General features: G+C 50.9%; 6 protein-coding genes and 1 pseudogene across 16 annotated transcripts; 1 reads left to right on the forward strand and 6 right to left on the reverse strand.

Annotated features, from left to right (window-relative positions):
* Positions 1 to 6,698: 6,698 nt before the first annotated feature.
* LOC134427979 (protein SLFN14-like) lies at positions 6,699 to 8,377 on the reverse strand. The gene is given in 6 exon segments (XM_063174228.1): positions 6,699 to 7,101; positions 7,340 to 7,347; positions 7,408 to 7,905; positions 8,049 to 8,223; positions 8,225 to 8,323; positions 8,325 to 8,377. Coding segments are annotated over 6 exon segments (1,026 nt in total). The 3' UTR covers positions 6,699 to 6,908.
* Positions 8,378 to 10,284: 1,907 nt separating this feature from the next.
* BCL7B (BAF chromatin remodeling complex subunit BCL7B) lies at positions 10,285 to 13,688 on the reverse strand. 2 transcript variants are annotated; one of them, XM_063173797.1, is made up of 6 exons: positions 13,570 to 13,688; positions 13,178 to 13,253; positions 12,377 to 12,473; positions 11,229 to 11,399; positions 10,959 to 11,038; positions 10,285 to 10,567 (listed from the first exon to the last, which is right to left on the reverse strand). In XM_063173797.1, exons 1-6 carry the CDS (start codon positions 13,659 to 13,661, stop codon positions 10,475 to 10,477), a joined length of 609 nt encoding a protein of 202 aa, XP_063029867.1. In that variant the 5' UTR covers positions 13,662 to 13,688; the 3' UTR covers positions 10,285 to 10,474. The 2 variants fall into 2 exon arrangements, with proteins under 2 accessions (XP_063029867.1, XP_063029866.1); XM_063173796.1 differs by having other exon boundaries at positions 11,229 to 11,414.
* A 560-nt stretch (positions 13,689 to 14,248) lies between these two features.
* On the reverse strand, positions 14,249 to 19,838 carry TBL2 (transducin beta like 2). The gene is made up of 7 exons (XM_063173789.1): positions 19,610 to 19,838; positions 19,399 to 19,523; positions 19,052 to 19,236; positions 18,284 to 18,435; positions 17,072 to 17,198; positions 16,284 to 16,436; positions 14,249 to 14,819 (listed from the first exon to the last, which is right to left on the reverse strand). Exons 1-7 carry the CDS (start codon positions 19,737 to 19,739, stop codon positions 14,363 to 14,365), a joined length of 1,329 nt encoding a protein of 442 aa, XP_063029859.1. The 5' UTR covers positions 19,740 to 19,838; the 3' UTR covers positions 14,249 to 14,362.
* A 417-nt stretch (positions 19,839 to 20,255) lies between these two features.
* Positions 20,256 to 38,220, reverse strand: MLXIPL (MLX interacting protein like). Of its 3 annotated transcripts, none has more exons than XM_063173946.1 (17): positions 37,606 to 38,220; positions 31,575 to 31,681; positions 31,349 to 31,431; positions 31,069 to 31,158; positions 30,834 to 30,878; positions 30,344 to 30,542; positions 29,605 to 29,682; positions 25,955 to 26,127; positions 25,278 to 25,872; positions 24,574 to 24,647; positions 24,066 to 24,240; positions 23,307 to 23,419; positions 23,026 to 23,106; positions 22,694 to 22,821; positions 22,268 to 22,391; positions 21,030 to 21,159; positions 20,256 to 20,606 (listed from the first exon to the last, which is right to left on the reverse strand). In XM_063173946.1, exons 1-17 carry the CDS (start codon positions 37,899 to 37,901, stop codon positions 20,473 to 20,475), a joined length of 2,625 nt encoding a protein of 874 aa, XP_063030016.1. In that variant the 5' UTR covers positions 37,902 to 38,220; the 3' UTR covers positions 20,256 to 20,472. The 3 variants fall into 3 exon arrangements, with proteins under 3 accessions (XP_063030016.1, XP_063030015.1, XP_063030014.1); XM_063173945.1 differs by having other exon boundaries at positions 20,261 to 20,606; positions 23,026 to 23,145; positions 24,066 to 24,237; XM_063173944.1 differs by having other exon boundaries at positions 20,261 to 20,606; positions 23,026 to 23,145.
* Positions 38,221 to 43,284: 5,064 nt separating this feature from the next.
* Positions 43,285 to 43,969, reverse strand: LOC134427887 (fibrinogen-like protein 1-like protein; annotated as a pseudogene).
* Positions 43,970 to 62,993: 19,024 nt separating this feature from the next.
* On the forward strand, positions 62,994 to 103,946 carry BAZ1B (bromodomain adjacent to zinc finger domain 1B). Of its 2 annotated transcripts, XM_063174145.1 has the most exons (19): positions 62,995 to 63,183; positions 69,102 to 69,218; positions 71,251 to 71,395; positions 72,184 to 72,382; positions 73,760 to 73,881; positions 74,667 to 74,864; positions 75,969 to 77,664; positions 79,176 to 79,314; positions 79,777 to 79,907; positions 81,205 to 81,316; positions 87,734 to 87,832; positions 88,252 to 88,429; positions 88,875 to 89,060; positions 93,136 to 93,283; positions 94,784 to 94,931; positions 97,116 to 97,234; positions 99,419 to 99,567; positions 101,222 to 101,325; positions 101,863 to 103,946. In XM_063174145.1, exons 1-19 carry the CDS (start codon positions 63,071 to 63,073, stop codon positions 102,227 to 102,229), a joined length of 4,470 nt encoding a protein of 1,489 aa, XP_063030215.1. In that variant the 5' UTR covers positions 62,995 to 63,070; the 3' UTR covers positions 102,230 to 103,946. The 2 variants fall into 2 exon arrangements, with proteins under 2 accessions (XP_063030216.1, XP_063030215.1); XM_063174146.1 differs by lacking the exons at positions 99,419 to 99,567; positions 101,222 to 101,325; positions 101,863 to 103,946 and adding an exon at positions 98,159 to 99,372 and having other exon boundaries at positions 62,994 to 63,183.
* On the reverse strand, positions 79,787 to 109,671 carry FZD9 (frizzled class receptor 9). 7 transcript variants are annotated; one of them, XR_010030269.1, is made up of 4 exons: positions 107,860 to 109,671; positions 85,600 to 86,923; positions 81,405 to 81,529; positions 79,787 to 81,007 (listed from the first exon to the last, which is right to left on the reverse strand). XR_010030269.1 is itself a non-coding variant. In XM_063174147.1 (2 exons), exon 1 carries the CDS (start codon positions 109,654 to 109,656, stop codon positions 107,902 to 107,904), a length of 1,755 nt encoding a protein of 584 aa, XP_063030217.1. In that variant the 5' UTR covers positions 109,657 to 109,671; the 3' UTR covers positions 84,492 to 86,923; positions 107,860 to 107,901. The 7 variants fall into 7 exon arrangements, 1 of the variants encoding a protein (XP_063030217.1); XR_010030271.1 differs by lacking the exons at positions 79,787 to 81,007; positions 81,405 to 81,529 and adding an exon at positions 84,492 to 85,243 and having other exon boundaries at positions 85,600 to 85,705; positions 85,876 to 86,923; XR_010030273.1 differs by lacking the exon at positions 85,600 to 86,923.
* Positions 109,672 to 121,896: the final 12,225 nt, after the last annotated feature.

The following is a 121,896-nucleotide window of genomic DNA, read 5'->3' on the forward strand; positions in this document are numbered from 1 at the left end:
AAACTGTGCTGGATTTCTCCAAAACTAAAGCTGCTAGCAACTAGGATTCTGCAAGTCCTTAGAGCCCACAAGGCCACCTTTCATCGAATTTCCAGACCCTCAGGAAATTCCTTCTTTTTCCCAGGGAATATGGCCTATATTTGCAACCACTCACCCCGGCTGAACTGGGCAGGGTCAAGCTTGAAATTGGCAAACTTTGCTGGATTTCTCCAAAACTAAAGCAGCTAGCAACTGGGACCCTGCAAGTCCTTAGAGCCCCAAAGGCCACCATCATCTGATACCCAGACCCCGGGGAAATGACTTCTTTTTCCCATGGAAAATGGCCTCCGTTTGTGGTCACTCGCCTGGCTTGACAGGCCACTGCCAAGCTAGAAATTGGCAACCTTTGCTGGATTTCTCCAAAATTAAAGCTGCCAGCAACTAGGACCCTGCAATTCCTAAGAGTCCCAAAGGCCACCTTTCATCTGATACCCAGACCCTGGGGAAATGACTTCTTTTTCCCACAGAAAGTTGCTCCGTTTACGGCCACTCGCGCTGGATCACCGAGAGGCACTTACTGAGAAATTTGCAAACTTTGTGGCTTTTTCCAAAACTAAAGCCTCCATCAAGGGGATCTCTGCAAGTCCTTAGGGCCACAAAGGCCACCTTTCATATGATACACAGACCCTGGGGAAAGGCCTTCTTTTTCCCATGGAAAAGGGCTTCTGTTTGTGGCTACTTGCCCGGGTCACAGGGTGGTGCCAAGCTAGAAATTAGCAAACTTTGCTGGATTTCTCCAAAACTAAAGCATCCAGCAACTAAGACTCTGCAAGTTACTAGAACCCCAAAGGCCACGTTTCACCGGATACCCAGTCTCTGGGGAAAGGACCTCTATTTCCCATGGAAAATTGCTCCGTTTACGGCCACTTGCCCTGGCTGAATAGGGCGGGGCCAAGCTAGAAATTGGCAAACTTTGCTGGATTTCTCCACAATTAAAGCTGATAACAACTGAGACCCTGCAAGTCCTACAAGCCCACAAGGCCACCTTTTATCTGATACCCAGACTCTGGGGAAAGGACCTCTATTTCCTATGGAAAATGGTTTCTGTTTGCGGCCACTCGCCCTGGCCGATACAGCAGTGCCAATTTCAAAATTGGCAAACTTTGCTGGATTTCTCCAAAACTAAAACTGCCAGCAACTAGGATCCTGCAAGTCCTTAGAACCCCAAAGGCCACCTTTCATCTAATCCCCAGACCTTGTGGAAATGACTTCTTTTCCCCGTGGAAAATGGCCCCCGTTTGCATACACTCATACTGGTAGTTTCAGAGGTGGCAAGCTAGAAATTTGCAAACTTTGCTAGATCTCTCTAAAACTAAAGCTGCCAGCAACTACGACCCAGCAAGTCCTTAGAGCTACAAAGGCCACCTTTCATCTGATACCCAGACCCTGGTGAGAGGACTTCTTTTTCTTGTTGGAAATTGCCTGTGTTTGAAGCCACTCACCCTGGCCGAACAGGGTGGTGCCAAGCGAGAAAATTGCAAGCTTTCTAGATTTCTCCAAAACTAAAGCAGCCAGCAAATAGGACTTTGACAGGCTTTTGAGCCCCAAACCTCTCCTAAGAACTGGATCCCCAGACCCTGGGGAAATTACTTCTTTTTCCCATGGAAAATGGCCTCCGTTTGTGGCCACTTGCCCGGACTGATAGGCCACTGCCAAGCTAGATATAGGCAAACTTTACTGGATTTCTCCAAAACTAAAGCTGCCAGCATCTAGGAGCCCGCAAGTTCTACAAGCCCACAAGTCCACCTTTCATCTGATTTCCAGACCCCGGGTAAATGACTTCTTTTTCCCATGGAAAAGGGCTTCCGTTTGTGGCTACTTGCCCGGGCCACAGGGCGGTGCCAAGCTAGAAATTAGCAAACTTTGCTGGATTTCTCCAAAACTAAAGCTTCCAGCAACTGGGACCCTGCAAGATTTTAGAGCCCCAAAGGCCACCTTTTATCTGATCCCCAAACCTTGGGGAGAGGACTTCTTTCTCTCTTGGAAAATGGTCTCCGTTTGCAGCCACTTGCCCTGGCTGAACAAGGCAGTGCCAAGCTGTCACTTGCAACACAGCACAGCCTCATGGAACACAGGTGCCCCAGGAACTTTGCTACTGCTCATGACTGAATGTGTCCGTTGTGAAGCAGCCGAGTCTAATTGAACAGAGGAGAACATTGTTATAAAATGGACTCTCATGGAAGCAAGTGTCAACTCTTTTACAGCAGGCCCTCATGGAACCCAGGAGACCACTGTGATGCAAAGGAATCATGGGGAAAAAAGTTAAAATTTTGAACAGTGTGGGGTCTCATGGAACAAAGATGCCACTTGGAAAATGCCAAGGCATGTGGAAGTCCGCGTCCACTGTGACAAAGCACAGCCTCAAGGAACTCAGAAGACCATTGTGACGCAATGGAATCTCATGGTTCCAAGGCTCTACTTTGACTAAGTTGGGCCTCATGGGCCACAGGAGCCACTGGGACATCAGCAGGCTTAGTAGAAACAAGGCTCCATTATTGCACAGCAAGGCCTCATGGCACCTGGGAGGCCATTGTGATGCAAAGGAATCTGATGGAAGCAAGTGTCAATTGTGACATAGCAGGGCCTCATGGCACTCAATAGACAACTGTGACACGATGCAATCTCTGGGAACCAAGTGCCAACTGCAAACAGAGCGGGGCCTCATGAGACACAGTTGCAAGGTGGATATTGTCAGGGCAGGTGGAACTCAGTGTCCATTGTGACACAACACAGGCTCATTAATAATAGCAGAGCACAGTGACACCATGGAATCTTTGGGAACCATGGGTCACTTGTAAACACAGCTGAGCCCCATGGAACCAAGGAGACCACTGTGGTACAATAAAATCCCAAGGAAACAAGGGTTTTATACAGTTATAAACACATCAGTCTCTCATGAAACTAAAGGGAACATTGTGATGCAGTGGAATCTCATGGATTCAAGGCTCTACTTTGAGCAAGACAGGCCTCATGGAACACAGGTGCTACTGGGACATTGCAAGGCCTAGTAGAAACAAGGTTCCATTATTGCACAAAAAGGCCTCATGGCATCTGGGTGGCTACTGTGCCACAACAGCATCTGATAGAAGTAAGTTTTCATGGAGACATCAAAGGACCTCATGGCAACCTGGAGACCACTGTGACGCCATGTGATCTTGGGGAATGCAGTGTCAACTGCAAACATGGCGGGGCCTCATGGAACACAGGTGCCACTGGGATATCCCCATTGCTCATGGAAGCAAGTGTCCATTATGACACAGACAGGATTAATGGAACATAGGAGACCACTGTGACACAAGAAAAATCTCAAGATACTAAGGCTCCATTGTGACACAGAGGGCCATCATGGAACCAAGGTAACCACTGTGAGGCAATAGCCTTATGGAACAAAGAGTAAGTTGTCTACACAGCAGAGCTTCATGGATCCCTGGTGCCAATGGGACATTTCCAAGACTTGTGCAAGCAAGTGTCCATTGTGACACAGCTAGGCCTAATGGAACACAGAAGAACATTGTTAGACCATGAAATCTCATAGAAGCAAGTGCCAACTCTTTCACAGCAGGGCCTCATGGAACCCAGGAGACCGCTGTGATGCAATCGAGTCTTGGGGAAAAAAGTTTCAATTTTGAACAACACTGGGATTCATGGAACACAGGTTCCACTTGTGTACTGCCAGGGAAGGTGGAACTAGGTGTCCATTGGAACACAGCAGAGACTCATGGAAGTCAGAAGACTATTGTGATGCAATGGAGTCTCAAGGATCTACTTTGTTTAAGTGGGACATCATGGGTAATAGGTGTCCCTGAGACATTGCCAGGCCTAGTAGGAACAAGGCTCCATTTTTCAAAGCATGCCCTCAGGGCATCTAGAAGGCCACTGTGTTGTAAAGGAGTATGATGGAAGCAAGTGTCCATTCTAACGTAGGAACACCTCATGGCACCCAGGAGACCATGGAGACACAATGCAATCTCTGGGAACCAATTGGCAACTGCAAACTCTAACCCCTAACCTTAACCCATACCCTAACCCTCTGCCCTTCTCCATCACCACTGCCCCTCTGTTGTATTGCACTAAATAGTTATTTAGTTGTTTGCACTGGATGTTTGGTAATTTACACTGTTCACATGATTTGTATCCTATGACCACATGGTCTTCCCAACCCCTGCCAAGTGTCAGCGTTGGTGGTCTCTTCCTGGGTTACCCCTTCTCTTGCCCCTCCTCACAGGTATCCCATTGGCTGTGGTCCTCTTCCTTTGCCCCCACTCCCCTGGGTATAAAAACCCCCTAGAGGCAGCTGGCTGGCCTCTTTTTCCATGTGAGGTTTTCCATCTGATGGTTCTTCTGGGAATAAAGAGAGGAAATTCATTCCCACGTGAAGAAGAATGCTTCTTGTCTTTTGCCTTTCTCCATGTAAGATCATGTGGGCTGGGGTCCATAGCTAGTTGGATTGACCTGTACAGTCTGTCCAGACATGGATTCTTATATCCCACCACCCCTGTCCTAACACCAGGAAGCACTACAAGCCATACTGCACTGCAAGTTGGAAGTCGAGGTCTAGGTTGTGCTCAAGAATGATGGAAAACACCTTTCTGAGAAGAGCTGTCTTCCCAAAATGCAATTTTGCATTCTTTCCCAAAGTTCATTTTTAGCCTGCCACCATCTTGGGAAGGATATCTTGACTCACATGCCCGTACCACCATCTTGAGTGTACCTGTAGTGACTTCTGGCCATTATTGCCATCTTGAGTGCGGTGTGATGCAATTTCTGGTAAATCCTCACCATCTTGAGAGTAGCACTAAGAGATTGTTCTGGATCCACCATGTTGACTGTTACGGCACGTGACTTCCTGTCATGCTCGCCATCTTGAGAGTGGACTGATGCCAATTCCTGACTCCTCTACCATCTTGAGCACATTATAATCACAGAATGACAGAATCACAGAATCACTAGGTTGGAAGAGACCTTTAAGATCATCTAGTCCAACCCATGCCCTAAAACCACCTCAACTAAACCACGGCACTCAGTGCCACATCCAATCTTTTTTTAAACGCGTCCAGGGATGGTGACTCCACCACCTCCCTGGGCAGACAATTTCAGTTCTTTATCATTCTTTCAGTAAAAAGCTTTTTCCTAACATCCCACCTAAGTTTCCCTTGGCACAGTTTAAGAATGTGTCCTCTCATTCTGTCGGTTGTTGCCTGGAAAACTAGACTACCCCCCACCTGACGACAACCCTGTTTCAGGTAGTTGCAGAGAATGATAAAGTCACCTCCGAGTCTCCTTTCCTCCAGCCTAAACCACCCCAGCTCCCTCAGTGTTTCCTCGCAGGGCTTGTGCTCCAAGCCCCTCAAGTCATGTGACTTCCTGCAGCCAAAGCCCAACAGCACATGGCAAGAGCCCTCTTTCCTCATTTGACTCACTACAACCCTCCTCAGCCACTGCCACTGCAGCTGGGTTCCACACCTGGTGCTCCCAGGCACCACATGTGCACCAGGGCCAGCAGGAGGCAGCGGTAGGCATGGAAAGCGCCTCAGTGACACTTCGACGAGTCACTCACTGTCCGTGCAAGGATTTCTTAGTTGCAGCACTCCTTTTTAGCTGCAGGTGGCCTCAGTGAGTCGTTTAGATCATGGCACGTATGCCCATTTCTTAGTTGCAGTACTGCTTTTAGTCTGCAGGTGACACTACTGAGTCACTAAATAGCATATATGCGCAGTACCTCGTGGTTATCACCAGGTGGCAGCAGCGAGGTGGCAGCAGCGATTTAAGTCCCAACCAAGATATCAGACAGTTTTGGAGTGACACACAAAATGCTTTTTGCTTGAATAGACAGAGCTATCTTTATTGCCTTCGTAGAGATCATATTTTCTCCCATTTTCAAGCCCTTTCTTTATTTTAAATTATATATACAAAAGGTACATTTGTATTTTCAAACACTGTGTATTAAGATAATATGCGTATTTAGAATTTCTTATACTCTTAAGATCCTGCATATAAAACAGTAGATAAAGGGTTGCATTTGGAAATCAATGTTTATAAAAATTATTTTTTATATATATATATGTGTGTGTGTGTGTGTGCGTGTGTGTGTATAAAACATAAGAAAATTTACCATTTTTAACTACCCTAACCATTACCCCTTACAACTGCACCTAACCCAGCAACTCAGCATCTCAAGAGCAGTTCAGAGGCAGCTCCCAGGAGCCCAAAGCCAGCCAGAGCCATAACTCGTGGCAGCTTTCATCTTGTAACAATCCTTCAATGTTCACAATTTTAGGAGGCAGAATCCCACTTTTAGCCCCAGGAGTGTGACTGTGAATGTTAGCTCTTTTCCAGAGGAAGGAAAGCCTCGCAACCCACTGTCTCAGGGACAGTTGAGACACAGCCCCCAAGAGTCCAAGGCCAGCCAAAGCCTGGCAGATTTCATCTGGAAGGAATCCTCTGATATTTACAAGTTTAGGAGGCAGAATCCCATTTTTGGATTACAGTGCCTGACCACAAATTGATGACCCTTTTCCATATGAAGGAAAGCCTGGCAACCCAGTGTCTTGTGGGCAGTTGTGTTCCAACCCAAACCACTCCACGATTCTACGACTGAGAGTGCTTCAAGAAGTCCTGCTGAATGAGTTCAGGGATAGAGGTGCCACTGCAGGCCAGTAACTGCACCATCATCCCAGTGCCTGTGGCTGGGCATGGGTCAAATGGCCCTTTCTAGGTGTGGTGAGAACACCCTGAAAAGAAGTTGATCTTTCCTCCTGAATGTTTGCAGCAGAACACAGAAATGAAGTTGATGCTAACATAAATGCGGGTTTTATTTATCTGGGTCTGCAGCTGTCATGAGCTCCATCCATTTCCGGCTGCTCAGTCTTTTAGTCAGCGCCCAGCTCCCCACACTCTCCCCACACCCTGATAGTGCCCAGCACCATCCAGAATTCAGGGTCACCATCGAGCACAGTGCAGCCAGATGACTCAATGTGCATGGCACAGGCATAGCCCTGTGAACAGCCTGCTTGGTCATAAACACCCAGGATGTGCACCTGTATTACAGCGACCTGAAGAGGTCTTCATGGTGAGAGAGAAGGATGAGAATCTTGTTTGATGATCAGAAGGCTGAATTTATTGATATATTATATATAATACATTATAACTATACTAAAAAGAATAAGGAGAGAAGTTGCAGAGGCTGCTAAGAATAGAATAGAAAAGAATGAATAACAAAGTTCTGTGTCCAGGGAATCTGTCCCCAAGCTTGGTCCTGTGATTGGCCCCCAATTGTAAACACTGAACATGATCCAATCACAGGAGCACCTGCTACATTTCACAGCAGCGGATAACAATTGTTTACATTCTTCTTCTGGGGCCTTTGCTTCCCAGAAGATGCACAAATCCCAAAGAAAGGATTTCTATGAAAAAATGTCTACAACACACCTGGATCTGCACGCCAGCCCCAGAGCCACAGAAGTGATGGGCACACATTGAGCTGATGGCATCAGCTACTGTTTGTTCTAAAGCTACTTTCTCCACATTACTGTGGGTCCCAGTGACTTTACTGTTGTCATCCACACCAAAAAATAAATATCCACCCTCAGTGTTTGCAAAGGCAGAGATGTATTTAGGAAAGTTTTTTCTGATGTATTACAAGCTACTCTTTGTACTGCATTCCTTAAATTCAATATGTGTTGCCTGTGTGAAACCCAGGACCTCCCCAACCAGCACTTCATCTTTCTTTATAAACCTGACCACAGTATCTTGGATGTTGTGCTCTTGGATGTTTGGAGGAGTCTCTTTTGCTCCCCCATCAAAACTCAGCTGAGCTCTCTTGGGGTCAGTCCATTCTCTTTGTGGCACTTGACACAGTTTTTCTTCCTCAGGAATTCAGGAGCTTCTCTGGAAGTCACAGGATAAACCAACGTGCCAGACCTATAAAACAAATCAGTGGTTAAGCTGCAGCGGTGCAACTTTGTGGCTGCACCTCCCAGCTCCGGGCCTCAACAGCTCCATGTTTTAACAAAAAGCAGCAGGTTACTCCCCTGCTGCATCCGTGCAAAGTATGGATGAGCCTTTCTTCTGCCAGTGCAATCCCTGAGGCTCGTCTCTATGTCTCCACAAATGCCATGCTCCCAGAAGTAATTCCTGTCCTCACTCTCCATTCTCAAAATTCCTCCTCCTGAATTCAGCAATGCACGCTGCTGCTATGGAAAAGACTTTTTCTGCTTTCTGATTGCTAGACTTCTTCTTTCTGGAACTCTTTCCTAAAAGTGTTTTCCCAATAACTACCAACATCAGGATAGTTTGTGGTCAAATTAATCGGCAGCTGCCTCTCTTGGCTGGCAATCATGATCCTGAAATGATATATTATTAAAACCACTTCATGATTATCATAGAATTGTTAGGGTTAGGAAACCTTTCTGAGACCATGGAGTCCAATTGGTCCCACAGCACTGCCAAGACCACAACTAACCCACGTCCCTCCCCTCGTGCCACATTTACACATCTGTTAAATCCCTCCCCAGGTGGTGATTCTATCACTGGCCTGGGCAGCCTGTGCCAGAGCTGGAGAATCCTTTCACTGAAGAAACTTTTCCCTGATGTTCAACCTAAATCTCTCCTGAGACTACTCAAGATTGTTTCCCCTCATGCCACTCCTTGTTCTGTGGGAGCAGAACCCAACCTCACCCTGCTTGCACCCTCCTGTCAGGGAGTCCTGCAGAGCAAGAGGGTCCCCCTTGAGCCTCCTTTTCTCCAGACTGAGTCTCCCAGGTTCTTCAGCTGCTCCTTATCAAACGTGCTCCAGACCATTCCCTAGCTCCACTACCCTTCACTGGACATGAAGAGAAGGGCATACACGCAATATCGGGATCAAGAAAACTTGGGAAAAAGGAAACATTGGAAAATGAAAGTGAAAATTAAAATAATTTATTACAAGGGCAGTCAGGTCTGAGCAGGCTTGGTGCGGAGGCCGCGGCGTAACGACGGGAATTGCTTGGGCGTTCTGGCACTACTCTGAAACCACGTCACGTCGAAACCACATCCCCGCCCCCGGAAGTCGCGGCCGATTTTTCCCGGCCCCCGCGGTACCTGAGGGCGAAGAGCCCCGCCCCGCGGGCAGAGTCCCTGGGGTGGGCGGGGGCGGCTGCGGAGCGGGCGAAGCCCCGGGCCGGGGCCACGGTCGGAGCCGCTGCGCAGGGCTGAGGGGCCGTCCCGGGCTCCTCTTCCCTCCCCACCCGCCCCCGGCCGGCCTCGCCGGGCTCCAGGGCCGCCTCGTCTCGGGGCCGTCCCCCGCCGCTCCAGACAGCGCCGGCGACCGGCAGGGAGGAAAGTGTGGAGAACGGGGACCGGGCGCTGACCGAACTTCCCGGGGAATCGGGCTCTGGGCCGGCTCTGTGGGCGCCGCAGGCGGCGACTGCCGGCAGAGGGCTCCATTTGGAAGAAACTTCCCTTCCTTTCTCTTCCCACGCGGTCCCTCCCCACTCGGCCGACATCGTGCTCTTTATCTGTATTTCAAAGTTTAATTTTAAAAATATTCTATTCAGTGCTAAAATAACTTTCCACTTCCACGCGCGGCCGCGCCTCCAGCTTCACCATGCTCGATCACGGACTCGGCGGGACATGCAGTGGCAGCGGGGGGAGAGTTGGGGCTAGGGGGGCAGCGGGTATTGGGGGGCGGCAGAGCCCCAGGGCGGGAGCGCTTCCCGGAGCTCCAGCACCCTGCTGCTTCCTTTCCCACCTCGGAGATAGCGGGTACCTAGGCCGGGGCAAGGCCTTCCAACATAGGGCAGCGGCTCCTCCTGCTCTGCAGGCTCCCGGGGGACTGCAAATTCCACTCGGCTGGAGTTGTGCCCCGAGGCAGAGCCGAGGCCGGTCAGGACCTGCCCTCTGGGAGGGGAAAGCGCTCCCCTCTCTCCCGGCATGAATGGCTTAAACTAGCAGCTTATTGCACAGCGTCCCAGTGGGTCCCTGCTGGCCGCTCCCTCACTGCCCCCCACACCCATCATCACCTGCTCCCACAACCGAGTGATCACATCACCCGGAGCAGGTGGAAGGTGCCTCTCCTGTTCCCAGCACCCAGGGGAAGGGCAGGCAGGGGAGCCACAAGCAGGCAAACAGCATCTGCCAAGTGTCCTGGGGACCATGGAGAGCAGGGAGCCCCATGGAGAACCCCCACCCCCCCCCCCCCACATGCAGCCCACCCAGCAGAGAGCCCCAGCTCTAGGGCAGGGAGCAGTGAGAGAGAGAGCCAATAAATAGAGGCAAATTTGCAGGTACTGGCAGCAGCCCCATCCATCGGGCAGGGCAGGATAGGGCAGGGCAGGGCGCACTTGATGCGAGTGGTGGGAGCCCCGACACTGGGGAAGGGGCAGGCTGGAGGGAAGCACTGGTCCTGGGGGGCCAGGTGGCTCTGCAAGGGGCTGGCGAAGGTGCCGGGCCAGGCAGGTTAGCTCTCTGAGGCTGTGTGGCACACAGAGTTCTGGTCAGCACAAAATCTCTTCAGAGGTGGCGCACCAGAGTCCTCATCCTCTTCAGTTACCTGCGAGAGCCAAAGGTCACAGGCAGTGACACTGAGCTATTCACACCTAGACAAGGCTGTGTCACACTATGGGGACAGCCCAGGCTGTCACCCATGCACAGGCCCCAGGGCACCAGGAATGGCAACCCACTCCAGCCCTGAAGCCTGCCAGAACTGTCATTTTCCCACATCCCCATATCCTTCCCTCACACTCCAACACTTGATCTGAACCAAGGAATAAAGACTAAAGCTCAGGAAACCAGGAAGTTCTGGGAGCTCCCAGGGGCACTTCGGGACTGCAGAGCAAGTCCATCCACCAAGATGCTTCTGCTACAAGAAGCAGGAACAATGGTCAAAGGGCCAATCTAGGTCCATGCACATTTAGAGATGGTTTGAATCCTCCTTCTCTTACCTGAGTCTCAAGGGGGACTGGCTCTTCCTTTGTGAGAGTGGGAGGCTCATCTGCCACTTCTGAGGAAGGCAGGGAGGGCTCTGGGGAGAACAGGTGGGTCAACAAAAATGCAGACCTCGCACCCAGGTCAGTGCTGACCGAGGACAGAACACCTAGCTAAAGAAGTCCCCAATGCCCTGTCAGCTTCCAGCAGTGCCATGGCCACCCACTGAACCACCACGTTCCCTGATCCCACCCATCTGCCTCCTCCCTTCTCAGCCCAGCACCCACCTTCCAGGGTCTCCTGCCCCAGGGTAGGAGGCTGTGAGTCGTCTGTGCGGAAGTCAGATGTGTGGGCAGGACTCATGGACTCACTCTGTTGAGGACTGGGGCTGGAGTTGGGACTGCTGTCCACCTTGAGCTGGTATACATCAGACAGGGAGCTCTGGTTGCTGTTCTCATCTGCAGAAACAGCACCTGGTGAAAAAGAGCACCTTGACGCAGGGGCACAGGCAGCTCAGGGCGGCACTGGAAGCTGGGGTCTTGCTGAGAAGGCAGAGCACAGTCAGAGAGTTAAACAGCGGATTCACTGTTCCACATCAGCCTAAGGGCTGTCAGGCACAGGACTGAGTCCTCCAGAAAACAGCGGGAATCATATACACAACTGGCCATGGGAGAGGGAATGTTCCTGCCCTGGGAATGAGAATGAGCACTGCTAAATCCCACATCTGCAGCTTGGGAGGGCCCTGGGCATCCAAGGGCAGGAATCTCCTGCTGTGTACCACGGTTTTGTTCCTCCTCTGTGAAGCAACACAAGGAATAATGCTCAGCACCATTGAAGAAGCAGGCCTGGCACACACCTTGCCAAAGTGCAGACCTGCAACAGAACCCCACCACATCTCCTGGGAGCGCCTGCAAATTTTCCTTAGCCACAGACAGAGCAGGTGCTGGGCAGATGTGTACACTACCTCAGCAGCAAGTCTGGCGCTGCTGAAACCTCTCCTGGCTGCACCACAATGCCTAGACCAAGAGCAAGGCCAGGGACAGCCTTTGCCCCTTCACCCTAAGGTCCGTGGAAGTAACTTTGGGAAAAGCAAGCTTGGCTGCAGGTGGCTATTGGCCTCTCCCCAGCAGAGCATGGAAAGGGGGGATCAGGAAACCCCACTTCTCCAGTTGGCTGTGAAGCTTCCCACAGAAAATACCAGAAACAGCCCATTAAGACTCTCTAACAGCAAAAATGAACAGTTTGGACAGGGACAATCCAGAAGTGGATCAGCCCAACTCCACAGCTCAACCTCACTGTTCTCCACTCCATGCCAGTGCTCAGGGGCAAGCACTGCTCTTCTCCATATTGGCAGCACACAGAACCAACAATGTCCCAGCTGCTGTACAGCCTTGGAGTCTTTCCCCACGTTGAAGGCAGCTCAGCCCAGACCCACCTTGGAACTCCAGAAGGAGGGAGGAGTTGGCAGAGGTGTCAGCTGGGAAGCCATTGGCTTCTCGGGCTGTGCTGCTACTCGATTTGGATTTCTCTTTCTTGAGGAGAGAAAGAAAAGCACAAACACAATGTCAGAGAAACACATGCTGCTTCAGAGGAGCCATTCCCCTTTCTGTCTCCAGATGCCCAGAGGGATGTGCTCAAGCTGGCCTCTTCCCTTGGCTTTGGGGGCACATTCCTAAGTGAGAGGCAAAACTCCATCTATGAAGGGACTGGGAATCAGGAAAGAGAGGAGGAGCTGATGCCCATCTAGGAATGTCACCAAGTAAAGCAAATCCTTGGAAGAGTCAAGCAGAAGCAGGAGGGGTCTCAAGAGAGCTCAGGGGGTTCGATAGTTCAGGGGAGGCTCAGGTTGGCTGAAGGGGCTCTTTGGGGCTGGGGGCTGCCCAAAAAGGCTTGACAGGAGCTCATGGGGCTTCAGAAGGGTGGGGTTCGGGGGTCGGCTTGGAGGCACTCGGGGGATCTCGATAGGGCAGGAGGGGCTCGGTCGGGCCTCAAAGGTGCTCAGCAGGGCTGGGAGGGCTCAGGTGCTGGCTTGGGGAGGGCTCAGGGGTCGACTTGGAGGGGACACAAGGGGGTTTGGTGGCGTCCGGAAGAATTGGGGGGCTCGGAGGTGGCTCGGGGGGCTTCGGTGGTCGGTAGGGCTGGGGGAGGCTCAGAGCTCAGCTTAAGGGGGGTTGTTAAGGGAGCCAGGCTGGCTGTGGGCGGTGGCTCCCGGCCCATCTCCACCAGCGGTACCCACCTCCTTACTGTCCGCCACTGGCACCCACTTGAATATCCGCAGAGACGTGTCGCCCACCGTCACCCACTTCTTCTCCCTGCGGGACACAACGCTGATGGACCGGACCGGGCCTGGGGCACCATGGCAACAAACCCCGCCATCCCGCCACGCTCCGGTTGGCCCAGAGGAGCGTCAGCTCAGCACGGCGCAGCACTCCCCCCTGCCCCCCGCACTATGATTGGCTGGGCCAACCGCCCTTCACAGTCGCTTCCCTCCCCGCCACGCTCCCATTGGCCGACGCCCCTCCGCCCGCACCCGCTGGTTGGGCACGCACTCTCGAGTCGCACCCCGCGGTGCGGTGATTGGCTGCGCGCGGGTGGCAAGGCCCTCCCCCCCCGCGGGCCCGCCCTCACCATCTGCGGACGCGCTCGATGGCTGCCATCACCTTCTTGATGTCATCTTTGGCGCGGCTGCGGGTCTCGGCCCGCACCGAGCGCCCCGACATGGCGCGCGCAGCCCCGCAGCACCGGCCCCGCCGCACCCGCCGGCGCACCCGGCCCCGCGCACGCGCCCTGCGTGGCCCGCCCGCGCGCTGCGCTTCCTGCGTCACCACGCCCGACACGCCCCGGCTGCTGCGCCTGCGCAGGCATACACGCCCTACAGTGGGCACGGAAACGACGCGCAGGCGAGGCGACGGTGCACCGCCATCTTCCTTTGGGGCAGGTCCCGCCGCACACTACCGTGAGATCACCCTGAGATCCCGGGCCGGGGGAATGCTGCACCGTTACCGCACTGCCCCGTTCCCTGAAGCAGAGTCCCCACCGTTTAGCCTCAACATTGAGCTTTGGCAGCTCTCTTGAAAAAAAAAAAAAAAAAAAAAAAAAAAAAAAAAAATCAAAAAACCTACCCCAAATTCACACAACTCCCGTTTCTAAGCTCAGGAGAACTCGTAGGCATTGGCTTAGCAATCGATTTCATGGGATACTGATGATCGAAGCCCGGGGGGAAAACAACACAAGAGTGTGGAGTGTGACACTGGGAGACGCCACTGTCCCCAGCCCTGTCCCGCCCATCACACAGCACGAAAGGAAGGACCTGGGCACTCTTTTATTACTGCTGTTCACAGTTACTAAAAAAAAAAAAAACAAAAAAGAAACCAAAACATCTCCAAGGCAGAGCACAGTTGCCTCCTGCTTTACAGGTAGCTTAGTGCTTCTTGCCATAGATGGCAGCCAGTGCTTTGCGAGCACTGGAGATCTGCTGCTCCAGCCTCTCCTGCGTGGCTTTGTTCCCAGTTTTTTTCAGCATGGCCTCCATCTCCTCCACCACGGCACGGTGCCCGGCAGTGTTGTGGAGGACACAGATAGCGCGGTCCCCACAGGACACAACATAGCGGCCAGTGGTGTCAAACGCAAGGTCTGTGATACAGTGGCTGTGCACGCCAAGAAAACGCTCCTCCTCCTCACCGCGCCGTGTGTTGTACACCACAATGTCTGTGCCGCTCGCCACAGCAACTGTGCGGCCGTCAGGGGACAGAGCAATGCGGCATGGCTCCAGCACTGCACACTGCCCTGTCAGAAGCAGGTGTGGGTCCTGCTGCTTCTTGTACTCCACATCTGTGTCCCAGAACTTCCATGTGCCATCCTTTGACACGGTCGCCATCCTGCAGCCAAGAGAGCACAGTGAGTGCATGGAAAAAGGGTGGCACCTCTTACCCTGCCCTGTCCATGAACCAGGAATACTCTGTGGAGGTTATCTCTTGGGAAGTGTGAGTCTATACACAGATACAGTCTTGGTTCTTTTTCCAAAGCAAAAAAGCCTACCACTAGACCAGGCTGCTCCAACACATCCTTGAACACTTCCTGGGATGGGGCAGCCACATCTTCTCTGGGCAACCTGTGGCAGGGCCTCACCATCCTCACAACCAAGCCTTCCTTCCTAATATCCCACCTAACCCACTCTCTATCAGTCTGAAACCAATCCCCCTTATCTTGTCACTCCAGGCCCCTGTAAATAATCTCTCTCCCATCTTTCTTGTCAGTTCCCTTCAGGTCCTAGAAAACCACAACCTGAAGCCTTCTGTTTTCCAGGCTGAGCAATTCCAATTCTCTCAGCCTTTCCTCATACCAGAGCTGCTCCATCCCTCTGATCATGTTGGTGTCTCCACTAGACTCACTCCAGCAGCTCCAAGTCCTTCCTGTGCTGGAGAACTGGAGGCAGCTCTGCAAGTGGGGTCTCACCTGAGAGTGGAGCAGAGGGGCAGAATTCCACTCTCCCTTGTTACCCACGCGCTGTGGGATCAACCCAGAGGAGTTTCTGGGCTGGGTCATGTCCACTTCTCACTCACAAGCACCCCCAGGCTGCTCTCAATCTGTTCATCCCCATCTTGGATACCGGGGGTTGCCCTGCTCTGTTTGGGCGGCCAGTCAGGAGTCTGATGGCTCAGCCTGGATGCCGCAACCTTCCCAGAGAGAGATGACGCAAGAGACAACTTTCTAGGAGTCTCAGGCAGTCCTTCAACTGCTGGGTAACCTCAGCAAGGGGCAGGCAATTCAGCTCTGAGCAGTGATTTCAGCTCTGCCTTGCTAAGTGTACCCTGGCCAACACAGGGACAAAGAGACAGGAGCATCGTGTGGTTATTCCACAGGGGTAGCCTTTATTCCAGCACCCTGCCAAGGAGGCCAGGGATAGCAGCTCCCCCCCTGAACGGGGCAGCAGCAGGGGTTTTTATGGGGAAAACTGGGAGTAGTACAAAGGGGGAAAACCAATCGGTCCCAACAAATTTACATGGGCTTCCAAAGCATGCTGGGAACTCACCATGACCAAAGAGGATTTCTCAGTCCAGGAGGGTTTGAGAAGATCTTATCATAACTTATTCAAGGGATACCTCTCCAAGGGAGAGGGTTGGCATGCCTATCTGTCTCCACACTGATCCAGGTGCAGCATCAGCACTTGGTCTTGTTAAACCACATGAGATTCCTATAAGCAGGGTGGCACAAGCCAGATTTGGCTCCCCAGAGCAGTGTTGTGTTTTACCCCCTGCAGCTCAGTGGTGCAGCTGGTGAACACTGAAAGAGATGAGCTTACATGTCCTTACAGTAACTAAGAGCAAGTAACACACACATACCTCCTTGAGTCGTTGGAGAAGGAAAAGGATTGTACACCAGCAGTGTGGCCCTTCAACTCAAAAGCCCTGGTCACCTCCCTGAAGTCTCCGTTCTTGCTAAAACACACCACCCATACCTTCACATCAGGGGTAAAGCCACAGGATGCCACAAACCTGTGTGAAGGAATAAGCAGACACACAGATTGCCTCTTACAGAGAACCTGAGCGAGGCAAGGCCACAGCTCTGCAAACCTGTCCTGACTCCTGCACTCAAGTCTGGTCATCTTAATTTCAATTTTTCCCTGAAACTTGGCTGGTAAAGGGAACAGTAAGGAAGGACACCAGAACAGCTCAGGAATGAGAAACTCTCTGGTCAAAGTAGAAGAGCTAAATGCTTTTTAGCCCCAACCTCCTCATGCCAGGAGCAAGGCAAATCAACCAACAGCAGCAAGTGATTTCCCCAAAAAACAGATCTCCCAGAAATAAAACCTTTATTTTTGTAATTAACCTTTAAGAGGTCACAGACAAGTTCAAAATGCTGTTTTCTTTGCATAAGCCATTTGCTCTGTCCCACCCCTGCAATCTGAGGCCAAAGCTGTTCTCAGGTTACCAGAACAGTAGCGCTGAGGCAGGATGACAGAACAAGAGTTCTTGACCCCACATCAGCTCCATCTCCTGGGAGGTCAAAATACCTTTTTAAACTGTGGAACCCTCAGAAAGTTGCATTACAGTAGCAACTAACTGCCAATGGTCTGAACTGATGTTATCCCTGTTCGAAGGAGCAGCCTGAAATCCTGCCTGTCACTCACCTCCCACAGGGTGACACTGTGGCATAGGCATTGTTCATCTGGTTGGTGTTAATGCTGGCCAGGACTTCACCCTTTGGGCTCCAGATCAGGATGGTGGTGTCACTGGAAGCTGTCATGATAAACTTCCCTGGGAAAAAAAAGGCAAAGATCAGGAGAGCCCCCAGACCTAACACTACCACAGACTCAATGAAGCCCCAGGATAACCTCTCCCTGCAGCTGGAGAAAACCAGCAGCAGCACCAAAATCCAGGGAGTATCAGTCTCCTAGGACAGGGTAAAGAGCAGTATCACAAGACTCAGCTCCTGGTTATGCCTCAGTACTCCCCTGGCTCCTGAGCAAGCAGGAAGCACTGAACCCATGTGTGCCCTGTACTCAGAACCCTGAGTACCACAAGCAGAGCTGGGACCCCCACATGCAGCCCCACTGGGCTGTGCCACAAACAAGAACAAACACTTCATCTGACCTGCATGCCCAAAATCAGCTTGAGGATAAGGACCTTTCAAGCTGTGGACTGCAGGCAGGCAACTGAATCCCAGTCACAACACCATGATCCATGATTGCTGGTTGTGCCCACGCTGGACTGCTGCTTGTTCCCACTTCCCCTTTGCCACCTCAGCCCAGGCAGGGAGTTACCTGTTTACCTTCCAGGTAGTTGGTTTAAGTTTTCGCTTTCACAGCTCCAGTCTCAGTTAACATTTTTCCTGCTCTCCTATTACAGAGGTGAACTCACATCCACCTGCTTCCAATTGCCACTGGCACATACCTGACACATTAATCCATGAAGCCCTCACCACTAAAATGTAATTTCCACCCATCCACTCCCATCTCTGTTCTAGATGATCCCAGAAGTTCAAGATAGACCATATTAACTCACTAGAGAGATTTCTGACTGGTTAAAGAGAGACCGGCAGCCCAGAGAACAGCAATCCTCTCAATATTGAGACCAGACCTCTTTGCAACAGCATCCCTGGAAATGTAAATTAAGAAACTGTGCATATTGGGGAGCTGGTTACAGGGATATTATTGGTGTGAAAACAACACCTTTTGGTTCAGTTGGCAGCAAATTAAGTTAAAAAAAACTAATAGACTACAAAGCTCAGTACTGGTGCTGTCCACAGCCCTGAGAACGCCAAAAACTCTAACACTTTGAATCCAGCAGCTTCACAAGGAAATCAAAGCTGTACTGGAGAGGTGATCAGCTCATTTCCATACCTGTCTCTGCAATCCCTATGTTAATGACAGGAGCCTTGTGCTTCTTTGGGAAGTCCCCAGAAGTCGCAGTGAAGGTGAAGCTGCCGTCATCCTTCTTGGTCATCTTGTAGACACGAATGGTCTCAGCATTGGCCAGCCAGACAATAAAAGCCCTGTGGAGGGAGAGGCTCTGAGCCCTAGCTCAGCCCAGGTCACTCAGGGGCACCTGGGAAGAGGGACATGCTGCCACGTAAAAATATTTACAAGGGCACCAACTTCTCTCCCTATGTTGGCTCAACTGCAACACTGAATGAAAAAGAATGAAATTTATTATCCACACCAGGAAACAAGATCCCTTCTTTTCTTTCTAAAAGAGACCAAAAAGCCAAAAGATATTCTTCTGCCAGATTTCCCACCCAGCAAGAGCTCCCCTGACCACTGGAGAGACTCAGCAGCACATTCCAGCTGCACTGTCAGCTGGCAGTGATGTCAACAGGTACCTTCCATGGGGGCAGCAAGCTGTGCACAGAGATATTTGCCCTGAAAACCACATTAACCCACCAGGAGCTGGACTAGATGAACTCCAGAGGTTCCCTCGAACTACTGTGATTCTGTGATTAAATGCCAGCTGCTCTCAGAAAAGGCCATAAGTCAATGATATCGTGATGACCCAGTGAGAGATGTTGCCTCCACCCATCCCAGAGCAACACCACTGATTCCACCACAGCTTGGCCGTGAGATTGGCGGCTCTGCAGGACATCCCGGTGCTAGTACAAGGTCCAGCCGTACCGTGAGTCGGGGCTGAGGCGGACGAGCTCGGCGTGGTCCAGCCCCATGTTGACGCGCAGGCAGCGGTGCTCCCGCCCTGCCAGGTCCCGGATGCTCCACAGCCGCACCGTGCGGTCCTCAGAGCATGATGCCAGGTACTTGCCGTTGCTGCTGAAGTCCAGGCAGGTGACCGGGCTGCTGTGGCCCTGCAGACAGAGAGTTGTCACGAAGGACGCGGGAGGGGATGGGGAGGAGCAGCAGGACACCAGCACCAGGGAGGGGGGACACCAATATCGAGGGGGACACCGATACCGAGGAGCCACTGGCATCAGCACCGGGAAGGCACCGGCCTCGTGCACACGCGGTACCTTGAGGGCAGCCACCAGCAGCCGGTGTGCGAAGCTGTGCTGGTGCGGCTTCTCCCTGCGAGCCCTCGCCGCCGGCTTCGCCTTCCGCGGCTCCTCTGGCCTGGCGTGCCCGTTCGCCCTGGGTTCTGCGGGAGCGGAGGGGTCGGTGGGTACGGTTCAGCTACGCTCCGCTCCGCGCTGCCCGGTGCCCCACTGTCCGCACGGTACTTACCGTCCTGCGGGACGGTGGGGGTCTCCCGCGGAGCAGAGCGGTGCAGCGCGACCGCCAGCAGCAGGACCAGCAGGAGGACGATGAGGGCGCCTGGCAGCACCGACCCGCCCAGCCCTGCCACCACCTCCATATTCCCGCCGCCGCGTCAGCGGCCGGTACCAGGAGGGAGGAAATTTCCGTGTGCGCATACGCGGCCCCGGTAATACGCGCAGGGCGGCCCCTGGCGGTGGTACTGCACCCCCCACCCCGGCCGTCCCCCATTCAGCAAAGGACACCCCTCACTGCCCCCCCCCCCCAGTCCCTGTTCTCAGCCCTTGCCTCCCACAAAGCCCCGTAAACCCCCCTAGACCCTCTTCTAACACTCCCCCAGCACCTGAGCACCCCAGCCCGTGCCTTCGACGAAGCCCGGGCTCCTCTCATCCCAGCTTCTACGTCCCCCTCACCCCGGTCCCCGCCCACATGCTCCCCAACCCCGGCTCTCCTCCAGTTCCTGCTCTCCCAGGTCCCGGCCCTCAACCCCCCCCAGCTCTTACCTTAGCCCCCGCCAGCCCCTGCCCGCACTTCCCTTCACCCCCCCCCCCCCCCGCCACAGCCTCTTCCTTCATTTGCCCCCAAGCTCGGTTTCCCTCATTTCCCCCAGCCCCTGGCCCCACTCCCAGTCCCGGCTTTCACGGCTTCCGGTGTCACCCCGCTCAGTCCCGGCCCTTCCCGGCCGTGCCCAAAGCGGCGCCGGGGCTGAAGAACCAGGCGGAGTCCGTGGCACAACAAGTCCTTTATTGCAGGGGGACAGGGCGGAACAGCCCTCGTGCAGTCCCGGCTCCCCACGCCGGTGCCCGTGGGACACCCCGGAGCCCCTGGAGCAGTCAGATGGAGGGCGTCCCAGCGCCGCCAGGGCGTCCCAGCGCCGCCACTGCCTGCGCCGCCTGCTCGGGGACACGGGCCGGGTCGCTGAGGATGGAGGTGGAGATGCTCAGCTGCCGCAGGGAGCTCAAGACGGCTGCGGGGATAGGGGACGGGGCTGGAAGGCGTGACCCATCCTGGGGAACACGGCGCTGCCCGGCCCTGTTCCAGCCCCCAGAATGGTGGGACTGGTCGCTTCCACAGCCCCAGAAGACGCGGTGGAAGGAAACCCTCCCTGAGAGTGGGTTTGGGGTGGGCTGAGGGGCTTTGGGGAGGGCTGAGCCTGCCCTACCAGGACATGGAGTTGGGACACTTCCGGCTCAGCTGGGGTGTGGGTGTGACAGGAGCACGGGAAATCACTGAGCAGGAGCCCAAGGACATCCCACAGATCAGCCCTGCCATCCCCCAGGACACCCCTGTCCTTTTCCCCTCTGCCTTTCGAGGATGCCTTTCCTGGACTGAGAAGTCCATGCCAACCCAACTTGCTCAGGGTGCCACTGCCAGGCACAGTATCACCTACTTGGCCGAAGCGCTGGGAGGGAGCAGTGCTGGTCCAGCCAAGCGAGGGATGTTTGGGTGAGGCTCTCCATGCTGGCTGTGGACACCATGCCATTGAAAGACTCGAAGAGGGGCCGGATGATGATACTGAACTGGTGGGATCAGAGGAGTTAAGGACCAGCTTTGCTATGACAAGGGTCTCACTCCTCCCAGGTGTGGGCATCACCCTCATATGTCAGTAGGACAGACTTTCTTGTCTGGACATGGAGCAGAACTGCTGGGACAGCAGGACAGGCCATGGAACAGACCTGCTGACTGCCTTCCCAGCACAGCACCTCACCTGGCACTAGCCCAAGCTGCTACGGTGATGGCATAAGTGTCACCTGGGTAGGCAGTGGGAGAGATGCAAAAGCCCTGTCATGGCTGGGGCTACAGAAAAGGTTGCTGAGACAGAAGACATGTCCTCCAGAGCAGGTCAGGGAACAAGCTAGCAAAGTGCTCAGGGGCAAGGCAGGACATCAGTGTGTCCCATAAGCTCCCCTATTGCTTCCAACCTGCAGGGACCAGCCCGCAGATTTTGTGCAGGCAGTAATCCACAGAGATACCTCTATCACAAGCATATCCTAGAGCCCATGAGGAAGGAGCTCCCCAGCCCTGCATCAGAAGTCACCTCTGCCTGGTCCAGATGCCCTGTGGCATCTGGATGGGACCATGGGCAGCAGTGCCTTTCATCACTCTGCCACTTGGGATTTCACACACTCAAAGGCTCTGCCAGTGAGTCCCAGTGTGTCTAAATTGTGCTCAGAGAGGAACAGATCCACCTCTTTGCCCACAGGTTCCTTGGCCCTTGATCCTCCCCCCATCCCTGTGCTTCCAGGGTATGGCATGCAACCACGAAGACCAAGCCATCATGTCCACAGCTTTGTGTTTGGACCTTTCCTAATCCATGGCTACTGCCTCTCAGAGCCAGTTCCCATGTCATCGAGAGCAATTCCCTCCATAAGCTTAGCTCCACTTCCCTTCTCCCTGAGGACCATTTACCAACTGTTTTTGATCCCTTGGAGCAGAATATCCCTCCTAAACACAGAATATCAGCATGTTCCCACCATGCGACTTTGGCTGGGAATCATCTCCCTGTGGTCCCCAAAGCCTCCTGAGCTTGAGGGACCCCGAAGACCCAGTAGCAGCGGATGAACCAGAGCACCTGGTGCCTCCAGTGGAGGGTGAGATGGAGCAGCAGGCACTGGCCCCGAAGGATACAATCCAGAACTTCCAGTTCTGCAATGTGGAGGAGCGAACATACTCGTCAAACATTCTGCGCATGTGGTCAAAGCGCTGCCGTGTGATGGGCACCCCTGTGGCCGGCAGCTGCTCCTGGCACAGGCTGTGGGGCACAACCAGTATTGTGGGGCCATGTTCGGGACTGGGAGCTATGGAAACTCAGCAGGAGTTGCCAGCCAATGTCCCCCTCCCAGGGCAGGTGTGAGACCTGGCCCTGCCTCTGTCCTGCCTCTTGAGCATCAGCCCTCCCACAGAGAGGGTTTGAGGAGGGCCAGTCAGCTGGGAGGTTCTCCAGGGAGACCTGCCATGTCCTGCTGCCATCCTGCCATATCCTGCTGCTTGCCCTGCCTGGCTACCCCAAAGCAGGCAGTGCTCCCCCATCTCCCCCAGCCACGCCCCCCTTACTTGATGGAGCCATTGAGCTCCTCGATCTGCTCCCGCAGACGCTGTGCCTCATCCTGCAGAGCTGCCCGCTCCTGCTGCAGCTTGCAGATATACTCGGCTGTCTTCTGCAGGGTGGTGGCCTTGCTGACCTGGGGGGGCACGGGGTGAGAGGGGAAGGGGGCCCAGACCACCCTCACACAGCCGCACTGTGTGCCTGCTGTGTGCTCCAGCCTCCTGCACCACAGGCTGGGGTGCAGGAGAGGAGCGCTGAGCTGTGGGTCACAGCAGGGATGCAGTGTCTCTGGGTGATGTGCCGTGTCCCTCCATGCCCAGGGCTGGCCCTGGGTTCTCACCTTGATGCTGGGCTGAGCACTCAGTGTGCTCACCAAGCTGTGCAGTGTGGTGAAGCCAAGCTTGATGTTGAAGCGTCTCTTCTGCTCAGCGGAGATGTGTGTGATGCGGCGGCTCTCCAGCTGCAGGTCAGCGCCGTCAGGCACCTCCCCGCAGCAGGGACAGCCATGGGCCAGCAGCCCCACTGGGAACAGGCTGGCCCAAAGCTTGAAGTGAGGGTGGAGGGTGTCTTGGGGGGAGGAGGAAAGGGGGGTGCATATAAAGTTGGCAGCTTCTGCCATACCTTGGTGGACTCAGGCCTTCCCGGACGGGACATGGGCTGGTGCAGGGAGATGCTAGTGCCCTGCCTTGCAGTGAGTCCTGGGGAAGCCTGGCTGGGCTTGGGCCAGTCACTGCCTGAAAAAGGGAAGGTGCTGCTCTGAAGAGAGGGATAGCAACAGCACTCATGACAAGGTGACATCTCAGCACCTGGGGCAGGCAGAGAGGGGCATCCCACAGTGCTGCCCCCACCTCAGGACAAGCCACCCCACTCAGCTGATTGGGATGCTCCTCTTCAGCCTCCAAGCACACATTATCCCAAGTCCCTCTCATTTTACAGCTGTTCAGAAATGGGAACATCTGGGATTCGAGGTTTTAAATTCCCAGCATTTCTTGGGGTAGAAATTGCATGGAAAGAGGTGTGAGGGCGGCAAGGTTCTGGTGAGCAGCGCCAAACTGAACTGGGAACAACACCAGATCCTGGTTTCCAGCAGCCACACTGGTTATTGTGAGTGAAAGCGGATGCTTCTTGCTCCAAAACCAAGCTCCGGGGTTTCAAAACCACAGTCCGACATTTTGCTCCATTTTTGTCTTTCCCTATTTCTGCTTTTGCTGCTGGAGAAAGAAGCAGGTGAAAAGGCACAGAAGGAAACCTCCATGCTCATCAGATTAAATAGAAATAGCCAGGATTGCAGCCAAAATGAAAATTCCCACAGTGCTTGGTCTGAGCTCTCTGCAGGAGCCCCAGTGCCCTGTGGAGCTCCTTGGGGTGCTCCAGACTCACCACAAGCTGAGGTGGGGGACAGCTGCTCTGCCTTGGTGCCTTGCAGGGGGCCCAGCTGTGTGCCTACTGTGTGCAGCAACACTTGAGAAGGGCTGGAGCCAGGAGCCAGTCCTGGGCTCATCTGGGACATTCTGGAGAGGAAGGTGGCAGGGACTTTGGAGACAGTGCTCTGCTGCTGGAAGACAGAGGGAGGGGAGTTGAGGGATCAACACCTCATGCATACCAGGTTGCACTAGGATGTGCAGCCCCTGCCACTATCTGCAGGGGCAGCCACAATGCCCCAGAAAAGGGGCCCTGCAAGTGAGATGTCTCTTACCTCTGCCTTGGTTGTTTTAAAGAAGAAACTCAGGCAACTCCTGCCATCCCCAGCCACCCAGCCATGTGCCCCCTTCTTCCCTCCATTTCTGTCCAGCCCACACCAAAATGTGACCCCCAGAACCCATCTCCACCCCTTCCCCAGCAGCCAGGAGAAGGCAATTCCCAACCTGGGGGGTTGTTGAGTGCTTACCTCAGAGTCAGGGGTCATGGGCATGAGTCCTGCACCTACTGGGCAAGGGATATCCAGCGCCAGGTCCTGCTTGGCTGAGGGGGCACGAAGCAGATGGGCATTGCTATGTGGGGCTCTTGGGGCTGGGGTGACCTTCCCTGCCCCAGGAGACAGCTAGCCCCTCCCTGCACCAGAACTGCTGCAGCCCCTTCGCTGCTGGATTGCCCCAGAGAACAGGGATGCACCTCTGGAGGAGTCTGTTCTCCTCACAGGAGAGTTCTCAGGAGCTTCAGGCAGGCAGGGAGCTCCAGCCCCTCCTCAAGCAAGCAGAGGGCCATAACTGTGCCCAAGGGACTGTCCCATCACACCCACAGGCAGCATATCAGGCAGGACAGCAGTGAACCCCCCAGCCTGTTGTGCCAACAGGGCCATAAAGGTCAGACTAGGGACTCTAGGAATTGCTAGGAACTTCCTAGCAGTGCCTGTTGCCAAGTCCTGGGGCTGGGCGGCATTTCCCTCTGAGGCCATTGAAGCCAGGGCTGATCCCTCACACATGGCTTCACCCCTGGGTTTGGAACTACCCCAGTATGGGGACTGCCTTGTGCCCTGCCCAGTATTCCCTGTGTCCCAACCCCAGGAAGAAATGGGGTCCCCACTCTGATCCCCACAACAGCATGCCCCCCGCCTCACTCCTGTGTCCCCCGACAGCCCCCCAACCCTGTTACCTGTGGTCAGGAGCTGGTTCGGGCAGGGGTTGGGCTCAGGCAGGTGGGACAGGGGGTGTCCTGGCAGCCTCCTTGCCTTGGTGCCACTGGACTTCACTTTGGGCCGCCCACCCTCACCCTGGGGTGGCCCCTTGGCGGGAGTAAACCTAGGGTTGCCCAGCAGGGCAGGGGGCAGGAGCTGGGAGACAGCAGGACTGGAGTACCCCTGGGGCCCCATGCCTGTGGCATGGCCCAGTCCTGGGACGTAGGGAGCAAAGCAAGGGCTCGAGAGAGGGGAGGCAGGGTGAGTGGCAAGCGAGGGGTCAGGTGAACTGCTGTAGGGGAACTTAGAGCGGGAGGCCGAGGTGGGGGAGAAGGAGGGTTCCAGGCTCAGCAGTGGTGCCCGGGGGGATGGGATGGGGGGGACATAGGGGGGTGCTGGTGGCTCCAGGCTGAGGCACTTGCCAGGAAAGTCGTACTGCAGTGTGGGCTTGTGTCGGAGCTGGGGGCTGAGGCTGCTGGGTGCCACGTCGGGGGGTTCGGGGGGCAGGGGGGTCAGGGGCAGCTCAGAGCCCAGGAAGGCGCTGTGGAGGCTGAGCTGGGAGGCACCACGGGGCTGCAGAAGACATGGCAGGGTCAGGGTGGGTGACTGGTACACCACCAGTAAGCCAAAGGCTGCAGGCTGGGATTTCACTCACCTGGAGGAGGGTGCCAGCTAGGAGTGGGGCCTCGGGGCTCGCAGGCAGAGCCCGAGCACCCATCAGGGACCCTCCACTGCTGAACAGGGGCTCAGCCATGGGCGAGAAGCAGGATGGATCCTGGTAGCCCGGTTGTGTCTGAGATGGGGGTGGCCGGTGGCTGGTGAAGATTTCTGCAGAGCCAAGTAGAGACACAGTGACTGGCATAAATGGACCTGCCCAGAGAGGATGGGGATGCCCTGGGGCATGACGGGTGGAACCATACCCTGCTACTGGCACTCTGCACTTTTTGGGGCCAGGGCAGCTCAAGCACATTTTCACCCATGGCCAACAAGTTCTGTGCTGCCCACTCCAGTGCTGCTGTGCGTGCAGCCTGTGGCTAACCACATCCCATGGCCTTCCTGAAGCCAAGCCGCGTGACCCTGCTGCGACTCCCGCTCCCTTCCTCTCTCCTTCCCACAGCCCTGGTCCTTCCGCAGGCCCAGACACCACAGCACAAAGGGTGGGCCCCACACTTTTGGCAGCTGTCTCCCTGGGTACATCAGCCCCATGAATGCCTTGGCTCAGTGCCTGTGTCAATGCTGGCTCTGGCATCGCCACAGGGAGGGTTTATCATGGAGAGGATGACTGTGGGACACAGATGGCATTGCTGGATGCTTCCCTGTAGGATGGAGTAGGAGAGTTCACTAGGTTTGCTGCCCAGCAGCCACTGGCACAGGTGCAGTGCCTGAGCAGCCACTGGGGACAGGCACTTGCACCTCCTCTGGGAAGCACCCAGCTATGCTCTCCAGCCCTTGGCTAGCACTGGCAGTGCCAGCTCCAGGCCCTGCTGCTAGTTCTGCCCACTTGGTGTACACAACCATGCTCAGAGCTCCGATCCAGGCTCCAGCAGCTGGGGTGCCCTGGATGGGACCCACAAAGGCCCTCTGCTGAATCTACACCAGAGGAGCAAACACGCCAGCACTGTGGGATGGCAGGAGACTGGGCATGGTGATGTTTCCAGCACGCTATGCGCTACCATCTGAGGGGAACACTGATGTGAGACAGGACAGAGCCACTGCTGAGATGTCCCAGTCAGCTCTCAGAGTGCCCCTTACCCCTGCAACAGCCATGGTGAATGCCTGACAGCATGTCAGGGCCATCCCTGCCCCTCCAAAGGCCAGTGCTTTGTATGTGCTGCAGTGCTGCCAGGCAGGAACTTGGGCTTCCTGGGATGCAGTCCAGCCCCACATTGCTCCCACCTCAGCCATGCTCACACCAGGATGTCCCTGCTACCAGCGCTGAAGCTCTGCAGGTATTTATAGGAATTCGTGATGCTCAGCCTGCAGATCCTATTGTGCCTCTCACCATGCCTGTCAGACCCTCTTGTGCCTCTCACTGTGCTACAGGGATGGAAGATGCCTGGCAGTCCCTGGGAGCCTTGTCCTTCCTTTCTCCTGCCTCTTCCTCACCCCATAGCTCTTGCCCATGCTCCTCCTCACTGTTGTATCACCCTGTTACACTTGAGGCAGTGTGGCATGGCCAGGGCGCAGCCTGCTCAAGGGAGAAGAGCCTGCATGGTCAGCAAACCACAGCTTTGGTATCCTGCTCAAACCTAGGGATGCTCTCCAGTGTGATTGGGCCTTTCCAACCCAAAGACCCTTCAGCACTTGTCCCAGGCTTTGGGGAGAGTCCTGCAGTGCAGCAGGGCATTGCCACCCCATGGGACGGACAGCCCAGCCCCAGTGCCCAGCACCAATCCTACCTGAAGCACAGTGCCAGCAGGGCACAGGGCTGGGCTGCTCCCTCGCCTCTGCCATGAGGACTTGTCCATCTGCCTCACACCGCACTCCAGCACCCGCCGCAGACACAAGATGCTTCCTCATTTGGGGATTGGTTTGCAGGCACTGACTGACAGGCACTGAGCTCTGCCACACCACCCCACACAATGACAGCCCTGTGACCCCATGGTGCCTACCCCACATGCCTGCCCTGTGTAGCTCTGCATGAGGCTGCTGGGTGATCCTTGCTCCAAAGCTGCCTGCCCTGCTGAAAAAGTGACGTTTTGGGACATAATTGGGTTGGCTGGCACCCAGCACCCCAACCTCCTCTCCCCACTCTCCCCACGGTCCCAGGGGTGCATGGCATACACAGTGCTCAGATGTAACACCTTATCACCCAGGGAGCTGCTTCATCCAGGACAAAACTCCCATCAAAAGATCTCCAAGCACCCCAGGGGATGCTGCTCCGTCCCAGAACACACTAAGCCGGGCAGACCAGGAGCCACAGAGAGACTGGGGGACCTTCCCCAGCCCCAGCAGTGTCCCTGGGCTGAGGCACTGGACATGGTTAGAGCAGGAAGGGATGTTTCCTTGTAATGTGGTCTGCACCCATCCCATTGCCAAGAAGCACCCTAAAGCAAAAGGCCTTTTTCCCAGAAAAAAGCTAACCTAACTGATATATTGGTTCAGAAAGGAACCACCGTGCTCCTGCCATCTCCTGTTGAGCCATCTCCTCCTCCTTGAGACCATGCTGGGCCCTCGGAGAGGTGCTGGAGCTGCTGCTGCGACACCATACAGGCCCTCTCAGCATCAGGAACACTTGACACCAAGTGTCAATTTAACCCAGTTGGAGATGTCACACTTTCTAGGAACTGATGACCACTTGGGGCACCAGGGGCAGAAGGTGAAGCACCAACTATGGCAACAGACCCTCTTCCCAGCATGCCTGACTCTGATGGGATCTCTGATTGAAATGAGTTTGAGAGGGTGGTGGCAGGAGTCTTCTCACCTCATCCATCCCAAGAGTATCCATCCCAAGGGCACCCATGCTACCACCTGCCCTGGCACATGGAGTGCCTAGCCTGCTCCCTGCCAGCATCTGGTCTTGCAACACCCCAAAGCCATATGGTGCAAGTACCCTTTTTATTTCCTGCTCCAGGAAGTGGAGACAGGCCATGGAGCTCCAGGCTGCTCACACAGGGGTCTGGAGATGCTGGTGCTGCCCAAGGACACTAGCTATATCTGGGTAGCCAGCAGGCTCCCACCCTGCATGATGTGCACAGCTCTGACATGTTAGAGGGCAAAGCTGGTCCCCAACAGTGCCTTGCCCTGGCATTTGGGGACACTGCTGTGACCAGGACATGTCCCAGCTGAGCTGGAAACCAGGGCCAGACTTGTCTTTGGTCAGCCTGGCAGGGACAGTGACTTGTCCCCAGGGGATGTAGCACAGCCCTGTGCAGGGTCCTAGCTCCAAGCCAACCACCCAGGCTGGCTGGGCAGTGGGGTGAGGAGGGGACTCAGCAGAATCTACTCTCTAGAGGTTTCCTCCTGCTCTGGGGGACAATTGTCCTTCCTCTATTTGCAGTCAAAATGAGGGCCTTTAGCACTCCTGGAAATAACCTCTTTTTGTAGAAATCCCCTCCCACACCTCATGGCCAAGCCCTTCCTGACCTCCTGTGCCTCTTTCCAGGGTCAGGCAGGCACAACAAGGCTCCACCTTCAGCCCCTGCCCATCCATGCTGCTTTTCCTATGCCATTAGATGTCCAGTGCTTTCTGCCTGTCTCAGCAATTCCCACTACTGCCAGGCCAAACCTGTGTCCCTCCATTTTAAGCAGTCACGGTGTGCAGGACTGGGTGGGATGTGGTACTGCATCCAGGCTGCCTCTTACCTGATATGTCCATGTCATCCAGGCTGGGCTGCAGGGGTGCCAAATCCGGCTGTATCATGTCAGCATTCCCAACATACGCTGGAAGAGGGCAGAGCTGGAACATCAAAGCCCAGATACTGCATCCCTGAGACCCACCTTGAGGGCTGCTCCCACCACTGCTCTTATAGCTACCTGGCTTCCACACCTCTGTGTCACCCCAGAATCACCCTGTGTCACTGCACCCTGCCCTGGGCAGGGATATAAGTGCCTACCCTGAGGAGAGCCAGGGCCATCTCATCCCATCTCACCACTGTCCATCAGCCCCTCTAGGGCCTCATCCAGTTCCCAGGAACCCCAGTGAAAGGCTGATTCTTGGCACAGGACCGGGCTGGAGCTGCAGATGCCAGGTAGGGACAGCAAAGAGTGGCCATGGGAGAAGGACCTGCCCTGGGGGCTGGGGCAAAGTCCTTCATGGTGCTGGTGGTCCCTGGGGAGCTCAGCCCTCAGCATGCTGGTGCATAGGGAACCACAGGAGAAGGGGATGATCCCACCCTGCCCAAACACTCCTCAAGCATCCTCTCCCCTGGTGGCTCCTGTTTGAGAAGAACAGGAACATCCCTTCCCCCTGCCCCATCAAGGCAGATGCCTGGGGACCCTGCCTGCTCAAAGGACGTGGCTGGCAGCTCTCAGGGGCTAAACCAAGACACAACATCTGGATTCCTCCTTCACATCCTGCTGAAGCATGGTCTGCAGCACCTACCATCTTCAGGGAGTGCCTGGTGGGTGCTGGGCATCTGTGTCATGGTGAAGAGGGTGTCAGATATGTCCGAGAGGAAGGTGTCCAAATCAAAATGCTGCCTACTCGCACGCTCTTCCTCCTCATCCCCAAGCAGCATGGGCACTACGTTGCAGAAGAGCTGGTTGCACCATTTCTCTGTAGGCCTCCAGACATCCTCGTCCTACATGAGGCAGAGCAAAGGAGCCGAGTGGACGCCTTTCATGGGTGGGGTCCATGTCTGCTTCCCTGGCTGCTCCCCTGGCAGCTCCCATGCTCCCTGCAGTGTTTGCTCCCTCCAAACCTTAACTCCTGGCTACTTCCAGAGGGTGGATCCAGCATCCCAGATGCTTAGCATCTCATTCCAATGGGCTTATCATGCCCTGCTTTTCTTTGCCCTTCTGCCCAGTGCAGGGGTCCAAACTGTCCTCCCTTTTCTCCCTCTTCCCACCCTCAGCAGTCTCAGCAGACTCACCCTCTTTGGACTGGAGATCCCTCCCTCCCGTGTGGATTTTCGGAGCTGGAAGGAGAAGAGAGCCTAGGTCATGCCCCGGGCAGGGAGAGCTCAGGGGTCAGCCAGCATCCCCCTCCCATGCTGGCAAAAGCCTGTCATGTCCTGCTCCAGGGAACCATGTTCCATCCATCACACTATTCCATCCCACTGCTGGCACTGCCGCAGGATGGGGAGCAGCATGGCCAGAGCCACTCACCCGCTTCTTATAGTAGATCCTCCATTTGTGGTACTCCCTCATCACCACCTCAATGCGGCGTTTCCAGTAGTTGCCCTCCAGCACAACAGCCTGGGGGGCAGGACAGGGGGTTAAGGCTGAGCTCTCTGGCTCTGCACCCCATAGCCAGGGCTGCTTTCCATGTGCCATATCAGAAACACCTTTTCCAGCAAATCTATGAAATGCAACATGTCCCCAGATCCCTGCTGTGCCACACAGACCTTGGTGCTGCCCAAGAGAGCTGCAAGGGATCCTGCCCTACCTCTGGTTTTCGGTGCTCATCAGCCTCCATGCCCTCCAGAGGGGTGATGAAGCCGCACACAGGGTTTTTCCTCCGTTCCACATCTGCACAGGGGAGAATACAGCTGGCTGTATCCATGCCCCATCCCTATCTCTGCACCTGTACACAGTCATTCCAGTGCCAGCCCCATCCCACTGGCACAGCCTGGCATCTGGCAGACCGAGTGGGATCTGACACCCATACTCACATTGGATGTACCATGCTCTCCAGATCACATTGTTGAGTCGAATTTTATCCCAGCAAAGCAGACGCAGTCCCTTGAAATTCTTCCACTTCGGAGATACTAGCTTCCCACTGAAACACCAAGCAAAGGGGAGGCTGAGGGGCACCACCTTGAAAGATGTACAGAGGCCACCAACCTGGTGGCAGGTCAGGAGTAGGTACAGCCATGTGACTCTGCTGCAGGTACTTGCCAGGCACCTGTGGGAGCACCCACTGGAGCATTCCAAGCTCCTGCACACCCTGGGAACAGCACTGACCTAAACCCTGAGCTTCACACACCCACAGAAGGCTTCTCAAACCCCTGGATTAAAGCACAGCCCATTGAGGCATTGATTCCTTGATATTTGAACCCCAGCTTTGAGGTGGGATCCTGCTGCTCCTGACCAAGCCAACTGTGTCCTGGCCCTGGGGGACAGGAAGGTAAGTTTCCTGCCCAGGTGAGATGTGTGGTAACATGCACTGTAGTGCCTCTTTCATCATCACAGTGTTTGGACAGGTAATTCTGACCCTTCCTTTAACACCAGGCAAGGCTTGAAAATGCTGCCTTCAGCTGAGGCAATCAAGGGCAGCCCTTATGGAGGGTCTGGGAAGAGAGGATAACACTGGAGGATGTTCAGGATGTTAAGGGACACTTGCCTGTGCTCCAAGACACACACATAGCGATACCAGCCAGTCAGAGCTGCCCTGGCTCTCCATACCAACTGCTGCAAACCTGCCCCCCCAGCCCGAGCTGAGCTCCCCGATTCCCATTTCCTGGTTCCCAGAGGCAGCTGTGTTTGTTCTGCAGCTCATCATAGTGGTGGTGGTGGTGGTGATGTCCCTGACGGGACCTGCAGTGCAGGAAGCCTCATTTCACTCCTCGTCTTGTTTCCATCCAGCCAAGGAACACAGTCCCTCATGTGCAGCCACCGAAAAGCTCCTGAGTGTCCTGCTGCCCCAGGAACTCTGTGGGGAAGGCCAGGGTCCCTCTGCCTTACTTTGGGATCCATTTCACATCTCCAGCTCTCCCAACAACATGGCGTGGGCCTCGGGGCAATGCCAGGTGCTCCAGGGGTCACTTTGAGAGCTAGCTGCAGGCTGCCTGGCATTTCTGCCTGAGAAGCCATGTCCCTCTCCAGCAGACAGTTTTTACCCTAAATATCTTGGTGCTGCTTTGACTTCCACTTTTCCTTGGTACATGCTTGGAGCAGGAAAGGTGGAATCTGAGTTGGTGTCAGGGTGCTGTATATCCCCTGTTTCCAGCCCCTCCAGGTGCCACACGGCTGTGTCCCCAGGAAGGGGAAGGTGCTAGGAACGAGAGTGGTGCATGAAGCCTTTGATTTGTTCATTGAAGCTGGTGAAACCTCTAAATGTTCTCAAATAATGATTTTGGTGGGTTCTGTTTCAACCTTCCTTGAAATCTGCCTCTGGGAGAGGGAGAAGACTGGGTACCCCTACAATTCCAGAGCCTGATGCAGGGATGTGTCTAGGAGCAGGTGCAGGAGTGGATGAGGATGGTCTCCCAAGGGAGACCCAGCCTGACACATGGCCCCAGGGGCTGGAGAAGGACCTGTGACTCCAGCCTACAGAGAGTTAAGGCTGACACTGACCACTCTGCTATCACCAGGATTTTGAACTTTCCCCAGGCGCGCATGGCAAACAGCAAGATGGTGCCAAGTGGAGGAGCCAATGGAAGGGACAGGATTCCTGGGCACATGGCCAGATCATGCTGGTCAAGGCCATGTTCCTCACTCACAGCCAGCTGAAAAGAGCAGCCTGAGCCTGTGGGACACACCTTGGCCTCGTGTGAGGCCAGTGGGCCATGACTAGGAGTTGCTGTGGGGCCTGGAGGCAGCAGATGCCTTTGAGCTTTATCACCAAATGCTTTTTTACCCCCTTCATGATCCTTTCAGTTTTGGGGCTTAACAGGCTGATCTTTGCTCCCTGCTATGCCTTGAAAAGGACCCCACCCTTCCCTGCAATTAATCTCCCCTGGGGAGATGAATGCAAACTTCCCATTGAACCTGGGAAGGTTATAGGGTGCCCCAAACAGGTTGGGGGTCCTGCTGCCTACACTATCAGAAGGAGGGGGACACAGACCCTGCCACTGGCTACAGGGTGTTTGTGGAATAGGGTGAGGTGGCAACAGGGCTCAGCCTGGGTCCAACACTGGCATGGATCCAGCAGTACCTTGTTTGGTCTGTGACTCATTTACCCATCCAGCAGTTTCAGGGAATGGGGAAAGGGGAAACCTTGGGGAATGACAGAAGAAAGAAGGGCAACTCCCTGCCACAAATAACAGCAGAGCCACAATGCAGCGTGGGTGTGTTTAGCCCGAGCACGAGCCTTTCCCACTCATTAGACCCCCTAGACTGGAGTTCTTCTGCAAGAAAAAATAGGGTTGAATGATGAACTCCAGTGACTGCATTCCTGGAGTCTCTGCCTGGTGTTCACTACCCCTGTGTGAGCATTTAAGGCACTGTGAATTAAAGAATCAATAGCAGCAGTTCCACTTCTCCCAGGGTGGACGCAGGCTGACAAGAGGATGAATTAGTAGGGGATTGGCCCCCCAAACACCTTGTTTTAAATCACAAGAAAGACTGAGTGTATACTCCAAGAAACTTCCCAGTCTGCTGTCCCTTTCTTGTCAAATCTCTCTGGAGCACAAGACAGATGTTGCCAGGTAAGACCACAAGTGACTGCAGTTCACATCTCCCAATCTGCCCCCAGTTTTCCTTCCTTCGGGAGGATGCTCCCCAGGTCAGTGATTCCCAACAGTAAGGCACAAGAGGGAGTGTGAGCCCAGCCATGACACTGTGCAGGCCACACTGTGGTGATAGAGAGGATGAGCCTTCTCGTGCTAAGGCCAAAATGTCAGCAGTTTGTGAAGGAGCTCAGCTCCACCCTCAGCTTTTTGGGTAATGAGATGCAGCCAGGTGGGCTGTAGAGAGAAACAACATTCTAGGGAAGGATTCAACAAATGCAGGATGTTGCAGGAGAATGAGTGGGAAAGTATCATTACACAGGAAGCTGCTCTAAATGTCCTGGATTACAGGTAAAAAGGAACTGCTTCATCCTAGCCTTAGGAGGAAGACCTCAGAGACGGGAGTTGCCTCCCTTTGGGGGATCTGAAGAAACAAATCAAAATGTGGGAAGCAAACCTTGATGTGGAGAGAGCAGTTCTTTACCAGTGAGGAGTGATGCACAGTCCTGCCTGTGGAAGGAAGATAAGTCATATCCCCAGAATGATTGCTTAGGCTGAGACAGGACTGCTATAATGTTTGTGAAATGCAGAGGAGGAATGCTGGAGAGGGGAAGAATTCCAGATGTAACCATTGAAAAATATTTAGGGAAAGCTTAGTGAGTTACCTTTGAAATGGTGCGAGCCCAGACAGCAAAGGATGGGTGGCTGTAGCAGTCACAGCTCATGAGGGGACAGGGTAGTTTTCCCCTCTGCTCCACACTGCTATGGCAAAGTCTGGACATTGTGTCCAATGGACAAGAGAAGGAGGTTTACAAACTGGAGTGGTCCTGGAGGAGGATATCAAGGTCGTTGAGGACTAATATATGTGACAGAAGAGGACTCTCAAGGATGGGTTTGTTCAGCCTAAAGAAGGTGAAGAGAGAATTACTGCCATCAGCTGCCCTAAGGAGGAGACAGAGCCAGACAGTTCTCAAACATGCACTGAGAAAGGCCAAGGGGAAACAGACATAAGAATTGGAACAGGTAAACTCCAAACTAGAGCCATGGACAGCAATTCCCTGTGGGAGAGGGGCAACCCTGAGTAGGCTGGACAGGTGGTGGGGTCACATCGTAGGGCTCCATCTGTCAAAGTGATGGCCCTGAGCAACCTGACTTGGCTTTGGATCTAGCCCTGCCCTGCATGAGGGTTGTATGAGGAACTCCACAGGAGCCTTCCAGGTGACAGCTTACAGTGGTTTCTCCTTGGTTAGGAAGTTAGTCTGAGCTTAACTGTGGGTGCTCTCCTGAGGGCTGGAGGATATTGGGCTGGTGACCCCAACTGAGGCTGTGCTGCCTCTGGGAACCTGGCTGGGAGGGGAAGTGGAAAATGGCAGGTGATGCAGAGAAGTATCAAATCAGACAACACTAAATGTAGAAATGCACCAGAAACACTTAACTCTATTTTCTCACCCTGATACCTTTCTCCAACTGCTGCCTACAAGTGTGTCAAAAATGTATTAGCAAAAGAAAGGCAAAGTGAGCTGGGTTGTCCAGCCTGGAGAAGAGACGGCCCCAGGGAGACCTTAGAGCTCTTCCAGTGCTTAAAGAGGATCCAAGAGAGCTGGAGAAGGATTTTGATCAAGGGCCTAGAGTGACAGGACAAGGGGGACTGATTTCACAGTGTCTGAGGACAGGGCTAGATGGGATATTGGGAAGAAATTCTTCCCTGTGAGGGTGGTGAGGTACCTGGACAGGCTGCCCAGAGAAGCTGTGGCTGTCCCATCCCTGGACAAGGCTTAGGTGAGTGTCCCATTACATAGGAGCCAGTATCTGCACTGCCATGTTCACTGCAGGAAGGAAATGTGCCACTGAGAGTCCAGGGAGTAAGGAGAACCGGAGCAATGGAACCCTGACTGTAGTGGAATGGCCAGCCCCCAGTCACACACAGTACTCCAAGGGTCAAAGCCCTTGTATCCTGTCCATTTCCACTCTGCCTGGGATCTCCAGAGCCCAGGGGCACACTGAAGCTGCCTTGCACTTCATGAGTCTACAGTTTGAACACCCTGGTGTGACAGTATCTGCTTCTCCAGCCTCAAAGCTGCAGGGCTCAGGTATGGAAAAAATGGGGCTGGGAGAGGAAAAGACAGCAAGGCCACCAGTGTCTCTATGACCCCTGTTTGTGGCACTCAGGGTGACCTGCCCAACCAGGAAGCATGATCCTTACCTGGGTCACCCCATGCTGAAGCTCCCTGTGCTCCCAGAGAGCACTGGCTTCCCCAGCTCCTTGGAGCGGAGCTGTGCTGTGCTGGCTGCTGGCAAACTGGGATGATCCCATCCACCACCTAGGATATGGTGATGGGTCAGAAGTACACAGCCATGTGGGAACTGGAGTGCTGTCTCTCTGCCCAGCATCCCCAAGGATGTCCTGGCAGTGACCACATTCCCTATTGCATTGAGCATTCAAGGACTCTAAGACAAACCTGAGAGCTCAGCCATACTGGATGAGGTAATGGACACCTCTTCAAGGCTGCTTTGCTGAGGTTTTGCTTTCACATGGTAGAACATCATCATCATTTGGACATTTTGGGAGAGCTATACACGCAGTTTGGCACTGACTCCAGCAGAGCAAGTCATGCTGATGCCATGCTGGAGAGAACTCAAAACCTTGGGGCTTGGCAAAGGAAGGGAGCTGCCTCCAAGAATGTGGACTGTGGCCATAGAAGGCACATTGCAGTCTGTCCTGTTGTCACCAAAGAGCTGTCACTGGGCCTTGGCAATTTGTCAGGCAGAGGAACAATGCAGGCATCCATCTGATTTTTCAGGAGAGAAGGAGGAAAGCTTTCAGGAGACCTTGGACGAAACCCATGCAGCTATTCAGTCCCAAGTGCTACTGCATGTCATGGAATAACCTCAGGACATGGGGACAGAGTAAAGGACGGAAGGCAGGACTCCTGCTCTGGGCTGGGTTGCCAAAGAACTGAGTGTTAGCTGTCCACAGGGTCACTGCTGCTATACAAAGTGTGCTAGGTCTGGCCCAGGAGGAAATACAGCTGGGCACAGTGACACCAGATCTCATGGGAAAATGGAGGAGAGTCAAGCTACACGTGGAACAGAGAAGCTTATCACCTGGCTCCACAGCCAACAACCCGGCATCAGCTCTTTCTCCCTGAAACTTCCCAGGATGGCAATTTCTGAGCATATGACACATCACAGCCCATGGAGAAGAGGAGGTCAGAGGGAAACAAATTCCTGGCTGGGGGACGGGGCTCATCTAGCCTCCTGCCTTCAGCTAGCTGGGGGTCCTTAAGACACACACAAGGGCTCTGGGACTCACCTGTACTCCAGGCTCATGCACTCAAAGAGCCGGGTGAGGGTCGGGTCAATGCTCCGGGGATCAGCCAGCTCGGGCTCAGCACGGTGGTGCCGTCGCCGGGGCAGTGAGTCGCTGTGCGGGCACGACACCATGAAGTGGCCGCTGTGGATGACCTGGGAGTAGTTCTGTGTCGCAGCACTGGGTCCTGTGCCACACACAGCTGCATCCTCTGAGTCAGAGTCAGAGTCGGAGACGGGGCAAGGCCCAACCGGAGGCTCCAGGAAAGGTCCCGGCAGTCCCACCTGAGTTCCTGCCATTCCTGCTGCCTACTGGGGAACCCTTATGGATCTGACCCAGCACTGTGATCTGTGCCCCAGTTGAGCTGAAGCCCTACAGACACTGGATTGGCATCGAGCACATGCTGGACTCCCCAGTACAGAACACTGGCACCACGCCTCCTCCTAGGCACCTCCTCCAGCCAGCCCACGCCACTGTCTGTTCCTTGCTCCAGGGTTCAGCGGTTGGTTCCCCAGGGCAGATTCACTGCCAGCGCTATTTATAGTGCTGGTGGCTGATCCCGCCCATGGCAGACCATCAGCAGGACACGTCCAATGGCCACCAAGCACCAGAGCTTCAGCTCCATGCCACCATCCTGCTCTAGCAGTGTCCTGACAACCCCAGCTTTTACATCCCCACACACCTGGGGAGGAGCGTCCCCTGTCCCCCCTTGCTGTGGCCAAGGGTTGGCTGGCAGTCGGCTCTGTTTACCTGGAGTTAATCACTGATCCGAGGTGCTGGTGGAGTGAAGTGCAGGCAGTATTTACCCAGTGCCTCTGCTTTAATGGATCTCCCTGCACTTTCAAGGGAACAAATACAGATTAAGGGACACAAACAAGTAAAATTATAGCAACGGGCACTCAGCTCAGCGCAATGCCAAGGCACTGAGCCAAGTGCCGAGCTAAGAAACAGCTCAGGAAAGCCTGTGCAAAGCTGTGATCCAGCAGGAGAGGGGATACAAACAACAAATATGAGAGAGAACAGATATGAGTTTGGGTATGTGGGATTTACACACCTTGTTGTCACGTAGTCCTTAAAATGAAAGAATCATCAAATCCTAGAATGATTTGTGTTGGAAGGGACCTTAAAACTCATTTCATTCCACTCCCCTTCCACTAGACCAGGGACACCTTCCACAAGAACAAGTTGCTCAAAGCCCTGTCCAACCTGGCCCGGAGTACTTCCAGGGATGAGGCAGCCACAGCTTTTCTGAGCAGCTTGTGCTTGGACCTCACCACCCTCACAGGAAAATTTTTTTTCCTAATATCCACTCTAAATCCGCCCTGGGTTGCCTTCACCTCTGAGGTTTCCTGAGAGATTTGGGCAGGCAGGGCTTGATGCACCAATCCCTGCTCCATGACAGTGGATCTTGGACAAATACAGGATGTAGAATGTGCCATCCCAGCCAGACCTGTGTCGCAAGCATCTGCTCACTGACCTGAGCCACAGAAGGACACAGTACATATAATTTCACACTTAAAACATTTATTTGCTTTCTAATTTCTGGCAACTTCTTTCCCAGCCCCACAGCCTGGAAGGAGCACACATGCCTGGAAAGCACTCTGGAAAGCACTCAGGCAGAGATCTTAGGTACCTCTGATGGAGATACAGTATAAACTCAGAATAGACGGCTGCAGACATTGGAACCCTAATCCAGTTTGTAGATGGAGCTGAATACTTTTCATATCGCCCAAGTGAGACCAAGAAGGGCCAGCAGCTATCCAGGGTATTTTCCAGATCTGGAAGAAGAATATGCACAAGAAGGTGGTTTGGACAGCTTCTACACTGGTTGGTGCAAACCTCCCTTTCACACCATTTCTTCACTTAAGAACCACGTCTTCATTTTCTAGACAGATTTCTGTGGGTCTGCAGCTTTGTTTTCTCCTCTGTGATCCATTACAACCACCTCAGCCTGTCCCAAGCTGCCTGTCAAGATGTTGAAGAGAGAAGTAATTTTAAAACTACTGTCTGTATATATTTTAAAGTAGTAACGGGCATGTGAGTGACCTAGGAAATGAAGAATTAGGTAAGGCACAAAGAAACAAAGATGTCAAAGATACAGATACTTTCTGGGCACATTCCACTCATGCTGTGCAAAAGACTTCCCAGGATTTTGACCAAAATCATTTGCCATCTGTTCACCAGTCCCAGACAGACTTCAGTCCTCTGAGATAACATCTGTTTGAGGGAAACAGAGAAGTGCATCAGTGAGGCTTTTATGAACATCACAACTCCCTCATTCCTGGTCCAGCAGATCTCATGCTGCAGAGAAGGAAAATCCCACAGGCAAAGGGCATCCAGCCTGGAGGAGGGAGTGACAGATCCTTAGTCAACCAGGGAGCAGAGCAGGAGTCCTACACAGGGGCAGGTAGGTTGCAGAGCTGAGGAAATTTGTAAAAGACTGTTTGGGTCCTAAAATGTGTGATGCCATTGGAAATGAGAGTCAATGTTAAGGGTAAAGTGAAGCACATCCCTCACTGTACACTAGGGGACTCTAGATTAACGCCAGTCAAGAGCTAAAGGTAACTGTAAGCAGGTCCCTGTAAACATCAGCTGAAGGCTCATGAGTAATTAAAAAGAAAAAAAAGGCTCCAGATATTGCAAGGAAAATATTGCTTGCCCCCGTATAAAGCAAGCTCACAAGTGTGTGTGGCTCTGGTGCCTGGCTCAGAAAAGATGGAGAAACACTGGAAAAGGTCACAGAGATGAAGAAAATGGGTGGTCAGAAGTGGGAATGGCATCCTTGCAAGAAAAGGGATCAGGACTGTTAGGAAAAAGGTGAATGAGGTGACAGGCGCTGACAGTGTAGACGTGGATGCAGTAGGAACAGGGAATGGTTGGAGGTGGTTATTCAGCACATTTCAGAGCTGGAGGTTGGAGAGGATGATCTCCAGAGGTCCCTTTGAACCCTGAATATTCTGTGATTCTGTGTTTCTAGGGGCACCAGGCAAAGGAAGGGCTGGCATGTTCATCTCAGTATGTTGTGAAACCAAAAGTCCAATCAGGAATTGGGTAAACTGATGGAGGACTGGAACCATTAAAATTTTTTGTGTGCCCAAAGCAAAGCTAACTGATGGGAACTCAGAGCTTGTAGCACCCTGGTCTAGTGGAAGGTGTTCCTGCCCATGGCAGAGAGATGGAACCAGATGAGCTTTAAGATCCCAAACCATTCTGTAAGTCCATGATTCGATATCTATGCAATGAGGTTCTTGGTGATTTTTTCCATGGATGGCCTCTCTCCCTGTGTGAACAGCTAGTGCTGACAGGATCTTAACACTCCATGTAGTGGCAGGACAGAGTAAGGAACATAGAAAAGAAAATTGCAGCCTGCAGCCAGACTCCTCATAGAATAATTCTGGGCTCTCCTTGTCTGCCAGATTTCCCTCAGGAAGCTGCCTGGCAAACCCTGGGCAAGAGCACCCTCTGGGGACCAACAGAAATGAAATGGTGATATTACACTTCTCAAATCCCTTCTTTTCACACTGACATTGCATTTTAATTGGGTTTCATGATGGTGATGTATGCCAGGTTGTTTGCCCAGAAAGTGGAGCCTGCTGGAGAGGGCTGGCTCACTACATCCCATCTCTGTTACTGTGGGACAAGCTGAACCTCCCTGGAGAGAGCAAGAGAGGCCTGAGGATGCACAGCAACCTTGGAGCTTCTAGGAAAAGTGAGGTATCACCTCAAAAAATCATGGAGTTGTTTGGGTTGGAAGGGACTTAAACATATTTCATTCCAACCTTACTGCCATGGCCAGGAACACCTTCCACTAGACCAGGTTGCTGCAAGCCCAGTCCAAACTGGCCTGGAACACTTCCAGGGAGGGGCAACTTCTCTGGGCAACCTGTGCCAGGGCCTCACCATGCTCACAGGAAAGACTTGCTTCTCAATATTCCATGTAACCCTGCCCTCTAGCAGTGGGAAGCCATTCCCCCTTGTCCTGTTACTCCAGAGTCTTGTCCAAAGTTCCTTTCCATCTCTCCTGGAGCCCCTTCAAGCACTGGAGGGGGCTCTAAGTTCTCTTTCCCAGGCTGGACACCCCCAGCATCCCCAGCCTCTCTCCACAGTAGAGGGGCTCCAGCCCTTGGAGCATCTCAGTGGCCACCTCTGGACTGGCTTCAACAGCTTCACATCTCTCCTGTGCTAAAGACCCCAGAGGTGGAGGCAGCCCTGCAGATCAGGTCTCACAAGGGCAGATGGGGACAGTGTCTTCCAGACAAATGTCACACTGGTTAAAGATAATGAGGGGATATGGTGTAAAAGAGACTTTTCTGCATCTTGCTAAGGAGACTCACCATGAGGATGGAATATCCAATGGAATTGTCTTTCCTGTCCTGGAAGGGAATATGGTGCTGGGAGCCCAACACAGGTGGGGACACTGCCCCTGAGCTGCCTCTCGCCCTACCTGCATGTATAGTGAGTGTCCAGCCTGGGAGGGGAAGGCATTAGCAGAGAGTTCCTTTAATCATACATCTCAATGTGTATCTCAAGGCAAGAGAGTTAGCCGAGAAAAAAACCAAAAAGATTTCTAAATGCAACAAGAAATTCCCAAGTTTGACAGCCAAGAACGTTTTATGTAAGTTATTGTCTCCTACAGTGGGTTTAGTCTCCTTTCTGAGTTGGCAGATGCCTACTCCCACCTGTCACACACCTCATGACTCACTGCAGAGGAGCAGGAGGCAGTAGGAGGCAGGGAGAGAAATCCCACATTTCAAGGCAGACAAGCAGTAAAATGACAGCGTCAAAAATCACACACAAGCATGACAAAGTAATAGAAGATTTGTTATTGATGACTTTTATTTTCTAGCTCATGTCTCTATATTGATTAGGAAACAGCTCTCATCTCCCTGAGCCAAAGGCACTCCAGGACTTACATGCCCACTGGAGGCAACTTTAGTACATAAATACCATGGAGGCCGGAAGCTGGAAAGGGTGGCATCTGCTGAAGGGTTCTGCCCTCAGAGATGAGGATGTATCATAGAATCATGGGGGTTGGAAAAGCCCTCTACATCAAGCCCAACTGTTCTACCAGCACTGACTCTGGAAGTCATCATGGCTCAGGGAAAACCTGAACTGCAGCAGTAGAAACCCTCTAATGCATTAACCTCTTTGAGAACTTCAAAGGTCTGAAATAAACTTTCACAATTCAGACAGTTCTTTGAATACAAATTTATTTGACTAATTAACATCTATTAAGCCTTACATGCAGGAGGTTCGGAGTGGGAAGTTGTCTGTGCACTTTAGTATCTTGAGCAAGATCTTCAGTAGAAATTAGGTAGTTTTCCTGAAACTAAAGATGTAAATTAACTGACAAAGCCACAGAAGTCTACTGAGTTGAGCATTTCACATGTTGTATAAAGTGCACTACCGATCTGGAAACTTCTTAGTTTCCAAGAGACTGTTTCTATTATTAATGTAATTAAAATGGTCTGACTCTGAACTAGACAACACAGGCACAGCTGAGAAGTAGAGAAAATCTACAGGAGGAAGAAAAAGTTGAAAATGTCTTATTTTATTCAGTAGCTACATATGACCAACCTCTGCAAAGACCCTGTGGCACACCCAGTTTGGTTTTGCTTTGTTCCAATTCTTTGGAGTGCCTGAATTAGCCCCAGGTTGGGCAGAAAGGAAATGAAAATGCAACTAGCAGTAGGTGGTGGGTTTAATGAGGATGGCCGAGGCTTTGCAGTTCCCCAGGCACAGGTTGCTCCATGTCATGGCCCCTTTGAAGTTCAGATGCACAGAGTGACATGCCGAGTTCCACCACCACCCGCAGAGCTGGTGGCACAGCTCCCATTAGACGTGTCCTGATCCCGATCTCTAGCAGAGAACTTCACATTGTCATGCATGGTGGTCATGCCCTTGGAGGCCATGGCATCCTTCACTCCCCAAGTGCACTCCCAGCCTCAGCTGGTAGCTCTAGAACTCATCATCCAGGCTGAACAATTTGTAGTCTGCAAACTTCATGTTATTTGAAGCATCCCAGATGACAAACCTGACCTGGTAGACATTCTGCCTGGTGATCTGGTGGATGTACTCAGTGACCAGCCAGAACTCGGTGTGTACATTCCCAAAGCCATGCTTGTAGGTGCTTCAGGACTCATCCCAGCTGACTGGAGTATCTCTGTGATTCCTCTGGATGACAGTCCAGCCTCCATCCTCCCTGTTCATCTCACAGTACACCATGATGTTTGCTGTCCTGTGGGTTGGATGATGTAGATGCCAGCAGGGCTGCTAGCAGGGACCTTGCTGCAGTCCTTGGGCCAACCTGGGGCATGAGAGAACATTGGAGGACCAATGCACAACATCCCAGTGTGCTGTCCCTGGCATCCACTGCATCCCTAGGGTTGAGAAGGAGGAAACCTCATTCCCTTAGCATTAGACCCTGTGGATGGCTGTCCCAGGGACATCCTGGGACTGAGAAGAGACATCCTCTGTGGGCCTGTGGCAGCAGAGTAATGATAGCAAAGTAATGGCAGTAGAGTCCTCTGAGATCACAGAATCCCAGAATGGGTTGGCTTGGAAGTGACCTTAAAGCACATCTTGTTCCATCCCCCTGCCATGGCCAGGGACACCTTCCACTAAACCAGGTTGCTCGAAGCCCCATGCAACCTGGACTTGGACACTTCCAGGGGTGGAGCAGTCACAGCTTCTTTGGGCAACCTGTGCCAGGTCCTCACCACCCTCATTGTCTGACATTTCTTCCCCATTTCCAACCTGACCCCACTCTCCTTCAGTGGCCTTCAAGTTTGGAGGAGTACTTGGAGTTCACCTGAAGCGCTGGGCTGCCTGATCCCCAGGCTGATTGCCAACTCACCACAACTGTGCCTTCATTCCCTACACCCCTCCCCGTTCCCTGGGGAATGTGGGTCCTTATTGCCGCGGCCCTGTGCCTGCTGAGGGTCAGCTGCCTGGTTCTGCTGGATGATCCCTCCAGCTTCATCTGCATCAGGAAAACATGGAGTGAGAAGAGCAGCCCTGTGCCACAGCACAGAGGTAAGTCCACCCCCCACAGGATATTATTTCCAGCACTGAGTTTTTTATAGGGCATTTCAATGATGCCACTTGGCTCATTTTTCTTCCTGTGTGGTAGTTTTTAGTTGGAAAAACTTCAAAGTCATCAGAGACTAGGAATGGGAATGCTGCATCCATTAACGGCTGCCTATTTGCTCCTCTCAGCAAGGAGCAGACAGCATATCTGAGTAGAACCACAGAATCATGAATGGTTTAGGTTGGTTTAGCCCGACCACCCTGCTATAAGCAGGGACACTTTCCACTTGAACAAGTTACTCAGGGTAGTAGTGATCAGTAGAAATATGTACAGAGAGAGAAGGATTGAGAGGGAAATCAGACCATGGGTGCTCTCAGACCAAGATCAACAAATGGAAGGTGTTGCTGTGAACCTGCTTTTCAGTGATGAAGGATTCATGTGCTCGTTCAATTCATAAAGAGCTCCAGAAACCTTCAGAGTGTGAGGGAGCTCACAGCTACGAGAGAACAATGCTCTGTTTCAGAGAAATCCCAGCACCCATCTCAGTAAGACTGTTTCCCTGACAGCCTCTAGAATTGTGACCTCCATCAGCGGTGTGATGAAGTTTTGGGATTGTTTTGCCACGTGCAAGCTTCAGAAAGCATTTTGGTTAGTTGCTTATACAAAGTCTCTCTGAAGTTTCAGGGCTGTGAATGACTATACAAATATATATGGGAAGAGAATACATAAAGGAAGATAAACAATCTGTCTAGAAAAAGCTGCCACATACAACCTTGTCAGTAACAAAGAAGGCTGAATTACCAAATCTGGTGAAGTTTGTTTAAGATATTAAATTAGAGGAAGATTTGATCAGGATTCTTTTATTTCTACAAGACTATTTTCCTCATCTCCCTTTCTGTACAGAGGAGAGGGCTCCTGATATTTCGATAAACAGAGTTCAGGGATATAAGACAGAGAACACATACCAGGAAAAGGCCCATCAGATATTAACAATTTCATCTAAATTTACTTTCATCTCTCCAGGTTTTCAATGTGCAGAGCAAGAAGTGGGGATAGCAGGGCCAGCATGGAGGTGAAGAACAGGGGACTGTAGTGATGAACAGCTGGAGAAAGAAGATACACAGTGAATTTGGGAATGTGAATCCTCTGGAGCAGAACTGACATGTTGGGTTGTGGGCATTGCTGGTACGTAAAGATACTCAGGAGCTCCTGGAGGAGGGATAAACAAAGCACAGGGACCTAGGAGTTTGGAAAGAAAGGCTGGGATGCCCAGCTGCACACAGAATTCATGCCATGCCATGCCATGCCATGCCATGCCATGCCATGCCATGCCATGCCATGCCATGCCATGCCATGCCACACTCATCCATGCTGTCTCTGTTGGGACCCTGTGCAGTGGGGAGCTGAGTAGGTCTGGTCTGGTGGCAGCAAGGCCAACCCCTATGTTTTATAGGGCTCATCAGTGAGGTGAAGCAGCTGAACAAATAGCAGTATTCATCTATTCCTGGAAATTTATGGTCTATTTGTCCTCTACAGGTACCTCTGCTCATCTGTTGTGTGTCTGTGGTAAGGGTTCCCAGCTGCTGGGGGTCACACAGGATTCCACAAAACCAAGAACCATGGTCCCTAGGGTCAGCCAGCAGGTCAGTGCAGAGGACCTGCTGGTGCTGCCCAAGCACTGGATGAAAATGGGGACTGAAAGCAGGGGGGAAGAAAGATGAGATTCCAGTCTGATGCTGAGGATTTACCAAAATACCCTGCACAGATGTGACCCAACAGTTGCAGCTGCTGCCTGATGCACTGGCCACAAGAGAATGGAGATGTTCTACATGAGAAAGCACCCCAGCTGGGGTGATGCCCACCCACACACAGTGAGGGAGAGCAGGTCAGCAGAGCCCTCTTGAGATCAGGACATATGGGATACGGGCAGGGAGTGTAGGGAAAGCGGCACTGTATGACTATAAAGTTTTTGTTCAGAGCTGCCACAAAGCAGCTGCCACAATCCAGGAGTCAGGCACCACCCCTAGGAATGAATGTTGACCTTGGCCCCAGCCTTTGCTGATGGAAGGCACAAGGCATCTCTGCCTGCAGTCCAGTTCTGTTTGTCAGCAAGGTGAAGTAGTCAATCCAAACAGCAGAACTCACCTGCTGTTGCAGTGTGAGCTCATTTCCTGTTTTAGATTTCCCAGTCCCTTCCCAGGTGTTGCAATAACTCTCCCTTCCCCCTCCCCCTCGCCCCCTTGCTGGGTTGTCAGTCAATCCTTAACATTCCAGCAAGGCCATCCTGTGGTTGGTCAAGTTCAAAGGATGCAATTCAGGCCTGGGGTCATTGGCCTGTCTATGTGTCCCTCGTCCCCTGAGACCCTTGTCCTCCTACCTGGTTGGTGCTCACCTGTCCCTTCCCCTCCCCCTGTCCCTGGGCTTAAATTGAGCCAGGACCATGCGGTCAGTGTTCTGTTGGAGCTGTTACCAAGATTCAGATGTCTGTGACCATGGAATAAACTCTGGATTAAACCCTCCGGCAGAATCCGTCTCCTTTTCCTCTTCACCCTAGCCTGAAGCCTTTCCACCAGAGGTAAACTGAGTTTTTACAAGTCTGGACTTGTTCAGTGCCCAGCTGCACCATCCAGCCAGCCAAAAGTGTCTCTGAGGTGAAACACCACAGCTGCCACCTTTGGCCCAGCAGCAAGGGTCAGACGAGCCCAGGCACGTTCCACCTGGTAATACTGGGATCTTATTCCAATAACCCGTTCCTGGAAATTATGGTTTGCTTACCTCCTTCCACAGACTCCTCTTCTCACGTGCCAGCTGTCATGCTTCAGTGATAAGAGTTCTCAGCTGCTGTTGTTCACACTGAATTCCACAAAATCGACAAAAGCTACTGATAAGGATTTTTCTGAGGGTTGTTAATACTTGCAGGGTTTGAAGCCAAGCCCTGTAGGGACAGTCTTTCACCTGGTCATGCCAGAAATTTCTGTTAGACATCCACCAGGTCTGTCCACCTTCACCTGGTGCATTACTTGAGGGGATACTGTGCTCTGACATTTTACATGGAATTCCACACACACTGAGCAGCAAAAGGGCCTCATCTGTAGCTCTGACCCTTGCTTCCAGTGCCATATATAAGCAGGGACTGTAGCATTTGTCTTAGACACATTTCTGGCAGTACAATGTCAAAACAAATGAGAAAGGTCTCCCCAGCTCTTCCAGCAGCACTCCCCATGCCACACAGGAGCAGGGCTGGCTCTCTGCACCCACCTGGGCACCAAGTGCAGCCCCAAAGCCAAGGTGCCAAGCTGTGCCTGACATCCCAACCTGTGGGCACTGGGGAAGCCCTGGCTGCGGTTACCCCTCAGTGACATCCTCACCCTACAGCTGTAAGGGAGGTCCTTGCAGCTGGGACCCCATGGTGTGCCCCTCCAGCACTGTGGACCCTTGAAGTAACAGTGTCAGGGCATGGATGGCCTTGGAAGTGTGAGCCCAGCCAGGGTATCTGGAGGCCACAAGGGAAGCTGAATTATGGAATGAGGGAGAAGAAGGGACTGAGCCTCCCCCAGATGGAGACTTGCAGTTGTCCCCTGCTCCTCTCCTGCTCTCACTGTGGGACCTGCTGCCCAGGGAACCATCATCCAGAACAGAGAGTGTACTGGAGCCAGATGAACACCCAGTGCTGGTGACACACAGGGGTACAAACGGTTCTACCAGGACCACAGCAGGAGCTGGAGGTCAGATGGCAGATCAGGGGGGAGAATCTGCTGGTGCCACCCAAGCACTGGATGCGTGGGCCCAGTTTGTGTGACCAGTTCCTTGGGTGGTGAACTGGGCACTGGGGCACAGCCAGGTTAGGGTGCAGGTACAGGGGCTTGTGGTACAACAGGTGCAAGAACTCTCATTCTGTCTCATCCTGCTCAGTGCTGGATGGAAAACCATGATATGAAAAGCCAGTGTCCATAAAGGAGACAGAGGAGTCCTGCAACTTTATTCCAATAAAGGGAAAAAGTCCACTGGGTCACACTCCCATGGGGTTTTTTTCTCTCGAGGTTTTGGAGGACGCAGCCTCCTTTGATCCTGCCAGGAAAATTAACCCACAAACACCAGAGATTTATGTCCAAAAAGTAGACAGGGGAGTTGCATTACTTTACTTGAATAAAGGGAGAGGCCATGGGGAATTCCCCTGGGGTCTCTCCAATTTTTGGATGACACAGCCACCTTTTTATCCTAATTTCCCAACCACATGTCCCTCTCTCTTTCCCCATTGGCTGAGAGGCACAGACTCCCCAAAACACCTAATACCTAAGGCCCCTTTCTAATGTATAACCTCCCCACACCTTTGTCTTTTCCTTGTGTCAATTAGTGGAATTCCTTATGGAATTTATGGTTCTTCTCATTGTTTCTTTCAACTCCCAATATTGAATTTTATTTATCAAAAGACCTACAATTTATTTGTAAAGACAAATCTCTCATTCCGTTTATGAATCAGTGGAATTCTTCCCATTGTTTCTTTTATCACTCAGTATCCAGCTTTATTTACCAGCAGATCCACAGTTTGTTTGTAAAGACAAGTCCCTCATTCCTTTCGATCCTAAACTTCCGGATGCATGTTGCTGTTGCCAGAATTATTTTTGCTTTTATATATTCTCTATATTATTTACACATATATTCTAGCTCTATTGCTGTATAGTTATATAGTTTCTAGCTAGCCCCAGTACTTTTCCCTACCCTGATAAGCATGTGAGAAATGACTGCACCCTTTAAAATTTCAAAAGTTTATTAAACTGCAACAAACACAACAAAGGACTGAATAAGGAAAACAGACAGTGCTTGGAGTGTGGCCGACTGTCAGAGGCTCATCCACAAAATGGCTGCTCCACTTTTTATACCCCTGGTGTTGCATCAGCCAACCCTAGCCCCTCCCAAAGCCTGCCAGGCCACTCTTCTTTGCCATCCCTTGGTGGAAACCTTCCTGCAACTTGCTTGGAGGTGAGATGTTGTGCTAAGCCCCCCCAGCAACAAGCTTTCCCCATTCCCAACTGCCCCACGCAAGGGGCACATGTACACACCCTCCCTCCACATGTCCCTGACAGCCCTGACAATACAGAGGGGGGAAAGGGGAGAACAGAGGGTGTCCAAACAGCAAACTACAACAACATAACCATACATCAACAAAACTTCTCTTAACATACACACAATATTCATCCCTTTATTGCGAGAGCCAATCATCATATTACCCATCTATAACAATCCCCCCTTTTCCTTTTTATAAGTCATTTGGCTCGAGCAATTAATTTCCATTTTCCACTCATGCTTTTCATAGATCACTTTGCCTTCTTTGTGGGGGCATTTTAGTTTGTTTTTCTTCTTCAGCATAGTTTGGAAGGGTCATAACAGTGAGGGTTGACAATAGTGTGAGTAGTGAAAAGAGTATCCACATAAAATGATTGCTCAAGAATTTGTTTGGATTCCAGGAGGGAAAAGACAACTAAGGTGAAATAGACAAAAAGGGAATGATAGGGATCTGGTATGGCTTCTACCACCACCTACTATGCCTACGGGGTTGCTGCATGCAGCAGGGTTATATAATCTTCTCGTGGGCAAACACAGGGGCCAACCCAGTCTTGCCCTCCAGTTCCCGTCGTACTCCACTTGTCAATTCCCAAGCAAATCAACCCAGCACTTCCCACTGTTTCCTGTGTACTTCCCCTCAACAGACACCTGCAATCCCTATCCACTAAATAGGACAATTACGTCAATAACCAATACAATTCATATCTCCCACTCAAAGTGTTACTTAAGCAGTCCCCAAGCTGGCTGGTAGAAGATAGACCCTACTTTTTGGATGTCCCGGGCTTTTCTGGTTATCTCTCAGTCTCTGCTTAAAAGTCAATCTTGTCTCACCCGGTCTGGATGTTATGATCCATTCCTTTGGTTCTTCTACCAGGCCCTTAATTCTGTTGGCATGAGTCCATCCCCGCTCTGCAGTTCGCACAGCCTACTCAGTGGTGAGCAGCACCTGAAAGGGACCTTCCCACTGAAGGGTTTGAAACTGGTCTTTCCATGACTTCATCATTATCCAACCTCCAAGGTTAACATTATGAATTCTGAAATTCGGGGTCGTAGCTTGAGGGATTATCCCTTCATGCCTTACCTCTTTTAAGGTCTCTGCTATAGACATATTTTCTGGCACTGGCTTCCCCCTCCTCATAGCTGGCAACTCCCTGTGGCGAAGTCAAAAAAGGTAGTCCAAAGTTCATTTTATAGGGTGAGACTCCTAAATCTGACTGAGGCTGGGTTCTAATTCTTAACAGGGCTAAAGGGAGGCATTTTATCCATGACATCTGAGTTTCAATCAGCTTAATCAGAGTTATTTTAAGATTTTGATTTATCCTTTCAACACTACCAGAACTTTGTAGATGCCATGGAGTGTATAGCTCCCATTTTACACCCAGGGCTTGAACAACCTGCTGTTGTTCAAGCCCTGGCTGTAATATTCTAGATGTGTAATGAGTTCATCAGTCCGAATCAATCCTATTCACCACCCCATATTGGGGAGTAATTAATTCCAGAAGGGTTTTGCTTAAAATACTGGCATTGGCTTTAACAGTGAGCACTGCCTCTACCCAGTGGATTAAGTAATCTACTATCACTAGCAAAAATTTCCACCATTGTACCTGGGGAAGCTCAGTAAAATCTACCTGGATGTTCTGAAAAGGTCATAAGGCTAGCTCCTGCCCTCCTCTTGGTGTCTTGTCTCATAACTGTCCTATTTACCTGTTGACATATCACACACTGTTCAGTTACCTGCTTAGCTTTTCCAAAAGCTCCAGTCCCTTAGGAACTGATCACTCAGTGCTTTGTGTACCCCAATGTATTCTGTTATGCATGCCTTCTAGCATTTTCCTGCCAAGTGGTTTACTTAACAACTGTTTCACATCCAGTAACTTCCACTTCCCTTCATTATCTTTCCTTGCTCCCATTTGGACGAGTTTTCTCTCTTTGTCCCGCTAAACATTGGGACTTACTGCATTTCCCCCATGGAGGTTAACACCATCATTACCCCGATTAGGCCACATCCCTATCTTCCAAATCCAATAAATTGTTTCCCTGTGCCTCCAAAGTCACCTCTTTTTTGATGTCCCTTAACATATACCACTGCCATTTCTTCTGGTCATTGTAGGGCCTTCAATTACTCCAAAATAAGCCTTTCATGAGTGCACTCCCAGCCTCAGCTGGTAGCTCTAGAACTCATCATCCAGGCTGAACAATTTGTAGTCTGCAAACTTCATGTTATTTGAAGCATGCCAGATGACAAACCTGACCTGGTAGACCTTCTGCCTGGTGACCTGATGGATGTACTCAGTGCCCAGCCAGAACCCAGTGCACATTCCCAAAGCCATGCTCATAGGTGCTCCAGGACTCGTCCCAGGAGATCACTGAGCTGCCAGTTCCTCTGGATGACAGTCCAGCCCCTGTCTGCCCCACTCATCTCACAGTACACCATGATGTTTGCAGTCCTGTGGGTTGGATGATGTAGATGCCAGCAGGGCATCTGGGGCTGCCAGCAGGGACCTTGCTGCAGTCCATGGGCCAGCCTGGGGCAGGAGAGAGGAGAATTGAACAAGCCCAAGGCACAGACCTGACATTACCAGCCATATCTGCCCAAAGAGTACGGATGAGGCAAATCCCATTGTCACGTGAGCACATTTATTCCCTTCTGGAATTAATGCCCGCCTCCTTGTCGTGCCCCCAGTTCTGCTCTCCCCACCTGCGATGAGCACTCACTGAGGAGCCTCTCCATCCTGTTGCAGGTAATATTGTCCAGACAGATAGTCCATCCCAGATCCTCTCCCAGAATAAATGCTGCTCAGGGCTGCTACTGCATTCCCCCAGCCACACTGCCTACACACGACAGAGACATCTGTTGTGTCTCAGGAGTCATCAGACACCATCCCCCACACATTGCTGTACCAAACTTCTGTCTGTCCCAAGCACTGATTGGAGCCATTCACTAATCCTGCAAGTCCTTGGAGAAAAAGGGCTCAAGGAGCTGTCAGTGTGTGGACAGAGACATCATGATGAACAGGCTTGAGAGGAAGGCAGGTCTGAATATGGCTTTAGAAAGACAGAGTCAACACCAGATTGAGTGTGACAAGAGTAGTTCAAGGAGGGTTTTAATAGGAGTTAAAAACGTTAGCAGAGTTCTCTAACTCTATCCTTTTTTCTCTCTTATATCCATATTTAAACATTGTGATGAGCTTTGTAACTTATCTTCCAGGTGGTGTCAACATCTGCACATCATTGTTCCCTACCTGCATCTGACCATGTTTGTGATGTCAACCCTTGCCACAGAAAGCACAAAGTCACTGCAAAGACACATGAAACACAAGGACATTTGAGTTTGCCACTGTTAGCAGTAAAATCACATTCTCCAGATGAATCCTTGTTATTCCAAACTCAAGGATGGAAAAACCAAGATGATACGGATGTGCTCCCATCATCCTGGAGACATCTTCCAAATAGGCACTTGTATCTTTTTACTGCCAGGCCAGTGAGTTTTTCATATGCACACATGGTGAGTGCAGCCCCACAACACAGATGCCCCACAACACAGAACTCATCAGCTCAGCAGAACAGCATTTGCTTTGCAGTGCTGCAACACTCAACAAGAGCATCCTCTTCCCTGTGCCAATAGCTTGGAAATATTTTGAGGTCAAGGCTACTTGTCTCATGTCCCAGGTGACTTTTCTTCCTACCCCATCCTAATAATTTGTCTGGCTACAGGCTTGGCAGGTCACAGACAGCCATAATAGCTGGCAATTACTGCCCTTTCCAGCATCCCGCACCACAGAGAAAAGCCTGCAGGTCCTCTCTAAACTTTCCTCAGGAGGAATTCAACAGTGCTGTGGTCCAGCCCCATGGTCCTGCAGCGACAAGAAGTGATGGGTGGCCTAGGAGAGGCTCTGGTTCCTGGAGAATCTGAAGCAATTCTTCAGCAGCAGCACGGACACCACACCAGGAGGAGTGTAGTGGCTTTGGTTCTCCAATTTGAGATTTCGCCAGTTTTAAGATTTCCCAGCCAATGCACCAATGCATGTGGTAGGTTCAGTGCTGGCCAATCACCATACACTCACTTCCTGCTGTGAGGTCGGATTAGGAGAAAGGCAAAGCAGGCACAAAACTTCAAAAGGGTATAAAGAAAAGTTTATTAACAGTAACTAAAAGGAAGAGTAATAAGAATCAGAACAAACCTTCAGGACACTTCTCCTCCCCCCACAATTTTTCTTTCCCACTGACAATGTAAAGAAACAAAACCTAAAATTTCAGTTAGTTTACCACCTCTAAAAAAGTCTTTTTTCAGTTCACTTAGGGAGAGAAGTCCCTCTTGTTAATGTTATGGAGGTTTCTCCACAAGAAAACAGTTGTCTCATGACTTTTAATTTCCATCAGTAGCAGCCACTGGGGGAAATCTGCAATCATGAAATCCCTCCCATTTTCCACAAGCTTTTCCTACAGCTGTGCTTATGGGCCATGTCAACTTATGGGTTTTAAAGATGAGCTGTTCAAAGGCAAAGTTTCTCATTATCTATCTCTAAAATCGTCTTCATTTTGGGAACACAGGTCTTCTTCTTTCCCCGGGGGCACAGGGTCTTCACTCTTTTCTCTCTCCCTTTCTGTTCAAACTTCTCATAGATTAAAACTGCTTTATCATCTGCTTACTTTGGCATAGAGGCCTTTGCTCAATATCAATATGAATTCTTCATATCCCCATGATTTCATGTGCTACAGGGAAACAGAGTATTTTCTCCATAGCTTTACAAGGGAATTTCAGCCCTAAGATTAAAACATCTCCTCATCCCTCCCATCTGGGACTTAACTTCTTCACTGACCTCAATGTCTTCATATTGCTCCTTTATATTGCCTGCATTTTGTTCTTTTCTCTCATTCAAGGGAGGATTGAAGTACTAAAAATTAACATCTTGCCCAGGGCCTGCAGATTGTCACCTGACCCTGGCCGGGGTGCTACAGATGGCGGGAACTGCAGCTGGGGGGGATGGAAGGCTAGGATCTAATCCGCCAGGCTGGTATCTAATCAGCCAGGCTAAGATCTAATCCGCCAGGCTAGGATCTAATCCGCCAGGCCGGGATCTAATCTGCCAGGCTGGGATCTAATCAGCCAGGCTAAGATCTAATCAGCCAGGCTGGGATCTAATCAGCCAGGCCGGGATCTAATCTGCCAGGCTAGGATCTAATCCGCCAGGCTGGGATCTAATCCGCCAGGCCGGGATCTAATCAGCCAGGCCGGGATCTAATCAGCCAGGCCGGGATCTAATCAGCCAGGCCGGGATCTAATCAGCCAGGCTGGGATCTAATCAGCCAGGCCGAGATCTAATCAGCCAGGCTAGGATCTAATCCGCCAGGCTAGGATCTAATCCGCCAGGCCGGGATCTAATCAGCCAGGCCGGGATCTAATCAGCCAGGCCGGGATCTAATCAGCCAGGCTAGGATCTAATCAGCCAGGCTAGGATCTAATCCGCCAGGCCGGGATCTAATCAGCCAGGCCGGGATCTAATCAGCCTGGCTGGGATCTAATCTGCCAGGCTGGGATCTAATCCGCCAGGCGGGGATCTAATCCGCCAGGCCGGGATCTAATCAGCCAGGCTAGGATCTAATCCGCCAGGCCGGGATCTAATCAGCCAGGCTAGGATCTAATCCGCCAGGCCGGGATCTAATCAGCCAGGCGGGGATCTAATCAGCCAGGCCGGGATCTAATCAGCCTGGCTGGGATCTAATCCGCCAGGCTGGGATCTAATCCGCCAGGCCGGGATCTAATCAGCCAGGCGGGGATCTAATCCGCCAGGCCGGGATCTAATCAGCCAGGCGGGGATCTAATCCGCCAGGCCGGGATCTAATCAGCCAGGCCAGAACTCAGCAGCATCACGATGGGTGAGGGGAGGGGGGGTGGCTTCTCCTTCCCACTGCCCGGTGGCTGCAGGCGAACTCCATGGTGGTAAAATGTTGGCCGAGCAGGCCCGGCCCGGGCTGCTTCTGGGGGCTGGTGGACTCAGCTTGGCCCTGGGCTAGCAGCAAGATGTTAGAAATTGGAGCCATGGCCCTGCTCACGGCACTCCCTCCCCTGCCCAGCAGCCGATGGGAGGGGGCTGGCAGGTGCCCTGGGGGAAGGGGCCCAGCCTGGGCCAGGGGCCGCCCGGCCTGGCCAAAACAGAGGGTCAGGGTGTGTTACCTCTTTGCCAGCTGGAAGATAAACAGGAAGTTCCCAGGTTTCTTTCGTCTTTAACATATTTTTCATAGAGGTGTATACAAGTTTCCAGTGGCTAAAAGTTTTGCATCGCTTCCATAAATGTCTCCCATTTAAAACCAGGACATTGAGGCAACATGTACCTCAGCTGGGGTCACCAAGCTTCCGCAAAAAGAGAAAACCGATGGAATAGCAGCTTGACATTGCCTCCCCTTGGCCAGCACTGAGTGCTGCAGGGAGAGCTGTAGGATTGGGCCCTTAGATGTGTGTCTCTGGTTTCTCTCAATTCCCCAGTCACAGAAACACAGCACATGAGAAGGAGCTTCCCTGCCCATTCCCCAGCCTGAAATAAAATGCTGGTTTTAGGCCAGAGCAATTTCTTACCATGTAGAGGACAGCAAAGAGAGAGGAGAGGACCCTTTCCCAAAGGGATCCTTGGGTACCAAAGGGAAGGTGGTCTGGTCAGATGCAACGGCCACCCCTAGGCTCAGCAGCCTACAGGACCCTACTTTTTGCCCATATGGGTACAAAGGAGCTCCCAGCACATGCAGGAAGCCCCATGGCTGTGACTGACCCACGGCAGGATTTTCCCCTTGAAGACATGCAACTGTGAGCAGGCGTTTCCTACCAGGAATTTGGGAGGATTGGAGCTGAGCTGTGGAGTAGGGTTTGGCTGTTGCACACTTTTGGTCCAACTGCCTGTGCTGCAGTGCCAGTCCAGAACCCTTGACTCGGGAGCTATCAAAATGTGCTAATATTGCTGGCTTGTCCTGGGATGACTTTATGATACTAGTATCCCCAGTCATCTGTTCTGTTTATGCTGAATATTAAGTTCTGCACCTTTAAGACTGGTTCCAAGAGTGAAGTGGGGGGGAAAAGAAGCACAGTTTGTTTTCAGAAACTGCACTCACTTCCCCGCATTCCTTCTCATGGATTGCATTGTCTGCAGCATGGACAGACAGTGGGAGAGAGCTCTCTTTTTACTTTTTTTTTAGCTAGCTAAGGCAGAGAAGTTCCCCAGACTGTGGCTTTTCTTTTTCTTGGAACTGATCAGCACTTCTCTAGACTAAAATCCCAGAAAAACACCAGGAGCTCACACCTGTGGCTCAGCCCACTAGGGCCAGGGCATGGCATCTTCCAGTGCAGGAGAGACTGATAAGAGACTGAGTGAACGGAGCTACACCCGAGAAGGACTTTCTGAATTTGCCACATCTTCAGAACAGTGAGGAGTTTTAATGTTTAATATTTTTTTTATGCTTTTGAATACTTTGCTTGTTAAAGGACCAAAGAAGGTTTTTTTCTGCTTTTCTCCAAGGAAATCTTTTACCAAACCAGTAGGGGGAGGGGCCACTTGAATATGCTTTCTAGAGGGACTTCTTTGGAAGTTGCCTCCCAAATTTGCCCTAAACCAGGACAAACTCTGATAGTGAAAGATTTTGTGACCAAAAATATATAAGGATGTATATTTGCACCTGGGATGGCCATGTACTGCATGAGCAAGACCACCAGCTTGAAAACATGCTTCAGGTTCACAGGTATGGAGTAAAGCCAGAGCCTTTTGGTCCAATTCAAATGTTCACTGATGTTAGAAAGGAACAAGATTACATCTAGCATCTGGATTAACTCCAGGCTGGAGCAGAAGAGCTGATTCAGACACACCTGGGATGTCATCACCAGCAGCGAAGAGAAAGAACATCTGCAGGTGTCCCATGGAATCTGTATCTGTTGTGTGTGCTATGAGCCAGGAGCTGGGCAGTGTTCACTGCTTCACTGGGAGAAGGTCAGTGATGCTGGTGATGTTTGGCGACATTCCCTAGAAGCCTACTGTTTTCCCACCCCTGGGAGCCCTCAGGTGCTGCTGTGTCCACTCCACCAGGAACCTGCCTGCCTGTCAGGGACACAATGTCACCTCAGCATCAGGCAGGCAGCCAGTTCCATTGGAAGTGACTGCCTGCAATCAGTCGAGGAAAATAGTGTCAGAAATTTTATCACAGTCTCCTGGGAATGTATCAAAGCAGCACCAGGCTCTTAATAGAATAAGTACTGTAAGCTGTCCTGCACATAGAAGCAGTAATGGGGTACGGCTTCCTGCAGGAGATAGTTTGATGTATCTGGACCATTTCTAATGAAATCCTCCCTGAAGTCCCCTCCTTGTGGCTCTTCCAGGTCCTCCAGGATTAAACAGTTCTCTCCTTTTTCTCTGAAAGACACAAGGCTACTTGCAGCTCCAAATGCAAAGCCCTGTGGGAGCTCCCCTCTGGGGAGCATCAGTGGTGACAGCAGGGTGGCAGCCTTGGCCACCCACTCACAGCTGTGTCCTGTTCCCAAATCCTGTGTTATTTATGGAGGCCCTTGCCAGCACAATGTCCAGACAGCTGGCACTGAGTAGTCCAGCACTGTGTAGTCCAGCAGGCACTGGGGTGAGGGCAATCCCTGATTTTGGATCCTGGCAGCTACCTGGGGTGAGGGGAGAGGCATGTTATGACCCACATGGCCAAAATCACATTTAGGATCAAACTGACCTTGGAGCACTTGGGGCAGAGTTGGCTTCTGCTGGTTCACCAGCCCAGAGGAGCGGTAACTGGGAAGTCCCTATTGCCCTGGGAAGGATGGGGAAATTAAGAAATTGCTTGAAGATGTAGGAACATAGGAGGAAACAGTTTTCAAGCAGAGATCACAAGAACAGCTGACAGATCAGCAGGATGCTGTGTCCACAGATTAGGCACATTGACTCCCTCCTGTGTCAGTACAGAGAAAGTCCATGACCCAGAGAAGGTCTTTGCAAACCACCAGGTCAAACAACGAGTGTGTTTGGAAGCTGCTAGGAACAGCATCAATGCAGTACCTCCTCAGGTGCCCTCAGGCCAGGCAAGAGTCAGACCAGCAGCATGGCCAGTCTGGACAGACCCCTGTGTCACCTCTCCCACCACTCACCAGCTCCTCGCTCCTCTGGGTCACAAACTCAGTCTTGCTCTCTAAACACGCATGTACCAGACTTGCAAATCTGCTTTTGTTTCTGAAGAGGGAAAATCTGAGAACCTCCCCAGGGTCACAGCTTCACCTCCTACCTACATTCAACTCATACAGATAAATCCACTTAGTTCCACCAGCAATTAACAGGAGTGGAAGGTTATTTCAAGTGAGTCCAAATGCTTTTATTTCCTCTATGTCCACTGCTGGTGAAGGCGAGGGAAGATGGGGACTGAGGGAAAGGGCAAGAGCGGTTAAAGTCTGTGAGGAACAAGGGGTCCAATGGTGATTTCCATCATGTGCTCCCTTCTGGAATGCTAAAGGCACCAGCCATGGCTGAGAAGAGGCAGCCAGTGGTAAGGCTTCATGACAGTGGGCTCCATCCTCATAAGGATGCTTTCATTTGACAGTGACACCAACCCATTGCTGGAGTTTCTGCCATCAATACACACCCAGGAATGCCTGCCTGCTCAGCAGAGACTGTTCTCACAGCTCACCACTCCAGCTTTGGTATGTCCCAGAACAGGATATATCACCAGACCGTGCAAACGTGGTCACTTCCCTCCCTAGCAGAAGCAAACGAGTTGGGATGATGATGGGATTTTCCTCTTCAGACAACCTCTGGTGTGTCTGGAGAACAGCTGCACACACTGTCCAAATGCAGGAGTGCCATCTCCTGGGCACTGGGAGACAGTATACAACAGCCTTGGAAAACCATCCTGGAGTAACTCAGAGCTCCTGAGGCTAACAAGCTGCTGCTACGGGCAGGTACCACCCATGAAGAGAAACCCAACCTTTGTGTGCCTCAGCAAGCAGCTGCAGGGTCAATGAACAGCTCTCAGGTCAGTGCATGTTTAACCTGTGCCAGGAACTACATACAATTTCCCAGCTTGAAAAATGACTGGGGGACACCAGACCTTGACCAGTCCTGCATTGGCACTGGAAGGTTGCCATGCCTCAGATCCCAGTGGTTTGCTATGGAGGAACAGGGACATGGCTCCACAGTGGATGTGCGGGGACAGGCACCTCACCCTCCCATCCCTCCCTGTGGTTCTGCTTCCCTCAGCTCCTTGCCCTGCCTCGGGCTCCTCTGAGGCTGCTCCCTGTCCAAGAACTATCCCTATGCCTGCTGCCTCCCTCCCTGCATGCTGCCATTCCCCAGGATCAGACCCCTGATGTGTCCCCACAGTGTCAGAGCTACAGAGTGGCCATATTCACTCAACACTGCCTTCCAGCTAAGCATGTTCTTCCCACATTATACTGCTCCACAGGTGTGTATCTGCTCCCCATTCTCCCTCAGTTCATTACACTTATTTTCCTTCTCCTCCCCACTTTGCCCTCAAACCCAGAGGGCACGTAGAATTTCAGCTCTCTCGGGGTCTCTAGCTGGTCAGAGTGACCCTGAGATATGTCAGAAAGTCTCTTTTCCCAGCCCGGGGGTTGAAGAAGGAGTCAGAACTCTTCATTTCTCGGTCTCAAGGTTGTTTATTGTATCTTATCTATAAAATTCTTTCTTCTGACCTGCCGAGGTCTGCCCAGCAAGACAGTCAGAGGCACTCTGCCTGCCCCCGGGCAGTGTTATCTTTTTATACTAAAAACTACGTGTACAATATTTACAGTTACTTTCCAATACCTATGACCTATGTTAGACAGTGAGCTTCTACTCTAAACCAATCAAGAGTGCCAACATCACAGCAGAAGATGGAGGCCAAGAAGAAGGAGAAAGGCTGGACGAGCCCAGATTCCTCCATCTTGCCCCCTGAACCCCTATTCTAAAAACTCCAAAAAATCTATTTTTTCACCCTGTGATAAATACACTATCATTCTACTTAAACTGTCATGGCTTGTAATTCTTCATATAAGATTGGTAATTGTTTTTTCCAAGAGCTAGATCAAAGGCACAGGGGTCCTGGGCTCTGTGCCAAGGTCTCTGAGCCCCCGGACAGGGGCTCGAGTCCTCCAGGGCAGCCAGAGGAATTTCCTGGGTTCCAACAAGCTCAGGTACTCTAATTTCTGACAAAATAACATGGAATGAAGCCAAGCTCCACGTGAAGTCACACAAGAACCTGCTTCACTGGCTGTGAGCTGACTGTGCTTTCAAGCAACTCTTACAGCCCCTTACAGGGGTAATGGGAATCCTCAATAACCATTCTTACACTCACTGATGGATTTATGGTAATACATATCTCTTCTGGTACTAAATAGAATCATATAATCATGTGAGGAGATAGGCTAGAAGGGACCTTGAAGACCATCTTGTTCCATCTAAATAATGGACAGGGACACCTTTGACTAGATCAGGTTGCTCCAAGCCCTGTCCAGCCCAGCCTTGGACGCTTCTAGGGATGGGGCATAACTTCACTGGGAACCTGTTCCATTGCAGAATACTACTACTAGTACCAACAACAATAAAGAAAGAGTGAACACTTATGTTACAGCATTAACCTTCTTTCCTGCCCATTTACAATGCTGTGGAAAATACACTGGACTTCTGATTCCAGCAGACACTGTGCTCCATTATGCAATTGCTGTGTTCCAGGGATACTTACAGCCCAAACTTCTCCCCAGAATTACACAACACATCAAATGAGTGTGCACCCAGGGAAGTTAAATTATTTAAATACTTCACCAGCAGAAATTATGAGATCCTCATTCCTAGAAAGCAATCTAGTGAATTAATAATAATCTGATTATTACATCTACAATTATTACTAATTATTATACAATTACAATTATACTAATATTATTATTAATATTATTAATAATATCTGGAGAATACTATGTGAGATCCAGTTACTCTCCTGTCTTCTAGGGAAATGAATGATACCATTAATTTTTTTGCTCCAGAGCAGTACTGGTCTCAGTTCATACATTCCCTTGGGCCAAATCACCCAGCATAAACAGCCCTTTACAGGCAGGGGGTAATCTGAGTGTCCAACTGCCTGACATAGCGCATGGTTAGATTGGGTATTGGGAAAAAAATCTTCCCTGTGAGAATGGTGAGGCCGTAGCACGAGTTGCCCAGAGAAGCTGTGGCTGCTCTATCTTTGGGAGTGTCCAAGGCAAGGTTGAACAGGATTGGAGCAGCTTGATCTAGTGGAAGGGATCCCTGCCCACGGCAGGAGTTGGAACAAGATGATCTTTAAGGTCCCTTCCAACACAAGCCATTGTGGGATTCTATGATTCTAAGCAGTTTTCCAGGGCTGCTGCTTCTCATCCTGAAGCAGCCACGACAGGGCTGTAAAAACTAGACCTAGTCTTCAGTGCCATGAACAGCACAAACCCAGGATCCCTGAAATGTATTTGCACAGTAAACACAAATCTCCTTTCCAAACCCTTGGAAAGAGCTATGAGATCACAGCTTCTGCTTTCACTGCTGCCGCCCCTCCAATCCCCAGTAAATGTTCATGCCACAAAATCTCCCCACACATTTCCTATGAAGAAAAAGAAAGCCATAAACCCACAAAACCCAACCCACAACTCTCTTAATTTTTGTCTTTCCTCCATTCCCAGGAGCAGCACCCACGGGGTGGCCGAGCCTCTCTCTCCACTGTCCCAACAGCCCCCAGGCCGCAGCTCCTGCCTCTTCTTCAACCTCATCCGCCCCGGAGGCCGCCGCTCCGCCTCCCCGCAGAGCGGAGGGACCCGGCGCCGAGGGGCCGCTGAGAGTCCGCACCGGCGGGCCCGGCCCGGGGCTTCCTGCGGGAGCGGCTGCGCCCGCCACACAAACCCCCACAATGCCCCGCGCCAGACGCGGAGGACAAAGCCCGGCGCGCGTCCCCGCAGGGGTACCCGGATGGGCGCGAGGCGGGGCGGTGGCCGGAACGCGCTCTGATTGGTGGTCACAGAGGCAGAGGGGGCGGAGTACCCTGTGATTGGTCGCCGCGCGGCAGGGGGAGAGGGCGGATAACGGGGGGCTACAAAATGGAGCCGTGCGCTGCGCCGCCACTTACATAACGCGACCTCTCACCCCACCGCGCCGGCGGGGCGGGGCGAGGCGGTGCGATCGACTGGCCGTGACACCAATCCGCAGCTGGCGGAGCAGGGGCCTAGCCAATAGGCTGTCGGCACCGCGGCGCAGGGGGTGGGTGCTGCGGGGCGGGGCGGCAGGGTAGGGGCGCGCGCGCGGGGCCGGTCCCGCCGCTCGCCGTGAGGGGGAGCGGAATCTCCCGCCATTTTTCAACCGTCCCGCCCGGGCCCCGTCGGGTCTCACCATGGCGCCGCTACTCGGCCGCAAGCCGTTCCCGCTGGCTAAGCCATTGCCGCCGGGGGAGCCGGGCGAGGTGTTCGTCATCCCCCACACGCAGGAGGCCTTCCGCACCCGCGAGTATCCGCCACACCGGGGCGCGGGGGGGCCGGGCCGGGTCCCGGGGCCGTGGAGCCGAACAAAGCGGTAGTGGGGTCGGGCGGGTAGTGGGACCGTGAGGAGAGCGCGGCGGGCGCTGCCCTGGGCTCGGCGGGATCGTTGTTCCCTGAGGAGTTCCGGAGCCTGTTCCGGGCGGGCGGGGGAAGTGGGACAGCAACTCCGCGGGGCTGGCGCGGGTGGGGAGCGGAGCTAACGGGGACCCGGCGCCGTCAGAGCGGGCTATCAGAGCAATTCACGCACTCCCGCGGGCCAGGAGCACACTGCCACCGGAGGCTTCCGCAGTCCTTAATTTCTAGAGAATTAAACAGCGGTAGGAGCTCTCGCTGTGTACATCCCAGGCTTTCGTTACGAGTGTATCTCTTCCTGGGCTGCTTTTGCATAAAAACCAATTTTTAAATTTTTTTTTTCCTCTGCGTGTGACAGCCTTTGATCGCAGGAAGTGGCCGTAGGCCAGACTGGTGTCTGACAGAGCTGCGCGGCAGCAGTTACTGACTAAGTCCGCAGCAGGGCTGAAGGGGCAGGACCTCGGCGCTGTAACGTGCAGACTTGCTGTTGCAGAAGGCTGGGCTGGTGTTTGTGTAATAAAAATCAGGATCTGAGTTGAGAACTAAGGAAGGGCTCTAAGTAAGAGGGAATGCATGGATATGGGAAGGAAGTGTTGGCAGTGTGGAAGACAAAGGGGCTCCAGAACTTCCATATACCCTGTGTTGAAGAGCGTCTTGTTTCTGCAGTGAGCAGAACAAGCAGAGGAAGCCCCTAGGAAGGATTAGGTGGCCTTTGAAGAGGAAATGCATCTCTTGAGTGCAGGTAGCCATTGTTATATGTACTCAGTAAAATATTATAAAAAATTCTAATGTAGCCCAGTAAAACAAGTTAGGTGGAGTGTTGGAGACATGCTTTTTAACTGTGTTTCAAATTAAAACATGCAGTCTGTGACACCAACATGGTTTTTTGGTGTGTGCAAACTGAAAGTAGCTCAGTCATCCACCTGACCAGGCAGTTCTATCTTTTTACCTGTGAGGAGTGATCAGTGATCAAAAAGACGAGTTTAAGTCTAAATACTACTTTTATAAATAAGACATGGCTTTAAGGGCCATCTGCCTTGTCAAAACAGCACAGGGGAGCTCTGGGGCTCCTTCTGAAAGCACCATTTTGTTAGATGGCTCTTGTGGATCGAGCGAGTAGGTGGAGGACACGTTTCTGCAAACACTTGGGGGATATTAAAATTAAGGGGGAGGGAAAAAGATAGTTTCTCATCCTGAGAGAGGGGGGTGTTAGCTGTAGGATTAGAAGGAAAGAAGAAACCAAGGCAAGCACTGAGGTTCTGGAGAGGTGCTCTTTTCCTGGAGGAAGTATTTCATGGGGTGCTGTGGGAGGCAGCCTAGCATGTTCTAGAAAGTTCATCTTGGCAGACAGACGTCATGAGGCTAAAAAGAGAAACCTAGCAATGTTGGGTTTCTGCTTTGCCTTGTTGACGGTGTATAATATATGCTAGGCCAAAAGTGGAACAGAAAATTGCAAATGAGCCAGTGAGCTGGAGGGAGATGTTACCCAAGGAAGACTTGGAGGGCATTTTTGGTCACTTCCATTTATCCTAGATAGTGTTGAGGAGGAGTGGCTCTGGTAGATGGGAGAGCCTACTAAGAGTGTGCCAGGAGGTACCTAAGTTTTCACCCAGTGTTATTTATGCCAAGATCTGACAGAATATATTCTCCTGAATTGTCTTCTATCTTGGAAAATTATTGATCAGCTCTTCCCCTAAAGACTGTGTAAGGTCTTGTACTGCACAGCTACAAGTGAGGTGTTTGAAGGACACCAAAATTTCTTAAAGCTTTTTTTGTTGTTGTTAAAATTTGCAGCTGCAGCAGATTGGGTCACACAAAAAAATGGAGACTGTGGTGGCGTGCATGAGGAGAGACATCTTCCCCTTGGGTGTGTGTTATGGAAGTGTTTGGTAGCAGTGGGAGTGGAATAAGCTGGTCAGTGGAGTTGAGGTGTTTGTTTGGCCTTATTTTCCCTTGTAGCTTTTTGTGGTTTCCTTTGACTGCCAAATCCTGCAAAAACCTTATAAGAGAAGTCCTGCTGTGTAGAGCCCTTTGCGTCCTGGCAGAGCCTTGAGTCCTGCTAGTTGTGTGGGTGTGGGGATGGCAGATTGTGGGGCAGCCAGGGATAGACTCAGTGTCAGGACAATGCTTTGGATGTGTACAGTGCTGTTGCCAGTGCAGTGGATGCTGAGTATTTGCAGCCTCCCAAATACCCAGTGTGTACCCTGGTGAACGGTCAGCTCAGCTGTGGGCGTGTGGGTCTGCTGCAACCTGGTTTGGAAAACTGCTGCCGGATCAGGAGATAAGCTGGGTTTAGAGAGCTCAACCAGCCTGGGCTGTTCCAGCCAAAGCTTTGCCCCAGCTTCCAGCACATGGTTTTGGGAAGCTGTGTTGTCTCCTCTCTGGATAACAGCCTGCTGTCCTTCTTTAGTTCATACTCCCGTATGGTATCAGCGCAGGGAAGTAGAAGGAACTGAGGCAAAAGTAAACATTTTATTCTGTCAGCAGTTGTTTTGTGCAGTGGTTAGCTTGGTTACTTTTAAACATCTTTCTTTAAAAAGGTCCCTTTTTTCTACTGTAGTTTTGTTTGTACTTTAATTTTGGCATCTTTCAGCATTGGGTGATCTGCAGTGGGATGCAAACAGATGTGATGTATTAACAGCTGCACAGTGGATAGTCAGGTCTTTCATTTAATATACATGTTATTCATAACTTTTTGGGCAGTGTAGCTTGTGTCCAGGATTTTATTTATTCCTGTGTTGGAAATTTTTGGCAGTGGAGGCTCCAGTTGTGTAGAGAGGTGGATTGATTATGGCATACCAGGGGCAATGATGACTTGCAGTCCTAGATCAGACCTACTGAACAATCTGAAATTTCTTGGGTTTGTTTCCAGTCTGAGTGGAAAAGACAAGCAGTGTATATGTAGTGGAAAGTTTGAGGTATAGTAAACTTTGCAGAAACATCCTCCTGCATTTTGGCTTTGTGCTGGCCCCAGGAATTCAAAGCAGGACCTGATCTGGAGCTCTTGGCAGAGCACAAAGGCAGGGTCAGCGCTGTGGGACAAGTCTGGAGCCCTGGATAAGGAGTGTGTCCAGCGTCAGTGTTAGATGAACTGACCAGCTGGAGGTGGAATTAAATTGCATGGAAGAGGCAGATCTGAGCTGAACAGGGAATGACCTTATGTGTCACGTCTAAATTCCAGGCTTGTCTGAGAAATGTGAGTCCTGATATGGTGAGGTTAAGCCTGTTCTCATAGGTGTGGATAAGGAGTGGAACATTCGTACGGAAAAGTCTCTTGGATCTTCCTACTGATATGGGAAATGATGTTAGGGGAAAAAATGTGTCATTCAGTTATTCCACAGATACACAGAAGGAAACCAAGGGAAGAATGCAGAGGGATTGCAGATGAAGCTGAAGATGGCTGCTGCTCCTGCATTTAAGCTTGTCTGCTGTGATGATTGGATTTGGTTTTAAGGCTGTTCTTCGTGGGAAAGGCACAGGAATAAATAGTGTTATGGTTGCAACTTAGTCATTATTAAAGTGGTTATTGAATCATAGAATCTCAGAATGGTTTGGGTTGGAAGGGATCTTAATGCTCATCTTGTTCCACTCCCTGCTGTGGCAGGGACACCTTTCAGTAGACCAGGTTGCTCCAAGACCTGTCCAGCCTGGCCCCAGGGATGGGGCAGCCATAGCTACTCTGGGCAACCTGTTCCAGCCTCAAGTTGCTGTAAATTCAAAGAGAATTCCTGGTTTCTTGTTTGATTTAATTTTTTTTTTTTTTCTCTCCTAGCTCAGTATCGCTACAACAGGCATCACAGTGGCACTCCTGGGCTGGGCAGTGGGGCTTTGCAGATGAGCTGTGATTTTTTTCCTTGCTCCACCGCAATGATCACACTTCCTGTCCCTGAAGCACAGAACCTTTTGTTTCTGTGAAAAATTTAGCATCTTTTAAACCCTAAAGAGGGTAAGAATGGACCAGAGGGCTTGAATTATAGTAGGGTGATGAATTGTCAGGTCTTTTCTTCTGCTGAGGAGCAGGAGACTCCACAAGCAGGACAAGCTGAGAGACCACAGGGTTTCTGCTGGAGTTTGCAGTGTGCTTCAGGGAAAGGGAGTACTGTGGCAGACTTCTGGAGTTGACTCTTCCTGGTTAATATCCTTGCATTGATCACGGGGCAAGATTGCTATGTCTGCAAGTTACCTGTACATCAACACCCATAATGCAGCTGCTGTACCTTATTATGCTTTACCTTGGGGCTGTGAGGAAACATTTAAGGAAATTTGGTTTGATGGAATTGTAATTCCTAATAAGAATCTTAAAAAAGAAAAAGAAATAGGTTGGTCACACTACAATGTTCTTGAATGGCAAAAGGTGTGAGACGCACCAAGTGCTTTTCTGTGACTGGTGGCTCTGTCTGTGCAAGAGCATAGAGCAATCTGCTGCTCCCACAAGACTCTGCAAAGCAGTGCTGGTGCGGCAGTGGGCTGAGCTGTGGCTGTACCCAGTGTGCCTTATGCTTCATGCTGGCTTTAGCACCGGAGGGCATATGCAGGAGAAGCAAAAGGTGCTTTTCCTGCCTCTCTTAGAATGTCTCCTCATAACTTCCCATTAGAAGGCATGTGGCATTGGTCATGGGGCAATTGGTGTGGATTTACACCACACTGATAATTGTGCCTGTGCATCTTCTGTCCATAGTGAGTGTGAAGTAGCTGCTCTCTGTTTACCCTGACTATTAATTACCACCCAGGTGGAGCAGGGAGAGCAGCTAAACATGCTCACAGCAGAGTAGCTATTGCTCTCTGCACCCTGATGGCTTGCTCAGGCAGCCTTTAATCATGTTATTCCACCTGGAATAATGTAACTTTGAGGGAGGTTGTGACAGAGGAGTGTCAGCACCTGAAGCGAGCCAACAAGAAAGACAGAGAGGGACTTTTTGCAAGAGCATAAAGTGATGGGACAAGTGGGAATGGTTTCAAATTAAAAGACAGTAGGTTTGGATTAGATATTAGGAAGAAGTTCTCTGCTGTGCGGATGGTGAGCTCCTGGCATAGGGTGTCTAGAGAAGCTTTGGAAGTGTTCACGGCAAGATTGGACAGAGCTTGAAGCAACCTAGTCTAGTCCCTGCCCATGACAGGGGGATGGAGCAAGATCGACTTTAATGTCCCTTCTGACCCACACCATTCTGGGATCCTGTGATTCCATGAAGGAAGTGATGTAGTTGGTGAGAGAGCTCCTCATTTTGGAATGCAGAAGGCTGATATTTTTGGAAACCAAAGGAAAAAAAATGGCCTTTCTAGGGGTTTCAGTTTCAAATAGGTTGTTTTTTCTTTTGTCAAAAGATTGGGGGTGATGGGTAGCCTGGTAATTTGCATCTGGATTTTGTAACACCACCATAGGGCATTAGTACTAGCAGTGCCACAACAGTTATTGCCAGGAATGTAGCAGCAATCCATGCTGTACTTCCTGCATGTGCCTGTGACATTGGTTGTGCTGTTTTCTAGTGTATCAGCCTGGAAAAGCTGAAGTAATCTAGCAGTGCTGTGAAACCTTCAGCCATCTGTGTTCCCCTTGTGCAGTGCAGCTGAGCTATTGGTGGTGTGGAACCTTTTGTGCCAGGATGAGCAGGACGGGCATTTTGGCCTCAGAACGCACCAGCACATTTGATTTAGCGCAACATCCTCATGGTGGTCACAGGGTCAGAGTGTGTTGAGGCTCTCCTTGGCCTTTGTACGCTCCGGTCATAAGAATTGATTAGAGTTTACTGTTTTGTGCTATGGTGATTGTGGTTTCCACTGCATAAATCCTGTTTTCCTGAGCTGCTACTCGTACAGAGAGTACGAAGCACGTTTAGAGCGATACAGCGAGCGGATCTGGACGTGCAAGAGCACAGGAAGCAGCCAGCTGACACACAAAGAGGCTTGGGAGGAGGAGCAGGAAGTTGCTGAGCTGTAAGTACTGGTGGCGACGTGGGTTTGTGCTTATCTTTAGGTGTTGGGGTGTAAGAGTGGGCTTGGGAATGTGTGGCTAGTCGGTGAGGTGAGGTAAGGAGATCTGGGGATTCTGGAGTTAAAAGCAAATGAAGTCCAAATTTTAAACCATCACTAATACAATTTGGTAATTTACTTATTTGGTGTTGTATCTTGGTATTACTTGAACCAAAATAGTTCAGCATAGGGCACTTGGCATATTTTAAAGCCCCTGGAGTGTTGGGAATATTTTAGAGGGAAAAATAACAGATCTTGAACAATGTACAGTCGAAATAGAATAAAAGGAGTCAGTTGAAATGTATGAGATCAGCCAGGTCTGCACCTGTAATTACTTACTCTAGGTCTGCATTAGAGTTGTTGCACTAATTTTAAAAAAGTTGTAGTGAGATTTTGGAGAATCTACTCTACTTGAAGCAACGAGAGTCCTTGTTCTGTGCAAATTGTGTTCCTCTGGGCTGCTGTGGCCCTGACCTTCTCTAGCCCACAGGAACCCTTGGATGAGATCCAGCATGGCCCTTTTCTTAGAAATGAATTTTCTGTAAAGGTGCAAGTCCTTGTCTCAACCAACACATATAATTTATTGTGTGATTACCAAATCATAGGAATTATGCTAAACAAGTGATATATTTCTCCATTCTGTCAACTTATGACTTGGACTTCTGTGACTTTTTTTTCCCCAGGATAAAAACTGTGGACAATGTCAGTGGTATCACCTAAGAGGTGGAATTTTCTGCTGCTTCTCTTCATGTTTCTGATCCATTGGCAGAGTTCACAGCCTTCTCCTAAGGAAAAATTCTCCATCATTTGTGGTTAATCACAATCTTAAAGTCAACAAATAAGAAGCCCATTTGCTAATAGTCTAATTTCTTTGAGGGGTGATACACTACTGCCTTCAGGCTTTGCTCCCTGGTGTTCTTGAAGGCAGCTCCATAAACTTAAAATCCTGAGTCAAAACTCAATGGTCTGCTGCTACTTTCTTTTGGTTGTCCATGTTGGATTGATTGACCACTTCTGGAAACATTAAGAAATGTCAGTGAAATAGAAACAGGAGATTTCTCAAATTTCTCAATAACAAATTTAGCTGTAGTCTCTCTAATATGGAGTGGGGGAGTGGGGTGTGAGAAGATTCTGTAAAATGAGATTTTGGTCTTGTCTCTTTGAAAGTGGATGAAAAGTTTCCCAGGTAGTTTGCTTTAATACCTGACACTAAGCTGGATAAAAAAGTTCATTTAGGCAGGTTGCTAAAGGGATACATTTGCTTATGGCAGTTGTAACACAGCACATATAGCTGAAGGTTCTCAGCCACGGATCCTGGAGTCTGGGAAGATGAAAGTGCTTTGGGAAAATGGAGTATTTTTTTCCTCCTTATGGTAACTTGAAACGGACTTTACTTTTTAGCCCAGAAGACTTTGTGCAACATATGCCTTAGTGTCCCTGCGAACTTTCTGATGTCAACTTTTAGAAGGGAAAGAAAGGAAGTTAGTGTTGTTTTCATTTCTTTGAATGAAAAGTCTTGAAGGTCATGACACATGAAACGTGCAAGATAATATGATTGTGTAAGCCTGCCCCTGTCTTTACTGCACTGGCAGCCTGTTGGGGCAGAAGGAAATACTAAATCTTTATCAGAATCATGGTGTTACTGGAAACAAGCATTTTAAAGTAACAAGCCCCAGGATAATTGCATCGTCTGGATCTGTATTTAATATCTAATAGAGGAACAGTAATAACTATCATGAAAGAGTTCACACTCAGTGCTACTCTTCCTGAGTGTTTACAGTATTCTTTCTGGGAAGAACCAGGACATTTGGGATTTTCATGCCAGCTAACACCCAGGGAAAGGAGGGGACCAAAAAACCCTTGAATGTTTGCATGCTAATGGAGCATCTGCCTCATTGTGGCTGTTAACAGGAATTCCTGGAATTGGGAAATGGGAGGGTACTTTGCATTTGGGCTTTTATTCCCCTGAATAAGGAAAACTTCTATGCTTGCTCAGCTTAAAGGAGGAGTTTCCTATCTGGTATGAGAAACTGGTCCTGGAAATAGTCCACCACAACACTGTATCATTGGAAAAGTTGGTGGATGCAGCTTGGTTGGAGATCATGACCAAATTCGCAGTGGGTGAAGAGTGTGACTTTGAGGTAAGGATATGTTCTCTGTTTTATCTTGTGCTTCTGCATAGGGCTAACTCCAGATAGCTAAAGGTAGGAGACAGGAAGAATATGTTAGCCACTCAAGTTATTAGAAGGATGTGAAAATTTATTCTGTGTAGAATCCCAGTGACAGTACCTGCGTTTGGATGGAAAATGGTTCTGTGAGCCATACTTCTGGTGGAAGGTGTCCCTGTCCATGTCAGGGACTTGGAACTGGATGGTTTTTAGGGGTCCTGCAACAGGATCCTGGAATAATAGCAAGCAAAAAATGACTAATATATGTGTGTGCGTGGGAAAGTGATAAAATTGTTATACTGCCTAAATATGTGATGATCTGTTTATATATAAATACATTATTTAATTAGAAGAAATTAAAAATTATCATCTGTCATAATCTTTTCACTTGACACATTGCCAGAAGGAGCAGTAGTCTGAAACAAATGGAGCCTGAAGTCAAAGCTTAAAAATCTCTAAAAAGACCCTAAAGATTTGAAAATTCCTCCAAAACTGGGAATGTTGATGAAAACTCCAACTTATTGAAATGGGGAGGAGTTAATGTTGTGTGTGGGCAACGTTTAAGACATAGTCTCTTAAACTGGGGCTACCTTGTGCACATGCTGTGTCCTTAGGCTGAGGAAGCAGCATTGGAAAATGCTGTGAGTTGGGAGTTCCGCTTTTAGGTCTCTTAGCTGGTATTTTTCCCTTCCTCATAATGTTAAAGCCCATTAGCTCACCTGTCTTGTTCAAGTTCACTCTTCACCAATATTTCTGTGCAGGTTGGTAAGGAGAAAATGTTGCCTGTAAAAGTTGTGAAAATGCATCCCCTGGAGAAAGTTGACGAAGAGGCCTCAGAAAAAAAATCTGACGGAGCTTGTGATTCTCCATCCAGTGACAAGGAGAACTCCAGCCAGGCAGCCCAGGACAACCAGAAGGAAGTGAAGCTGAAGGAAGATGACAGCAGGAGGGATAGTATGAGTAAGTAGAGAGACAGCATGGCAGGGCAGTAGGTAGCACCTGGCAGTGAGTGTTGGAGTTTGCTCAGTGATTATATTTACATCTCGGTGCTGGGCTGTGAATGTCAAAACAGTGTTATAGGGTGAAAATCCAGAATTGTACTTGTTAGTGGTGAATTTTTGGGGCATCAGTGCTGTTTGCTTTCAGATGCTCTTGCCTGATTTAAAGTGGAAAATGTGCTGTCATTCTGAGGTGTAATACCAAAAGCAATGCATCATCCATGTGGCTTTGAACTGTTCAAGGGATAAATGTATGTTTTATCGCAATAGAATGCAACAACAAATGAAGCTGGCTTTTTAAAATTAACTTCAGGATGGAATGGATAGTAATTTCTTCTTCCTCACCCAAATACCCAGGTGCTCTTTGATGGAATTCCATATAGCCATCCCTATTTGTGGAATCTAGACACTAAATCACAAAAGAGGAAGTCACTTGGGTTTATACCATGTTAGGTATAATGGTGCTAGAGCTTCAGTGCTCTATAATGTGGTTCTGAGGTCTATATTCTTAAGTTTTATTTAGGTTTAACATCTACTTTTATTCTCTGTATATTTAATAGATTATTCCTCTCATCCCTCATGCTTGCTTTATTGTTTTCTTTGAATCCTAGGAAGAAATTCTTCCCTGTGAGAGTGGTAAGACCTTGGCACATGTTGCCCAGAGTAGCTGTGGCTGCCCAGTTCCTAGAAGTGTCCAAGACCAGATTGGCCAGGGCTTGTAGCATGGTGGTCTAGTGGTAGGTGTCTCTGGTCTAGTGATGGGGGCATGGAATGGCCCATCCATCTCAGGTCCCATCCATCTCAGACTATTCCATGATTCTGTGGTAGCCACAAAAACATTTGGAGATTGCTTTCTTTTCTTAAGACAAAACAAAGTCAGTGATTCCTATCATGGAACTGTTTCAAAGAAGGCATGGCATAGGCAGTCAGGGCTGTTGGAGGAGTTCCCTTAGCAGATTTACTGGTAGGGTTATATCTCCCTTTCATAAATCTTGCATTTTCTCCCTTTGGGTAGGTAGTTGCAGCTTACTGCAGAGAGATGGGTTTAAATGAAGATGGTCCTTTTTACTCCGTGAAGATAGATGTTACCTCCTTAGTTCAGAGCTGGTCTGGGCCTCCATTCCTGGCCTGTATCTTCTGGCTATTTCTAAAATCCAGTTTGGGTTATATTCCTAAAGTTCTAGTTTAACCAAACAGTGTATAGATACCAAGAAGACAGATGCCCTGTCCAGTAGTGGTCTCAATTTTTCTCAATTTTTTAACTGTTTTTTTTTCCTTCTTTTTTTTTTTTTTTCTTTTTAACTCTAATAATAAGACTGTGTCTTGCCTTCTTTATCAGATGATCGAGCACGTAGGTCTCCTCGAAAGCTTCCCACTTCGTTGAAGAAGGAAGAAAGGAAGTGGGTCCCACCTAAGTTCCTGCCACACAAATATGATGTCAAACTGAAAAATGAAGATAAGGTGAGTTGTCTGCTTGAGTCCTTTGTATTATAACATGAATATGCAAGTTTAGTTAATCACTGTCGGTGATTATACAGCACAATGTAGTGCTTTCTGCCAGAGTCATGGCACTGGAAGCAGGATAGTTGTCTGTGAGGCTGACCAGCCCGTCTGTTTCTATCTGTAATTGGGTTTTGTGCATGGAAACTCTTGGTACCACACACACCGAGTCACAGAGTTTTATTGTGGTTGCTGTTAAATGCCTCATCTCTGATCTTGCAGTTCATGAGACCAGTGAAATCATGAATGGCGTTGTTGCTGTTGTCCTGACCAAGCTGCTCTGAGTTGGAGGTGGCAGTGCTTTGGGAAGCTGTGGATAGCTGTGGCACTGCTTTGTTCTTTTTGTCTGTTTTTTGGTAATTTGACAAGTGAGGCAGTGCTGACCTCAAAGAGTACCATGTGCAGAGGTGCTCCTTTGGTCTCAGGAAAAAAAAATCAAACATGTATATGTAAAAGCTTAAAAGTCAGTAGCAAGCACAAGCTGCAGGAAGGCCAGAGATAAAACAGTGGGCTTTGGCAAAAAATCTGCATCATAAACTCATGGTTTCTACTGTTCTAGCTATCTGATTCTCCTACCAATCTCTCTGTGTCTCAGTTCTGCAAATTCTGTTTGGCTTGACAGCTTTGAATGAGCGAGGAGTTTTCGGACATGAAGCAGTACAATGATCCTTGTTCCTTATAGGCATATGATCTGTATTTATAATGTGGTTAGAAGTTAATCATTAACAGTGTCTCTTATCTCCAAGATCATCAGCAACGTTCCAGCAGATAGCTTAGTCCGTACAGAGCGTCCTCCCAACAAGGAGATCCTGAGGTACTTCATCCGTCACAATGCGCTACGTGCTGGCACGTGTGAGAACGCTCCCTGGGTTGTGGAGGATGAGTTAGTGAAGAAGTACTCTCTCCCCAGTAAATTCAGTGACTTCTTGCTTGACCCACATAAGGTAAGAATTCCTAAAAGTACCTGCTTTGCTTTGCCGCCCATTCCTTGAGTCTTGGCAGAGACCTCAGTGTGCTGGTTGGGTTTTAGAATCACAAAATCATTAGGGTTGAAAGCCATCAAACCTCACTGTTACCCAGCATCACCAAGGCCACCACTAAACCATGTCCCCAAGTGCCATTTCCAGAGAGAAGCAGAGCAGGAATACCTACTCTTTTGAAGGGTGACCTTTTGAGAGGTGACATGGCTTGAACATCTGGAACAGTGGTCTGCTTTGAAAACTTGAGATGCAACTGCCTTTTAATTTTTCCAATGGTTTGCATTACTTGTCTACAAGTAAAATAAAGTTCCTGGTGTAAGAAAAATGGGAGAGCTGCAGTCTTTATGTGGTAGTGTCAGGTATTGGGCCCAAGACCTGGATGCATGTGACTTCATGAGGCCTGGTTCATGTACAGGGCTGCCTTGAGCGATGGCAGATAATACAAATTTAGTACTGAATACATACATAGCATGAATGGGTTCTTCCAGCCCTTAGGGCTAACCAGCCAAATATAATATTAACCAACTAAATGCCATACCATGAAATGCGCTGTTTTAAAATCCATCTTCTGGTGTAGAAAGCACTATTTTGTTCATTCAGTAAACTTTTTCATAGACTGTCAAGTGTTGTTGTAAAACCAGGAGATAAATATTTGTTCAGGGCAAGGGAGAATGGCTTCAAACTCACACAGAGTAGGTTTAAATTGAATATTGGGAAAAAATTCTTCCCTGTGTGGGTGGTGAGGTCCTGGCACAGGTTGCCCAGAGAAGCTGTGGCTGCCTCATCCCTGGAAGTGTCCAAGTCCAGGTTGAACAGGGCTTAAAGCAACCTGGTCTAGTAGTAGGTGTCCGTGCCTGTGGCTGGGGTTGGAACAAGATGATCTTTATGGTCCCTCTGAACCTAGGCCATTCTCTGACTGATTATGATTGCAAAAGCCTGTTACCCTTAGAGCAATGAGCAATTTCATTAGAAAAAAAAAAAAAAATGGGCAAAAATAATTGACAGATATCTAGATAACTTTATTTACCTTTCAATATTAATACAAAATAATTCTTCCTTTAATTTTAGTATATGGCTCTCAATCCCTCAGCCAAGAGGAAGAGCTCTCGGTCACCTGAAAGAAAGCTTCCTAAGAAATCCAAAGCAGATGGATCTTCACTGGGACAGCCACTGAGTCCAACCCTGTGGTGTCACGTGCATTTGGAAAAATCTATAATTGGCTCTCCGCTGAAGGTGAAAAACTCTAAGAACTCAAATTGTCCTAAAGAGGAGCTGGAAGAGGTGATGAAAATTGTGTCACCTGCTAAACTTGGTTCTAACTTTCACATTCCAAAGAGGAGCCGACTAGGAAAGGGGAACAGCAAATCCTTGGACAAAAAGCAAAGAGGCAAAAAGGTTCTGAATGGGCAGAAGTCGTCAGGGAAGGCAAAGTCTCCCAGAAAAGGTTTGAAGACCCCCAAGATGAAAATGAAGCAAATTACACTGCTGGACATGGCTAAAGGTACCACTAAGGTATCCAGGGCTCCCAGGAATTCTGGAGGCACCCCTGGATCTTCCAGGAAACCCCAGAAACATCTGCCTCCTGCAGCGCTCCATCTCATTGCTTATTACAAAGAAAACAAAGATCGGGAAGACAAAAAAAGTGCTCTGTCCTGCATCATCTCCAAAACAGCTCGGCTGCTTTCCAATGAGGACCGTGCCCGTCTCCCTGAGGATTTACGAGGCTTGGTACAGAAACGCTATGAGCTCCTGGAACACAGGAAGAGATGGGCCACCATGACTGAGGAACAGCGGAAGGAGTACATGAAGAAGAAAAGGGAAAAGCTGAAAGAGAAACTGAAGGAAAGAGCAAAGGAGCGGAAGGAGAAGGAGATGAAGGAAAAACTGGAAAAACAGAGGAGATTTGAGGACCAAGATCTGAAAGGGAAGACATTGCCTACTTTTAAGCTGGTTGATACTCCAGAGGGACTTCCTAACACACTTTTTGGGGATGTGGCCATGGTGGTGGAGTTCCTGAGCTGTTACTCAGGGTTACTAATGCCAGATGCTCAGTATCCCATCACAGCAGTGTCCCTGATGGAAGCCCTTTGTGCAGAAAAGGGAGGCTTCCTGTACTTGAACAGAGTACTGGTCATTCTCTTGCAGACCCTGCTGCAGGATGAAATTGCTGAGGATTATGCTGAGCTGGGAATGAAACTTTCTGAAATCCCACTTACTCTGCATTCCGCTTCAGAGTTGGTTCGCCTGTGCCTGCGCAAGTCAGACGTGCAAGAGGAAAGCGAGGTCTCAGATAACGTAGATGAAAGTAAGGATTTGGCAGCTTTCGAGGATAATGAGGTACAGGATGAGTTTTTGGAGAAACTGGAGACATCGGAGTTCTTTGAGCTGACTCCTGAAGAGAAATTGCGGATCCTTGGAGCACTGTGTCACCGGATCCTAATGACATACTCGGTGCAGGACCATGTGGAGGCCAAGCAGCAGGCCTCGGCTGAGCTGTGGAAAGAGCGCCTGGCTGTCCTGAAGGAGGAAAATGACAAGAAGAGGGCAGAGAAACAGAAGCGAAAAGAAATGGTGGCTAAAAGCAAGGAGAATGGGAAAGAAGAGCATGTGATGGGAAGAAATGAAAAGAAAAAGCACGAAATTATGAAAATAGAGCACCGGGTGGAAATCGAAGCTGATGATATGATCAGTGCTGTGAAGAGCAGGCGCCTTCTTGCCATCCAAGCCAAGAAAGAGAGGGAGCAACAAGAAATACAAATGAGAGGTAAGAAAAATTACCTAGTGAGTAGAGTGTTTGTGTGTTGTGGAATAACTTCATGGCAAAAATGACAGCCTGTTTCCAGAAGCATTTTCTGAATGAAACCTAAATAAAACGTAGGAATATAGATCTCAGAATGACATAATAGAGCACTGGCTCCAGCACCATTATAACACGGTATAAACCCAAGTGATCTCTTCTTTTGTGATTTACTGTCTAAATTCCACAAATAAGGATGGCTATATGGAATTTAAGGGATATACTCATTGGAGATTTATAGTTCATCTCCTGTGGTTCCTGTGGCAGCTTAAACTTTGTAAATTTAAGAAAAAACAATACTTGCTTCTAGTTTTTTATTTGTGTCTGTCTTTTGTTCAGTACCTTTCTAATTATGGCAGGCCCAGAGAGGTTGGACAAGACAGTATCTGTTTTGGGAACAGAAAAGAACCAAAAATTTGTCTTATGTCCAAACATCATCTGGTTCTTGGGTACAGAGGAGATACTTCCTGCCTAAAATCAGTTCCTACTGCTGGCCCTGCTGCTGTTCCCATGGTCAGGTTGTTGCCAGCAGCCCTTCTCTCATATTAGGATTTGGGCAATAAATCTCAGTTTAGTGTTTCTCGCTTTAATGAATTAGTTATGGAGCTGTGTAAATATAAACTGTCCACTCAAACCTCTCTAAATCATGAGTTGCAACACCAGACCCTGTCTCTGTGCAAGTAGTGCTGCTTGAGGAGTATAGGTGTAAAGAGAGAACACATCAGAATTACAGTTTAGGGGTTGTATTGGTTGTAAATGTGGATGCTGGGTAGATGGAAGTGGACCATGTAGCTAATCTAGGTTATTTTCTTTCTGAAACAAGAGAGGGATAAGCATCCCTCATGGAGCCTGGCTTTTGCTCCTTAGCTGGAATGTGGGAGTATCTGTTCTGGGAGACCAAGAATCACAGAATGGTTTGGATTGGAAGGGACCTAAAAGTTGATCATGGTCCCCCCTGCCCCCTTCATGGGCAAGGACACCTTCCACTAGACCAGGTTGCCCCTAGTCCCATCCATCCTAGCCTGGCAGAGGTTGCCCAGAGAAGCTGTGGCTGTCCTATCCTTGGAAGTGTCCAAGGCCAGGCTGGACAGGGTTTAGAGCAACCTGGTCTAGTGGAAGGTGTCCCTGACCATGGCAGGGTTGGAACAAGATGATCCTTAAAGTGTCTTCCAGCCCAAACCATTCCATGATTCTGTGATATGACGGTTTTTATCCAGGGTTTCTTCAGCCCAGTCTATTCTTACACCTTGACTACTTCTATATAGATCTATATGAGATTTTTTTTTTTTTTTTTTTTTTTTTTTTTTAGAATGGTGGGCAGAAAGTAAACGGAAGAGTATATGGTTGTAAAGAATGTTTATTAAAATCCCCAATAAAACTGCTTTTTTTTACTCCCATGGTATAGTAAAATAAAGGACAATATTGATGTCTGGATACAACAAAGGAAAGCTAATGCTGCTCTTTGCTGATTCTAACAGTGAGGATGGAGAAAGAAGCAGAGGAAGAAAGAATCCGGAGGCATAAAGCTGCTGCTGAGAAAACTTTCCAGGATGGAATTGCCAAAGCCAAACTGGTGATGCGCAGGACCCCAATTGGCACTGACAGGAATCACAACAGGTGGGAAAGGAGATGACCATGAACTTCCATCTCTGCCCTGAGAGAGGGGCTGTGTTAGATACCATCCCCCAGGAAGGGATTGACTGGGAGGGTGTATGGAGTTGCAGAGGAGAGAGAAGGGGAAAGTATTTGTGTATATGAAGTGTAGTGGCTGGTTACGTGCCCAACTTTTTGAAGCCTTCCCATGGAGGTCAGGACTAGTGGAGGTTCAAGTGCTGGCAATGGCTGCTCAGGAACCTTGTTACCATCTTTTTTTTTCATGGTTGTTGCACAGGCATGCTCTTGGAATGGATTCTAAGCTAAGCTTTTCGTGTTTCTCAGCAGGGCTAACATAAAGATATGTCTGCATTCAGCTTTTAGTGAGTTGAGCACAGAGATGCTTCTCGACTCAATGCAAATAAAAGTGTGTGTGTGTTTAGCCAGAAAAGGAGACAGGTACCTAATAACACATATTTCTTACAGGTACTGGCTGTTTTCAGATGAAGTTCCTGGCTTGTTTATTGAGAAAGGCTGGGTACATGAGAGTATAGACTACAGATTTACCCTTCCCCATCAGAAAAAGGAAGATTCAAAGAAGGACTACAGCCCTGGAGGTATGGTCTCTTGAGGGTATTTCCTCTGCTCTGACTATTCAAATGGAGTCATGAGTGTGAAAGAACTGTCTAGACCGACTGTTTTCATGGGTATGCTCTGATTTAACCCTCCTTTAAACTCTAGAAGCCTGCACAGAGGAGGTGCTGGTGATAGTTCCATTCTGCTGCTGCAGGTCTGGAGACTTGCCTCCACCTAAGGACAGTCCTGTCCTTCAAGTAGCAAGGTTGATGTCAGTTGGTATCATCCCTCTGGTTCACTCTGACCCTGCTGAGTTGCAGTGTGCCAGACCCCTTGCACAATTAGCTAGTTGTGCTGCAGAGTGAGGAGGTCTGTCACAGTGCTGATATTCCGCTGGTGCCAAGACTCCTAGATCAGCCTATGGAATAGTAACAAGCAGGGCAGTCTGTTAGATATGCATAGCTTTGCTGATTGAGATTGTTTTGGTGAACATCCCTCATGCACTTCCTATCAACCTTCTATTCACCTTTGCTGAATGTGCAGGTGAGGTGGAAGGGACTGGCTGAACTTCTAGTGCTTCCTCTGTGGTTTTGCCTGGCTGACTTGGAGCCTGGGTCCTGGAGCCTCGCAAGCTTGAACAGGCACAGAAATCTATCTGTACAGAAGGAAACTTAACATTTCTGTGTGCAAGTAGTTCTTGAGATGGAAGATGCTGCAATAATCTGACTCAACTGAGTTTCAGTCGTGATCATTTCTTGCTTTTGGAACATCATGTTCTGGCACTGAGTCCATCCACAGCAATCCTGCATAGGGGAGCTTATGGAGTTAGATCCAAGCCCTCACCTGGTAGGATTGTCTTAGACAAGGGGCAGACTAGATACCTGTAGAGGAATAGAACAGGGCAAACATACAGTGAGATCCTTCATCCAGGTGTAATTTTACAGGCACCTGTGTCTTTGAGACTGACTGAGCTAGAGGTGTATCATTCCAAGCTCCTCCATGTTACAAGAGCTGTTTCAAATGCTGACCAGCTGTGTTCCTGATCAACTCTTTGCTTCCAGCTGTTTTCATCTCTCAGCCGCTGCTGCAGCCAGTGGGCAGGATTTCAGCACATTCCTTTGGAAACTTAACAATCGAAGGCCTGAACGAGCAAAGATTTAAATTCATGTCAGAGTGTTATCTGAGATGCTCAGAAATAAAAATTCATGCTGCTTATACCTCCTTTTGTTTTCAAAGTGCTTTGTCACTCTACAGCTAAAAAGTGAAACTAGTTTTTGTATTTGGAATAGTAGGAATGCTGCTCAGGAATCTACCTGAGCCTGTGCTTTTCTTTTGCAGAGAAGCGGAAGAGCACAGGCAATGACAGCCGAGGGAACAAGCTGCACCGCTCCATGCCCACCACAGACCTGCCTGCTGAGACCACCACTCCCAAGCAGGGCCAGAACTTATGGTAACACACACTTCCATGGCTGCAAAGTACTCAAAGTGTAAAGGTCAAGGAATCTAGACAGATTTCTTTTACTAAACCTACTACAAACCTGTTCCTTTGTCAGTGCTGAGCAGTTGGGTTGGTTCAGCAGCTCCGCAGACCTCTGTTGCTGATATTATCACTGCCCTGCTGACAGGGTAGCCAGTCCAAGAGCCAGTGGAGCCATCATTCAACCTAATCAATCATACAAAGGCAGTATAAATTAAGCTTTTAAAATGCTTCTTAGATGTATTGCTTTTTAAATATTTTATTTTTCCATGTTGACACCCTCTTATCCCTTTAATGCTTCCCAATGCCAAGCAGTGTCTTCTAAGTGAATGAAATCTACCTTTGAGCATGGTTGATTGTAACCTGCAGCAGTAATTGGCCCTATCAGTGTCCTTAAAGAAATTCTCCTCGGTTGAATGTTGCTCTGTGTGGTAAGGAGTGCTCATCAGTTGTCCCTGTGCCAGAAAACCCTGGCTAAGCTTCACCTGTTAACTGCTGTGGAGCATTGTGTATTTTTTTAGATAGCCCTGAGCATAACTGTCACAAAGTATGTGTTCCTGCAGTTCCCCTCTTAGCAGCATCTGTCCCACACAAGTTCCACTGCTGACACACAGTGTGGGGTTGCTTTGGTCTTTGATAAATAGAGCTGAACTCATCTCCAAAGAGTAGTTGCCAGTCAGAGCTACTTTACTAAACGCGTACCTGCTTCTCCAGCAGGAACTGTAAAAGAGACTGAAATTGTGGATGTCTTGATTTATCTGAACCACCAGCATTGGGTGCTGACTCTTGGTATTGCCCTGCTGCTTATCTGTCATGGCAGCAGGTCATAGGATATCATAGAGTTCCTGTGCTTTCCTTCCCTGCCCCATCCTCCCATGACAAATCCCCACCCTGTTACCCCTGGGCCTTCCCACATCTTGGCAAAATTCAGGCAGTTGGTCTTTCCTAGGGAATGAGTCCTGCACAGGCAGTGTGATCCACAGGGAAGTCCTCTGCTCTTCCTGACTGCCTCCTCTAACACTTGATCTTTATTGAGCAGAGATGGCAAGGTGTTTTCCAGGAGAAGGACCAATTCCATAAGGAAAACAGTAGCTTAAATTTACAGAGCACATTACTAACACTGAGGGCACCATAGAGCCAAATTGGATGAGTTAATTAACACAGAATTCCTTCAACTTTTGTGACTCCAGGCTGAACTTGAAAAAGCACAGTATTTGATCTGCTCATTCAGGTTGGCAACTCCCAACAACATTCTGAGGGAGATCAGTGTGGTGACAGAGGCAGGAGTGCTGTGTGGAGTAACCAGTCACAGCCACAGCTCTTGGAACCAGATCCTGGACACACTCAGTGCTAAATTATATTCTGTTGCTAAGAGCTGCTTTGTATGGAGTGGCCATAATAGATGGTATTCTCCTTTTAGAAAAGAAAGCAACAAAAAGAATTAAGAATCTTCTTTAAAAAAAAAGCTTAAAGTGACAGCCAGAAGCCCAAAACACTTTCAGAAATATTTGCCTTAGAGTTTCCTACTAAACGGTCAGAGAAAGTGCTGTCTCTTACCTTTGGAAAAAAAAAAGGGTTGAGGAAGTTGGAAACAAAACTGTAGCAGCAATAACAAAACATTTTGAGTTCACATCAGGATAAGGAAGCTGTTAAAAGTAAGAAAGCCTACTTAAAACCTGTGGTGAATCTCAGTGAAAGAAATAAAAGAATGACAAAGTGAAGTACAGACTAAGGGCAAAACAATTTTTTTTCCCCCTTGGGGAACAATCCTGCTTCACATAATCTGTAGTTACAGGGTCTGCCTTCGGAGAAGAGGGAAGCTCTTTGCATGAGAGAATAATTGGCTAAGAAATACTAAATAAATAACAGAAACATTCTAAACTTGTATGTTCAGCAGGGAGATGGAGAGTAATGCTAGAGGAAACTGGGGAAACCTAAAGAGGTTTTCTTTGATAGAGAAAAGAGGGATCAGGAAGCAAAAGTAGCAAATGGCTGTTTTGAAATGGAGAGGAAAGTGCTGCAGCTGAGGTACACAACTGGCTGCTACCAACTGCTGTAGATCTGTGAATTGCACCTGTTCAAAGCACCAGTGGACAAACTGCTGAGAGAGGAGTTCATTGAGGAGTAGGAAGCGCAAAGGTAATTGTCCTGGCGCACAGAGGAGTCCTCAACCCAGCAGATGCTGCAGACTGGAGGAGTAGGTTGAAGAACTGTCACTGCATACCTGCTCTGCCTTTTGGCCACTCAGACATCAGACACTGAGCTGGGTTGGGAGGGGTGGGGTTGGCCTGGCTGTTATGCCACAGTGTCCTTAATTTGTGTTCTTTCTTGTCTGCGCTAGGAAGGACTTTTAAGTGCTGACAGTCACAGCACTTGCTGGTTTTTTTACAAGGGTCTCGTGCCTGTGTGCACTGTTCTGCCAGGCAGGAGCAACAGTGCAGGTGGAAATCTGAGCCAGGCATGGGCCTTGAGCAGGGGCACAGAGGCAGCTTCTCAAAGGACACATAACCCCTTCTAATTGAAAGCTGTGGTACTGCCTCTCCCTGAGAGATAGGGCATCCAAAGCCATGCCTGCAGCTAAGCAGTAAGGTCTCTCAGCTGAAAGGTTTTTCCTTAAAGATCTGGAGCTCCTTAGGGTTTGTTTGCTAAGTACCTGTCTGACACCTACCACCACTTACATGTAAGCATCCACAGAAAGCCAAGTGACAGGCTGGGAGCTGTTACTTCAGGGGATAGCCAGGAACTAGAACTTTCCTCTGAGGAAATCCATATTCCTTTTTCTGTATTTTTCTTTTGGGGCCATTGCCATTGATCTCAAGGACTGCTCTGAGCATAAATAGTTATGGAAGAGTCTTTTCCTTGGCTGCTTTTTGCACGTTATCCTTGGACGCCATGAGGAGCCCTGAGCCCACACTGAAGTCCTTGGATATCTCTGTTGTTTGGATACAAGGACTTGTCCAGCTACAATGTATAATGTTTGCATACGCATAGGAGGTTTCATTTCTTTATGTTCTGCTTTAGGTCATGCGGTTTGTCTCTTTTCCTAGTGGGATGTGGGATTGAGTAGCCTCAGAGTGCATGTAAAGGATCTTTAGCTTTACCCTTTCTTTTATCCTTTAGAGTGATGGGACTGAAATTAAACCCTAAATTTATTCTGATTAGTTGTATTTTCACAGTCCTGCCCCTTTTCCCTTTGAGGATGGGAGCTAGTAGGGCACTAATAAAGGGAGAAATAGATTTATACTTCTGTCAAGAGTTACATAAATAATATCTCACAGAAGTAGTTCTGCTGTCAGTACTTTGTCACAGAAAAGGGTCTAGTGTTCAAATATTAGTTCAGTGCTGCTAAAAGTGCAGCATCATAAACACTTGGTTACTTCTGTCTTCTTCAGACAAATGGACCACTCTCTCTGTTCAACTTGTGCTCCACTTTCACAGATGTTGATCCTTATTAAAAAATCTCCATGATCTGGGCACATAGGCTCTGAAGAAGTCTCTCTCCGTACCATAATGCTTGTGAGCTGTTTACTTTCCTGCAAGAACCATGGGGGAATCACAGCCTTGGCAGGATATTAGCATGCAGGAGACTTCTTGCTCATCCTGATAGAAAGGTGTTGAATTTTGGAAACATTGGCATCTCTGCAGAGTAACTGCCATTGTTCTTCATCTGTTACGGATTCAGCATGGTAGGGTGGGTCCCCTCAGAAGACCATTTGAGTTAACTATGAGTGGGTGCTGACAGACTCCCTTTTCTTGCCTGTATTTTACAAATGGAGTTCCCCTGTTTCCAGCAACCTTCCAAAGCAGGTAGTGGTCCTGGGCTCCTCTAGTTGTTCTCTCAATTTTGTTGTTCCTTAGGCCAGGTTTTAGATCTTTCTGTGGTCCCTTGCATCCTGTAGCCTGAAAAAAGGTAGGAATATTCAGCGTGAGTGAATACTGAGAGCTCCTTTTGACTTGATGCTTGTGCTATTTGTGCCTTTTGTTCTGGTTGGTAACCAGTCTGTTGGCTTATGCTGCCAGAAATGTCAGGAGAGAATCTAGGCTGTTCTTTGTGAATGCAGGAAGCCCTGATACCAGTCAGGATTTCCCCCTTGTATATAAATTTGAAGACCCTCACCTGGTCTTGACTTTCCCAAAGGGATCTTTCCCCTCCCTCTGGAGTGTGTGATTAATCTGTGTCAGGCAACATGAAGGGCACCATCCCTCTCTTCAAGACCCACTTTTCTTCCCCATTTAAAATGTCAGCCCTGTCTTACCATGTCAGTGCTCCCAGCTTGGAAGTGGTTGAGCTCCAGCTGGATGTGCAGGTAATTCCTACAAGTAGGGCATGCCTGGAGCTAGTTTGGGAAGCAGGAGCTGTGGCTGCACAGAGCAGAAAGGGGTCAGTAATCAAATTAACATGATGTCTCCAATATGTTTGTATTTTGCAGATCAGGCTTAGGTTCAGGCTTCAGTTCAGGCTTAATTAGATCAGTTCCCTGTCCCAGAAATCCCAGTTCTTACTCTCAAGGTGAACTGGGAAGATTAAGTACCTGTTGATGTTCTTCCTTCCCTGTCCCATATCCTTTTCATCAGGAACAAAGTTGTACCAGGGCTTAACTCTGGCTTTCTTAAAAGGGTGGGAGCTGTTTTCTGCAGCTGCCTAGCAGCCTGTTTTGTCTTTCCCCAAAATACTGGAGAGTAGAAACCCTACATGATGACTGTTTCCAGAGCCCTTTCTTTTTTACAGTTGACAGAACAGTGCAGTGAGTGCCCCCTTTGTCTCCATGGGAGAAAACAGGGATAGCCCAGGCATTATCATCTTGAATATTTGTCTAGCTGGATTCCATGGTGTATCACCAGCAATGTCAGATGTTGTTTTATCCTGACCTGGGCAACCCATCTCAAGGTGTCTGGGAAATATTTCTGTGCAGAGTATCTGTAGAGCAGATGGTTTGGTGTCTGGATTATGCCATTCCCCAGCGGTGACAGATTCTAGTAGGTGAAGGATATCTGAAGCTGCTCTGTCCTATTCTTCAGGGAGAGGTGCAGAGAGTATGGTGCCCAAAGGTTTTAATCTCAGAGTACAGAGTGAGGATGCTCCACGGGGTCAGGTGTACTTAAGATGACTGGCTTGAAGACATCTGGCTTCCATTGTTGAGCAATCAGTCCTATGTTCTATTAGAGTAATGAATTTCCTAGCTGAATGCAGATTGTGAGGCTATTACCCTAGTAGGACCATACATAGAATTATGAAATACTTTCCGATATGGTGTTTAGTAAGTATTTCTGCCAGAAAAATAAGCGTTGTGGAGACTGGTATTCCAAGAAGAGCCACAGTGATATCTTTGTCTAGTTGTTGCTTGACTCATCTGAGCTCGTGCCCAAGAAGAAAGATTAGATCTGGAATCTTCTGGTAAGGATCACAGAGTGGTCCTTTGCAGTTGTTTCCAAATGAGGTTGATTCTCCTCTTTCCTGTCTTCCCTCTTCTGATGAGCAGTCCTCTTATAGAAGGTAGGGAATTAGTCATATTTTCTGTAATGACCTCTGAAGTTTGAGTTGAGTCCACATCTCATCACATGAAGAGTCTCCATGGTTTTCTAGAATAGAATTGGAAAGAAAAGAAGGAAAGGTCGGAATCTCATTTAAATGTACAACCCAGCATGCAAACATAATTGTATTTTGGAATTGAAGAATATCTTGATTTAGAGAAATCTGTAAAAGTAGTTCTTCTTTTAGATTGGACTAACTGCTGATGGCCATTGCTGTCTTCAAGGATTCCTGAGCAAGAAGGTTTCAAGCTGATCAATATGGTTTTCAGATTCTGCACTTGGGCTTTCTTGTTTGGGCAAGCTTAGAGAGGAGGACTTATGCACTTGCAGAGACAGAGCCTGCACAGGCACACATCTCCAGCAGCAGAAGTTGTGGGATCAGCCAGGACATCACCTTTTTAATCTGGGGATTTCTGTTTCATGAAAGAAAATAATATTAAATTGCCATGCTGTCAGTGCATAGTGTGTTAGTCTTTTCTAGTACATCTAACACAACATTCAGACCACTTAAGTGCAGAGTAGTGAATGGAATCCCTGGGATAGACAACTAAATTCAAATGTCAATGTTTTAATAAACATAATGGGGAAAATACATCTATAAACCAGTTTTGTGTTTATTTTGATTCTGTTTTTCTTACTCTGGCATTGGCTACATTTGGGGAAACGAAGCCAACCTGAGGTAGAATTCTTCTGCCAGCATTCCTGGAATGTTTCACCTTGCTCCATGGCCTCAGGATATAGGTTACCTCTTAACCCTACCTGCTGATCCTTGGGAACTATTTAGAAGAAGAAATTGTATGTCACAGAGATACCCTAGGTGGTCTAGGGTAGTGGTCTAGGTGCATTTTTTTCTTTCAGGTTTCTCTGTGACAGTCAGAAGGATTTGGATGAACTGCTGGATTGCCTGCACCCCCAAGGAGTAAGGGAGAGCCAGCTCAAGGAGCGCTTGGAGAAAAAGTGAGCCTACTCTTTGTTTTTCTTATGTGTGCCTTCTCCAAGTCAGAGCAAGTCCTTGGCACAGCAATCCTTGCCATTCCTAGGGCAGCATCTCAGACTGGGCTTTGATTATTCTTGTGCTGAAGAGGGGAGGACATTGAGGTAGAGCAATTGCTGGGTTTTTTGGGCAGATTCCTGATAGATAACACTCCTGAGCAGTGAGGAAGTTCTGCCAGTCTTTAAATTCCTCCTTGAAACCAAAAACAAAGGCAGTGCTGGTTGCTCTGAGCCAGATTTGCCATGTGCTTTCATGTGTCTTTCAAAGAACGTTCTGCACTGGTGGAGCTCATAGCTCTCACTGAAGACCATTGTCCCAGAGTCTGCTCTCCTCCCAGGGCAGTGCTCTGCCTGTAACTCAAAGGTTGTGTTTGATTTTCCAGGTATCAGGACATCACACATTCCATCCATTTGGCTCGGAAACAGAACTTGGGCCTCAAATCTTGTGATGGCAACCAGGAACTGCTGAACTACCTCCGGAGTGACCTAATTGAGGTTGCAACGCGGCTGCAGAAGGGAGGCCTGGGATATGTTGATGTGACACCAGAATATGAAGCAAAAGTGAGTGAACAGGCAAAGTACTGAACAAGACAAGTGTGTGAGATGATACAAGGAAGGTCCTTGGTCTTTTGTTCTCCTCAGACAAGAGGAGCCGGAAATCATTTTTTTCATTTGTCCTTTAAACAATTATTTCAAGATTACATAGCTGATGGCTTGAGGTGTAGGCAGGTCATAATATTGGAGCTGAGTGTCTTGTTCAATTGTCCTGTTTCCATATTCTCATGACAGGCTTCTTTATGGAGCAGAGCTCCATAGCTGATTTTTATCTTCTGTATCAAAGCCAGCATGTCTTGTTGAGGCAGCAGCAATATGCTGGTTCCATAACCACCAGGTGTGGGAGGTAACCACACTGCATTAGGTACCACGGGCATCCATTTGCAGATGCACTTCGAGCAGCAGAGAGAGTAATATCCAGCTGTTATGGGGTCCTGTGCTCTTCCAACAGGTGTACTCGCTGGAGAGCCTAAAGGATTTTGGAGAGTGTGTGATTGCGCTCCAGACTGGTGTTGTTAAGAAGTTTCTGCAAGGTTTCATGGCCCCTAAGCAGAAGAGAAGGAAACACCAAGGAGAGGATTACATTGCCAGGGCAGACGAGATAGATGAAGACAAGAAAATGGCAGAAGAAGCCAAGGTATTGTTCACGTCAGGGCTCTCTTTCAGTCTTGCAGTAGAACTCTTTGAGCAGTAGCAGTCCATTTCATGAGGTACTAAATCTTGAGCAACTTCCTTCCATTTCAGATTTGAAGTTGAGTGTATTTGGTGTTTATGGGGCCAGGTGTTGCCTGTTTATTTTGAGGAGTAAATGTATGGGGAAAGTAAAAATAATAGTGAGGAGATGCCTATTTTTCTCTCTGTGAATAGGAAATGGGTCAAGTTCCTTCCATACAATTCTGCTTAAATAAAAGTATATTATAGAACATTTTCAGAGAACTTAATAGGAGTTGTATCTGCCAGAGAGGACTGGTGCTTTGGTCCACAAAGAGAAGGAGAGACATATTTGGGTTCTGGTGACTTCAAGGGGATGAGATTCAGGTAAATACCACATTAGGCAAAGGGAGATAAAAAAGTTGTTGGATGTGTGGGAGCACTTGAGGAGATGTCTGGGCAAGCAAGCCTCCAGGAGAAAAGCAGTATTGTGGGTCTAAATATGTATCCCTCCTAATAAAAGGGATAGAGAGGAGCTGCAGAGGGTTGGGAAGGGTACTGCAGGCACTTATGCTGCACCAGTGTTTCACACTGGTGCAGCAGAGGTACTAGAGTTCAGGGGTGGTTTTTGTATACTTAGTTGAACAGGACGTTAATGCCCTGTGACAAGACATTCCCCACTGTCCTCAGCTCTGCCCTGGCTGATCACTGACTTCAGCAGAGGCAACAATATCAGAATTGGGCCAGCAGAAGTACTTGAAAGTCCCAACTTAAAAACCAAATTATATTTCTTCACCTGTGTTTGCCTGCAGGGAGCAGGCAAGAAAGGTGGAGAGAGACTAATTTACAAGAGCATGTAGTGACAGGACAAGGGGAAATGACTTCATACTGATAGAGAGTGGGGTGAGAGTAAATATTGGGAAGAAATTATTTCCTGTAAGAGTGGTGAGGCCCTGGTACAGGTTGCCCAGAAGCTGTGGCTGCCCCATCCCTGGAAGTGTTCCAGGCCAGGTTGGATGGGGCTTGAAGCAACCTAATCTAGTAGTAGGTATCTTTGCCTATGGCAGGGGAGGTTGAAACGAGACGAGCTTTCAAGTCCCTTCCAACACAAACCTTTTTGGGAATCTGTGACTGAGGCTAGAGCTAGGTTTTTTGCTGTGGATCTGTGGGGCTTTTTTTAAAGCTCCTGTCACTATATGCTGAATGCTTGTTTGAACATGAGGTCTTTGCTAAGCTGTGCTATTGCTGTGTTGGCAGGATAATTTGGATAGGTGCTAGAAATTTTCACAATCCTCAGTTGTCCTGAAGTATTTAAACTTTGCTAATTTTAAATCTTCCATCCTGAGTGGAAGAGTAATGGGAGGATGCTGTCTCCTGAAAGCTCACAGCAAAATGCAGTGCTGTAAAATCGGTGAGGTCTGAGGCAGAAAGGACTTGGATCAGCACATTTCCTGTTTCTACAGCAGCACCATATTGTGCCTTGCTCCACTTTGCCTTAGGGCTGTAACCCTGAGGGCTGTACCTGTAGGGCATACTCAGGGTAGCATCAGATATACTACAACACAGTCCCAGTATGTGATTGTGCAGATATCCCCCCTCGCAAGCACTGGCTTTAGTGTCATGCCAATCTCTGGAGCATTTTTTTATGCAGTGCAGTGCTTACTATCTCGTTCAGGATTTTCTAGACCTTTGTGGTGGTATAAGCAATGTTCAGCATTTTTGGGGGTGTTTGTTGCTTTGATTTGGCAATTCTTTTTAACCCCAGTTTATCTGGAATAAGCTTTCTTTTTACCAAAGCAGAAAGCCTTTACAGATGACCTTGAAAGAGCAGCCTTCTTCTTAGATACAGTTATCTGAGGAAAGTCCCTGACTGCCAGGCCGACTGTTCTGAAGAAAAATCTTCTGCATAGGCTAGGAATTATGAAGCCTTTTGAGCCAGAACTGCACTGAGAGCACACAGGAGGTAAAATACAGCATAGCCACACTGGGAAACACACTCAATGTACTTCCAGACTTTAGAGGAAGAATTGCAACTTTGTGGTATGGGTATGTCTCATTTTTCCTGTGAGAAACAAGTTATGGCTTAACAGGCACCTGTTTGCTGACATAATTGTCTGTATTAAGGGTTCCTGCTGGCTCAGCTGCATTGCTGAAGCTCACACTGCTGAGTGGCAAAGGATTGCAGTGAGACCTGGCTTTTGTGGCTGCTCCTAAAAATCAGGCTGGTGTCTCTGTTGATGAAAATATTCCCATTTTTAGTGGCCGTAGCATGCTGGACTGTCCCAGAACAGGACTTCTTTGCAGCATGACATTGCATCACTACAGCCTGAGCAGAGTGAAGAATATGGGTGGGTTACCACCCCTGTGACCCGTGTTCAGTAAGTAGTCTGTGCAAGGGGAGAGTCAGTCTGCACCTGCAGACAATCCCTTAAAGAACAGCTTCACAACCAAGCAATTCCAGTTTCAGCTGTTCCAAGGGGTTTCAACTCAGGGTGCCAGGTGAGAGCCTTTGTATCCGGAGGCTTGTCTGCCTTTACCAAAGAAGGTGTTTTCTGTCACTCTGAGGTTGACATGTGACTGAGGACTTGTACTTTTATTCTGGGAGTTGCTTTTTGGTTTTTTTTCCCTGCTCAGTTGCTCCTATCCAGTAAGGAGGGGATTTAAGTAACTTCCTCCAGTCTCCCATTTTGCCTTGCTGGCAGCTGGAACTCCCTTGGTACTGGTGCTGCTCAAATGCCACAGTCTCCTGATGCTTGGGAGGAAAGGCTAGAAATTTGTTAAATTCCACAGACCTGGGGAGGAACATCTCAGCAAAGCTTGCCAACAGCTTTTGCAGATTTCTCTTGGCCCAGCATGTTAACAGCAAAACCCATGGAACAGTTCCTTGGAAAATCAATTATACCGTATGCAAAGCACCTCAACAATGTTCTGCAAAGAGCTGTGTAGCTTCCACAGTGGGCTCGGCAGCTTTACATTTGTCTCCAGTGATTCTCCAGAATCCACACCAGCAACAGCAGTAGGGATGTTGGCATTTCAGAGCAGTTTGTGTGTTTTTCCAAGCATCTAATATATGCTGTGGTTCCTCAAATTCAGTCAGAGGAGAATGTGCAACTCTGCAAAACTCTAAGGTTTTGTTTGGCTCCCAAATTGCTGTCAGCTGCAGAGTTTAGATTTTCCCATCTGACAGTTCACTGTTTGTTCTTTCATTCTCCTGGGGTAGAAGAACATAAACTAAATGCCTGTTATGTCCCAGTCATGTCTGGGCCATCACCTTACTGTTGTAGAGCACAAGATTACCATTGGAGAGGGACATGGCTCTGGATAACTTCTGTCCTGCTGCATTTCGGATTTATCAAAATGGTATTTCCAAACCTCCTGAGCTGGGTATGTGGTTTCCCATTGGCCTTGCTCTGTGCTGACCCTGGCAGCTGCCATGGTGCGAGGCTCAGTTTTGATGCTGTCATCCTCATCACCAGTTTCTGGGATTTCAGATGAACTGAGGCCATAGTGTCTCAGGGAAGCAGCTGGTTTCATATTTGGCTGTCCAAATGCCTGTGCAGTGTGATTGTAGCTGGTGGCACTGGGTTCCCTCTGCCACCTGAGCAGCTCAGGCACCGCACCGGTGTTGCTGCGGTCCAGGTGCCTCTGTGGTACCCACTGGAGGGCAGCACAGGTCACTTCAGCCCTCCTTCCACTGTGATTACCAGCTGTTCCACAGTTTTTCTCCCACATTTTACAGTGCTAGATTTCTGCCTTTTATTTTCTTAGCCTGCTGATTATTTGGGTTAGACCTTCAGAGCAAGAATTTAGTGGAGTTCACATAGATTGATTCAACCTGACTGTGAAATGCAAAGCAGTTGACTGTTAGGAACAAACTGTCTGATCCTGGATGACTGGATATGGATAAACCACAACCAAAACTGCTGAGATAACACAGAAGGAAAGAAATATCAGAGTTGAGCTTTGGTTATGAAGGTTCCCAGCTAAGGGATATAAAAACATCTTTAGACTGAGGGGATCTGTGTCTGTGCATTGTTGTAAGATGTTAGGTCTCTCTTCAGGTTGCTTCAGCCACGGAGAAATGGAAGACAGCAATCCGTGAGGCCCAGACCTTCTCCCGTATGCATGTACTGCTGGGGATGCTGGATGCCTGTATCAAGTGGGATATGTCAGCAGAGAATGCCAGATGCAAAGTGTGTCGCAAGAAAGGTACGCATTCCTGCCCACAGAATTCCTGCTTGTGCAGCAATTGGATGCTGTCACCTCTCTGCTGTGCTTAGGTGATGTGTCCCTTGTAGTCCGTCACTCTGACTATGGCTGTATTTTAAGTTCTGAATGTCAGGATTTACAGTCAGCAGCATTGATCTCTCAAAAACATTTGACCCTGACTCCAGTAAACCATTCTTATGTACCCAGTATTGCAGAACTGCTATCCCCTGGATATTTAGGGTACTTGGACGAAAGTCATCTACAAATCCTTCTGGGGATATTTGTGCAACTGTCCATTTCCTAGTTTCATTTTTTGAATAGTCTTTGGATCTCTTAGCCTTTTCAGTTAATCCTGTCTTTTAGAGAAGGAGCGAGCAAGGGGAGGGGTTGGGAAGGTTATTATGGGGAAAGCGAGGTGGGATATTGCTGCTCTGATGCCACAGTGGGAGCAGAACTCTACTCAATGAGCTGGGGAGGTCACCAAACAGGTGATGAGGGGATACTTTCTCTGTGTGCACTATAGAATGAAGGACTTTAGAGTCTTCCAGGTGGAGGGCGAGGTAGAAGGGGTGTCAGCAGAGATTGATTGCTGGTATTTGTTCTGCCATAACCTCTCCTGTTGGATGGCAGCCTGGAGGAAAGAGCTTGGTGGTACATTCTGCCTCATCACTTTTATATTTGCTGAAACTGTAGCAGAAAATGAGGGCAGGCAGAGCTCGGGGGACTGCTGGGCACCTTTTGTTTACCACAAGGCTAGCCATTCATCCCTTTAGAGAAGTAAGGGCTGAACTGGTGCAAAATCTGCCTTCACTGCAGAGCCTCAGGGGTTTGCAAAATCAGTGCCAAAACTACCCTACCTTCTGTTGAGAGGAGTTTCTAGGCAAAAGTAAGGGGGGGCTCGCTTGAGACCAACACAATAATTTCACAGAAGCTAAGAACTGAGATGTTAGAGGAAGACAAGCTGGCAAGCCCTCTACACTTTTTCCACTTCTGTAAAGGAAAGGTGGCTCAGGATTATTTCCCTGTTTCCCTTCATCAGTGGGAGGCACAAAGAGTCTACTGCTGCCTACTGATTTTCAGTGTAGCCTTGTCACCCTGAGTGGAAAGAAGATACCATGTAGGTTAACCAGACTGAACATAGAACAAGAATAGCTCAGTTTTTAGCTTACAGCTCTGGAGCCCTGATTGCCGCACACTTTCCCCATGTTTGTCTGAGTGGAACCTCTTTGGCAGATTTCTGTCTTTGCCTTGAGTGAAATCTTTGCAGGGCGAGGGACTTTGCATTGGTTTTGTTTGTTTTTAACTGCTGCTGTTCATAAATACAGTGGTGGGACAGAAAGAAGGATCCTCAAGGAAGGTCATCAGAGAAAGGGTCCCTGCCCTCAGAGGGGACTCTGCATCTTTCTCTTGCTTAATCCTGCCTTCCAGCACTGCAGCAGCTTCTAGCTTTCGGGTTGACTGAGGCTGTGGCCTTGTTACAAGTGAGCTGCACTTTGCTAGGTGAGGATGACAAGCTGATCCTGTGTGATGAGTGTAACAAAGCCTTCCACCTGTTCTGCCTGCGGCCGGCACTCTATGAGATCCCAGACGGGGAATGGCAGTGCCCAGCGTGCCAGCCTTCGACAGCCCGGCGCAGCTCACGAAGCAGGTGAGTGACCCTTCCTGCCCATAGCCTTGTCAACAGCACCGTCCTGAGCCTCTTTTCACAAGACCCAAACCATCCTGGAGCAAAGCTGAAAGTTTGAAATCACCCAGTTAAAGCAGCACTGAAACAGAAGAAAAGCAGTTTCAGGATGTAAGTTTAGCACATGTGTTGTACTGATGCATTACAAGTTCATGAGTTTTAATAAATAATTTGGGTTTGGAAATGAAAACATAGGCAAAACACCCACCAAAACTAGTTACACTAAGAGTTGTTGTTTCCTTTGAGCATGTGGTTGGGTTATTTCTTCATGTAGCTTTTGGCTGCAATTCTGTGGGTCCCTGGGCTGGGTTACTGCAGTGTTCTTTTAAGCTAGAGCAGACATTACTCCAGGCTGCAGCTCAATCCCTACTCTGCTACGACAAGTCAAAGTGCCATGCTAGTGGTTTTCTGTACCTGATAACCTCAGCAAAACAGGACCATCTTATAATGTGACAAAGGGAGTGTGATTTGAGGAGGCGTGGCAAATATGAGTTGCTGCCTCCTGACAGCACAGGGTTAGATTGGTTTTTTGAGTTGCAAGCTAGAAGTTAAGCATTTTACAGTGAGAGTCATTTGCTGGTGGTAACTGTGCTACATCTGTCCGTATATCAGTGAGGTGAGGCTGTCAAGTGGCACCTGATGCAGAAGCAGAGAGCAGATCCTCCCTGACAGAGGAGCAGCACAATAGAGGTGTGCCAGCCAGTACTGTGCAGGTGGTGGTATATGGCCTTAAAAGTATTACTTACTCTCTGGACAGCATTTTAAGAGTTCATCAGGCTTGTACAGAAGTGACAAGGCTTAAAAGCAACTCTTGTAGCCTGAGTTCATAGTTACTTTGATGTGGCTGTCACCTGCAAGCTGCTCAGCTCCTGACCCAGACCCATCAGGTGGAGAACACCTGCTTTCTGCTCTCGGCTTCTTAGCTGAGACAGGAAAAGAATGTCAACTTGGCAGATTCTTCGCCCTCTGTGCTTTGGAAGTTTTATTCCTCTTATTGCTCAAGATCTTCTTTCTCCAGGGGATTTAGACTCCTACAGTAGCTTTGCCTGTGTTCCCTTTTGTTTGGGTATTTTGGTTTTTAATGGTCCAAATGAGACCCCACCAGCAGTGCTCCCTCTAGTTCTGGGATCCCCAGCACAGGAAGGACTTCAGCCTGTTGGAGCAAGTCCAGAGGAGGCTACCTAGTTGATATGAGGGATAGAGCATCTCTGCAATTAGGGAAGGCTGAGAAAGTTTGGATTGTTCAGCCTAGAAAAGCAAAGGCTTTGGGGTGATCTAATTGCAGTCTTTTAATACCTGAAGGGAGCATGCAAAAAAGATGGAGAGAGACTGTTTACAGGGGGGAATGGCTTCCTTGACATTGTCCCTTGACAGAAGGCAGGGTTAAATTGGATATTGATTGGGAAGATCTTCTTCCCTTTGAGGGTGATGAAGCCCTGGCACAGATTGCCCAAAGAAGCTGTGACTGCCCCATCTCTGGAAGTGATGGAGCTTTAAGTAACCTGCTCCAAGTGTCTGAAGGGCTGAAGTGTCCCCTTCCTGTGGCAGGAGGACTGAAACAAGTTGAGCTTTAAGGGCCCTTCTAACCCAAACCATTCTATGATTCTATGAATGATTGAACAGACACAGATGAGAAGCCAGAATGTGCTGGGCAGGGAGTCTGCGTGGCTTCTGACTTTTTAGCACTTGAGGAGCCTGACATTCAGTTCACCAATTTGTTTCCCATGGTGTAAGGAAACCAATCTATTTCCTTAAGTATATGGAAAATATTCCTGCAGGAAAAAGAGCCCCTCTTGAAATTCTTTAGGCCTGGTCTGCAGACCTGGGCAAATAGCAAATCGTCCTCTCAGGGAGGAGTAATTACACAGCAATCAGAGTCTTATAATCCCATGCCCCGTGGTCAGGGTGCCTAGAATACCAAAAAATACCATGATTCAGCTCTTGGGAATTTTCAGTCCTTTCAGATTTTTAGTTGAGGAAGTGCCCTTTGAGCTATAGCTACAACTTGATATTCTAGAATACAGCAAGCTGCTTTCGGCTGAGCCTGGTGTTTGTTGTACAGTCCAAACAGTACCAGGCCCCTGGGGCCACTGATGCTCTGATGCTCAGGCTCTTGTACCACAAACACATACACTTGCCTTGTTCTAGGAACTATGCAGAGGATTCTGCTGAGGATGAAGGTGAAGAAGGTGAGGAACCTTCTGATGAACCAGATGCTGAGGAGGAAGAAGAGGAGGAAGAAGACTATGAAGTTGCTGGACTAAAATGTAAGGCTTCGACCATGTAGGGAAGTAACAGAAATAGTAACCCTCCTGCCTTCAGTATCTGAAATACTGATCCTCTTTGTGATTTTTCCTCATGCAGACCAGGTATAGGCCTGGGAGATGTCACAGGGAAAGGCTGTGGTTGTCCTGGAGTAAACCCTTGGCCATTTGTGATGGGGTCAGCACTAGCAAAGATTGAAACTGCTCACTGCCCAGTCACTCCCTGGGGACACTGCTGTTCTGAGGGCTGAGAGGGGTCAGTAGAGACTGCAGTGGGCTGGGGGGGTCAGCAGGGCCTGCAGAGCGGTGGGATTGTCAGTCTCTGCACCTACTGGATTTGTTGTACACTGGAAGCTGTTTAATTGCTTATGGGAGCTCTCACCAGAGCCCTCTCTCCTTTCTTTTCTTTTTCCCACCAGTTCATAACCCCTTGAGTGCAGGACTTCTAGTGATTTGGCAAGGAGGCATTTTGAAATAGGAGGACTAGCACTTCCTCTCTTGATTCCAGTTAGAAGGCACAGTGCTCCTGGTGTAGTGTGGCCTGGACCACTAGCACCCTTTGCCTACAGAGACCAGTTGGGATGCTCCTGGGGCAGCTGGGAGGAACAAAAGACTGTTTTCTAGATTCTTCAATGTCTGCTTCTTCACCTAAACCTATTTAGTATATGTATCCACTTTGGTTTTAGGGGAGTTTGATTCAGTCTCAGTTGGGCAACTTGCTGCACTGAAAAGTTCAGTCTGGGAATGACACACTGCCAGCATTTGCTTTCTGTCAAACTGTCCTTGACTGACATAACATTAAATACAGGTTGTCTTAAACAGGGCAGATGGAATCCAGAGGCTGGGACTCAGAGGATTATCCCATGTTCTTTTGAGGGTTTCCATCCAGGCCTGAGTCTTGATTCCCTTACTTTATTCTGGTTTCAGGGAGGCTCACTGATACCACGGCTGTGCGCACTGCTTGTTGTCCTGCGGTGTATCCATGTCCACACTTGGAATGTGTTTAGCCTATGTTGCATGGCCAAGGCAGGAGCTGAGCCAGGCTTTCCAAACAATGGCAAAAGAGGGTTACGGTCACTAAAAATAAAGTGCTAAATGCAACCCCTGGCTTTAGAGAGCATTAACATGGAAAGGTCACCATGGAAAACTTTTGTTTGAATAGAAAAATCACATTGATCCTTATGGCGTTTATCCTGAGGGATCTAACCTAGAATGTTGGATTGTCAGACATTTAGCACGTGCTGCACGCTTGACACACAAGCAGAGTGACAGCAGGTGGACGCCCTGCAGCCTCGCCACATGCCCAGCATGATGATTTATGGGACAGGGCTGGATCAGAGGCTGCAGCTGAGGTATCCAGTGTGCTGGATACAGCTCAAGGACTTGGGATCAGGTGGAAGGGCTTGGACTTGGGAAGGCAAACACATTCTCCTCATACAGAGGGTCATGGGAGAAATATAAGACAAGGGAGTGCGTCAACATGCTTACATTGCCACCAGTGGGGAGCTCTGAGAGGCGGACTCACACAGGCAAGTGCATTTCTCTAGGAGGTAATGTGGCAACCCCAAGTCTTGGGAAATAAAATCCCATTGTTTCCCACTTGCAGCACATGGAGCAGCTCCCAGCTGCAGTAATTTGACACTTCCTCTGCACACAGTTCTCTTCTCAGGGGGCTTATCCCACTATGTGGGCCACTTGGAAAAGCACCCATCCCCAAAACTGTGAGGAGCAAAGGGGCAGTAGGAAACTGAGGAAACTCCCGATTTCTGCTCCCAGTGCTTTCAGAGGGTATGTTGCTGTTTTGAGACAGTTGTCTGTCCTTGCATTGCTTTCCTGTCTTTCCCTCAAGCCTTGATGTGTTGGGGTCTCTTGGTGCTGCAGGCAGAGAGGTTTGCTGTGACCTGCAGTGGATGATCCAGGAGCTCCCAGGTTTCCCTTGGAGCTTGAGGATCTGCTGTGTGTGAGTACCTTTTTAGCAGCAGGCTGTTGCCAGCCATGGCGTCTTCAGGCAGGTGGTGATGACCCACAGATGCCCTCCCTAGAAGGTGTGAGAGTGTAGCTAAGATGAGGCTGGGTGGTCCCTGGGGTCACCAGCCTGAGTGAGGCTCAGCCTAGTCTGGGAAGCAAAGGGTGGTGTCTGCTCCCAGATGCACCCCGGCCTCTAAGCCCATGGCTTATCTGTTTCAGTGAGGCCCAGGAAGGCAGCCCAGGGCAAGCAGGGCTCCATGTACTCCTCGAGGCAGGGAAGGCACCAGAGGAAGAAGCAGACATTTCACTCTGTGCGGGGACCCCGGCAGCGCATGGCGCCTGTCAACGGTGCAGACATCGATGAGCTGGTAAGAGCCAAATTTCTCCCTGGAGATCACTCACATCGTGAGTTATAAACCAAACAGGTGGCAGGCTTCCTCCCATCCCTTGACAGAAAAATACCCTGAAGCCCGTGTTGGGCTGGGTTAACAAAGGAAACATATCCTTAAGGGCCTGCTGCAGACAGAGCACAGATATGTCAGGCATCCCTACCCAGCCGCTTTCACACATTGTCCCCTGGAGCAGCAGGCAGCCTGCAGCTTGTTAAAGGTTTTTAAATAGTATCCATATGTCTCTGCAGAGAGGTGGGGGAACTGAGGGGGTCCTGGATGGCCAGAGAATGCCAGCAATGCTAGACCCTTGCTCCCTAGCCTTGGCCATTTTATGACAGTTGTTGTCTGTATGATCACTCCCCAACTTCCAGGACATAATTTGGCTGGTTTAGGTTTCATTTGATATTTAAAGAATAAAACCATAGGCTCCTGCACAGAGCAGTCTGTGCGTGCTGGGTGGGGGGAGCTGTAGTGACTGTCTCTGGGGAGCTACACGCCATAGGGGATACGTGAGGATACTCCAGCCCCACAGCCACGTCACAACGCCCTGCAGATCTGCCATTTGTCCCGTGACCAGCATTAGTGGTGCTGGTGAGTCCTGTCACTCTCCTTGCTCATCGACTGTGGGCTCACTGCTGCTTATGCTAGGTCTGGGGGACTGTGCTTGTGGTCTGTGTTATACACTGGAGGGCAAGCAAGCCCAGCATAGACAGCCACAGCCAGCACAGAGGGATATTCCAGTGGGGAAAATCTTACTGGAACAGCACACTGGCTCAGAGAAGAGGACTTTGTCATGATTTATCACTTGTCCTGGGAAGAGACCGGAGCTGGGTCAGAATAGCGAGTACCCTGTGCTGTGGAGCCTTCCTGTCATTCAGTGTTTTCCTCAGCAGTGATGTACCACAAGCTGAGCTCTGGAAGCTATGGGGATGTCCCCATGCTGGGTGTGACCTGTTCTGGGTCCCTGGGCACATGAGTGACCTTGTGCTGAGCCTGCACAGAGATGACAGTGCTCAGGGCACCAGCTGCTCCTGGGATTTGAAATGGCACAGTCAGCTCTGCCAGGATAGAACAGCAGCACAAGTGCTTCTCCATCTGCCTCGGGTTCTTCCTGCCGCAAGCTCAAGAGAAGGCAGGGAGAGGGAATTCACATTCTTCTTTTGCTGGCATTTATTTTTTGGCTGCTTGTTATGGCCATATTGTCTTTGAACTTATTTTGAAAAAGCCACCTGCTACCAGAGGAGAGCTGGGCAGTTTGTGAGCTGTTCCCACCAAGCTCCTGAATGAAGCTGCTGTCCTGAACCCAAGCGGCTGCCACATGTCATAATCACAGAATGGCCTGGCTTGGAAGGGGTCCTAAATGCATCGCATTCCAACCCCTCTGCCATGCACTGGGACACTTTCCACTAGACCAGGTTGCTCCAAGCCCTGTCCAACCTGTCATTGAACGCTTGCAGGGATGGGGCAGCCGCAGCTTCTCTGGGGAGCCAGTGCCAGCCCCTCGCCATGTTCAGAGGGAAGAAGTGTCCTGGCTGTGCTAAGAACTAGCTCCTTCGGCCTCGGGGCTGTTAGCTGAACTCCGAAGCCTGTAGCAGTTCCCTCCTTTTACCAACACTCTTTGTGTGGGCAGGTCCTTCAGACAAAGAGGACAGCGCGTCGCCAGAACCTTGAGCTGCAGAAGTGTGAGGAAATCCTCAGCAAGCTGATCAAATACCGCTTCAGCTGGCCCTTCAGGTGAGAGCAAGTGGCGTCTTCCTCCTCTGTGGGCAGGACTGGCCACAGGCTGTGTGGGGATGTGGGCTGGCTGTGGTGCAGTCCTGCCAGATCCACTTGAGAAACTTAGGGCTCCAAAAGCAAGACATATCTGGGAAGAAGCTGCTCCAGAAGAAACCACCATGTTCTCAGTCTTCTGCTGGACTGAAGACATGGTGCCCTTCTGAGGTGGCAGGCAAGGGGCTAATGCAGGAGGTAGGTGTTCTCTACCGCCCCCAGGATTTTTGGAGCACTGAGGTGCTGTGACTGAGGGAAGCTTCTCTCATGGACCTTCTCCCCATGCCTGAACCAGCTCCCTGGGCTCCTGTGCTTCCCATTCTCGTGCCATAGGGCTGATGTATCTGTAACACTGTAGTGGTATTGCTTGGGCTTGTTGCACCACCGTGGGACTGCAGGTCAGGGGTGCCACAGGGGCAGAGAGGTGGCGGGACCCCACTTCTCTGCAGTGGTGCCAGGGTTGGCATTCCCTTTCTATTGGTGTGGCCCTTCTTTTGGCAGGGAGCCAGTGACCACGGAGGAAGCTGAAGACTACTTTGAGGTTATCAGCAACCCCATGGACTTCCAGACTATGCAGAGCAAGTGCTCTTGCGGCAGTTACCGCTCTGTGCAGGAGTTCCTTTCCGACATGAAGCAGGTGTTCTCCAATGCTGAGCACTACAACCAGAATGGGAGTCACGTACTGTCCTGCCTGGAGAAGACAGAGCAGTGTTTGATTGACATGGTGCACAAACACCTGCCAGGCCACACGTATGCACGCAGGAAACGCAAGAAGCTCTCTGCTAGGTGCCAGGGACTGGAGGAGCAGGAAGGGGACAGTGAGTCAGAGCCCCTTGAACATTCCCGGGGACGGAAAAGGAAGAAGTGAGGGATGGGGAGGCTAGGGGAAGAGCCAGAACTGGAGCAGGCCTTCTGGTGCTGCCAGGCAGTCGGATGGGTTGTCTGGAGGGAGTTGAGGAGCAGCAGGCACTTCTCTATTAATCCAGCCTTCCCTTGGGCCCATCCTAGTTTTAATTTTTCTGCAATTTCCTCAAGTCATCCATTGAGTGGAAATCACTTAATGCTTCCTCAAAATCTACAAAGCTCTTCATGAGTCTGTCCTGCCAGGAGGGGAAGGTGGGAGGGCAAGGGGAGGGCTGGGCCAAGCTTGGCTGGGCAGAAGAACACCAGCATGCTCCAGTTCAGGCACCGTCAGTTTCCTGGAACGAATTGCTTCCTTGCCTTTGCAAGCAGCCAGAGCGTGGTGGAGCAGTCTGCTGCCAGTCATGTGAGCACACCAGCCTCCAACTGGTGCAGGGGGGGGATAGTGTTGCTCCACAGAACGACTGGGGGCCATCAGGCCAATGGGCTACTCAGGCTTGCATGTATATATTTATATGGTGTTAATTCTGAGCCTCGGTTCCAGGCTGTGTGGCGCGAGCAAGCACTTAGGTGTACCGCGGTCTGGCTTTCACCAGCATCCCAACACCACTGCTCCAAGGTGCTCCTGCTTTCCCCTCTCCTTGGGGAGCAATCCTTGAAGGTCTCAGTCCAAGGAGAGCTCTAAGCTCAGCTCCCCACCTGTACATGCCAAGAGGAGGCTCCCTGCTCCCCTGGACATGCATGCTGTCATGCAGCCCTGTGGAGTGCCAGCAGCAAACTGGAGAGTGTGGGTGTCTACACAGCCCAAGGAGAGCTCCAAGGCCAGGGGAGAAGCAGAAATGTGCTGTGTAACTTTTTAAATTAATTTTTTAGTTGAAAGTGGCTTTGTTTCTAGCTGTGATCTTGTACAAAGAACACCTGTAAGATACCCTTGTCTTGCTTTGGCACATGTACAGTTTATATAAAATCGTGTTTGCTTTATATTTCCCCCTTCTTTAAAACTCATTTTCCTACCAGTAGCAGGAGTTACATCAGGGGACTTTGAGCGGGGAGAGGGAGATCCTAGTCTCTCTCAGCCACACTCACAACATTTCATAGTAACACCTTTGTTCCTGTGCCGTGGCCCAGCACCAGCTCCTGCTGCCCCAGATGCTGACTTTTCCTTAAGAAAAGGGTTTGTTTTCTCATTCTCTCTTCCCCTCCATCATGACAGGTTTGGATCATACAATCAGGGCTTGAACTTCTTATCCCAGAATGGTTTGATGTGGAATAAATGGGCCATAGGGCTGTTTGGTGCTGGTTTTGCAACAGAAAAGCAGAAGCAGCTGTTGTAGCTCCTGGGATTTGAGAAGAAAAGAATAATCAGTTCCAAATTTCAGCCTAGTTTTGCAAATGTTTTAGGTTTGGGGTTTTTTTTAACAGGTACTTGTTTTAAGTTCTGGACTGTCAATGACTGCAGATGAGGCAAGTTTCCAGGCCCTTCCCTCTCCTCAGCCTCACTTCCCTGCCCCACAGAATAGCACTGACATCTGTATCTCACACATCCCTTCAGAGGCTGTTTTGTCTTGTTTCCTAGAGATCATTTCCTGCAGGTCCTAGAACCTTTGGAACTGCACGTTTTCTTAAAAATCAGTGTCATTTGGGGGGAGGGGGTTTCTGCAAAGGGCTGTACTTGTAATAAATTGGAAACTTAAGAATAAACATTATGTACTTGTGTTTGTAAACATGGCTTGTGTGAGTTCTCTGTTGGTCCCTGTGTTGATGTGGGATTGTCTGATATGGCTCTCCTCTGCCTTCCTAGAGCTACCACCAGACATCTCTGGAGCACAAATGGAGCTATGGCATAAAGGAATGGTGAGTCAGGATCAGATCAGCTTCCGGGATGGTGCTGGTGTATTGTCACCCTCCCCGAGGACAAGGAACAGAGCTGTGCTCTGCCTGCCCCTGGAGTGGGGAGCAGTCCTTGTTCCTGGTCCCCTGCAGGGTGCCAGTGTGACACTTGTCCTCCTGTTCCATTCGGGGTGGCACTGGGCACCCCTGGAGGGACTTCCTCCTGGTGATGGGGAGCTGGGATATGTCTGCTCTTTTGCACTAGCGTGGCCTGGCTACCCCCAAAGCCTCTTCCCTTGTGTTGGAGTGTGTTATGCAACCTGAGCCATGCTTGCAGTAAGAATTATTGCTGCTGTGTCCCAGGCCCCCATCCTGATTTCCAGCAGCCCAGCAGGGACACTTGGAGCTCCAAGGGCAGCTAGAGCAGTGGCATGCCAATGCTCATGACCACAGCTGTGACAAAGGGTTTGGCTGAAGCTTTGCTTATTTCTGCTGGGACAACAAGGGTTCCTGGGTGTCTTCATCCTGCTCCTCACTCCAGATCTGTGCTGGGAGTGTTCCAGCCAGGCCCCATACTGCTGGGCAGGGAAATCCTGATGGATTTGAGGGCTTGAAGGCTCTCAGCAATGGGCTGATGCTGTTTTCCCTGGAAAACCCTCCTCTCTCCACGGGGGATGGTTTGGCTTGCTGGCCATGCAACAGGACCTGGGTGAATCTGAGTGACTCCAGCTGGGATATTTCCAGGCCTCAGTGTGGAGATCTTGCAGCAGCATCTGCTCCAAGACCTTTCTGGAGACTTGTTTTTTATAGCAGCCCCTCCATGGCATCAGTGTCCTGTGCAGGGCTATAAATAGCTGTCCTCACACCTGGCAGGGCAATGTGGGGGCTTGGCAGGCAGCCGGAGCCCTGCTATCACCATCATCAGCCCTGCTGCACCTGCTGCCTGCAACAAACCCCCGGGGCCTCCTATGATTGCTGGAGTTCCGATGTGGCCTTGGGAAAATGAGACCCAACTTTGGCCCCATGGGTTTTCTCATGGCTTAATTCTCAATCATTAATTAATATTCTGGGTAATGGGGGTTTTAGCAAATTCCCAGAGAACAGTGGCTTTTCTTTTGCTACTCAAACTTGGAGGGAGTGTCCATCCATGTGAGGGTGGATAAACTCCATAGCTCAGCTATGCCAGGAGTGATAAGACTCCACTTCTCCATGCTGAGCTGGACCAAGACCTCAGGGACATCAGGATGTCCTGGCCCTGTTCTCACCCAGCTGGCATCCCTACCTCGCTCTCCACAGCCATCCTAGGCCAGGCACTGCCCTGTGGGGCCTAGGCACTGCTGACCCCTACTTGTTGCTTGCTGGGGGTTTATTGGAGCAGATGTTTGGTGTCCTTGGGGCTGCTCTGAGGAGGATGGAGATGGGATGCAGGGATGAGTTTGGGTGGGGGTGTACAGAGAGAGCCTGAGCCCCAGAGCACAGGGTTGAAAGAAGCTGTGACTAGGAGCCAGCAGTGTCCCTGGGCCAGTCCTTCCGTGTGACAGCTCCGCTTTGCAACAGGCTCTGTGGAGCTGTGTCCTGGCCATGCTCAGCTCTTGAGACTGGCAACCTCCAGTGGAGCCAGCTGGGCTGCTGGGGCTGATAGTGGGTAGTGGTGGGTGCCGGCGGCCCCTCTGGGGCCCGATAGCAAGAACCCGTTGGGACAGCTTATCTGGGTGAGCACTCCAGAGGCAGCCGCTCCTTGGCAAGCGCCGGGTGCTCAAGGGCAGCCTGTCCCCAGGGGTGCCGCCAGCCGGGCACCAGCACTGGGCTGCATGCCTGGCGCACAAGGTGAACCCAGCTGGCTCTGGGCTTAGCACCCAGGGCAGAACACAGGGAGAACACATGGCTCTGTGTCCCCTTCCCTGGCAGCCCCTGCCTAGAGCCATGCCCAGCTCCCCAGATGGACTTTGGAGCCTGTCCCGCAGCCAATATTGACTCTCCTGCCCAGGTCATGGCCCTTTGCCCAAAACAAACTTTCCTGTGGTAACCAAGGGAGCTCCAGAGGCTGCAGCCCACCAGTGCTGGGGCCAGGTAGGGTCCTTGTCCTAGCACCATCATCACCACCAGCCTGGGGAAGGGGCTGGATGCCCACCATCACAGCCAGGGGTACCCAAATCTGTTGAGAGACCCTCAGTGTCCCCCCAGCGACACCACATGGGCACTGGGGGCTCCTTCACACCTTGTCCACCACACCAGCTCCTGGGGGAGGAAAAAGCTTTTCTCAGCTCAGTGGCCCAACTTCTCCTGCCTTCCTGGCATCCCAGGGGTGGCAGGGAACAGATTAAAGGCGATTCACCGATCCCAGCGTCACAGGAGCACAAAGCCCTGGCACAACTCGATGGTGAGCGAGGGATCCCAACCCCAGCCCTTGCCCCCCACACCAGCCATAGTGGGGAGTCTTGCCCCAGTCCTCCAGCCACAGTTTGATAGTCTGAACTGGGAAGGCTTCAACAAATGGGGACCAAGGGCTGTTGGGGTGAGCAGTGGATGCCAGGTTGAGTGCTGGAGAGAGGATCCATTGCTGGATTGTTGCTCCCTGGACAAGAGTTGACCCTCCCTGGAGTCCAGATCTGCCCAGCCTGCAGGCTGGCTAATTAGATGATGGACAAATCTAAGTGTCACTAGAGCTGTGTTGCCCCTACAGATCCTGCCTGCCACAGGCGCTGTGCTGCCTATGCCCCTGCCACAGCCCCCTGCCCACTTCTCTTCCCTAGCACTGGGAACCGCTGGCACATCCCTGGGGACAGCCAGGCAAAACAGCCCCATCAAACCCCTAGAGAGATGAGCTGACCCCTGCCAGCCCCTCAGAATGTCCAGGGGGGTAGGCACTTCCCTCACTCTGAGCCCCTGCAGAGGCACACTCCTGCCCACCCTGTGCCCAACAGCCCTGGCTCCTCCTGCCAGCTTCACCAGCACCAGCTGAAGCTTGAATTTCCCTGCGGACAATGGGGAAGGCGAGCTGGGATTGTAACCAGAGCGGGAGATAAATAAAGCTGCCCAGAAGTTTCCATTACCCGCACCTCAGGCTTCTGTGGGGAGACATCAAAGCTGAGCCCTCTCTGCCCCAAGTTCCTGTGTCCCCAGCCCATCTCCCTGGCTCCCGGCCTGCCCCCTCAAAGCTCCTCAGCCTGGCACCGAGGCTCCGGCAGCCAATGGCACTGACACTAATCACCTTCAGAGCATGGAGTGGAAAAGATGATTCGTGTCATAGCATAGGAAAACCCTCCTCCTCCTCTTCCTTCTCCTCCTTGCCAAGGGGGCAGAACTGGCCCCAGGGAAGCCACGGAGGGGAACTGGATGGTGGTACCTGCTGGTACCACACTCTTGCCAGCAACAGAGGCACCCCTGTGGTGGCACGGCCTGGCATGGCCTGGCCCAACATGAAAGACCCCAAACTGGGGTAGGGTCCCATGGGGGAGCTCTTGATCCCCTGGAATCCCTGCAAACAGCACCAAGCTTGGATCAAATAACACATCCAGGGTTTATTGTTTTTTCCATTCCTTGCAGCTAATGATCAAAAAAAAATTTAAAATAAATTACAGAATTAAATAAACATGGATGGATTATTCCTCTCCCTGTCCCTTCCCCACCAACCCCCAAAGAAAGCGTTATAAGGAGTCACTGGATTTGGCAACAGCAACAACAAAACATCCTCTAGGAAAAAGCGGCTACTTGTCAGTGAGTGGTGCTGGGGGATCCTGCAACCTTGCCCCCCTATACCTGGGAGTGTCCCTCCTGCTGCACACAGCCCTTGCCCTTGCCCCTTACCCGTGAGGCCACTTCTTCCAGTGTGGGGGGCAGCCCCCGTCTCTAGACGTGAGTCGGGTTGTCCAGGTACGGGTCCGTCTTGGTCATGTGCAGCATGACTGTAGGGGCTTTGTAATGGCAGTGTCCCCCACCACAGCTGACCCCACTGCAGGGCTTGCTCCGCGTCCTCATGCCCAGCCGCCTGTTGCACAGGCTCTGCCAGGTCTGCAGCGTTTTAGAGCTCCACACCCACACCCCGCTGGTGATGCCCACCACCAGTGACATGAAAATCTTTAGCATGAAGACAGCCACAGTGGGCACCGAGGCCTCAAGGGAGCAGTCGGTGGCACGGCGGCCAGGCAGGCGTAGGCAGCCATGCTCCAGTGCCCGCAGCATCCAGTAATCCACATTCAGCCGCTCGTAGAAGTAGCAGACAATGACACAGGTGGCCGGGACGGTGTAGAGGATGGAGAAGACCCCAATCTTCACCATCAGCTTCTCCAGCTTCTCTGTGTTGGTGCCACCCGTCTTCATGATCTTCCGGATGTGGAATAGGGCAACGAAGCCAGTGAGGATGAAGGAGGTGCCAATGACCAGGTAGCAGGAGAGGGGGATGAGGACAAAGCCAGTCAGGGCACTGATGTCCATGCTCCCCACATAGCACAGCCCCGTGAGCTCATCCCCTGCCACCTTCCGCATGGTGAGGATGACAATGGTCTTCATGGCTGGGATGCCCCAGGCGGCCATGTGGAAGTAGCTGCTGTGGGCCTCGATGGCCTCATGTCCCCACTTCTTCCCAGCAGCCAGGAACCAGGTGAGAGTGAGCACAACCCACCAGAGAGAGCTAGCCATGCCGAAATAGTAGAGGATGAGGAAGACAATGGTGCAGCCTGTGCTCTCCAGCCCCTCCTGTATGATGTAGAGCTCACCGTTCTCCCGGTCACAGGCAATGTTCTCAGCCCCAGCCACAGAGCGGATGATGAAGGCCACAGAGTAGACGTTGTAGCACATGGAGAGGAAAATAATGGGCCTCTCAGGATACTGGAAGCGGTGGGGGTCAAGCAGAAAAGTAAGGACGGTGAAGGCAGTGGAGACAAAGCAGAGGGTGGACCAGACAGCCATCCAAATGAAGGCGAAGTCCTTGTCCTCCCGAGACCAATACACGTCCACCCCGGGGGAGCACCTGGGTGCGCAGGAGAGGCTCTTCTCCACGTACTGGAACTTCTCAGGATTGTCGCAAGCTCCCAGCCCATTGGCTCCCCGTCCCTCGGTAGCAGTACCAGGTGGCCAGGGCCGGGGGGCCACAGGCAGCATCCCCTGTCCCTTGTGCGGCTCAGCAGCTGAGGCATTTTCAGGGGCCTCCATGCAGAGGGCATTGGGGTCATTCTTGGTGGGCAACCTGCCACAGTCAAGTGACTCAGGCCAGCCGAAATTGAACTGTTCCATTATGGGGACACACTTGTGGCGGGCCTGCTCACACATGGGGCGGCAGGCAGGGATGCTGGCGCTCACCTGATCGGTGCACATGGGTGCGTAGAGGGAGCAGAGGAAGAAGCGCAGGTGAACGTGGCAGCCGTACTCCACCAGCGGGGCGAACTCGTGCAGCTTCAGGGCGGCCTCCCGCTGGCTCTCGTGCCCCAGCAGGTTGGGCATGCGGGTCAGGTTGTACCCGATCCCCCGGCACATCGGGATGTCCACAGGCTGGCACCGCGCCGCGCGCCCCCGCGGGCCCTCCAGTCCCGCCAGCTCCAACCCGCGACCGCCCACTCCAAAATGCCACAGCACCCAGAGGGCCACCCGCAGTCGTGCCGCCGCCATCGCCCGCCGCCCGCACCGGCCCCGCGGCTGCTACAGCTCCGCCATCGCCCGGCCACGCTGCCCCCGCCGCCACGGGGCCGATCGCTGCGGTGCTGGAGGCGCCGCGCCGGGGCAGCCCCCGGCCCCGGCCCCGGCCCCGGCCCGCGCCATGCGGCGGCGGCCCCGCCGAGCGCCCCGCGCCGCCCCGCGCCCGCCGACACCGGCAGCACCGCCGAGCCCTCCCGCCCCGCCCCGCCCCGCCCCGCCCCGCCCCGCCGGGCGTGTCCGGGAGGGGGCCGGACGGGGCGGGGCGGGGCCGGACGGGACGGGGCGGGGCGGGGCCGGACGGGACGGGGCGGGGCGGGGCGGGGCCGGACGGGACGGGGCGGGGCGGGGCGGGGCGGGGCGGGAGGCGGGACCCACGGCGGGAACGGGCAGCGAGGTCCGCGCGCAGCCCGGGGGCTCCCCGGCGCTGGGGACGCGCGGGAGGGGGAGCCGCAGTCACACAGCGCACGGAGGGACACGCACACGCAAACACGTGTGCACAAACAGAACATTTACACAGCTGTAGATACACGGGGACACACGTGCGCGCTCTCGCACGCACTAATGGGCACGTGTCCCTGTGCACACAGACAGGTAACGTGCACACTCACAGACATGCACACCCTTCCACACATCTTCCACACGCATGTGCACACCCTAACGTGCACAGGCCCACACACATTATCACATACTAAAACGCACACACATGCACACGTTAACATGCACTAACACACACAGACATAGCCACACACTAATGTGGACACGCACACTTGCATTAACAAACGTGCCCATACCGTGTGCATGTCCATGTGTACACACGCATACACTCACATGTACATGCCCACGCACACGTAGACAAGCACAAACAGGCTAACACATGCACACACACACGCACACACTCATGCACCCATAAAAGCACACACATACACTAACATACACGTGCACATATACTCACAGACACATGTGCACATCCACACACTGCCAGCCAGGCCCCGCACAGGGGTGTGCACTGGCACATGTATGCACACATACACCTGGGCACAGGATCACACAAGACCTCACGGCTGCCCAGACCCGCCGAGCGCTGCCAGGCCCCCCGTGTGCCAGCAGGGTGTGCGTGCGCGGCTGAGCACACCTGGGCGCACCCCAGGGCTTGTTGTCCCTGGGGGAGGGATCCTCTCCCCGCAGGAGGACTTCCCTCGGTTTGGGAACACAGACTGCAGCTTCGGTGCCGCTGCTGAGAACTGGAGAACTCACAGCGCGTGGCACATGGTGCCCCTGGGGCTGAGCACGGGGTAAGACATGGAGACTCCGGGAAATGGCTCAGCTCCAGTGCCCACGGCACAGGCCAGGAAAGCCGTGTCTCCGGCTGAACAACAATTCAGGGCAGGGGACAGCAATGTCACTATGAGGCCAGGGCAGCTCCTGGGAGGTGACACAAGTCAGGGTGGTCAAGCCGGGGCTGCCAGACCCCAAAGTCCAATGTCCCACTCATAGGGTGACCAATTACATCCAAGGCACAGGGAGATGTGACACTCCGGGGGTGGCGGCACCCTGCGGACAGGCTGTGCTGCCCGGGCCACCATCACAAGGTGCAATCAGCAGCCCCCACTCCTACGAGCTGCTGATCCCAGGTCAGCCCGGGTTGCTCTGTGCCATCTCCAGCATCCCTTTTGGAGCAGCTTGTCCACCCTGGGGTGATTCCAGCAGGGTCCCTGCAGTGTCCTGCAGGGCATCTGGCATCCAGTGCCTGGCTGGCGCCAGGGGGTCCGGGCATCCAGCCATTCCTAGGCATTCCCACAGCCCTGCGATTTCTTTAGTAACAGCATAACAGCCTGTCAGCGCGGCTCCTAATCACTGACACCCACTGTGCAGGATCCAAACATCCTGGGTCCGGCACTATAGGGAAATTCCATGGGAGCTGCTTATCAACCATGTAACGGACCACGAGATAAGGCGTCACCCCGGAATTTCCCTCTAACATGGGGTGTCTGCACAATGGGCTCTGGAGCCCTGTGAAAAGGACTATTGGAGGATATTTGGGATTATTTGGGATGTTGGGATGTTTTTCACCTTGGCCACCAGCTCTGGGGTGTTTCAGAAATCACTGTCCTGTGTGCCTAGTGACACAAAGCTTCAGGGGGCTTCATGGTGTGGGTTAGGGCCACATACTCTAACAAATGGTTGTTTGGGGGTAGTTTGTGCTGTGGTGCAGCTCTGGGGACAAATTGTCACGCATAGCTGAGCAGCAAAGTGATGGGGATGGAGGTGGCATGCGTATTGTGCTGGGACCTTCCCCTGGGTCCTTCATCTCTCCAACCCCCAGACCCAGGGCACGTGTCCTGTGTGAGGTGAGGGACCCAAGGCAGTCACTGCCATCACTCCAGGACACCCCAAACATAACTGTGGCCACTAAGGCTTTCCTTCAAGGAACTGATTGCGAAGCAAAGCTGGGAAGCATCACCTGGAAAGCCTGAAATGTCTCTGACCCAGCCCTGGCTGCCCAGTGAGGTCCTGGATGGGCGGTGGGCACACGCAGGGGCTGGATGAGACCCAGGGTCCTCGCCCCACCTTCCTGGCTCCCCCCCATGGGTGCCCTCCACCTGGACTATGAAAGGTTGGGGGCGTTGGGGGGAGAGGGCACAAATAACTATATTTTAATTTAATTTTCCTTTAATATGTAAAACTGTTGCTCTTGGCTCCTGTTACTGCAGCCTCGCCAAGAGCAACATACGGATTTTTGGAGTCAAGGGGCTCGTTGTAGAGTGTGGCCGCCCCTAACCTTTGCCCTGCACCTTGGGGTGCTCCTCCCTCATCCCCCCCACCAACCCCCAGGTACTCCTCGGTGTGCCCAAGCCCTGCCTGAGCCCCAGGGAGCTTCCCGGAGCTTCATCTCACCCCAGAGGAATGCAAGGGATATCAGGAGGTACCACCAGCACCCCAAGCCTTGCCCTTGCACTGCCCTAGTGCCTGTGCCTGATGGAGAAGTGACCTGTGCCTGCCTGCTCGCACGCCTGGGTAGCGCGGGGACGGCGGGGAGGGGACAGCGCAGGAGCGGGGACATCCCGGCCACGAACAGAAGCCGAGATCTCCAGCAGGCCTGGGAGCCCCACAGTGAAAACAAGAACCTCAGGTAGAGCAACACAGAGATTTACGGTCTTGGAAGTGGCCCTGCGCTGTGGATCCAAGATCAATAGCAGAAAGAAAGGGCTCTCAGAACTGCTCAGGAATTCTGCCCGGGAAGCGGCCAGGCAGGCGAGCGGGACGGATCGCCGGAGCCCGGGAGCCTGTGGTTCCTGGCAGAGCTTTGCCCCATTTCCTTTCTTCCCGTCAACAGCGCCTGAAACCTGTGCGAGAGCCTCGGAAGGAGAGGGGATGAACGGAAAAAATCCACTGGCTGCCCCCCCATATCCCGGGTACGGGAGGCTGCAGCAGCGCCCCTCTGTCCCGCCGCGGCACGGGGGACGCCGCGCTGGGAGGAAGCGCTTGGGGGAAGCTCTTGGCACCAGAGATGGGGACAGCCCTGGTGGGAGTCAGGGAGGGGCAGTGGAGGTGGGGTGGTAGTGCAAGGGAAGGGATGGTGGAGCTGGGGAAAGGGTGATGGAGCAAGAGGGGAGGCAATGGATGTGGGGAGAGGGAGAGGAAAGAAGATGGGGAAATGGAAGTGGGTGAGTGATGGAGTAAGGAAGAGGGTTATGGAGGTGGGGAAGGAGCAGTAGAGTAGAGGAGGGGGTGATGAAGCTGGAGAGGGGGGCATCAGAGCCTGGGAGAGGTGATGGAGCAGAGAAGGGAGCAGGCAAGGGAGGAGGTGATTGATTCAAGGAGGAGGTAATCAACTTGGGGAAGGGGTCAGCAGAGCAGGGGAGGGGGCAATAGGGCAGGGGAGGATGTATAACGGCAGGGCATTGGAAGATGGAGCTGGGCAATGGATTTGAGAAGAGGGTGGTGTAACTGTGGCAGGACTGTGGGTGCTGCTTTGCCCAGCCTTGGCCAGGGCAGCAGGACTTGTTGCAAGGAGGTGGGGGGCTCCATGCCATCATTGCCCCTGCCTCTGTCCTGATGAGCCCCCAGATCCCGAGTGGTCCCAGTTCCCACCAGTGCCTGGCTCGTAGACAGAGGCATGGGCCGGGGGCAGGGAGAGGAATCCACGAGGACAGGCCATGTCCATGTGAGCCAGGGCTCTGGGCACCCTGTGCCCTACCTGCCAGCCTGGAAGCAGGAAATGGCACAGTCCTGCAGGGATGTGGGAGGGATAATTTTCCCTTCCTGAAGAATTTCACAGGAATTGCTGTGCAAAAGGCCAGCGGCTTCAGTTTCAAAAGGATGCCAGTGCCAGGCCGGATGGGCTGGTGAGCAGGTGGAGGGGTCCATTCTGGGAGCAACCCATGGGGCTGTGGACTGGCACCCACCCAGCCAGAAAGGCAGATCACCCCTGCCCCAGCCACCATCTCCTTGGGGACACCAGGATCACCACGAGTGATCCTCAAGCCCAAGCTCCTCCTGCCCCAGGCACAATCCTGTGTGATACCAAGGCACACACATGTGCAGCAGACTGTGCCCACCATAGGACAACTGTTCTCTGTGCCCCTGGGCAGGTTCCGTGCCATGGGCAGGTGGAGTAGTGGAGAAAGATGGGGATTTTGGGGTCTGGTCCGCAAAGAAGCAGGTGGAGAGCAAACAGTGTCCCCAGGCAATGTCCCAGTCACCTCCTGGCCTCTGGTTCTCTGCAGGTATTTGTGGTTACAACCCAGCCCACGGTGCAAGGACACTGAGGCCAGGAGTGGGGGATGCAGGCTGACACGTGTGACATTACCAGGGATGCTCTCTGCAGCCTTGTCAACCCCCCAGATGGGAACTTGTGGGTCATGGTGCCAGCCAGCCCCCCCCTCCCCAGCCCTGGCCACAGTATCCCTGGGCCATGACATCCCCATTCACATAGCAGTGACACAGATCAGGGAGGAGACACACGGCTCAGGGATCCCTGGGAGCCTGAGGGACCACATGCAGCTGTGGAATTCAGCAGATGGGGCAGAGGACAGTGGTGTGTCCCATGGGAGCCATGGCTGGGAGAACGAGGGAGGAGAAAGACAATGTCTCTACCTCACCCACAATATTTTATATGGTGAGTGTGGTGGCAGCACAAGGAGTTACTTTCAGCTCCTGGCAGCACTGAGACAATTGTCCCCAGCAATGGGACCTCTCCCATCAATGGGAAATCTGGACTGAGCCACACCCCACCCTCAGCCACCTCATTTACCCCTGCAGACCCCTTCCAGGGGGACAGGAGCCAGGTGAGCCCTGGCAGCAGCCATTCACTCTGAACCCTACTGGTGGCAGCAGCTGAAGATTGGAGCAGCTGCCTGAGAGGGGCAGATGAATGGCTGGAGCCCCCTCCCAGCTGCCTCAGCCCCAGGAAGAGCTGCTCATATACCCCCCCATGCTGGGCCATGGGGCCACCATGTGTCCCCTCAGGTGATCTTCAGTGCCCACCTCTGTTTCCTGGCAGCCCAAGGATGGGCCGAGGAGGTTCCTTGTGCTGGGAGCAGGCTCTGAGGTGCTCCCAGACAACATCCCAAGCCAGCACAGAAGCCTTTTACCCCCAGCCCTGCTTGCCCCCCAAAGTGAAGTTTCTTCCCCAGGATCCTCCATCCTGGGGGCGGGGGTGCTGGCACCAGGTCCTGGTGCTCACATACACACTCAGTCCTTTCTTCAGCCTCAGCCACAGGCTCGGTGCTGGCAGGAGGCTCCACGCTGCACAATGCGCCTCCTTGTTCACCGGCCCAGGGCTGGCTTGTGGGGAATGGCAGGGAATCGCCTCCATTTCCTGCTGGAGTTTTATTACATTCACCGTATAAATAAATAAATACAATCCAGAGAAGAAGGGGAGAAGCACGGGGCAGGCTGGAGCCAAGCAGAACATGGGCTGGGACTCAGCCCCACAGCATCAGGGCTGGGGGCACCCTGGAAGGGGGTAGGAGATGCACCAGAGCAGCTGTGTCCTGGGCTGTTCATGCTCCCTGCACCCTCAATGCCTTTCCAAACAGCAGCAAAATCCAGGAGGCAACTGCCTGGTTAGGGACTGCGGTCACCAGTCTGGACTGGAAGAGAAACCTTCTTCCAAGCAATTTGGGAAGACTTGGAGCCCCCTCAAGCCCTGCCACCTCCTGATGAATTGCTGTGTCACACTGAATGATGCCAAGAACTTCTGAGCCTAGATCTTCTGCACAGGTTTAGCCTTTTACAGGATAATAGGCTGGATACAGTCAAAGCATCCCCTGGGAAGAAGGAACATTCTCAGAGAGCTGAGCCCCAGTCCCAGTACGCTGCAGGAGCAGGGAGGGCTCTTGGAAAATGCTAGAAATGGTTTTATCACACCACTGACTTGGCCAAGCTGCCCACTTGGTTGCCAAGACCAACCACATGTCTCCAAGTGCAACCTCAAGGCTCTGTCACCTGGCACTTCCCTGGGTTCCCCACAGCCATGGAGAACTTTCTCCAGGTCCTCACCTACTGGCAATGCCATTGGTGCTGTGGTTCTCCAGCTGCATGGACCAGGAGGAAGAAGCCTGGCTTTTCCAGGGCTCTTGGGTTGAGTTGGTGTCAGCTCCCCCACACAGCTGGGCCCAGGTGCAGGGAGAAGGCAGGAGCAGCCCCAGCTGACGGTCTCCTGTCCCTGATACCTCTGGGTGAGCATATCTCCTCCCAGTTACTGGACAGAGTTATCAGTGCTGGGAAGCCCCATACTGCATTCCTCCCTTACTTCCCAGGCTGCAAACACCTTCTAATAGGTGGCATCCCAGTCTATGGCAGGAAGTTGGAACAAGAGGATCTTTAAGGTCCCTTCCAATTCAAACTACTCTCTGATTCCACGGAAGCAGCCCATGTTCAGGCATCATTCTGATGGTTCCTACCCAAGGTTGGGTCACTCTGCTCTGGACAAACCACCTGGCACCAGCATCCTCCTCCCTGGGCTGGTTCCTCTTTGAGTACTGCCTCTTGTCCTCCTCTCCACATGGAGAACCCTAGGAGATCCTCACCGCTCACTTGGCCAGAAGAGGAAAGAGAAAGTTCCTCAGACTAACCTGATCACCAGAGAGCTGCTACAGTGCAACAATTCCATCCCCACCTTCCCTGGGCCTACTCTGAAGAGGAGCTGCTGTGGATGAGCTGCAGCTCAAGGCCCTGAGTTCCCCAGAGCCTTATTTCTCAAAGAACAGAGCCTGATGTCCTGGCAGGGCCAGCTCAAGGGATGCAGAATTTTGACAAGTTTAGGATAAAGAATTTTCTGCTCTGCTGGAGATGGACCCAGAGCCCTTCTTCCCTTTTGCCTCCCATCACCCACAGGATTTGGGTTCATGTCCAGATGGGAGGCTCTTGATGGGTCATTCTGCTCTTCATTGTCACCAGCTGGTCAAATGGGCTGACACCTCTCAGGGATCAGAAAAGCCCTCACCTGCTTGGCCCCCTAAACACTCCACTTGGCAAGTTCAGACCTGATCCCAGTCTCCCTGGGGGAGATGGGATTTAGGCACAGGGAATCCAAACCAGCAAAGAACTACACCCCAGATGATCCAAGGGTGTTCCAGAAAAGCAATGTGACCTCTTGCCATTCCCTGCAGGTCCACACAGTCAGGAGCATGTCAACCCTCCCAGCTCCCTGAGGCACCCATCCCTTGGGCAGCATTGGGGCATTCCACCAGCAAAGGACTTTGCACTGGAGCAGCACCAGCATGGTCTCCTTCTATCTCAAAAACACCCTAATATGCCAACATCTTTGAAAATATTTAAAAACCCAAAGTTTAACAAAGAAAGCAAGCAGCACCGTGGTGGGGGAGCCAGCTGCAACTTTTCTTTTCCAAAAAACATCTTCACAAGATGGGGCAGTGCCTTGTCAGGTCTATCATCATCATCATGGCACCAGGAGCTCAAAACAGCAACTTGGAGTGGAAACCCTCAGGTATGTCAAACAAAAACACAATTCCCCATTCGCTGGCTAATCCTGTTCTCCTTGAGGGGAAAAAAACCACAAATCTCCCAGATTTATTCAGGCAAACTCAGCACTTTTGAGTTTTGCTGATGGTGTCTAAATATAGTTTGTGAGAAACAAATAATCTTTCAGGGATTTCTGCTACCTCCATCTCTCCAACCACCTTGTTTAAAGGTCAGCAGCTGCAGTGAGGGCTCACAGGCATCACTGGCCAGGAGCCTGGAGATGGAGAATTGAGCTTTTTGGTGTGCCACCAAGGCTGTGAGCTGGGTCATCCATCCCTGGGCTACTCCAGCAGCACTGGGGTGGGCTCTGGGGTGGCTCTACTCTGTCCCCATCCCCAACTCCAGCCTGTCTGTCTCTCTGCTAATAGCACAAATTTCCCTGTCATGTGCTGGTCACTGGAGGAGATGGGGAGAACAAAAGCTGTTATTGGGGAAGCCACAAGCTAGAGGTGACATCCCTATCCCTGGAAGTGTTCAAGGTGAGGCTGGATGGGGCTTGGAGCAACCTGGTGTAGTGAAAGGTGTTTGGTGAACAGAAGTGAAAGGAATTTGGAACTGGATCATCTTTAAAGTCCCTTCCAACTCAAACCATTCTGTGATTCCGATTCCATGATCTAATCCCACAGCAGCAGGAGACAATAGATCCGAGCTCTCTGAGCGCCCTGCTGAGCCTCTTCCCCTGATGTTCAATCTGCATGTTCCTGCTTTTGCCCTGCCCCACGGTACCCTGAGTTACCTTCCTTCTCTTTCCATCCCTAATCCTGTTCCACACAAAAAGAGCCACAGGCAAGGGAGTTGGTGCTGGCTGGCAGAGCTGAAGGTCCCACCAACTCTACATACTCCCCAAATCCAGGGCTGGAAAACAAACTTGTGTCCAGGTCTGCAGCAGAGCCATGGCCCATGGAAATGTCATATCCTATCACCCTACTGCGGCTGTCAGAGGGTTGTGTTGGCAGGACTGGGGGCAGAACCCAGCTGCCCTCTTAGGTGAGTCCAAGTGTTTCTGCAGCCAGCTCATGGCTCCCAGTGATACAGGTTTGCTGCAAACACCCCAGGAGCAGCAGTAAGGTGTCTGAGTGGGATTTGAGATATCTGCATGCCACGGGGGATGGCCTTGGGTGGTGGGAGGGAGCTGCAGTGCTGCAGCAAACCTGTGTCCAGCCCTGTGCTGCATGTTCAGGCGGGTCCCCTGGCCCCTCTCTAGCATTCCCATCACATGTCAGCCTCAGGGATGCCAGACCATCCCATGGGAGCTGAAGTCCAGGCAGCTTATGGAGCTGCCCTGCTTCCCAGCAAATTCCTGGCCCCAACTACCCTGAGTGGGGACACCTCTCAGATCCACAGGGCTTTGGCATGTACCATGTCCATGTCCCTGCCATGGGCTCTGCCCTGGCAGGTAGGTCACATCCCAAAGCCCCCAGTGGCCACACACCCCTCCTCTCCCACATTTTCCACCTTCACTGCAAACCTCCAGTGAAGGAAAATGTGAAGCCATGGAAAACCAAGCCTGTCCCTGTCAGCCAGGCCACATTCCTCCTCCCCCTCCACCTCAGCCCCTTGACTCTCAAGCCACAGATTGTCCAGCTCCAGGATCTCCAGTGTCCCACCACAGCTGGTTGCCCACTCCCCCTGTGCAGGATCTGGAGTTCCAAGGGTGAGAGTGCTGCTGGTGTAGCCCCAGTGGTTCCCCAGGTCACCTTTCCCTGTGTTGCTCCAAGCCCAGGTCCTGCATGAGCTCCAGCCTTCCTGAGCCCACATTTGGGACTGGTCTCTCCAGCATCCAACATAGGAGGCCAGGGAGACATCACTGTCCCTCTCCTCTGGGCTCACCAAGGGGAGCAGAGCTGGGAATCATCACATTCCTGACCCTTCCACCTGGAATGACCACAACCTTTCCCCCCACACTTCTCATTTCTGACACAGGTCAGTATTTCCACCCTCAACTTTCAGGCCCATGTGCAAAATCTGAAGTCTTCCTTTGCCTACGTAACTCCAGAACCTTCTCTGCTATCTCCTGCAGAATCAGCCCCCAGAGCCTGTCAGGCACAGTTCCTGTCTGGCTTCGCACAAGAGGATGCTCTGCACTGTGGGAGAAACAGGGGAGGCACCAGGATACACTGAACACAAGATGTGCATGGGAAGGGGTGGACAAACTGCCAAAACCCCAGAGAAAGCAGCTCAAATCTGATTTTTTTTTTTTTTTCCCAAAACCTGGAAAAAGAAGTGCAGGATCATCAGGGAGCTCCCACTTTCCTGCCAATGTCAGGACGAGGTGAGGGGTTGAGGATGCATAAGCTGGACCCCTCCCAGGAGCATCCTTACCTGGGAGCTGCATCATCCCTAGGGAGATCCCTTGGGCCCTACTTGGATGGGAATGCTTCTGTCAGCTCTGGAGCCACAGCTGTATCCTGAAACAGAGGTATTCTGAAACAAATGCTAACTGTTCCCAGTTAAGGACAGAACTTGGATACTTATCAGCACACGGTACCAGCCCTAATGATTTTCCCAAGATGGCTGGGAATGGGAGCAGTGGAGGTGGGAAAGGCTCCTGCTGTTGGCATCTGCCCCGAGAGAGATTTGTGTCTATACTGCTTCCAGGGAAAGGGAAAACATGCTTTGGGCTCCCCTGGGCTTTCAGAACAGCTCCTCAGGGGATGGAGCAGAGGTGTGGAGGTCCCCAGGGACCCCAGTGCTCCATAGCAATAAATAGTGCAAGACCTGGCCCAGTGTCCCCCCCACCTCCCCCCGCTGTGATTGGCTGTCTTAGGGTATCCCAAAAGTAGCTGGGGCCAGGGCTGAGATAGCACAACCCCACAGCAGCCCCAGCATGAGATATTCCCAGCTGGGCTGAGGACAGTGAGTGAGGACACCGGGGGCTGCATGGCCCTGCAAAACCACCCAAATATGGCAAACGACTGAACACAGAGCTTGGCTGGGCTGTGAGTGCCCTTCAAGGAACTCAGACAAGAGGAAAGCAGAGATGTTTCCCCTGGATCCCCAAGGCTGAGCCAGGCTGGATGCTCTGCATGAGATACCACCCTCACTGCTTCTGCAGCTCACAGAATTTTCAAAGAGATTTTCTCAAAACTGGAGGAAAAAGCCTTATGGAAGCTGCAAAGTAATGAAGAGCAGCAACACAAGATGGCAATATGGGGGTCCAGTGGCACCCAATGCCCTCAAACCCACTCAAGAGAGAGCAAGCTGCCAAAACCTGACAGATGCTGGAAACGCTTTCAGCACACACGGGAATGCCTGGGGCTGGGTCCCAACTCTGCTAGAGGGGTTTGCACCTGGAAACACCAGCTGAGGGCACTGGGAGCCCCTGCTCTGCTTGGGGGGGATCCCCTTGGTGACCACATTGCTGGGGAGGTGAGGTACCCCAAATCACCCTGTAAGCAACAGCCGCTTCTTCCATTACCCAGCCAGCAGTGCCAGCACACTGGGGAAGAAAGGAATTTCTGTGTAAATCCCATTTACTGTCGGGTTTCTCACTTCCCACCCAGTAGACAATCCCGGCCCTCAGAGTAGCACTGCACGAAGGGGCAGTTTGATGTATTTTTGGAAGGAGAGGAAAAAAAAAAGCCCTGTCTGAAAAGAGCCTCTTTCAGCTAATAATGAAGTGAATATTATATTAAGAGTGAAAACATATTCAGGGGAACTTACAGAGGGAGACAGAAAACCTTTTCATAACACCCTGGCCACAAACACAACTGCCAATTAAAGCGGCTTCGCTCTCCGGCTGGTGCCAACACAAACGAGGGGCCGGGAGCGGAGGGAGCGCGGAGCTGGCGCGGTCTGGGCTCCCTGCGGCTGGCAGCACCAGGAGCTCCTGCTTCCATGACTTCCAGGGCCAGCCATTGGAACAGAAAGATCCGAGTCCCTTGTCCTCACCTGGGGGAACGGGTGCCCAAGTGAGGCAAGGGACTGCGGTGCCATGGGGGTCCTTGGTCCTTGTCCCAGCCCAGGGGCTCCAGTGCCATGGGAGCTCCTGGTTCGTGCCCCAGCCCAGAACAGGGTGCCCAGTGACTCAAGGGGCTCCAGAATCCCAGGGAGTCCTCTGCCCCTACACCAATCCAGGGGACCCAGTGCCACAGGGGTCCTCGGTCCCTGCCTGCAGCCTCCTCTCTGCCCTGTCAGCAGCACAGGGATGGTGGCAGGAGCCTGAGCCCCCAAGTTCCCGCCAAGATCAGCAGGATTGCTCCTGGCCCAGGGGAGGGTACTGAG

This window comes from Melospiza melodia, chromosome 21, assembly GCF_035770615.1.
Source record: "Melospiza melodia melodia isolate bMelMel2 chromosome 21, bMelMel2.pri, whole genome shotgun sequence".
In the NCBI taxonomy this organism is placed as follows: Eukaryota; Metazoa; Chordata; class Aves; order Passeriformes; family Passerellidae; genus Melospiza; species Melospiza melodia.

Coding starts and splice junctions, on each gene's coding strand:
- BCL7B (XM_063173796.1), bottom strand. CDS start 13,661: ATGTCGGGGCGCTCGGTGCGGGCCGAGACCCGCAGCCGCGCCAAAGAT. Junction 11,415..12,376: donor CCTCCTTCTGGAGTTCCAAG/GTGGGTCTGGGC, acceptor CTTTTTCACCAG/GTGCTGTTTCTGCAGATGAG. Junction 11,039..11,228: donor GGGGCAGGAGACCCTGGAAG/GTGGGTGCTGGG, acceptor TGTTCTCCCCAG/AGCCCTCCCTGCCTTCCTCA.
- BAZ1B (XM_063174145.1), top strand. CDS start 63,071: ATGGCGCCGCTACTCGGCCGCAAGCCGTTCCCGCTGGCTAAGCCATTG. Junction 89,061..93,135: donor AAATGGCAGAAGAAGCCAAG/GTATTGTTCACG, acceptor GTCTCTCTTCAG/GTTGCTTCAGCCACGGAGAA. Junction 99,568..101,221: donor GTGCAGACATCGATGAGCTG/GTAAGAGCCAAA, acceptor TTGTGTGGGCAG/GTCCTTCAGACAAAGAGGAC.
- TBL2 (XM_063173789.1), bottom strand. CDS start 19,739: ATGGAGGTGGTGGCAGGGCTGGGCGGGTCGGTGCTGCCAGGCGCCCTC. Junction 19,524..19,609: donor CCCCACCGTCCCGCAGGACG/GTAAGTACCGTG, acceptor CCGCTCCCGCAG/AACCCAGGGCGAACGGGCAC. Junction 18,436..19,051: donor CGCCTCAGCCCCGACTCACG/GTACGGCTGGAC, acceptor CTCCCTCCACAG/GGCTTTTATTGTCTGGCTGG.
- FZD9 (XM_063174147.1), bottom strand. CDS start 109,656: ATGGCGGCGGCACGACTGCGGGTGGCCCTCTGGGTGCTGTGGCATTTT.
- MLXIPL (XM_063173944.1), bottom strand. CDS start 37,901: ATGGCAGGAACTCAGGTGGGACTGCCGGGACCTTTCCTGGAGCCTCCG. Junction 24,241..24,573: donor CCATGACCCCTGACTCTGAG/GTAAGCACTCAA, acceptor TCTGTCTTCCAG/CAGCAGAGCACTGTCTCCAA. Junction 22,822..23,025: donor GTGCTCAGCCCAGCATCAAG/GTGAGAACCCAG, acceptor GTGCCCCCCCAG/GTCAGCAAGGCCACCACCCT.